Genomic DNA, 142,146 nt, shown 5'->3' on the forward strand with positions numbered 1-142,146 from the left:
ATATTAACAGTAGCAAGAAGAGAAAGGCAAAGAGGCCAGAAGTAGGGGCAGATGCTAAACGGGAAAAACAAGAAGAAGTTTAGTCCAGGAGAGAGAATTTAGAATGAGAACAGTGGCTTCTCAAAGTGTGTACTCCAGACAAGGCCCTAAACATTGAAAAACACTGACTCCACCTCCTTACCCATATGTAATTAAAAAATAAAAAGGTATGGATGTCTATAAGTTCTGAATTTTCCCACTGTGACTGTTTTGATCTTTTAAATACCAAACATAAAATCCTTTCCTCATCTTTCTGCTTCCCTTATTTGCTAATACATGGAACTTGTGATTTAGATAGCTGGAGTTTAGATAACTCCAATTATCTCTGCACTGGATAATTCACCACTGTCTGCAGACTACCAGGGTCAAAATTGCCTGGCTTTTTGATGGTTACTTCAGTACTACTACATGGGAAGGTCTAGAGGTGGGGTCAGGAAATTGAATTTTAACCAGAAGAAGAAATAATAATAAATACTATAGTAGCCAGCCTCCAAGATGGCCCCATTGGTTCCTGCCTTGTGATAGTCACACCCGTGTGTAGTTTCTTCCCACATGGTACCTGGGTTAGCATCTGACAGAAATGAAGCGATTTCACTTCCGAGATTAGGTTACAAATGTTTTCGGCTTCCACCTTGGGTGCCCGCTTTCCCTGTCTTTCTTCAATCTGTCACTCTGGAGAAGCAAGCTTCTACATTGTGAACAGCTCTTTGAAGAGACCTGTGAGGCAAGGAATAGAAGCCTCTGTGCAGCTGAGAACTGAAGCTTGTCAACAACATTGTGAGTGAGGTTGGAAAAGGATTCTTCAGCCCCATTTGAGCCCCGAGATAATTGCAGCCCTAGGCCAGCAGCTGACAACTTGACTGCAACTTCTTGAGAGACTGAGTCAGACCATCTCTGCTAAGCTACTTCTGCATTCCTGGCCGTTGGAAACCATGAGATAAGAAGTGCCTGTTGTGTGAAGTTTAGGGTTAATGTGTTATGCAGAAAAAGAAAACTAATAGAAGTACCATTTGTTGAAAGCTTACTATGTATCACACTCTCTTCCAAGTGTTCAACACACATTATTCCATGTGAATTTCTTAACATATATGTGAGGTAGGGATTATTGTCCCCTTTTTACAAGGGAAGAAACTAAAATTCAAGGAAAGTGCTGAAATACCACCATTTTGCATATAAAGGTTATAAGAGAATATCTAAAATGTTAAGTGAAAATATTACAAGCCAGTTACTTTAACAAAGAATAAAAATTTTTACTGAAACTGAGCCTTGGTGTAATTATCAAAAAAAAATCATTTTATATCTCTTCCCAAAAATGTACTCTCAAATGTACCCAGAGTAGCAAATTAGTTGGCCATTCAGCATATATTTTTCACTTAAATTTTGGAGAATTCCTGCCAAATACGGCATTTTAAGATTTAGGCATAATTAATGCTAAGGCAGCCTTTCTGACAATTAATTGGTACTAAAGTACGTTCCCTTTCTGGTGAGTTTGCTTATTAATTTGTGTCAATAAAATCATGTCATCAGCACAAATGAAAAAAAGGAAGAAGAAAGGTTAAGAGAGTTTAAGCGGAGTGTTCTCGGGAATTCCCTGGTGGTCCAGTGGTTAGGGCTCTGCGCTTTCACTGCAGAGGGCTTGGGTTTGATTCCTGGTTGGGGGACTAAGACCCCTCAAGCTGCGTGGTGTGGCCAAAAAAAATAATAGTAATAATTATTAATTAATTAAATAAAAAGAGAAAGTGATAGCAATTCTATGGTAGAATATCTCAATAAATCTCATTTTCAGGGATAGCTGACTACAGGGATAATAAATCTGTCATTGATAAACAAGACAAGTAACAGTCACTCATCTTAGCCGAGAGAGGCATGTGTAGTAAAGATCCCGCAAGCCTCACGGCGCAGGCCAAAAAAAAATTGGCGTGTTACTTCAATGCGTAGTTGACTTGCTAAACTGGGATTGTAGGCTTGGCCTCTGGACTCCTGAACTGGGGCCATTCCTATACTTGAGGCTTTCTCTCTGTGAAATCCCAGACATTCCTCTCATAGATGCAAGGTGGAGCTGGGTCACAAGTCCTGAAGGCACCCTGGATGTCAACATGGACTTTACCAGCTGTGAAGTGTGACTTGACCAGTGGGAGGAGACAGGGGAAGCTCTGACTTAGGGAGCTGAATGTTATCTAACTCTCTCCCCCTGACTTCTTCCTCCAGCTGCGCTCATCTCTGCTGCTCTGGGGAGCAACAGAGACAGTATGGATTTTTAGAACCATCTAGACCTGATGTCAAATCCTGGCTCTGCCACTTACTTGCTATGTGACCGTGGCCTAGCAACTTTGCGTCTCTGTGCCTGAGCTCCTTCTTTTCATTCATTCATTCATTCAATCAGACATTTATTCAAAAATATTTATTGAGAACTTACTAGGTACTAGAATTTCGTGGTGAACAAGATAAAGTCCCTTATCTCCAAGAGCTTTCATTTTAGCAGGTGTGAAGGGGTGTTGGGGAGACAGACAACAGGCAAGAAAACTAATAGATAATGTCATATGGGAATGGTAGTAGATGCTATAAAGACAATAAAATAGGGTAGAGGGATAGAGTGGGCAGGGGTGCTGCTTACATGAAGAAGGAGATGGTAATCCCTGCTTCACAGGATTGATATAAAGATTACATAAGATACAACATGTGAAGCACTTAGCACTGTGCCTGGGACAGAGTAGTAATAATGGTAACAATTACTGAGTCTTTCCTATGTGCTAGATAACATTCCAAGTACTATAGATTTATTAATTCATGTAATCACCTCGTTTTATAGATGAGCTAACTGAGGCACAGGTAGGTTGAATTACTTGCCTAAGGTCAGGAAGTTAACATGGCAGAATTCGGACTTGAACCCTAACATTCTGGCCTCAGAGCCTATGTTTTTAATTGATTTGCTAAATGTTAGTGGCTCTCTCTGCCTTCCATATTTTGATTAATAGAGGAGGGAGAACCCAGAGGAGGGCATATTCAATTTTGTTGGAGTTGGCAGGGATAGAGGCCAGGTGGGACCTAGGGTAGCTTGTGGAGCAAATGCAAGGGCATCTGGAAGGTGAGTAATCATGTAAGCTGGTGATGCAACTAGATGGCAAAGAAGGGGAGAGTTGAGGATAATGGAGTCATGAGATAATGGGGTAAACAGGGTGTCTTAATCAGCTTAGGCTACTGTAACAAAATGCCATAGACTGTGGGGCTTAAACAGTAGATATTTATTTTCTCATAGCTCTAGAGGCTGAAAGTCTGAGATCAGGGTGCCAGCATGGTCAGGTTCTGGTGAGGAGTCTCTTCCTGGCTTGCAGACTGCTGTCTTCTAGCTGTGATATCAATGGTGGGGAGAAAGAGAGAGACAGGGAGAAGGCGAGGGCGAGGGCACACTCTCTGGTGTCTCTTCTTATAGGGGCACTAATCCCATCAAGAGAGCCTCACCCACAGTGACCTCCTCTAACCCTAATTACCTCCCCAAAGCCCTATCTCCAAATACCATCATATTGGGGGTTAGGGCTTTTATATTTGAGGAGGGGCACAATTCGGTCCACAGCAGAGAGGATGGACAGGACCTATGGAACTTACTGCCAGAATCTGGATCCACAAAGTTGCCATGGACAAGAATCAACAGAGATAAAACATAATAGGAAAAATACCAAGTCCTAAATTTAGATGCAAAAAATTACAAAGTCAAAGGATGGAAGAAAATATTTTGGATTTAATTAACTAGAAGCTTAGCCCAGGCTGCTGGGACAAGATGGTCACCAAAAGAGCTGGCTCTTCTCCTCTGGTCAGATGCAGACATTACTGGGACAACATTATATCTGGGCAACCTCCCCAACACAGTTCTAAGGTGCCTTGAAGCTTTAGTGTGGGGTCTCCCAGCCCCTGCTACCTCAAAACAAATCCTGCCATCTGCAACCCTTTTCCCCAGGTATTTTCAAATAGACTGTCATCTTGTTATTTGTGGACTTTATGAAGCATTTTATATTAAATTTTTGCTGACTATATGTTATATAACATGCCACAATACACTAGGTCTTCATATAGATAAGGGAGAGCAGGTATCAAAAAATTAAGAAAAATACATGAAATTAAAACTTAAGGTTGAGAAAATTAAAATTGAGAACAAGCCTAGGATTATTTTTTTTTAAGTGGTACAAAGCCATGTTCAGGCCAGCTCACAGAACATTAAGGAACCACTGAAGTTCTGCAGGAATACGGTTTGAGAGCCATTGCTTCACTGTACAATTATCTCCATTCTTGTTAGCCCTTTAACTGCCTCATTACCAGTGGACTTTTTTTCCCTGTGGCTACAATATCCAGTCCTTCTAGTTCTCCCTCTTCATCATTTCTAGCTCTCCTCCCTCAGTGAGATCCCTACAGGCTATATGGCATGTTTAATCAGACATTCATTCTTTATTTGCCAAATATGTATTGAGCTTCTACTATGTGTCAGGCTCTGTGTTAAACACTGGTGATACAATAATGGCCAGAAACAGGCATGGTCTCATCTCTTATGCAACTTCTTATCTGGTAGGGGAAAAAATAATCAAATAGCCTCATTAATTGTGCTCATAATTGTAAATCGAGGTGACATCTCTAAAAGAACAAATATCAAAGGCAGTCGTCACGGTGTTGTCCAACAAACAAGTTCAGTCACCTTTGCTAGTAAATTTACTTAAGTCAAGGAAGTGATAGGGAGTTAATTATCACAAGTTGACAAATGAGGACAGTGTCTTATGATAAGCCCCGTATACAATCTTGAGTAAACAATCCAATTTCATACAAAAAACATTTAAACAGAAGTAATTTCCTATAAAAAATATTTATGGTCTCAAGGTTGTTAGCCGGCAATCCCTGCAAACTGTGAAAACCAATGTGTCATATCACAAGGAAGTTCTTTGCCTCTTAGTAAACAAACTTAGAAGCTCAACTTTATAATGACAGGCTATAAGTAAATATAGATTTAACATAAATTTTATGATAACTGATATGTAAATATTCTCTATTCTTTTCATTATCTATCCAAGATGTAAGGCCAGCTAAAAACTGTGTCTCCAAGCACCTGTGTCAACAGTCAACTTATTCTTTTCAAGATTCCTCATTAAATGGGGAACTAAGGCTTGTGGCTTCTGGCTTCAGATATAATTTCTGGCCAATGCTGATTAAAGAATTTTGGGGGGTTTATCATTTCTGTTTCCTCATATGTGACCTAGGTCAAGTCCCTTAGCCTCTCTGAGCCTCAAATTCCTCATGGAGACAATAATAGTGCCTGTATCATAAAGATATTGTAAAAATTAAAAAATATATAGGGAGGCAATTCCCTGGCGGTCCAGTGGTTAGGACTCCACACTTCCACTGCAATGGGCATGGGTTCCATCTCTCGTTGGGGAACTAAGACCCTGCAAGCCACGCGGGGCAGCCGGAAAAAAAACAACAACAACAAATAAATAAATAAACTGAATTATTAAAAAATATATATATATTTATATATACACACAGCACCCAGTACAGTGTCTGGTATATAGCAAACACTAGAAAACATTTGTTATTATTAATACAGGAAGTAGAGCTTCTAGGAAGTTAATAGAAACAGATCTTTATATCATGCTTAAGTAAAGAATTTACAAGTTTATTTCCCAGATGAACTAATGTGGTTCATAGCTGTCACAAAAGCAGAAGCTGTTTTGGAGAGTAATTTGGCAATTAATCTGGAATAATGTTTGTGAATCATAAATATAATAATTTCCTTTCGTTTAATCATCCTACTTCTAAAAATCTTTCCTAAGAAAATAATCAAAGATGTGGGCAAAGATTTATGTGGAGAATGTTCATTATATATAGAAGGGAAAAAATGTACATATTCAACAATACGGGAAAATTAAATAAATTATGGTGAATTTATATTTTAAAACTTGAAATATGCATGTAAAACAATTGGAAGGAAATATACCAAAACACTCAGCTGTGATTATCTCTGGACTGTGGCATTATAGGTGATTCCTATTATTTATGCTTTTCTATATTTTCCAGATTTTTCGTAATGAATATGTGTTACTTTCACAATCAAAGAAGATTCTTTTTAATAGCCTCATAGACAGATTTTCTCCCTAACCTTTGTAAAAGACCACACTGGGATGACAGAATTCCAATATGGGAAAGGACTACATAAAAAGCCTCTGTCTACACTCTAATGTCACTTCTGCAGTTTGGATCTTTTCCAGATTTCTCACGGACTGTTCTCACTGCAACAGCTTCCTAACCACTCTCGTTGCCTCCAGTATTGACTGTGCCATCCTGTACTCCGTACTGATGACTGCTAAAATGAGCTTCCTACAGTGAAAACCTGTTTGTTCACCCCCATCACCTGCATGACTCCCCAATGTCCTTGAAACTCCCTAGTAGAGCAGATCCATCACAGTCTAGTCTCCAAACACACATCTCTTCCTGCTTCATTTCCCAGCACTCCCCCTGGTACCTATGCTCCAGACATACCTAGTCACGCTCTTTGCACACAGCCCCTAATCTGGCTGGTAAACCCAGCCTATTCTTCAAGCTGTCAGATGCCCTTCCCCTAGGAAGCCTTTTCAGACACCTCCCTCTGCAGACAGCATTAGTTACCCTTTGGCTACCCTTTCTTTGGTGCCCACTTTCCTTACAAGTTCTTGTGGCTACTAACTGATTTATTTGCTCATATCCCCAATAGGATGCACCTCCTTGAAGGCTTTCATTTGATAACTATTTAATAAGTGCTCATCAGTGCCAGGTCTGTGCTAGGCACTAGCCTTTCAAAAAATACATTGTTTTCTTCTTTGTTTCTGCCTGGCATCTAGCTCATACTTATTGAATGAAGGGTTATCTAGTACAGAAGTTCTCAAACTTCAATGTGCATATGAATCACTTGGTAAGCTTGTTATAATAAATGCCAGGGCCACACTCTAAAGCTACTGAGACAGAATGACCTGGGTTAACACCTTTATGTTTAGCAAGCTTCCCAAATGATTCTGATGTGCTCCAAAATCCCACTTATCTTCAGAAAAGACTGTGCCTAAGTCATACCAGGCAGATAAATGCCCACTCTGAATTTAAGTTTCCTCAAAGGAAAGCACTATTTACTGAGTACTTTATAAGTATCAGCTGCCTTATATGTAAGTTGAATCCCCACAAAAACTCTCTACAAAGACTACTGGTTTCCTCACTTCAAAGGAAATTGAAGTTCAGAAAGATCCAACTGATTCAGGAGGGAAGCAGGCAGGGCACAACCATTAAAAGAGTGACACAGCCGTTGAGGATACAACATAAACTGGTTAGAACCAAGTAGGCCCAAGATGACAGAAGATTTGACTTCCAGTAGACCTTGAACCTCATTATATGCTCATTGTAATGTATTAGCATGCTAAATAACTCACACACAGGTGCCCGTGACAGTTCGGAGACTGACCATAAAAGGCCAAAAAGTGGGCAGTGGCCCAGTTCCTGGAAATCCCTGCCCCTTCCCCCAAATAGTCGGAATAATCCTCCCACTTGTTAGCCTATGAAATTACCCAGCCCATAAAAACTTACCACCCCATGTTTCGGGGCGGCTCTCACCTTCTGAAATGGACCACGTTCTGCCTATGGAATGTGTATCTATGCTTTCATTTTACTATGGCTTAATTCTTTCCTATGCAAAGCCAAGTACCCTTGAAACAGGAGGGAAGGGGACAGTGCACAACTTTTAAAAGAATGACACAGCGGGACTTCCCTGGTGGTCCAGTGGTAAAGAATCCACCTTACAATTCAGGGGACGCAGGTTTGATCCCTGGTCAGGGAAATAAGATCCCACACGCTGCGGGGCAACTAAGCCCGAGCGCCGCAACTACTGAGCTTGCACGCCTCAACTAGAGAGCCTGCGTGCCGCAAACTACAGAGCCCATGCACCCTGGAACCTGCGCGCCACAACTACACAGCCCACGTGCCCTGGAGCCTGCGTGCCACAACTAGAGAAGAGAAAACCCACACACCACAACTAGAGAGAAGCCTGTGCGCCACAACGAAGAGCCCGCGTGCCGCAACGAAAAATCCCACATGCCTCAACGAAGATCCCGTGTGCCACAACTAAGACCCGACGCAGCCAAAAAAAAAAAAAAAAAAAAAACTAAATAAATCTTTAAGAATGACATAGCCATGGGACATGACAAAAACTGGTTAGAACCAACTGGGTCCAAGATGGCAGAAGATTAGACTTCCAGTACACCTTGAGCCTCATTATACACTCACTGTAATACATCAGCATGCTAAATGACACACCCATAGACCATGACAGTTCTGAGGCTAACCACAAAAGGCCAAAAAGTGGGCAGTGGCCCAATTCCAGGAAATCCCCACCCCTTCCCGGAAATAATTGGAATAATCTTCCCACTCATTAGCCTTTGAAATTACCCAGCCCATAAAAACTAACCACACCATATTTTATGGCTCTCATCTTCTGAGATGGCCCACACTCTGTCTGTGGACTGTGTTTCTCTCTAAATAAATCCACTTCTCACTTATCTTCTTTCTGTGAGGAGACATCAAGAACCTCAGATTCACCGGGAACACCCTTACTTGGTGGTCCGTCCCAGGAACTCGCCCGAGACCTGGCACATGACCATCCTCTCATGCCCCATTTTCCTGCAGCCTCTTTACGAAGGATATTAATAAATCTACTGCTCACCTCTCACTTTGCTTCTCGCTGAATTCCTTCTGCACCGAGACATAAAGAACCTGAGCTTCATTAAGTCCTGAGACCAGGTGTGTGGTTTTAGCTGGGACATGGTGCGTTTGAGTCCCCTCCTAAGCCAGAGATTGTGGGTTCAAGTCCCATCTGAAGTGTGTGGTTTCACAATCACTTGCCCAAGAGAAGTTGGTGGTTCTGGAACTCTAACCAGGAACTGCTGGCTTCCAAAGCTGTTTCTGAAACCAAGCCGGACCACATGGGGTCCTCCTGGGCACAAAAGCCTTTCCAGGTCCACCTCCTAGACCTTCGCTGAGTTCCAAAGTGCAGATTCAAACAGCTACTAATCAGGGAGATAGGGAATGCAGAAACAAAGGAGGAACAATCAAGAAACTCTAGCACAGGATCAAAACAGGATCCTGGTTCCTCCTCAAGGGATGTACATAACAATATCTTCTCCAGGAGCTCAGGCCCCACCCAGGTGGAGGATGGCAACTTCTGGCTGAGCACAAGATTCCTGGAGCACCGCCCTGTTACCCCACCGACAACCAATCAGAAGAAAGTCACACACCCTACAGCCCTCACTCCAAATTTTGCCTATAAAAACTTCTCCCTGAGGCACTTCCCTGGTGGCCCAGTGGTTGGGACTCCACGCTTCCAACGCAGCAGGCACAGGTTCGATCCCTGGTTGGGGAACTAAGATCCCACATGCCACGTGGCACAGACAAAAACTAAAAAACAAAAAACAAACAAAAAGCTTCTGCCTGAAAACCACTGGGAAGTTCAGGGTTCTTGAGCACAAGTCACCTGTTCTCCTTGCTTGGTCCTGCAATAAACCTTTCTCTGCTCCAAACTCCGATGTTTTGGTTTGCTTGGCCTCACTGTGTGTCAGGCACACAAACTTGTATTCAGTAACATTTACTTCACACAATAAAAAATAGGCAACTCGGGAGGGAGGGAGATGCAAGAGGGAAGACATATGGGGACATATGTATATGTATAACTGATTCACTTTGTTATAAAGCAGAAACTAACACACCATTGTAAAGCAATTATACTCCAATGAAGATGTTAAAAAAAAATAGGCAACTCTAGCTTGATGTCTAATATATATATGTGTGTGTGTGTGTGTATATATATATATATATATATTTTTTTTTTTTTTTTTTTTTTTTAATTAGACTAGTTCTGGAAATCCGCAAATGTGGTTACTGCTGATTTAAATGCAATCCCCCTTCTATCTCCTGAGCCTGTTTCCTTGGCTCTCGCTGCAGCAAGTGGAGATGGCTTGTAACACTTCCCTGTACCACAGTGATTTAGGACACTTGTTGCAGAGTGGTGTGTGTGTGTGTGTGTGTGTGTGTGTGTGTGTGTAGGGATGGGGGAACTGCTCAGCATCTCCACTTGACTGCTGCCTTCCCCTCCTCTGACCCCCACCTCTGAGCCTGGCCAGGGCAGGAGCCGGGAGAGGAGTATGGTCACAATTCCAACTGTTTTAATTTGCAGCTTAAATCTTATTGTAATACAAAGCAGAAATAGAGACACAGACATGGATACCAAGGGGGAAGGGGGGGTGGGATGAACTGGGAGATTGGGATTGACATATATACACAATTGATACTATGTATAAAATAGATAACTAATGAGAACCTACTGTATAGCACAGGGAACTCTACTCAATGCTTTGTGGTGACATAAATGGGAAGGAAATCCAAAAAAGAGGGGATATATATATACATATAGCTGATTCACCTTGTTGTACAGTAGGAACTAACACAACATTGTAAAGCAACTATACTCCAATAAAAATTTTTAAAAAAATTCCTATTGTGATACATGTATATAACGCATTCCCAAAGGCCACTCTTCTGTGGATGGGAGCCAGGAAGCGGAGCCGGAATAGGAAAGTGTTTGGAGAGGGCTGAGGTAACACAAATAACTCTCCCGACCCCTGCACAGGGTGCTGCAGCCTCACTGGCTTTGCTCCACTTCCCTTCCAGTTAGGAGGAAGCTTTTGGAAGGTCCAGCCAGGACCGGGCAGGCCCAGCCAGCCCTCGATGTCCCTGCCCAATTTTCTGGTCTTGGAGATCTGAGGACAGAGGGGTGGGGTAGAGGTGGGAAGCTGAGGCTGTGGTTCTACAAGGCCTCTACAAGGACAGGGAAGGTCTGTTTTGTTCATGTCTGTGGCCCAGATCCAGCCTGGCCTACTGTAAGTGGTTAATAAATACCAGTTACATGAATGAATGATTATATCTGAGTGAGGTAACTAGAGGAAGGGTCTGGTCAGGGGAGTTCATCTGTCTGGGAAGATGGGGTCTTTGAGAGGAAGAAATAGGAGGATCTGCTCTGGCCTGTTATCCTAGGACTGGTCCTTAAGAAGCTGATATTGAGGAGAGAACTACTCATTCCGGGTCCTGGGGCTTGATGAGTGGGATCTTCTAGGTGTTTTTATATTTGTTTGTTTCTCAAAAACCATCCTCCTGCTCAACCCCCAGACTCTTCTCTTTTATTGTTTCTACTTCCTCATACTAACTTCCCAACACTGAGGAAGGAGCCATCCAAATGCACAACCCAGAGAGCTCAGGGTCTGGGTGGAGGGGGGGAGGGGGGAGACTGAGGTTGTTGGCGAGACAGCTGAACTTGGATGACCCCAATACAAGGACTAACTAAAACACTTGGACTTCACAAAATTTGGAAGTCTAGAATCTTGGGTGTTAGAGGTCATCTAATCCCACACACCCCACCAAAATTATGAATCCCTCCTGAGGCATCCCTGTTATTGAACCCCATTAGGAGACCCTTGATTTGGCAGTATTACAGTTAGAGAAATCCACTTACGTCTAAGGTCTAATGATGCCCCTGTCAATAAACAAAGGAAAGGAAAGAGGAGTAAGAACCCATGTGTGTCGGTTCCAAGCCCAGAAGCCAAACAAAGAGCCCAGAATGTCCTTAGGGACACTGACCCACAAATTATCTCAAGATAGCATTAAAATTTAGCCCTAATGGAGGGTCTGGAGAGTTTTGCTAAAATCTTTGTCCTTTTCCTAAAGGCTCCAGGAGCAGACCCTGCATCACAGGCTACATCAGCTACTCTAGGGCTCACCTGCCTGGCCCAGGAGGGGTCCAGCAGGACAGAGGCATTCTGGAACCAATGTCTTCAGATGATGGATTACACTGGGATTTGGTACCCCTAAGTGGATTCCTGTAAGCAGAGAGAGCAGGAGAGACCTGCAGGAATGCCCTGGGCTGGGGTTGGGAGAATGGAGCCTCAAAGCAGACCATAAGCTGTTGGAGCACACAGTCAGGAGTGAAGATGTGTCATTGTCCTGAGCCCTCAAAGCTTCTGACCTACTACAATAAGGAAGCAGAACCACCATCTGTCACCTGTTCTGGAAGGAGGGAGCCAAATCACAAATACCGTAGATCATTTGTGTAAACATATGCTTCTCTGGGTGTGTCTGTCTCTTCCCCTGTGAGTGAACTGGAGGTGTCAGAAATATCCTTGACATATCTGTTTACCTGTTGACCTGTTTCCCAGTTCTCCTTCTTTACCCTTAAATGTCATGGCCCCCAGGGCTTGGTCTGGTCCCTCTTCTCTACTCCCTCAAGACCTCCCTGGTTAACTGCATCCATATAGCCTTCAGAATGGCTATGGCTTCCAAATCTATACCCTCTCTTCACCTTGGTCCTGAGCTCCAGATGTGTATCCAGCTCCTCCCAAACGCCTCCACTTGGCACACAAATTCCGCTCACTTCTAACAACTCACCAACTCACTCCCCCTGCATTGCTATCAGAACATCTAAACTTGTCACACCCTCCTTAATATTTATTCACCATTGTCTGATTTTCCTCCCCAGATCTCCAAGTGGGGCAGGGGTGGGATGGGGTGGGGTGGCCCTGAGAGTTGGTTAGAAGTGTTCTGGGGATCTGGAACACACATGTAGAAATTAGCTGAGATTCAGCAGCAGGTCAGGAATCAGGTAAACAAGGGATTACAATGCCAAGTGGGGCAAACCAAGTGAGCAGAATATATCCCAGGGCAAAACCACGGCGGTCAGAGATGGAGGAGGCTACTGGTGAGAAAAAGCCCCACAGAGGAAGCAAGGCAAGCCCAGAATGATGGTTGGTCACCATTTCTGTGTATCCTGCATGTTTCCGGTGTGTGAGAACTGAAAACAATCAGAGAAACTGATTTCTTTTTTTTTTTTAAGGAACAGAAGGCAACTGGCTTCCAGTCATCTACTATGTCAAGTCCAAACTCCCTAGCAGAACATTCAGATCCTTTCTGACCTGGCACATTCTTACTTCTCCAGGTTCACCTTTTTCACCCCCCAGCTCACTCGAGTACTACAGGCATTTCCCTGTATTCAGTGTGTCTCTTGTGCTTCCATGTACATACGCAATTCCCTCCGTCCTATGTTGACTGAAAAAAAATGCATGACGTGAGAGTTGTGAGTTAACTTATATGTGGGGAAAATGAGGACTATAGCCTGGGAGACAGCGTCTCAGATAGCTCTGAGGAACTGCTCCGAAGATATTGGGGGGGGGGGGTCAGTATTATATATGATTTTAGTGAAGGGACATACGTGCAATCAAGCACACATTTGGGCAGAGGGTTTCTGCGAGTCACGAGAAAGTTGTTGCTAGTCACGAAGAGCAGATGTCTCTGTTAATGATTTTAGTGCTTTTCTAGATATGAGAAGATGCAAGAAATTGGGCTCATAAAATCTTCTCCTGAAAATATCTAACTATCTGAAGGCCTGTTCTGCCAGTTTTTCCCAGAGCACAGAGGGCCTCATTCCTGATCTCCACCCTGAACTCCTTTCACGGTGTGTTGAAGGTCAGTGACTGCAGTGGCTAGTGACTTTGTAGAGGCAGAAGGCAAGTGACAATTTTTAGCTGGCACCTAGAACATCATTTCCATTAGTGTCTACTCAGTGAAGACGTACTCATCTCTGTAGATTTAGCCCCAGCTTTCTCAGCTCCTCCAGGCACGCTGAATGATTCTGACATCTTTTTGATGTCGCAGGAGACATACCTTCATGCCTCAATTATTTCAATTGCCACACTCCATAATTATTGTTTACTTGCCTGCCTGAACTGCGTGAGGACATAACCTACATATATTTTTTTCTTTTGGTCATGCCACGTGGCCTGTGGGATCTTAGTTCCCTGATCAGGGATTGAACCCGGGCCATGGCAGTGAGAGCGAGGAGTCCTAACCAGTGGACTGCCAGGGAATTCCCAGAACCTGTATCTTACTGAAGTTTTTAAACCCCAGCATCTAACATAGTGGCTAGGACATACTTGGTGCACAATAAATATTTGTTGGATCAGTGAATGAATGGATGAATGGGCTCATGCTCTTATAGGGGAGACAAACAAACAAAGAGAAGATCACAAAGCTGTGTGAAATAGGTAGTTTTGGGTATAGAGAGGAAGGGATGCCTAATTTCAGGCAGCCCTGCCCCATTTTCTGCCTCCTATAATATGCAATCAACATAAAAACACTACAGAGCAAATACAATTTTAGTTTTGAAACAACCAAGGAATCTTATTCATAGGAATGAAATTAGATAAGCTCTTTCTTTTGGTGAAGAGGGCAGTGCCTCTGCTTTGTTGATGACTGTATCAGTCAGGTTGCTGTCACACTCAAGGATATAACTTATGAGATGACAGAGATGTGGGCAGGGTTAAGGAAACTAGTCAGGGCTGAAGAGCCACAACTAGCCACAAAGTAGTCAGGGCTGAAGACTAGCAACAGCGGGAAGCTGTTGCCAACCCTAGGCCTGAGGTCCAGGGTGGGAGCCTGGAGCTGTAGCCATGGAGGAGCACAGCCACTATGGGAAACTCGGTCTCAGCCAGCAGGCTCATTGTGGGGGTGGGTAGAGGGTGAGGACCTCTAGCATGTTCTCCTCCAACTGCAGATCGGCCTCTGCCTCTCATTAACTGAACTCAATCAGAAGCCAGAGAACGAGTGAACCCTACTGCTACAGTTCACAGAGGTCAGCTTCCAGGGGCAGGGTGGAGAAGGGCCAAGAATGGATCTGGGTGGTAGGAGGGCAAACAGAATAACCAGCATGGAGGGGAGATGCTTCTGCTTTGTGGGTGACCTATGTGTATGATTCTTGCCTACTGAGTAATCAAACATTGACACAGCCCTGTGGATTACAATTCTAGGTCTCATGTCTTATCTATTTAGGTATTGGTGTATTCAAGCTTATTACAGTCTGTGCCACTTAATTAGTAGGTCTGACGTGGGACAAGGGTATCTATGTTTTTAAAAAGCTTCCCAAGTAATTCTGATAGGCCCCACTTGTTGAGAGCCACGGTTATAGTCTCACCCTCTCATCTTTATGGATAGGAAACTAACATCCAGAGAAATGAAAAATGCCCTGACTTGGCCACTCTCTGAGAAGTATCCCTTAGGTGACATTAAAGGGTTTGGCTGGAAAACTGACACATTTGCACATATCTTCTGGCCCAATTCCTCCATTTTACTGATGAAAAAACTGAGGCTCTGAAAATGGAGTGATGTGCGCAGTTATATAACTAGTAAGTCACAGAGGAGGAAGGACTAGTACTAAGTACAGTATTTTAACTTTTAATCCAGTGTTCTTTCCAGGCAGCACACTTTGTAGGAGTGTGTGTGTGTGTGTGAGACAAAGCCCCTGGGGCAGCAATTCTAGTCTCCCATTCTGGTAAGGTGAATCTCCCCACAGTAGAACACGCATAGTTCCTTGGCCACTGGGACTCTGTGTAGGAAGAGCCTGGAGGGGATGAGGGAAGGCTGGGGGTGAGCCTCAGTCCCAAGCCTTGGCTCTCACCCTTATTGCTCCTGGCTCTGAATCTCTGTTTTTCAATTCTGTCACTAGAAGAGGGCTGCTCCCTCCTCTGAGAGGGTGTCAAGTGGACAACACAGGCTTTAGGGAAAGTAGGCAGAGTCCAAAAGAAAAAAGAAGAGGCCCACTGTGGGAGGGGCTCACAGGGGATCTCAGTCTGTGGGCTTCTCCCCAGCCAGCACAAGGGGGGGTCCAGCACTAGGGCCTCAGTGTCTTCATGATGCTAAAATTCCTTTATGGCTGCTAATTAGAGCTAAGTAGGGCTGGTTACTCCACCCCAATTCCCAAAGCCTGACACACAGCTACTTCCCTCCTATGGCAGATCAAAGACCACCGGGCCATCCTTTAAGATGTATCTGAAATCTCCATCTCCAGGAAGACCCCTAGACTTAAATTTCCTGAAAGCAGCAGCCCTTGCCCTTCCCAATCCTACACATGTTGGGCTTGGGAGGAACCTTGGAGAACATCCACTCATCTTATATATGAAGAAATCAAGGCCAGAGAGGGGAAGCATGGAAGTGGCAAACCTGGGACTAAGTCCCAGTCTATTTGACTGCCTACCATTTCTCTCATGTAATTCCCATGATTCTGAACATGCTTGGTTCCAAATGTGCCTGTGTACTTTTAGTCTGTGTAACATCAACTTAAGTTGCATTTTTGGTGGAGTTAGTTCACACTCCTTTGTGTCCTTAAGTATGCTCAGGTCTGCCTATCTATCATTCCTGGTGTGTTCTTGTGTGTCTGAGTTGTGAGAAGTGTGTGCCTAAGGGCAATTGAGTAACTGGGTTTCTCATGGGTCTGTAGGATGCTGCATGCCTATATATGTGTCTCTTTTTACCTTGAAGGATGTGTGTCCATCTGCGGTTGTCCGTTTTGTGTCCATGTACTTGTTTGATGCCTAAGAGTAATTGTGATCCTGTGTGTGTTTGTGCATATGTATGGGTCTATGGGCTGCTACATGTGTCTTTTCATGTTGAAAGTTGTACGTCTGCTGACTATCGTGGGTCCATTTGGATGTGGGTTTGTACACAGTGAAGGCTGTGGGTCTAATTGTAACTGTGTCCGTGTGGAATGCATGTTTAAAGGCTGAAGGGAATCTGTCTTTGCCTTTTATCCCCGGGTTATGAGAAAAATGTGTGTAGCCGTGTGACCAGAGCAAGAATGTGTTTGTCTCTCGGCCAATCTCCGTCCTCACCCAGGGCCTGGGGTCACGGTTACTTTCCAGGATGCCTCGGCACTGATTCCCAGAGGGGCGGGACCTGCAGGGCCCCGCCTCCAGCCACCAGGGATAGGCAAGCCTCTCTACCCTGGGCAGTAGCGGCCGGGTGTGTGGGTGTGAGGGTGTGGGAGTGTGGGTGGGTGGTGGGCGGGGTCTAGCCCGCATCACCAGCCACCCTCACTCCTCCCGCCCCCCCCCCCCACAGCCGACTCCAGCCTGCTCATTGGCCCTGTCTGCAGTGACGTCGTGGGGATCGCAGACAGAACCCTCAGCGCCCGGCGCGCGGGAGGTATTGTCCGTCACTGGGGCTTTGTTACGTCGTCGCCTCCTCACCTGGCTGCGGGCGCGTCCTGGCAGCTGCAGCCCGGAGCTGGGTGCCAGCTGCTGCGGCCGCCGCCTCCGCCATGGTGTCCCCGGTCACTGTGGTGAGTGTGTGAGCGAGCGAGCCAGTGTCCGGCGCGGCCAGAGCCCACCGGCCTGGGGACTGGGCTGCGGGAGGCCAAGCAGCCGGGGGCCGAGGAAGGGCAGGGATCCCGCGGCGGCCGCGTCCCCAGGCGGGAGTCGACGCTGTCACGGTCCGCCGCATCCCAAACCTCTGCGCCCCTCCTCCGCGCGCCCGCCGCCGGTCGGAGGGAGGGAGGAAGACAGTGGGCACGTGACTCGGAAGCGTGACTTTGTTGATCGCTGTGTGTCTGGGGCGAGTTGGCTGGATCGCTGCCTGGGAGAGGAAGGGGACGGCAGCCGGCCGCAGGCTTCTGCGTGGGCAGACCACAGCGAGGCGTGGGAGAGGGCGGGGGAGAGCAGGAGGGTGACTGGGACCTCCTGGGAATCCTGTTCCAAATTTGTTTCCTCCCCTTCCTCATCTTATAGAGAAGTCTGGGGAGGTGCAGGGCACGCCTCTGAGTCTAAACAGCCTTGATAACGCGCTGGAGGAAAAGAGGTCGTTCTCTATTGACACCCCTTGTTCAGACTTTCTCACCTGAACCTTTGTCTCTCCCCCGCCCCCCTCCTCCTCCTAGTGCTGGGTTCTCTATGACTATCAAAACCTCCCCAGCTGCTACTGCTGTTTCTCCTTCTAGGAAATATGGGGCTGGGGGAGGGGTGTGGAGTAGATGCTTCCAAGGGCTGGCAGGTGGAGGCTGGGGAGATCGGGGGACTGTGAGGATAAGCTGTCTCCTCCTCTGCCCATGTCCCTGCCCTGACCAGCCTGCATGGGGGAATCTCCATAGGAAGGAACTTAGTCATCTCTTCTCACTGCTCTCACCCCTGGCAGAGCCAGGGCAGGCTTAGACCCTGGACCCACCATCTGCCTCTTCCCAGCCTCCTTCATCACAGCCTGTTCAGTCCCAGGTAACCAGGGACTGGAGGTCTGAGAGTCGGAGTGTGTACCTAGAGCCCTGTGCTGGGCGGCTCACCCAGCCAGAGGCCTATCACTTTGGGCAGAGCATGAGTATACCGGAAACCTCAGCTGCTATGAATCACTCTCAGAGCCCCGGTACCAGAGGCCCAAGAAAAGGAGCTTCAGGGGATCACAGATTCAGAATATCTGCAGCAGCCCCCTGGTGCCTGCATGGCCTTGGACACAACCTTTCTTTAGCTGCCCTCCCCCCTAATCTGGCTGAGACCAAGTCAGCTGCTCTAACTTCCCCCTCTCAGTTCCTCATCTCCTCCCAGCCTGACTGCTGGCTTCTGATCAAAAGCTGGGAAGAGAACCTCTCCCTCCCCTTCCTGCCTCTCTTTCTGATGTGCCTTGAATTGCTGTTGTTCTCTGGGAAATGAGGCTGACTGACACCCTCTCCAACCCCCCAATTCCTGAGATTGCTGGTATTTCAGGGACAGTTTTCTTGCTCCTAACTCATGGGTCCATTTCTCTAGGCAGCATCCCTGTCTCCTCTCCTTGCCCTTGATGGTACCTTGAGGCTGGGGCAGCTGGAGTGGAGGCTGAGTTTGCAGACTGGCCAGGGAGAGAGCCTGTGGGGCCTGAGATGGTTGACGGTGCCCACCCTCACACATTCCTGGCGCTCACCTGGTGTCGCTGGGCCTGTGTCCTGGCCCTACTGCTGAGGATCACGAGTTGGCCAGTTGTGGCGTCTCTGTGATTTCCTGCTGACTCCACTCTATTCCAGACAGCTGGGGGCTGATGCTGGCAGAGAGAGGCTAAAGGGGCTTTGGGGAAGGAGAGGGAGGGGGCAGAAAGGGAGAAGCATTGAGCTGCAGGACGGGACACTATTGCAAAGTCTGTTTTCTGCGCAGTGAGTGACTATTCTGGTCCTGCCCCAGGGCCAAGAATGGATGCAACTAGCAGGGACAGTGGAGCCCTTTCTCTTCCAAATCAATTAAGCCTCAGGGTAATGATGGGCTTGTTCAGACTCTGCTGGCTGCTTGGGGCAGGCCAAACTGGGTTTCTGTGTGTCAATCCTCTCTGCTTGGGAGGTGGGCCTGTCTTTGGGGTGGATGCCTGGGCTGAGGGTGCTGGCTCTGAGCCCCGCTTTGGGCTTCTGAGCTCCCACGCTCTGAGTGCTGCCCTTGTCCTATGTCCTCCAGGTGAAGAGTGAGGGACCCAAGCTGGTGCCCTTCTTCAAAGCCACTTGTGTGTATTTTGTGCTCTGGCTGCCCTTGTCCAGCCCATCGTGGGTCAGCGCCCTCATCAAGTGTCTGCCCATCTTCTGCCTCTGGCTCTTCCTTCTGGCCCACGGCCTAGGATTCCTGCTGGCCCACCCCAGTGCCACCCGCATCTTTGTGGGGCTCGTCTTCTCTGCTCTAGGTGATGCCTTCCTCATCTGGCAGGACCAGGGCTACTTTGTGCACGGTCAGTCATCACAGTAACTACCTGGGTGGAATCCTGGGGTTGGGGGCTAGAGGACCCTGGGGGGCCAAGGATTTGGGAAAGGGAGGTTATTTTGTTTTTGTTTTTTTTTTAACAAGAATATGGGGAATTTGAGGGGTTCTGTGGCCAAAGACTGTTGGGGCCCCTGTTGGAGGATGACCCTGCCGGTGATATGGTGATCAGTTCTGGAGTGCCACAGGAGAGTTGGGGAGGGTATCTTTGCCTTCATGGATTTCTTCCCACCCCTGTTACTCCCAAAAGAAAGCTCCTGGGTTATCCCAAGCACTCTACTCCTACCCCCACCTCCTGTTACTCATTATTCACCTGAGCTTGGCTTCAACATCCCATCATCCCCTCTCACTTTTAGGTCTGCTGATGTTTGCTGTGACCCACATGTTCTATGCCTCGGCCTTTGGCATGCGGCCATTGGCTCTTCGGACAGGTCTGGTGATGGCAGTACTGTCGGGCCTGTGCTATGCCTTCCTCTACCCATGCCTCACAGGTGCCTTCACCTACCTGGTGGGGGTCTATATGGCCCTTATCAGCTTCATGGGCTGGCGGGCTGTGGCAGGGCTACAGCTGGTTGGGACTGCCTGGCGCTGGACTGAGCTGGCGGCGGGCAGCGGTGCACTGCTGTTTATTGTCTCAGACCTGACCATCGCCCTCAACAAGTTCTGCTTTCCTGTGCCCTACTCGCGGGCCCTCATCATGTCCACCTACTACGCCGCCCAGATGCTCATCGCCCTGTCAGCTGTCGAGAGCCGGGAGCCAGTGGAAGACTACAGACCGAGCAAGGCGAAATGAGGGGCCAGGATCTGGTCACCCCTCTCTTCTCCTGGCGCTGGGGTCCAGAACCTGGGAACTTCCAAGAGCTGGATCAGGGTGGCTGTAGTACCAGCCTGGGGCAGCAGGTACCGCCTGTGAAATGCACAAGTTTGAGGGGATAAGCAGCAAAAGGATCTTTCTAGCAAAGCTAGTGGTCCAGGACAATGCTGAGAACTAAAAAGAGCCAGCTTGATGCTCCTTGCTGGAGCCAGAAGAAGATATCTCCCCACCTCTACCCCATCCAGACTGTCAGAGCCCCTCCGGAGGGCCATGGTGCTCATCCTCTTAACCTCCCCTACTTCTACTAGATGGAAGAGTTTAACTCACCCACTTCCAGTCTTTTCTGATTTGCACAGAGTTGAGGGAGGAGGGGAAGAGTCTGTGCTGAGATGACCCACGTCCAGGGCTTGAAGCCCCCTTTCACAGGCCCCTAGTTGGGAAGATTGGATGGGGTGGAGTCTCCCTTTCCCACATCTATCCTTGTTACTTGAACAATCTTAATCTCTAAGTGTTGGGTGGGAAGGTGAAGGGGTGTCTATCCAGGTAGGCAAGATTGGGGACTACTTTGGTCTGGGAGTTTAGGGTACCAAGGATTCAAGTTGGTCCCATCTCTCAAAGGCCATCCCAGAACTCAGGCCCCACACCACCACCCTCAGACCCTATCCCCAGGGCTAGGGTGAACCACGCCAAAGGAAGGGGCCAGCCTGTGTGTGTGCATCTGTATGTGAGTCTTGTGTGTGTAGTCTGTCTCCCAGCCTATCTATGTCTTACTCTGCCAGCTGTCTCTGACCTGCTGTGTGTCAAAGTCTTTTAGGGAGAGGGCCTCAGGGAGCTGCTGAGGGGTTGCTGAGCTTGGCTCAGAGAGCTGGGACGCCCCCCACATACACACCCACTCTCAGGTCTTTCCTCCTTGCCCCTCCTGCACTGGGAGTGAGAGGAGGGGGCTCCAGTGACACTCTAGGGTCATAAGACCCAAGGCACATTCAATGCAAGGGGAGCAAGGATGGGACAACTCCATCCGATTGCTCGTGTGAAAAAAAATAAAAAATACCCAAGGGCCATTGGCTGCTCTGCTTGTCTGCCTGTGTGGCACGTGCCTGTCTTGGAGAGGTGGGGGTGTGGGGCATGGCGCCAGGGGCCCTGGATGTCCTCACAGCCTGGGTCACAGTCCTGGCCGGTGCATCTTGGCGCCAGGCTGGCTCCCTGGCTCTGTTGACACTGCTGGTTGGAGCTTGTCTCCCTTCCTGCTCACGTGTGTGGGTGAGGATGTAGATCAAGAGGATGGGGGATGGCTAGTATTTTCCACCGTCCAAACTTGTCCTTGAGGCACTCCCCTGTGCACAGGTGCCCAGCACCTTTGGTGACTCCTAGTTACCCAGTGTCCTCTACTGCTACCCAACTCCTCCCCTCCCCACCCCAGACCTGCCAGCTGCTCCAAAATGATCCAGATTCCCTTCAAGCATCTCCTTTCTTCCTGGACTCTGGGCTCAGTTGAACAGCTGGGAGGAATGAGATTAGATTGTCTGGTTCATACTCTAGATGTGAAGCCCTGGCAGAATAACGTGTCACCCCACTCCAGGGGCATTTGCATCTTAATGGGCAGCGCCCTGACCCAGAAGTAAAAAGGGAAGCCTTGGGTGGTGGTGAATACGCCATCAGTAGAGGGGTTGTACAGTTGTGGGGATGTGATAAAGAGACTCAAGCCCCATATGGGTGTTGAATGAATCAGTGATTTTCAAACTAGGGTTTTTACAGAGATCCCTGCTAGTGGGAGCTAGCAAAAGAATAAAGTAGAGGAGGGAGGCTCAAAGACCCCCTATCCTTGTTTCAAGTCCAGTAGCTTCTTAAGATTTCTTTTTTTTAAAAGGAAGGGTTTTCTGCTGCAAAACATAAGTTTGAAAGCTGGCGAGCAGGATGACCAATCCCTTCTAGCTTTCAGATGCTCTAATTCTCAAATAGTGGGAACCCCAGACACTAAAGAGGCAAGGTCCTGATCCCTTCCAACCCCTGAACTCTGAAGACACACCTACCTGGAGTGAAGAAATGGGAAGGGCAGGATGGGGAGAAAGATGCAGACTTTGCGCACTATGCCCGGAGGGAGGGCAGGGCGCAGTGTGGCTGTGGAGGAGGGGAAGGCAAGGCGAGGCCCAGTCAGAAGGGGACTGGTCATTCCCCACGTGGGTGGGTTTGGACCGAGCCCTCAGGGGTCACGGTTCTATGTATCCTATGCCCAAGTCTAACTCCTTGGTCCCTGCTGCACACCATGGTTAGGAACAGGCACAGGCGCACTCACTCAGTTTATTGTCCCGTGCCTTCACTGAATGTTTACGTTGACAAGCACCACAGAGGGAACCGGGTCTGTCTCACTGGGACCACACACAGAGGATGGGCCAAGAAGCCCCACCCACATCACAGCATCCTCCTGATGCCTGGTCTGGTCTGGAGCTCACATAAGGTACTTTGATTTCTTCTGCAGACTCTCAGTGACGGAGGCTAGAATTGCCTTGTCATCTTCGTCTGAAAGAGCAAAGCAAGTATTTGTTAGTGTGAATGATGCTGGGGTAAGGGAAACTACAAATTGCTGGACTTGCAGTCGCTATGCAGGAACCAGGGGCTGGACCCTGCCCGGGATCCTCAGTCCTTGCCAGCCCCAGTCTCCCAAGGTCAGCTGAATGTGTGGGGCCAAGAGCTGCCAGTTATTCGGCATTTCGTATTTGCCACGCATTGTGCCAGGCACTTCTGTGCACTATCTCATTTAATCATCATAACAGCCCTAAGCAGTACATGGGAAAACAAGCTCAGAGTGGCTTGCCAAGGTCACGTGGCTGGTGAGTGTTGGAGCCAGGGCCCTGTGCCCATGTGCTTACAACCAGAATTAAGTTGTCAGGGATCTCTCTAGCTGTGGAATGAGAGCTGGATGTCTCCCACAGGGCCTTCCCTGGCCTAGTTCTGTTACACAGTTCAGCAGCCACTGTAGAGGCGTCATCTCAATGCCAGACACTTAGCTAAGTACTTGAGAGACAGAGCAACAGGACCAGGTCCCTTCCCCAGAGAAAGGCATCTATAACAGGATAAAAAAAAAAAGGCATCTGTAACCATGGAAACCATGGACACCAATAGTTTGCCATGGAGACTTCAGAGAGTGGCAGAGGATGAGGCTGGAGAGGTAGATGGTTGGGGGGTGGGGTGGGGTGCCTTGTTGATTGTGATTTTATCTAAAGGATCATAGGAAAGCTAGGAGGGAGTTTAAACAAAGAGGAGCAAAACAGGTCATCTTTGCATTTAGACAGTTCATGCAACTAGCTGTTTAGCTGTGAAGACAGTAGAGTGTGTAGGAAGAAATAGAACATTTCCCCTATATGTGCACCCATGAGCAGAAACATAGCACACGTATGTGCAGAGGGAGGGCCTCCCTCCACTAGGTTCCCTTCAGTGCCTCCCATCTATCCTTATCCCAGACCAGCAGTCTTCAAGTTTGGTTGCACATCAGAACCACTTGCAAAATTTGTAAACATAAAGATTCCTTCCAGAACCCTGCCAGGGAGACTGTGATCGGTAAGTCTGGTTTAGGCCTGATCACTGGCGTCTTTTTCAAATGCAAGTCTAGGCCCACCAAGGGTTGCAAACTACAGACTGCTGAGGGACTGCAAACTCCCAAGTCTGCAGGGGCCAGGCACATAACAAATGACATCGAGAAGACGGGACAGTGGTACGAACTATGGCCAGGTGGAGAATGTTTACACCACCCCATGTCAGATTAAATAAAAGCCTGCGCCAGCCACAGGAAAAGAGTCGATCAACGGCTCAGGAGGCCGCCATTTTGCGCCTCCGCCCCACACGGGACACACAACCCTCACCGTAGACGGTGAGCGTGCAGCCGCTGCGGTCCTTGCCCAGCTCGTTCTCCACCAGTACGCTGTACTCCCCGCTGTCCTTGAGTGTGCAGGTGGGGATGACGGTGGTGCACACGCCGCTGGTGGAGTTGTACCAGAACTTGGAGTTGCCCGTGATGTTGACGTCGCCCTTGTAGAGGGTCACTGTGGGCCGTGGGTTCCCAAGGAAGGCGCAGGTCATGGTGCAGTCCTGGCCGCGCAGCACGGTGTGCGGCTTGAGCGGGGTCAGGAAGCGCGGCGCGTGGCGCCAGTCTTTCTGCTGGTACGGCTTCAGCTTGGCGCTCTGGTCCTCGACTGCTCGGACGGGACACGAAGGGCGGTGAGCGCACCCCAAGGCCCCCATCCATCGCGCGCCGGCTTAGAGCTCCTGACGCCCCGGAGACCCAGCGCACGGAACCCGGAGGACCTGGGTTAGATTCCCACGCGCTATCAACTCTGGGGCCCCGACTTTATACTGGTTCCTAAGGTTCCCCTTCCGCCAACCCCCCACCCCCATGGGTTCCAAGACCTAAACCAGGTCCGCGGGGTTTTACGCTTTTCCAGACCCGGGCGTCCTAGACTTCTTTCCAGCCGCCAGTCTCCGGACCCGAGCTGTTATCTGGCTTTTAACTCCCCATCCAAGATTTTCCCAACGCCCTCCCGGTCTCCGCTCTCTCCAATTCAGGCCCTCATTTCAAGTTTCCGCAGCTATCCTTACCCTTAATCCCCTCCCTCCAGGGTTTCTGGATGTCATCCCCGCTCCTTGGACCCTCCCTGAGTCCTCAGTCAGGACCTCAGTCAGCCTCTCGGCTCAGACTGCCTCTCAGCTCCACATCCCCTCCTCACCCTCCGGCCCCCCACTGTCATCCCCGCCCCCAAGGGGACCTCCCCACCTCCGCGTTAGTCCCACCCCTCAGTGTACCCCAAAGGAATCTCCTCCCCTAGGCTTCCAGACCTCTGCTTTTTTCCCCAGGGTCCCTGATGTTAATTAACCCTTTCACCTCAGTGCTCCTCAGATTTTACCTCAAATCTCGGGTACCCCTTGCAACCCTTATTTCATCCCCGCCATCAGGGATCCCAGACGTTACCTGAACCCCCAAGTCCCCAGACTCACTCTTGTCCTTGTTGACGAGCCAGGTATCCCTGGAGTCCAGTGGGTCGCTGTCACCGATTTCGTTCCGGGCCAGCACTCGGAAGTAGTACTTCCTGGCGGGGAATAGCCCGGTCACCATGTACTTGTTGCTGAAGACGTGCTCGGCCACAGTGAACCAGGTGGCGGTGCTGGCATCCCGCTTCATGATGACGTAGTGGGCCTCGCTGTCCTCCTGCACGTCGGGGCTGTGGTTCCAGGTCAGAGTCACCGTGTTGGGGACCTCCTCGAACAGCTGCAGGTTTGTGGGTGGCTGCGGAAAATCTGGAAGGGTCCGAAGGTCCGTCAGCCACCCTGGGGGGCTGAAGTATCGTGCCCCCACCCCCGCTACCTGTCAAGCCCTAAGGAGGATGGGATGGGGCACCTTACCTTCTTCTAACTCTCAGGCAGCTGGGGGTCTTCGAGTCAGAAAGAACTATTTATGAAGTGTAGCTCTGCCATTTACTAGCCCTGTGAACTTTGGCAAGTTCCTTATCTTTTCTGAGACCCATTTCCTCATTTGCAAAATGAGGCTAAAAATAACTATCATGGAAATGTTGCGTAAAGTGCCTGGCATGTAGGATCTGTTCAATAAAAGTTCACCCCTTCATCTCTTGGGGGTTTAGGGCTTTATTATAAAGCTTCCAGCCGTCTCTAAGAGGTCACCCAATTTGGGGGGGCTGTTATGATTTTAATGGAGAGAGGTACAAAATGCATCAATGCAAAAGAATGTTTCACATACTCTTTGGCATAGTGATTAATGTAAATTTAATAATACACAATGTGTTAAACCTCAAAACCTACAAAGTTTACTGCAACCTAAGATAATGAAAAGGCTCTTTCCAAAGTTTTTACCCACCACCTTTATTATTAAAATTCTAAATATCTGGGGGGACTGAAAAATAATAGAAGGCTCATTTCAGCTGTGGTTCAAGAATTCTAATGAAGCTGTATGGCAATGACACTGTGGGACTGTGGAGTTTCCCCCAAAAGTCTTTCTCGGTGACCACATCACAAATTTTAAAAGTATTTCCAATAACATATAGGCAAATTACCCCAAGTTTTAATGGACTCCTCTCCATCTGTCCCTCCTGCCTCTTACCCATTCTCTGCTCTCTCTATGCTCACAGACCCTACTCTGCATATGTCCTGAAGCTCTCCAGATATGACTGAGACTGAAACAAGGGCTGGGTCCTAGTTCAATGCCTCTGGGGCTTCAAGACACTGAGAAAAAGTGGAAACAACCCTCCGCATTGCTCTGTGGTGCCAAAGAAGCCTTGACAACCTAAGGCATGACTTTACAGTGGTAGGGACTCAAGCAGCACAAGGGATTGTGTGCAGCGATGCCTCCCCAGGCCTCTACCTGTTGTCATACCTGCCACACGCACGTGGATGTCATGGTATGCCTCTCCAAACTCATTCTGGAGCAAGATGCGGTACACCCCTGAGTCGGAGCGCTTGGTGCTGCTGATGAGGAACTGGGAGTGGTTTTTGCTCTTGGTGATGGCTTCCCTGCCCTTGGTGGGCATGCCGTCCTTCAGCCAGATCACGCTGGGTGATGGTGAGCCCTGGGTGGTGACGGAAGAGGGCACCAGGGGTCACCTGGGTGGTATTTGGGGGCAGGCCCTATCCCACTGTCCAGGAGTCTCCTGCCAGGCTCTGAGGCCAGGGGTCTGATGAGGGGCAGAGGCAGAGACTATGATAGCTGTAGCAGCCAACTTGGTTAAGTGGTGGGCGTCTGGGGGCCAGGTAGGACTCACAGAGAAGGTGGCATGGATGCAGAGGACTGTCCCAGCACGAACCACCATGTGACTTTTCAGCCGGGCACTGAGGTCAAACTTGGGAGCAGCTGAGATGGAGGAGACAGAGATGGGAGCATGGAACACTCTTTCCAGAAGACTTAGCTTTAAGCCTCCCCTCCAAAGCCTTTCCCAACATCTTCTCCTTCATGCTATCACTACAGGCCATACAGACATCTAGCAACCCTGCAATGCTGTGAAGCATTTATTTATTTTTTCTCATCTGTCTCCCTCTATTATTATATAAGAATCTTTAGGGCAGGTCCTGTGTCTTATTTTTTTCTATATCCCTAACACCTCCCTTGGCACACAGTAGATACTATTCGGCTCACAATGAGTGGGGTTTTTGGTTTTCGTTTTGTTTGTTTGTTTTTGGCAGGGAAGCCCCTGGGGTTATCCCTAGCTCTGTCCAGGCACAAGCATGGACGACTCTTTCTTGATCACAGCATCGCCCAGTTTTCTCCTGTGGGATGAGGTCCCAGAGAGGAAGGTGTGGGGCTAGGATGCTGGGGCCTAAAGCCCAGCCCTGCCTGCATCCCTCACCTGGTGGTGGCACAGCACGGACCCCCTCGTCCAGCTCCACAGGCTCCCCGCACCCAGCCTCGTTCACAGCCCGGATTCGGAAGAAGTATTTCTGCCTCTCGGTGAGGCCTCCTACTGTGTAGCAGGTGCCCGAGATGGGGGTCTTTGTGCACTTGGACCACTCCTTGGTGTCTTCAGCCCGCATCTCAAGGATGTAGCCAGAGGGTGGGTCTCCCTCGGCAGGCTCCGGCCAGGCCAGGGAGATGCTGAAGTTGGAGGAATCCGACACGTGCAGGCCCTGCACCAGGCCCGGGGGTTCTGCGTGACACAGACAACTAGTCAGCCCCCAGATTCTTCTCCACTCAACTCCATGCCCAATTCCCGCACTCAATACCCCTGAAACCTAACTTTCAACACCTCTACCTTCAACACTCACAGTTAAAACGCTCAATACCCAGCCTTTCACCTTCAACAACCTCTACATTTAATTCTCTCAGTCTCAATACTTTCACCCTTGAAGTCAAAACCCTCCACATTCAATATACACTATGCACTCAACCCCTCTGTGTTCAAAACTCCGGCCTTTAGCTCAGCCCTCTGCACCACACCCATTCACGTGTGATATCCCCATCTCACCACCTAAGCTCAGCACCCACCCAACCATTTACCCAACACCCCTGCTCAATCCTCAAACATGCTTCTGCTACCTCACCTAACCAGACATACTCAACATTTGATAAAAACTTCTTTCCACCCACCTCCTCGCCGTCCCTCACTCTCAATCTTTATTTGCTGGCTTTCTCTTGTGTGTGAACCTTGTCCCTCTATCGGGCTGGCAGCTCCCAGAGAGTGGGGACTGTGTGGTCCCCTCCTGTTAGACTTTCCCAGGAAGAAATCCTCTTTCTACCTCAAAACGGCTAATTCCACTATGTGTTGCGGCCTGGCAGCACCATACTCACTGACAGGGTCCTTGGCTACCACTGAGCTGGAAGGCATACTAGGCTGTCCGGGGCCTGCCTCATTCACAGCTACAACTCGGAATTCATATTCTGTGTCCTCCAGGAGACCATCCACAGTGTACTTGGTGCCTGAAATGGGAATTTGAGGGGTAATGAGGCCAGGGGTGGTCCACGTGGTAGGAGACCATAGAGTGAGTGGATGTGGAAGAGGGGGTCATGAGATGCTATTAAAACCCACAAAGGAGTTGGAGGAGGGAGTATGTTTGGAGCAGCAGGGGTACCTGGGTCCACCCAACAAAGTCTCCCTTGGTCCCTCCTGGGCCTTTGTCCCTCGACCTCACCCTGGATGGGGTCCTTGTTGACTGGCACCCACAGGTTACTGCCTTTCTTCCTCCGCTCCACAATGTAGCTGAGCACTGGGGCTCCCCCATCTTGGGTGGGGGCATTCCATCTGATGGTCACAGCCTCTTTGGTCACGTCAGTCACTTGGGGCTGGGAGGCAAGACCAGGGAGCTCTGTGGGAGAGAGAGAGAGGGCAGAGGTTAGGAGGGGGTGCATGTAGACAGTTGCCCACCCCATGCTGAGCTCTGGTCCCTTCCTTAAAAAAACTTAAGCCAATGATTAACTCTGGTTGCACATTAATATCATGTGGGGAGTAAAAAACCCCAAAAATCCCCACCAACAACTAGTGTCTGGGTCCTGTGTCCTGATATTCTAATTCAGTTGGCCTAGGGTGGAGACCAGGAATCAGCATTTTTTTAGAGACCTCAAGTGATTCTAATGTGTAGCCAAGATAGAGACCGCCAACTTGAATTTTCCAACCTGTGGCATCCCCAGTGGCACAGTTTTTAATGTACTGTCTTGACACACAGAAACATGGAGATCAGTTGGGAGGAGTGTAGCAAGTAATTAACTAGTGATCATAATTAAAATGCCAATGTTGTCAAGGGTTTTCTTTGGAAAAGAAATTAGAGTGGATTCAAGGCTATCCCTAAAGTAACATTACTCTCCCTTGGATATGGGATGATTTCTGGAATGGAGAAACAAGTGGAGTTATCTCCCTGGAATCGTGCACAGTTCTGGATATACACACGGGAGTGTGTTGTGCATGTGATCTGACTGGAAAAAGTTGACAATTCCCATCCAAAACGATCTTCTGCTCTTACTCTAGAATCCATCTGTCTCGTGGGGTAGCTAGAGATGACCCTGCGGAATCTCCCACAGACCAGCACTCCTCACCAGCTGAAGGTCCCCACGGTGGCCCCTGAGGTCCCCATTGAGCACGGGGCTATCTCACTGACCAACAGGATTTCCTGCAAACACTTCCTCTGTCTCCAGCGGGTCGCTCACTCCTTCCGAATTGACGGCCAGGATACGAAACTGGTAGGCTTTCCCCTCTTCCACCTTGTTGGTGGAGAATTTGGTGACTTTGCCGTCCACCTCACCAATCTTAATCCAGGACTTCTTGCCGACTGCCTTCCGTTCCACTATGAACTGTGTTATAGGCCGCCCGCCGTTGTCCTTTGGGGCCTTCCACTTCATGTGCACACAATTACCCGAGAGCTCCAGGAACTCCACCCGGCCTTGGGGAGGCTTGGGACGGTCTAAGGACAGAAGATAGCATCAGAATGTGTCTTTGGAGCAAAGGACCAGAAGGGCTTCATCCCACTGGTTGGAGGTCCACCAGACTGAGACATAGTTAGATTCTGAGCTTTGAGGATCCCTTGTCCTTCCCTCTGTCACTGTTTTCCTAAGACTTGCCCAAATAGCTTGATCCCTGCGCCCCCCCCGCCAAGATTCCTGTCCGCCTAGGAATGAGTGAACTGGAGACCTGAGGGACCCCCACCTCAGCTAATTCCCACTTACCTCTTCCAGACAAGGTCTCCCCTCCTCTCAGCTTCCAGAACTCCAGTACTTTCTTTTATTACAGTTTATTTTATAATTACATGTCTGCCGGGTTTTATCCCTTTTGGGTTGAGGGACTGCTGGGGATAACTCATCCCTGTGTCCCCAGTACTGAGAACACAGAGGAGGTGCTCAGTCATGCTGCCGAACTGAATTGAAACCCAATCCATCCAAACCCACAGCTTGATGGAGGTGCAGGTGGAGGAGGTGATGCTGGTGTGTGTGTGTGTGTATGTGTGTTGCATGTTGAATATGAGTTCACTAAGGCCAGCTCCTCATCTCTTTCCTTAACTTTATGTTCAGACCCATCCCAAATACCATTTCCACCCCCATTCCATCTTTCTCTCCAATTTCATTCTATCCTCAACCCTATCTCACCTCCCCTCACTCCATTTCACTTCCAAATCCAATATTCTTCGCAATGAACCTCACTTTCATCCTAAATTCCACCTCTCTTTTACCTCACTTCCACCTTACTTCCAACCACGTCCTCATCTCCAAGTCAGTTACAATACTTCAGCAACATCTGAAGGTCAACTACGTGCTGTGCACTCTGCTATAGTCTTTAAATTCACTTGAAATAGGCACTTTAAAAAACCACCCTGTCGCAGATGTGAAGCTGAGGCTCAGGAAAGTTAATGGACTTGCCCAAGGCCACCTAGTTAGGAAGTTAGGAAATGGGCTTCTTCTGGCTGCAAAGCCAGCACTTCATTCCCATTCTCAACCCGAACTCCAACTCTCTCCTCAGCCTGCGTGGGGCCCCCAGCCCAGCCAAGCCAGGGTCCTGGCCTCACCCAGCACGCTGAGGTGCAGAGTGGCTGTGGCGGAGCCATGGTCATTCTTGAGCTTGAGCATAATGATGCCACTGTCCTTCCGCGCGCAGTTTGAAATGGTGAGCAGTGCCTGGTCTTCCCCACGCTCCATGGACACGCGTTCCTCTTCCGTCACCTCCATGCCGTCCTTGTGCCACGTCACTTTGGGCAGTGGCTTTGCCCGGAAGGGCACCTTGATGTTCGCGGTGTGGCCCACCTTCACGGTCACCGGGTGCGCGGCCAGTGCCTCCAGTACCGATGGGTCGATGGTTGGAGGATCTGCAGGGAGGGGCGGCAGGAAAGGCTCTTAGAGCAGGGATGCGGGAGGAGCCGAGGGGTGGAGGAGGAGCCCATGGGGGATGGGGGAGGAGCTAGGAGTAGGTGGGCGGGCCAGGCGTGGTCTAGCTTTGTCCATAGTGGTCAGCGACCTTACCTGCAATAAATACCGAGGCTTCGCTCTCTGCACCCTTGGCCCTGAATGTGTACTTGCCCTCGTGCTCTGGCCCCATGTTGGGAAAGATGAGCTTGTGTACCGCACCCTGCTTCACGATCTGCACGCCGGTCAAGTCCGTGATCTGCGGGGCGAGTGGCGGTCATGAGTGCGAGTGTATGCCTGGTCGACCCCTTCGTCCTTCATTCCCTTTCCTGGCCCCTGCCTCGGACCTCCTCTTCATCCTTCAGCCACACGCCATCCACCTTTTCGTCGTTCAGCACTACGCACAGCTCAGCCGGGCTCCCGGTGGCCGCGTGCACGTCGGACATCCCGCTCTTCACGGTGGCCAGCCGCTCTCGAGAGAAAGGGGGCAGGGGCTGGGTTAGGGTATCGGGGTGGAAGGGACTTACGGGAAGAGGGCTGGTGGCGTCTATCAAAATCATTTATGATGAGCAAGATGTTTGGCAATGGGCAAGTGGGTAATGGTCAGTGGGGGCATTCGAGCAGGTAGGTGGGGGGTGGTTGGGGAAAAGTCAGTGGCATTGGGAAATGGCAACTGGGAATTCTGGGAGATGGCTAATGGGGGGCTGATCATCGGAGGATGGTCAGTGGGGACTTAGGATGCTCAGGTGAAGAAGGGGACTAGATGGTGGGATGCAGGTGGTTAGTGGAGTTGAGATATTTAGCTGGTTATGCTGGTCTGTGGGATGCCCAAAGTTTATTGGGAGTTGAGGGTGGTCAGGGTCAGTGAGGAGTGGTCAGGGATAGTGAGTAGGGGCTGGTCAGGGTCTAGGGGTGTGGGATGACCAGGTTTGCTGGGGATGGTCAGAGTCTGGAAGTAAAGGATGGATGAAGTCAAGGGATTTTGGATAGAGTTCAAAAGATGAGGGATGGTCAGGGTCTAGGAGGTAGAGACGGTCAGAATTTGGGAGATGGGGGTGGTCAGAGTGGGGAGGTAGAATTAGATCATGGTCTGGAGGCGGATTGAAGTCAGTCAGGGGACTGATGGGTGTCCACAGTAGGAAACTGTTAGGGCTGGGGGGTTGGTCAGTGGGGACTGACAGGGTGGATGTATACCTTCCACAGTGACTACAGCAGTACTGCAGTATTCCGTGGGGTCCCCATCCTGCATGGCCACCACAGTGTACTCGCCACCGTCACTGAGCTGTGCATCCTCGTTGACCAGCTCCGCTCGCTTGCCCTCATGGTTCATGCTGTATTTGGAGCTACGCTCCAGCAGCTGTCCGTCCTTCTTCCAACGCAGGGTCACATTCTTGGATGTCCGCTCACACTCAAGGCATGCACAGCTCCTCTCTTTCACACGCACATTCTTGAGGGTGCTCACAAACTTTATAGGGATGCCTAAGGACAGACAAACAGACACTTGGTCCTGCTCCCAAACTCCTTTTCTGCAGCTAGATGCTGCCCTGCTCCTCTTTTTGACCCTAGAAACCACAGGGCCTTGTGACATGAAGTGTGTACCCGACTCACAGAGGTACCCGGCAGGGAGGGTCCCAGCTCTGCCTCTTACTTGCTAGCTGACTAGCAAGTGCTAGTGCATTCACTCCCTAAGTCTCATTTTCCTCATATGTAAAACGGGACAACAGCTTTTACCTCCTCACAGCACTGCAGGCAATATCTCTAATGTCCTCTTGGAGCTCCAGCCATAATTGCATTGTCTCTCTGGTGTCTGGGCCTTTACACATGCTATTCCCTCTCCTGAGAATGTCCTCTTCTCTTGCCCCTTCTCTGAAAACTGAACTCCTTTTTGTTTTACTTGGTAAAGCTTTGCCATCATCTCATCACATCCTTTTTGACATTGCCAGGTGGTACCTATTCTCTGGGTTCTCACAGCCTCCATGTCTCCCTCAGTCACAGCAATGATTGTTCCATGTCACTTGTGTCAAGAGTGGTTCACATGTACGACCCACCATCATGTGCAACTCTCCAAACTAGGTATGATATAAGAATGTAAGTAGTCAAGAGTGATGTGCTGTAATATATGATATTAGAGCCATAAAGGCTAATAATTTCTTGGCCCATGATCTCCCAGCTGATAGTAAGATCCTAGAGTGTCTTGACTCCTTGCTTAAGAACTTTTGTTCTAATTCCATTTCCACACCTGCTTCTCCCACTAGACTAGGAATTAGCAGAGAGAACTCTCTATCTTTCTAGTAGCCATCAAAGGGCCTTGCAAGGAGGAGATGGACAGATACATGGATGGATGGATGGATGGATGAATGAATGCTCACATGGAGGTTGCTGTGGCATGAAGCCCACCCCTCAAGCTCTGGCCCAAACACTCACGGTCAATAGTGAGCTGGGCCTTCTGAACCAGGTCCCCCGCATCGGCAGAGAACTCGCCATTGTCACTGAGTCTGGCATCCTTAATCTTAAGCGTGTGGGTCAAACCATCCTCAGACACAGTGATTTCATACTTTTCATCCCTCTTCAGCTCCTTTCCATTGAACTTCCACACAAAGTTGGGCACTTTCTTGGAGAGGCGGATCTCAAATACAGCTGTCTGGCGCTCCGTCACCTTCATTGGCTTCATCTCTCCCAAGAAATTCAGAGGCTCATCTGCAGCAAAGAGTAGGAGGGGCATTCATTGGGCTGTATCCCTGGTCCCTCCTGAGGGGTAGGATGGTGAAGTGGGGGGCATAAAGACTTAGGTGTCATTGGCCTCCTGTAGCCCACAGTTGGGGGAAGCATCCTTCTTTCATTCTGCTTGTGAATCCTAGAGTCTCCTCCCATGATGTTCATATGGTCTCCTCCCCAGTAATGTTAACAGCAATTTTAGAAAGAATATTTCTCTATGTGATTTTAGATATGTGCCAGGCACTATTCTAGCCATTTTGCACATATTAAAGCATTCAGTTCTCACACAGGTAGACTCTACCATTATTTCCCATTTTACAGATGGGAAAACTGAGGCAAAGAGAAGTTAAATCACTTGCCCCAAATACACAGCTCATAAGTGACAGAAGCTGGGGTTTGAACTCCAGTAGTTCAACTCCAGAAGCTGTACTCTTAATCACTATGCTACACTGCCCCACAGCACTTTATCTCATAGTCCTCTCCCTTACACCCCATGTCTCTCTCCTCCATTAACTCCCATCCCCATGCAATCTGTGCACAGCCCCATGGTCCTTCCTCCCATGTCCCCATGGACCCCATCCTTGGATATTCCTCTGCCCTGACCCTGACTGTGTCCTCCTTGTGCTGCCTGGTGCCCACACTCTTACCCAGCACTGTGAGCTTTGCACTTATCCGCTTGTTGCCCACGGACAGGCTGTAGGTGCCCGCATCGTTCATGTTCACGTTGGTAATAACCAGCATGTACTTGGTGCCCATCTGCTTCATGTCATACTTGCCCAGGGAGTACTGGATCCTCAGTGGCTCATTATCCTGCCTCATGGAATAGGTAGAAAAGCTGATGAAGGGGTTTAGGAGGAGATTTCTAGAGGTCTCCATTCCCCAAAGCCAGCCTGAGCTGGAAGGTGACATATCTACCTCTCTAAGATCCTCAAACACATTCAGAGGCCCCTAAGATCTCTCTAGCCTCATCATCTGGCTCGGTGGGATCCAGGGTCTCTGCCTCTCCCGAGGCCCGAACTCTTAATATGCATGAGTTCACTAGATACTTTCTCTTAGAGGCCCATCTTCAGTGACCTGCAGGACTATCTAATCCAGCCTTTTCAGATGGGTAGACTGAGGTATAGAGAAAGGGAAGTAACTGTCTCAAATCAAACAGCAAACTGGTGGAACATCTAAGAATAAAGCCCAGCTCTCATCCAGTTTCAACCATACCAGATAGCATTCTTTTGATGGGATGGAGGAGAGGACAGGGCTTATGGGTAATGAGAGGGTCTTGGAAGGAAAGGGGTGCAGAGAAAAAATGAAATTCCAGGGTGGGCCCTTCCTAGGTGCTCTCCCCACCTTGATCCATGTCATTTTGACATTGGGGTCCTTCAGCTCCATTATGCAGTCAAAGACCACCGTGGTATCCACCTTGGTCTCTCTGTCTTCCAGGGGCTTCAGAATCTGGATGGTCTGAGAGATTGTGGTAACAAAAAGGCAGGTGTCAGAGGCATCTGGAATCTGGAATCTGCCCAGACTGTGTCTCCAGTGCTGGAGGAGCCCCCCGAACGTCTGGGGAGAAATGACTAGGCTAATTAGATAACTGTGCTCCCCGCCACCCCCCTCCCCCTACAATGAACAACTTGAAGATTTAGGGGGAAATGGGTACGATAAGGGAAGAGAAAGGAACCACCATTTGTGGAATAGTCACCATGTACCTGGGCCCATTACATAGGCCTTCTAATTCCAGTGTAGATGCTTAACAGTCATGAGTTGTTGAGTGAATGAATGAGAACAACAACACAAAAACAAATGAAAAAGGAAAGTATAATTTTCATTTTGCAGATGAAGAAACAGGTTCAGAGAGACCCCCAAGTTCACTCAGTTAATAAGGCAGTAGAACTGGACTTTGAACCCAGGTCTGTCTGACTCCAAAGTCCATGCAAATACATTAGGGAGCGGTGAAGAGAAAAGAGGTAGAAGGAGGGTGACTTGAGTTCCTTGCCTGCCCTTGCAGTAGAGAATGCCCTTGAGTATGCATGTGCATGGTGGGGAGACCTTGCCACCGGCAGTCACACAGGCACTAGCACTTTCGGTAAGGCCCAGCCCCTGGCCTGCAGCTCCCTGCTCCCTGATGGGCACTGACCTCTACCTCCACTTTCTTCATCCCTTTGAGCTTCTTGAGCAGCCCCCGGAAGTCCGTGAAACCATACTCCATGCAGACCTTCTCAAAGTCCTTCTTGGGCACCTTGGACAAAATCTCCAGCATCTCTTTCTCATCCGTCACCTTCTTCTGCTTCTTCTTGGGAGGAGGGGGTCCCCTGGAAGGAAGTGGGTGCCAAGCTTGGACTTAGTGCCTTTCTCTGAAGACAGAGGGAGCCTCTCCCAACCATGAGATTCTCCTCCCTACTCCATGGATTCTTGGAGGCTGGGCCATTAACTCAGGGGGCTGTTGAAAGGCCTTCCAGAAGCTCTAGCCAGGAGGGTGGGGGGACCACACCCTGGGCACAGGAGCCTCCCAACCTCACCTCTTCTTCAACATCTTTTTGAAATCCAATTTTTCTTGACCTGAGGACAGAAAGAGGGACAGGGTCAGACAGAGGGAGTTTGGTCCCTAAGAGGAAAGGCCAGGAGAACGGGGCTGGCTCACCCTCGGTCACAAGCAAGGACACGGTGTAGATGGTGTCTGCATGGTCATTGCTTGCAATGCACTTGTAGTTGTCAGAGTCATCCGAGGTCAGTGGCTCCAGCTGGATCAGAGTCAGGCCATTAGTAGGGGAGGTGGGGAGGGAACAACAGGGAGACTCTCTGTGAGATGGGAAAGGAGGGTGTTTCTTTTGGGCTGGGGGAGGAGCTGAGTGTTGGATGTATGTGTGGAGGATTGAGCAGCCTCTGTGATTGGGAAGTGCCAGGTAGCAGTCAGTGTGCGTGTGTCTGTTTGAAGCCTGATTCTGCATTGGATTCTCCCCCTTGGCTGTGAGCTCCTGGATGACAGGGACTTCCTCTGATTTGCAACTTTATCGGCAGTTTCTGGCACTGGGCTGAGTACGCCTTTATTTAACACGGATTTACTCCTCTGTACCAGGTATTGGCCTGAGCCCCTGAGGAAATGGGGGTGAACAAGGCTGCCCTGGCGCCTGTAGAAAGGCACTTAGGTACCAGTGGGTTCCTGGAAAGTGCTTGCCGAATGAATGAGCTTGTGTAGGGAGTGGCCAGTAGGGGGGGCTCTGGGGCAGCTGGTGTGTGCTGTAGGGGCTAAGGGTCCTAGAATGCGCCTTCGGGAGGAGAAGGAAGCGACTTGCGTCTGTGGGGAGAAGGGAGGCTCTTTGACTTTCACAGTGGGAAGTCCGGGCAGGACGAGGAACAGGAGTAATTATAGGCCTAGGTCTCCCAGGGACCCATCCCTCCCTCTCCTCAAAGGGTCTGGAGCCAGAGGCTGCATGCAGAAGATAGCTAGACCTTAGGATGATCGGCCCTTGGCATTGCTCTTCTGGAAGGTTCCCCTGAAGAGCCCAGGAACCCTCACCCTCACCTACACTCTAGGACCAGCCCCTCCCTCCGTGCCGGTCCCGCTCCAGCTCAGCCTGGCTCCGCCCACCGTGGTCTTAGCCCCTTCTAGCCACGCCCATAGCTTTGGTTTCACGTTCCTTTTGGGCTCACTCACCTTCTGGAACCTCTCTTTCTCTTCCATTTGGTCTTGCCCCCTCCTTGTTCTGGCATTGTCCTAGCTCTGCCTTACCCCGCCCCTAATTTTGGTCCCCTGCTCACTCTGGCAACGCCCCAGCTCCTGACACGGTTTCTCTTATCCTGCCCCTCCTCTAGGGCAATGACAGCCCGTTTTCCCATCTCCCAGTTCTTGGGTCTCCATTGTGGATCTCTTGTTTGCGACAGGACCTGCAGCCCATGCCAGGGGTCCCCGCCTCCGACCTTATGGGTAACTGGACCTCGCACCTGCAGCACGTGCTCCTTGTTAACGCTGTCGTAGAACGTCTTGGCGGACTCCTTGATGGGGGCGCCGCTCTCTCTCTTCCAGGAGATGTTGGGTTTGGGGTTCCCCTGCACCCGGACTCGGAACATGGCTTTATCCCCTGCAGTGGGCACAGGACCTATTTTTGGCCTCTTAGCCTCCAAGCTGCACCTTCTACCTGCTCCCAGCCCTGGGCAGGGCAGAGACCCTCGGCCCGACCCAGCCAGTGACTGTGTATTGAGAGGACAGTGGTGGTGGTGGTGGCGGCTGGGGCACTGGGGAGGAAAGGGAAGCACCCAGGGGCCTGGGGAGACGCGGGGAGGGACGCACCCTCGGGCGCGGTGACCGGCTGAGGCTTATCCACGAACTCCGGGATGCTCTCGCCAGCAGGGATGTTGGGACTCCGCGTCACCAAGCTGAAGAACTCTGTGGTGCTGGAGGACTTCCTCGTCACGACTTCCTCTGTGGCGGCAGGCGAGAGGTCAGAATGGGCTACAGGCGGAGCTTAGCCTGGGATTGGAGGGCTGACCTTTTCTTGAGGGGACGGTGGAGCATTTTAGGTCAGCGGGGGGCAGGACCAGCACTGGCCGAGAAACAAGGACCTTAGAGTCGGTGGGTCATTGTGTTATGGCAAATTTCAACCACTAGGGGAGCCAACGCCTCATCCACCCCTTTGGTCAATTTTTATTGGGTCAAAGCCTTGAGTTCTACTTTTTCCTCTTTTAGAAGGAAACTTGTCTTTGGGATTTTATGGGTCTCTTGGGCTTCTCTTCTGGAAGTTCTGGTCCCCCAGTAGCATTAAATAGTGACCAGAGTTCTAAAGGCTGCACCTGGTCTACACATGTTTTTTTATTTGACCTTTACAATGTTTAAACAAAAAATAGCCCTACATCTAAAAACTGAGAGATTTCACATAAAAATGCAGATTTCTGGATCCTCAGCACTGGACTCACATTCCCATATGGTAACAGTCAGTGGGAGGGAGGTGAAGAGTGACTGTTCCTTTAGATGGGCTACATCCTGTCCAGTTCACCTCAGTCTTTTTTCTGCATTTATGTTCCCTGCCTGGACACTATCGGCCAGTGGTTTTCAACGCTGGCTGCACATAAGAATCCCCGGAGATCTTAAAAAAAAAAAACAAAAAACCACCAGATTTAACCGTCTGAGGTGAGACTCACGTATCGCTGTTTTTTTCACTCCCCTCTCCCCCCACTCCTACGCTAAGATGACTCTGGTGCGCAGTCAGGGCTGAGAATCGCTACTATAGTCAGTTGAGTTTGCAACTTCTGGTCTTGAGTCCCGGCTGTTCCACTTGCTCTGCCTCACTGGCCAGGAGGAATCCGTGTAAAGTGTTTATCTGGTCTTCACCTCTGTGCACAGAGGACTCTGAAGGAGGGGGCAACGACTGGGAGGACAGGAATTCAATATCCTGGTCCCTGGCTGTCTTTTAATCACTTTCCTCTAGAGACACGACTAAAACAATCTGTTCTGCTCTGAGACCATTTCTCAGCTTTCCCTTGGATCTGCCCTCCCCCAAGTCTGGTCCCCAAGGGCTGAGTGCCTGGAAGCTCAAGTCACTTGTTTATGTGTTCATCTTCTCTCCACTGGCAGCTCCAGGTCTTCTCTTTCTTAAGTGAGGCAGGGTCAGCATTCTTATTCATAGGTAGATAAGGTTGCTACCTCCCTAACTTCCTCCATGCCTGAAATTCTACCATCAGAGATGGTATTTGCCTATGGCTCTGATCTTAAGCAATTGAGAGTTCATCAATCACTCACACACATCCATGTGACTGATTTTTCCTAAGCTTTTTTTCTGGAGGTTGGATCTGTGGGTGAGCATCTGGCTGGCTAAGCTTTATCAAAGCACAGATTAGAAACACAGGTTGGGAAGGGTTGCTGGTGGTATCTTGGGCTCTTGAGGGGCCCAGCAGTCGCAAAGACTGGAGGAAGAAAGGCTGCCCCTACCTGATTACTGACCCCCTCCTCCAGCCATCCCACTCTACTTGCCTCCCACAATCTTGGTTGTCTGGGAGAAGGTCTGCATGTGGGTGGTGGAACTGGAGAACTCCATGGACACGTGCTCCTGAAGCATCTCCTTGTGGTGAATGGTCGTCATGGTGACAGCAGGCGTGGGCACTCACCTAGGAGGACCAGGGAGAGGATGAGGCCATGAAGGACAAGGAAGGGAGCAGGTGGGAGACTCAGAGATGTTCTTATGTGTGTGTGTGTGGTGGGGGGGGAAGGGATGGGACAGGCGGACACAGGGGGAAATGGCTGTGCACAGGAGAGGGTGAGGAGAGGTTGGGCAGCAAGCCTCTTCTCTCTGGCCTCTCTTCTCTTCCCTTAGTGTCTCCCTTTCCCTGGTTGGCTACAAGGACCAATGGGCCTGTCCTCCACTGACTAGTACCAAACTATTCCAAGTCCTTGGAGGGGGAGGAGGTAGGATTTAGACTTACCCAGCACACCCAGTAAGGCCCAGAGGGAGTTGAGGATAACTACTGATAGCTACATGGAACTAGGGGGGCACTGCTGGAGGTTTTATCAGGAGGGAATGAAGTCAGACCTGAGAAGGAACTTCCTGACTAAGCCACACTGGAGCAGGCCTTGAAAGGAAACTGCGGATCTTCTTGCTGGGCCCTGGGGAGCCCTGGCATTGGGGGAATGCTGAGACAGATGACAAAGCATTACTACAGCTCTGCTTTCGTTTGCGACATGGTAAAGACAGAGATTGAGTTTTTATTTCTTACACTTTTTTTTGAATTGGTAGTTCAATCATATAGTTAAAAAGTAAAACAATATAAACATCTATGTGAAGAGGCTCCCTCCGGCTCCCAAGCCCCTCCATCTCCCAGCCCTCCCCAGCAGGTAACCACTTGTGGTCTCTGGGCTCCTTCTGGAGCTGCTTCATGCAAATAGGAATATGTTTTTGTCTCTAACCTTTTTTAACACGTAAGGTAGCCTATTATACACGCTATTCAGCCCTCTTTTCACTTTCTACATCTTGGAGATCTTTCCATCCCAGTTCATAAAGTTTCCTCATCCTTGTTAACGGCTACACAGTATTCCAACGAATGGGTATACATACCATCTTTTATTTAACCAGAGTGGCGGTTTTTAAACCTCTATTTTGTTTGTGAGAAACTGATGTCAGAGAAATAACCTGTCCAAGGTCACCCGGACTACAATCCTGGCCTCTTGACTCCCAGTCCAGTGTCCTTCCAGGGGACCCCAAAGCCTTCTTCCAAATTAGGTTTGGGGCTAAAGTTAACCCCCTCATCCCATGATATCTCTCTGCCTGGCCTGCTTCTCCCTCCAGGTTCTGAGACCACTCCGCTGTCCCAGCTCCTGCTGTCCACCTCTGGGCTCAGAAGTTAGCAGATCCTGTCCCTTTCCTGAGGAAAGATGCAAGCCTTACCTTCGTGTCACCAATCCCTCCTAACCCTCGAATGCTGTGTCCACCCGCAGCTTTGGAGGTGCAGCTGGTGCCTGGGCTGTAGACTGACCAGTCTCCTTCTTCCTTTCCCCCAGCAATGGGGCCACCAGAAGTCACTGGTTCCTTAAGTATCTGCCCCCCTGGGGGCGATCCCTTACTCAGGCTCTGCAGGTGTCCCAGCGAGCTGGCACACTGCTTTGGGGGATGGGGGGACTGAGGCCAGGGCTGGAGGAAACGTGGGGCATGGGGTAGGCAGGTGGCTGAGGGTGGTGGTCCCAGGGTACTTATTCTGGTCCCTTGTGCAGAGCTTTTGGTTCTCACTGCTGCCGGGTGGGACCTTCTGAGCTGAAGGGCAGTGTGTGTGTGTGTGTGTGTGTGTGTGTGTGTGTGTGTGTGTGTGTGGCCAACAGGGCTTGGGGAACAAAGCGACAGGTCTGTGTTTTCCAGGGACCAGGAGGGGGTGAGTTGGGGACAGTCTGGCAGGTCTGTCATTTTGCACAAATCCAGGGGGCACCGTTCATGTTGTGCTCTACATGTGGTGCCTGCAGAGCCTGAGTAGCCTCACAGGGCCACCCCAGGAGAAGAGGGGGAATTGTTAGCTCTTTTCCCTGCTCCCACTCCTACCGCCCAACCCCCCTAATCTGGGCAGAAGGGTAGGAGGGCCCATCCTCTTGTTGGAGGGTGGCTGGAGAGCAGGCCCCCCTACTCTGGGCCCTCCGTCCCAGCTGCCCAAGCACTCCCTGTTCTTTCCTCCTTGTCTGTAGTATACCTGCAGCCCAGACCCTCAACCAGCCCACTCAAGGCTTCGCTACCTTGTAAGGACCTGCTGGTTGGTTAGCAGTCCTGCCCTGGACTCCCTCCTGCCCTGGGTTGACCCACACCTGTCAGCAAGGGCATGACAGCTACTTTTCCTGCATCCCTGGGGGCTGGGATAAGAATAGAGCAGGAGTGTCTAGGAGGCGCAGGATCTTTGCCTAGGGGCAGATTCCCCAGGCTCCTTGGGTGGGGCTTCCTCTCAGCCCAGGCCTTACAGGGGAAATTGCTGGGTTGCAGCTGCTCTTGGGACCTGCAGGGCTAACAAGGGATAAGTGGGCTGGCCAACAGGGAGGGGCCTGTGTGAGCTGAAGGTCCCCCTGCTCCAGCCTTGACCTCTCTGGCCCATCTGTCGAAGCTGGTGGCCTGCCAGCCACTTCTCCTTCTCTGGAAACCTCCAACACCTGTCCCTGTGGCTCCCCAAGGCCCCTGGCTCCTGGCTGGGTGGGACGGTGGGGGTGTGTGAGGATCCTGCTCAATGGACTTTGGCTTTTCAAATCTGGATTCATGCTACACTCCCAGCATCCACAAGGGGGTCCCACGGATCTTGAGGGCCAGGGTGTGTGTGTGTGTGTGGTGCTAGGGATCTCGAGGGCCAGGGTGTGTGTGTGTGTGTGTCGCTAGGGATCTCGAGGGCCAGGGTGTGTGTGTGTGTGTGTGTGGTGCTAGGGATCTCGAGGGCCAGGGTGTGTGTGTCTGTGTGTGTGTCGCTAGGGATCTCGAGGGTCAGGGTGTGTGTGTGTGTGTCTGTGTGTGTGTGTGTCACTAGGGATCTCGAGGGCCAGGGTGTGTGTGTGTGTGGTGCTAGGGATCTCGAGGGTCAGGGTGTGTGTGTGTGTGTGTGTGTGTGTGTGTGTGTACAAAGACGGGGGTACAGGGAGTGGAGGGGAGAGGCAATCACACAGACCCAGTTTTGCTCAAAATGCTCCATTTATTGCTCTATTCAATGACCATGAGCAAATTATAAAAAGACACCAAATGTCTCTGTCTGCCGTGGAATAAATATTTAAAGTCAGCAATAAAAACACGTGGCTCCAAGATAACACATGTTGCCAAAGAGTCATGCACGCCCTGCTGACGGGCTCTCAACACACGCATGGACATGGGACACACGCAGAGCTACACGCAGTGAGACTTCTGGGAGGGATTTCCCACAGTGACACCGAAAAATGTTTCACACATATCTGGGGCCGAGTCCCCACCCTACCCTCGGAGCTCCCCCTCTCCCACCGTGGCCCAGGTCCTCTAGGTTCACTGTCCCCATCTGTCCCCTTCCTCCCTGATGCCTCGTGGGTTGCTCACTGCCCCCTGCGGGCATCTGACACCCAGAGGCCACCCTGGCTGCGATACTCCTCCCCCCACCACCACCCAGAGACCTCTCCCCCAGCTGAGATCTTTCTGCCACCCCCTCAGGAGCTCCCTGTGCCTGACCTCCAGGTCCTTAGGCCCCCCGTCCTTATCCTGGTCCCAGTAACTAGGGGCAAAGTGCAATCTGCCTGTTGGGAGAAGTGGGGCTGGAGGCCGGGGGCAGGCACCTCTGCCGGGGCCACTTGGGGGCTGGAGCTCATTACCCCTCTCCCGGGCTGAGGAGACACAGTGTCCGGTACAGACAGCAGAGATGGATGGACAGACAGAACACGCTGCAGCAGGACACGTGGAGTGCGGCACGGAAATGTTTTGGATCAAGTAGCAATGGAACCATCATTAAAAACTGAGGCCCCAGGTCGCGCAGCGTGGGTCAGGCCCTGGGGCCCCAGGCCTGGCCTGGCCTGGCACACCCCTCCCCCACCCTCCCCCACTCCCCAATATGTACAGTAGGAAGAGCTACGTTGTGGGGGGGGGGGCAGGGGCCAGGCCCAGGCTGGGGGGAGCAGACTGAGGAGGAGGAAGTGGGAGGGGCAGGGAGCAGGCTGGACCCGAGGCAGGGCCCTGGGTGTGGCCGGGATGAGGGCCCAGACTCAGGCTGGGTGGTACCCAGAGGACCTCGGGGAGGAGTGTGGTCACTCGGGGGACGGGCGGGACAGCTGCTTCTCGTAGAGGCTCATGACGTGGTGCACGAACTGGTACTGCTCACACGTCTGGATCATGCCGCCCCTGCCCGGCAGACGCACAGTGGGGACGGGGTCATGGAGGGACCTGCCCCCAGACCCACAGAGTGCCAGTCATCTGAGGCACATCAGGGACTCTGCCTTTGTGCAGCTTAGAGAGGCCAACCCTGGCCAGCCACTCCCCCGCCCCCTTCCTGTCCCTCCCAGCTCTGGCATAGACAGCGGGGACACAGGTGACATGTCCCACCACTCTCGGCCCCTGCCCCTCTGTCCACCAGCTCTGTTTCTCTCCCCTCTTCATCCAGCCACCAACTGTCTGGATCCGGTTCCTCTACCCATCTGTCCTCCCTACTTCCTGTCCGCTGGTCAGTCCCCGCAGGGTGTGTCCCCCTAACCCTCACCCTATGCACACGTCAGTCTCTCTCTGCTGCCCCCAGGGGTCTAGCTCCCCACATGCTCAGTCCCCGCCCATGGGCTGACCTGTCCTGACGGAGCTGGCACGTGGTCTTCAGGATGTCCACCACGCCCTCGTGTCGCAGCTGCTGGCAGCAGATGCTAGTGGCTATGAAGCAGCCCGTCCTCCCAATCCCTGCACTGAGGGCCGAGGGCGTGGGTGGGTGAGGGGCAGGGCAGCCTAGGGGTGGGGGAAGCTGCCCTGCCCTCGTGGGTGTCTGGGAGGACCCACCTGCAGTGGACGACAATGGGGGCGCAGCGGGGCCCCTCCTGCTGGGCTGCCTCCTCCACCTCCTGCACCAGGTGCAGGAGTGGGGGGGCCCGGTCTGGGGTCTTCTGGTCGGGCCAGGATGTGAACCAGTAATGCTTCAGGCCTCGCTCTTCTGTCCCACTCTGTCCAGGACACAGAGGCCCACCCGAGATACACGTGAACTCTTTGAGCCCACAGATCAGCCCAGAGATGGAGATGGGAGGGAAGGAGGAAACACACAGGAGGGAGGCCACAGGGAGTGGGGCCTCGGGCCTCTGCCGTCTATACCACATCACCCAGCGGCACCAGACAGAGACCCGAAGCCAGGTGGGCAGCAGGGGCTGGTCAGCAGCGACAGCACTGGTCTTCACGTGGGTTCTGCCCCAGCAACTCCAAGATCATCCAAGAGAGGCGAAGAGTCCCTTCTCCAATTCACTCCTGTCTCCTGGTCACCCCTTAACAGCCCAGTCACCCCCCAAGAGCCCTGGGACCCTTCCTCTTGCCTCAGTATACTTCCCTGCCCACCTCCAACCCCAGCAAGTGTTCCCCTCTCCGTGCTATCCTCTCCACCACCACCGCCTCCACTTTGGTCTTTATCATCTCTCAACTGTGTGAGACCCTCCCTCCTCCTCCCTGACGGCCCGAGCTCCACAGTGTCAAAACGGTCTGTCTACAGCACAGGCTGCTCTCCTGCTCAGAACCCTTTGATGGCTCTCATTGCTCTTAGAATCAAACCCACCCTCCCCAGTATTCAGCCAGGCAAATAAGACACATGGTTCAGTATCTACCCTTCAGGCCCAACTCCTGCTCCTGTGAACTTGCACTTGATTCTCTTGCACTCCAAATGGTTTGCAGATCAAACCTCTGCATCCCCCACCTCCTCCACGTATACACACATAGAGCTATTCTATCTTCCACGCCCTTACTTTTACCTTCTCTCTGCCTGGAATGCTCTCGCCACTTCTTTGCCCCCTAGCCAACTCTTACTCATCCTTCAGAACCCCATTCAGCACCACCATTTCCAGGAAGCCCTCCCTAAGCACCCTAGCTGACAAAGGTTCCTTCTTCTGTGCTCTTACCTATTTCTATGTCAGTACTTACCATTTTATAGGTGCTCCTTCAGGAGAGAGTCCAGGCTTTGGACAGCTCTGTGTTCCCAGTACCCAACCCAGAACCAGGCTCAGAGCAGGTGCTTGTAAAGGTTTATGGACAGAAGTAAATACCCGCAAGCCCCAAGCTGTCCCAATTCTTCCCTAACCAGTCCGGCAGCACTGAGAAGATGAGACAGCCCCAGCATATCTTTCGGGGGTAAAAAGGAAGCTGGTTCCTTGCACCCCTGCATTATCTGGCTGTGGCAGCTACCATGGCCTCTGCCCACTACCTCCTGGCCCTTTTCGCCCGCAAGCAAGCCTATACCTTGGAGATGCTTAGTTGGGCACTGTCCTCCAGGGGCTGAGTTCTCCTTGACACCCCCTCTTTCACCTTCTCCAGTGGGAGGGGGCAGCTCAGAGGAACAAGTCTCAGGCCCTTGACATCCTATCCAGACCCTGTGGCTGCCAGCATCAGTGGACCTCCTAGGCTGTTTCTGGATAGGATGTCAGCTTCCTGGCATCCAGCTCACTTCTTCCAGACTTTGGGTTATTACAGTGGCACCACTTTCCCCAAACATGGGTCATAAGATTTCTCAAAAACAGAACGCACTAATTCTCCTGACTCCAAAGGAACAATCTCCTCTCTTATGCTGAGCCTGGAAGAAGCACAACTTCAGGGTGGGAGGATACCTCCCCCCACTCTTCTGGACTGTTCTGTAATTGCTCATATTTTGTATGTCTTCTTCTCTCTCTCTTTTTTTTTTTTTTTCCTTTTTCTGTGCAACCACAACCTCCCTGTGCAACCCAAATGCAGCAAGGAGCGCCTGCCCTCTGGTGGACGGTGTCATACTACAGGCTGGAAGCTCAGGTAAAAGGATGTTTCTAGGCAGGATCTCAAAGTTCAGTTTTAAGGACAGTGCTGGAAGCTGCTGAAGCCCCCTCTTCCAGACAGTCCTGGCCTTGGGTACATTTGAAGCAGAGCTGGAAGACATTATGAATGACAGTGTGGACGGAGAGAACCTAACAATATGAAATGCACGGAGGGTTTGGTCCTTCTTCTGGCCTCCAAGTCTATTCACCACTCTCCCTCGTTCCTGCTGATCAGTAAATCCTGGGAGTGACACACGCCTTAATTTCAGCTATCATGGCCTCTGGGACCCTGTTGGCTGTGGAGTCCCCCATCTTCCCAGCCCAGTCCAACCCCAGGCCTCACCCTGAGAGCAATGAGTCGGAGCCGGTAATCCTCAGTGTGGATGACTTTCTGCACAGTGATCTCCACGCCGTCGTACACCACCTGCTCCTCCGGCCAATACTCGGTGCACTTCTGCAGGGGCCCAGATCAGGCTCTGATACTCCCAGCACCCCAGCCATACTCTCCCCAATACCCCTCCCAGGCCAGCGGGAAGAGAGGTAACAGGGCAGTAGGTTTGCAGTTAGAGAGTTCAAATCTCAGCTTCATAACCTGTAAGTTACTTCCCTTTTCTGAGCCTGAGTTTCCTCATCTGGAACATGGAAATAATACCCCTTTTGAAGGACTTATGGGAGTTCAAGTAAATGGGCCGTGATGAGTACAAGTAGCCAGCAACAGCCCTGGCAGGCTGAGCAGCAGCAGAGCATCGTGGTTAAGATCCTGAGCCCTGGAGGTGGAGAGGCCAGCTCCAGGCTCTGCCTCTGACTCTCTGTGTGGCTCTGAGCAACTGACTTAACTTCGCTGAGCCTCACATTTCCTCCCCTTGGCAGGCAGTGAGGTGAACATACCAACCTCACAAAACTGCTGTAAGGATTAATATGGAAACAAGACGCTTAGCTCAGGGCACAAAGCAGCAGACACCTGGTAAGGTACAGGGGTGCCTACCTCGTTCATCTCCTCGATGTTGGTGATCATGACAATGATGGGCGTGTGCTCCTGCCACACCATGCGCCAGAAGTCGCCAACTGTGCTGACGATGGGTCCCTGAGTGGCGATATACACCTTCTCTTCCCCACCATAGCCCTGCGGCCAGCCAAGGCCAGGCCATCAGGGTCAGACGCCGTGCTCCTGGGGCCCAGTCCCCACACTCAGGCTCTTCCCGGGGGCTGGCAGGAGCCACATGGGCTTAGGGAGAAGCCTAGAGGATGGATCCCATTGACTCGGGCCTCCCTTTCAGGGAGAGGCCATCGGGATGGGGCTACATACCCGGATGTAGTTGGCGTTGATGTAGGAACTCAGGGGGTCGTCAGGGTCTGGTGAGGTCAGACACACTCTGCTGTGAGGGTCTGGGGTGGGGGAGACAGGTGAGGCTGGGATTTAACATATGCAGTCCCCCTGGTGCAGAGCCCACTTTGTCTGGCCCATTTCAGGGCACCCACATTTCTTCTGGAACTTGAAGTTCCTTCTTCCCTTGCCCAGAAGCAAAACACTGACCCATCCCTGTGGCCCACTCAGCCAGGTGAGGCCCAGGCTGAAGAGGACAGTACAGAGAGAGGCCTTAGGTCTCTCCCTCTGTAGGATCCACGCCGCCCCTTGCCATGTGTCCCTTAAGCTGCCCTGTCCTCACTGTGCCTCATGTTCTGGGGAGGAGAAAGCTAAATCAGTAAGAAATTCCCTAGAGGATGCATCCTGGACAGCAGGGCTGAGTTCGAGTATACACTGTCCCCAACGTGCCGTGTAAGCTTGTAAAGCACATGGCCTTTCTAAGCCTCGGTTTTCTGATCTGTAATATGGGGGTAAAGATGCCTACTTCCTAGGATTGTTGGGAAGATAAATGAGAAAACAGATGTGAAAGTGCAACGTTAAACTGTAAAGCACTTTATAGCTAAGATTTGGGTAGGACGCTGAGGGAGAATATTACTATGAAAGGAGTAAAGTCTTCCACGTCTGAGATGAGATGGCACACACGTGCACAAGGGTTCCCCCCCACCCCCATCTATTCACATGTCAAATCCCATAGCAGCAGATTCTCACAACGTCCTGCTCTTCTTCCTGGGTTTGTTTTGTTCCAGCTAGAGCCTCCCTGTATTGACTAGTCTGCTCTGTGAGCCTGCAGAAGCTGGGATTGAGCCGGCAGGTTGTGGGGTGGGCAGGAAGCTGGGGCCCGGGGCCCGGGGCCCGGGGCTCTGGTCTGGCTTTGTCACCAATTGGCTGTCTTCTCCCTTCTCTGGGCCCCAGGTTCTCTTCTGTGGAGGGAGGGCTGGACTAAAGGCCCTGCCAGTGTACCCCATACAGGGCTCTCAAAGGCCGTGTGAGGAGCGGTCAGGAGCCTACACCACTGACCAGTAAGGCTGGGTTCAAGTCCTGGCAGTGTCAGTGTAGGCCATTTACTTAGTCCCCCTGTGCCTTCTCTGTAAACTAGGGACATTCCTTCCATCACAACCTCACTCATCTTTTAAACGTTCAAGAGTAGATGCTAGTGAGTCCTCAGACCCATAACTCGGCCCAGCATATGGTGAACACTATAGGGCACGTGTCTGCTGTTATTACTGCCATCATTACAAGTCCCACTATAAGCTAACAGGTCAAAAGAAGGATCCCACGAAGTGAGAGAGTGGCATGGACATATATACACTACCAAATGTAAAACAGCTAGCTAGTGGGAAGCAGCCGCATAGCACAGGGGGATCAGCTCGGTGCTCTGTGACCACCTAGAGGGGTGGGATAGGGAGGGTGGGAGGGAGACGCAAGAGGGAGGGGATATGGGGATATATGTATACGTATAGCTGATTCACTTTGTTATACAGCAGAAACTAACACACCATTGTAAAGCAATTATACTCCAATAAAGACATTAAAAAAAAAAAAAAAAAAAGAAGGATCCCAAACCCAGTAGATGAAATGGGACATGACACCCACCTCCCGCTCTCTGGCCCTTTCATGCCCCGGCCCCAGTGCTTGAGGTTTGGGCAGGTGATGGGGTGGGGGGAGGTAGGGACAGGGCAGCTCCTGTGGAGGAGGGAGTGGAGGGGTGTCAGGTATGGGGAAGAGCGAGGGTAAATGGAAGGAGGCTCTGGGTGACCAGCGGGAGAGAGGCGCGGGCAGCACTGTGTGGGCCACCTCCCTTCTCCTCGTGGTGCCTGCCCAGATTAGGACTCAGAAGTGGGCACTAGACCCCCTGGCCAGACACCAGGGCCTTTGATATCAAGGAACCACCGTGAGAATGGTGATGGTTCTATTGACCCTACCAAGCGTGGACTCTGAGCCTGACATTGTGCCTGAGCATGGGGGCTCCTAGATCAGCCAGGCCCGGTCCCTGTCCCCTACTGCTGGGCAGGCGGTCGAGCAGTGTATGGCCTGTGAGCACTGGGGACGAGGGAACAGAGGGGACTTGACTTGGCTCAGATGGAAGAGGGGGCACCTGGGTTGGGTTTGAAGGACCAGGAGAAAGCGGCGTAGGGAGCACCGCTCTGTCCAGTTCAAGTGTACAGGGCCAGGCGGGAGCTGGGGAGAGATGAGGCTGGAGAGGAACCAGCTGACAAAGGGTCCGATAAACCACGCTCATAAGGCTGGACCTCAACCCGAGGATTATGGGGTAACAGTGACAGTGTTTAAAGAGGAGAATGACATGATTAGTTTTCTGTTTTGCATCATTTTGGTGACAATGGTAGAAGATGGACAGAAGGAGAGAATGTGGGACTCAGGAGACTAGTTACATTACTGTAATGATCCACATAAGAAGTGTCAGGGTCAGAGGGCTGCCCTGCCCTGCACAACACCAGGGGGCACTATGTCAATGCAGTCCATGTAAATGGCACCCCTGGAATTGTGCAATATGCACGTCCGACCCCCCAAAATCACTGGGCAACATGGAAGCCCTCACCTCAAAAAAGTAATTTGGCAGTGAAGTTGGAGAGGGGGAGCTAGATTTGAGGGATATTCATTCATTCATTCATATAGGTGCAGCTCCCCTGCATCTTGTCCTCAATGCTGCCTGCTGGGTCACTCTGTACTGGAACTGTCCATGGATCTGTCTCTCTCACTAGACTGTGAGCTCCCTGTGCACAGAGTCTGTGTCTCATTCATGTCTGAATTCTCAGGCCCTGGTCATGGTGTAGAATGAATGAGAAAGCAAACCTTTGAGTGTCCTGGATCTGAGAGGGGGCTTTGCCATCCACCCCAGCCCGGTCTCTGAAGGCACAGGGTCAATTCTTGCTGGCCATAGAGAAGGTTCTCTGTTGGGCTCGGGGACCTGGAGGCTCAGGGCATGGCTAGAGGCTGGATTCTTCTCAGGAATCCAGTGGGGACCAAATGGAGTGATGGCCTGGCTCCCATACTCCCCCAGTGGCTATTCTGAGTGGCCAGCAAAGCCCTAGATTGTGGGGTACCCGAACCCCTCCCTCCAGGTTGGGCTGGGTGGGTGGAGGGCGGCAAGAGGAGGGAAGAGGTGAGCAGCCCTGAATATTGCATCCTGGCCTTAAATGGTGCTTTGTTTAACCGGAACTACCTAGACACTGTGTAACCATAGCAACCACAAGTCGATATTTTAAAAGTTAAAAATAAGTCATGACATCTTACATGTTGTTGGAGATGCTAATGGCAAAACTGCTTTTTTAAAGCCTCGTTACTCCATAAACTGAGTGGAGCAGGTTTGTGGATTTGGTTTCAATATATCACCCCCTAAGCTAGCCCTGGGGCCTGGGGCAAGAACTTGGCAGGGGTGACAGGCAGATAGGGGCTTGATGAAAGTTACCTGAAAATGACACTCCAGGGCTAAAAGAGGAATATCAGGTCACCTGGTCTAACTGCCCCCAAAGGGGGAAAATCCCTGCCAGACCTTCCAGGGGACTGCTCATGCAATCTAGCTTGAATACGCTGACTGATGGGGAGCTTACTACCTGCCAGGCAGCTCATTCCCTTATAGGGTGGCTCTGCCTGTTAAAGGACTCACAATCTGGCCAAACTGAACTCAAGGTAGACAAAAGAGCCCAATTCTGGGGTCACAGGCCCGGTTTGAAACTCAGTTCTGTACGTCTTAGCTGTGTGACAGTGGATGAGCCACTTATCCTCTCTGAGCCTTAATGTCCTATCTTTAAAACCTGCCCATTCTGAAGAGACCAAGGATGTGATAAGACTTTTCAGCCACCACGAACTGTCTAGAAGCTGCTGTTATTGTTCCTCTTTCTCTCTGGGCTTCCACAGGGCAAGGGTCTGGAAAGTGCTGTGTGAAGGAACAAGGAGCCCTCTACCCTCTAAAGGGGGTGTTTCCCTTCACTGGGTACCTGCACCCTCCGTCCCCTCTCCTCGTGATCGTGGAGGCCCACTCTGGGGTTAAGGCCTTCCTCAGGGTGAAGTGGCTCCCAGGTGAGGGGGAGCCTGCCCCCACCCCCTGGGGCAGTGAGTACTCACTGGGAAGGATGGTTTTGTACCGGTTCTTCCGCACCAGCCCAGGGATGTCATACTCTTTCGGATCCACAAAGTTCATGGGAATTTCCTGCAGGAGGAGGACATGGGGGTGTGAGCAGAGGTGGGTTGACTTAAGTGCATGCATTCATTCACAAACATTGACTGTTAAATGAGTTAGTGCACATAAAAAGCATCTAGAACAGATCTGGCACACGCTGAGTGCATAATAAATGTTATTATCACCATTGTTTATTGGGGGCCAGCCTGGCACATAGTAGACACTCAAATAAGAACAGAAGAAAAAGTGACCTGGCAAATCACTGCCTTCTTCTGCACCCTGTGCTGCAGCCACACTGAGTGGTTTTACTGACCCGTGTTCCTACCCTGGGTGTCTCTACCTCAGGACCCTGGATAGTGCTGCGCACTCTGTAGTAACATCCACTCCATCCTCATCTTTTCATGTCCTCCTGTCCATCATAAATGCCACCTCCTCCAAGAAGCCTTCCCTGATTCTCCAGCAGGAAAGGAGCCTCCTTCTGGGCCTCCCAGAGTTGTATTTGCACCTCCCAATCACTCTCTATGTCAAGAGTTCCAAGTTGGAACTTCTTTGCCTGGAATGTGAGGTCTTTCCCGATCCGGCCTTTCTTTACCACCAGCTGCTCTGAAGAGACCCACCTTCCAGTTGTGCCCATCTCTTCCTGTGGCTAATTTGTCAGTATCCAGCTAGCCTCCAGGTCTGAGCTCATGGCACCCAGCTTGTGGGGAGCACCGGTCCCACCCCTCTTCATCACCCCAAATCCTTCCCAGCCTTTAAGGTTCACCTCTTCCCCCCGACCCATGTTCTCTGGGATGACTCCCCAGTGTCTGTCTTCTCTTCACACCCCTTCCCTCTGTCCACACTCTTTAGCACCTGACTTCACATGGTTTAGTGTTCATTGTTTGTGGGCACACTAAGTATGTGCTTTGTACGATGAGGATCATAATACTTACCTTCTAGGGTGGTTGTGAGAATCAAAAGAATAAAAAGCACGTGCAGAAGCGCCCGTGGAGTGGGTGTGTGGGCACCCCCCCTTTCTTACTCTCTGAGCAAAACTGACAATGATCTACTGAACCGGAGATGACAAGGGGATGCAAGCCCTTTCCTCAAGGGGAGGTGTGGCCGTGGGAATGGCAGCTGAGGCTGGGTGGTCGAGGAAGGCTTCCTAGGGGCCTCCAGGGTGGGGGATGATGACAGGGAAGGCACTGGGGCTGGGGGGCGGTGCTGGGCCCAGTTTGAAGTGGACAGTCCCTGCAGGGATGGGGATATAAGTCCGGAAAAGGAGTCTGGCGCTCGTTCAACTCAGGTAAGGCAGGCTGTGCCACATTCTGGAGAATCTGGAGCAACGGGTCAGAGGGTGATGGAGGGCTTCTCAGAGGGGAGAGTCATCCGGTCCAGGTAGGGAGCAGGGTGGCCTGGGGCGAGGGGAGCTGTGAGGGAGGCACACGGGTTCTCCATCCCTCTGGCTTCTCCCAAGAGGGACTCTCCCCAAATGCTCACGGCCTCTTGCCCGTTCCTACCCACAGAGGTGGGCGGGTTACCCAATGAGTGTGTTTGATTGAGGAACCGGGCTTTTGGGCCCCAGCCCCTTCCTTCCTCCTTCTTTCCCGGCCCTCCTGCCAAGAAAGAATTATAGGGCACCCCTATGAGGTGAGGCCGGCGATGTGCCAGCACTGCCCGGGGTGGGTGGAAAGTTTGTTCACTCTGGTGGTTGGTATTAGGAAGTTCCCTACTGCTACATACCTAATCCTCATGTTAAACCTAGGCTTTATCAGCAAAAATAAAGGTGGTTTTGTGATTTTCCATGTCTTGGCTCTTAACTGGTTGAGTGCTCAGGCAGGTGAAACAGGGGTGTCATTTATGGGCCCCTCAAAGTCCAACAGGAGGCAGCTGGAGGCTGCTGCATAAGTCTAGAGGGGAGGTGATCAGGACCACCCTAAGCCTGCATCACAGAACTGGAGAGATTTCAAAGGAGGACGAACAATGTTAGGTGATGTCGGGCAGGGGGAGGGTGGGAAAACGGGAGAGTCAGAAGAGAAGGCTTTCAGGAATTCCCTGGCAGTCCAGTGGTTAGGAGTCAGTGTTTTCACTGCTGGGGCCCAGGTTCAATACCTGGTGCCTCGCAGCGTGGCCAAAGGAAAAAAAAAAAAAGAAGAGAAAGCTTTCTAAGGCTTTCTCAGGCTTTCAGAGCACAGTCCTGGATGATAAAGACTTGGGAACGCCACAAACACCAATCACCCCATGGGCGCTTTGCAAACGTTCTGCACCTCTTGAATCCTTGCAACACCCCTGTTATTTTTACCCCCATTTTCCGGATGAGAAACTGAGGCCCAGAGAGAAAACAAGACAGTAGGAGAGGTGAGAATGAAATGATGCTCATCTATCAGATGCTGAGTTTGGGGTACCCCGCTCCAAAGCCTTGCTGGGGGGATCAACATGAGCAGAACGGGCTGCCCCCTGCAGGGTGGCCAGCTCAAGGGGACTCACAAAGAATTCTGCCTGAAGCAGGAAGGGGTCCAGGGCCTTCTCGTGAAGCTCTTCGGCCTGGAGGACGCGGGAGGCGCTGAGCAGGTACTCGCGGGCCGACTCCTCGCGTGGGGACATGAGATAGCCGAACCCCTCCTCATTGCAGCCCGGGGTGCACATGTCCAGGGTCAGGGAGACGTTGGAGCCCCTCCTGGAAGGACCGGGTAAGGAGGGGTGAGTATCAGGGTCAAGGAGGGCCATCAGCTGGGGGCCTTGGAGCAGGAGGATGAGGGAGGGAGAGATGGGGGTGGGAACCAGGTGGGCTCCAGAGAGAGGAGTGGGTGTGACATCACCCCTGACACAGGGGGCGTGAGGCTCAGCCCCGAGGCTTAGGGTGCCTGCGGTGGAGTAGCTGAGTGTGGCCTCAGCGCGGTTCCCAAGGTTCAACGCAAGGCCCTTGAGTACAGTCCTTCCCTGCACTCGCCTCTGCCACTGCTGGAGGCAGTTCCCAGCCCTGTGGCCCCAGGAAGCTCACAGAGAGGGTGCCTGCCTGGAGCAGAGAAGCAGGGCTCGACCTTCTGTATACCAGCCCCGGACCGGCAGTCTGCAAGGACGCAGAATCCAGGAGAGGCCCGGGAAAGATGGGGTCCCAAGGGCAGCACAGCGGCAGCGAGGATGAGCAGACGGAGCAAACCCTACTGTGTTCAGGGCACAGAACAGGAACGCCCTCGTGACATAGAGAGGGAATCGGAGTCCCACAGCGGGGACAAGGACGGCCCAAGCACACAGTGACGGGGTGGCAGAGCTGAAACAAGAAGCTAGGTTTTCCGAGTCCTCGTCCAGTGCTCTTTCCATGACATCATGTGGGCAACTCAACCTTGGTGTGATCTGGCTTACCCAGCCAAGCCCCGAAAAGAGAGTGTTGACACCTCCCAACGTGTGCTCTGCGGACCACTATGAGACACTATAAAAGAGAGCTAGTGGGAACCTGTGTAGCACAGGGAGCTCAGCTCGGTGCTCTGTGAGGACCTAGATGGGTGGGATGGGGGTGGGGTGGGAGGGAGGTCCAAGAGGGAGGGGTTATAGGTATACATATAGCTGATTCACTTTGTTGTACAGCAGAAACTAACACAACATTGTAAAACAACTATACTCCAACAAAAAATTTTAAAAAAAAATTGTAGGGTTCTGTGGTCAGATGACTTTGAGGAATGCCACACACTCTCCTTAGTCAATCTACAATGACTACAAGCATGTTAAAGGTCCCGACACGTCCTGCAGTAAAGAAACCTATCCAAACCACAAGTGTACGTGTGAGCGTGCACGTATGTACACTTGTGTATGCCCATGTGTTTGTGTGTAGTAACAGCATTTCTTAGCGTTCACCTTGGGGCATCCTGATCTATGTGAATCAGACCTGGAGAGGATGTGTCTCCACTGGTGGGCTTATGAGCTCAGCTCTTCCCTGGGCACTGGGAGGCAGAGTCAGGCAACTGCCCTTCCGATCAGGAGCTGAGAGCTCCAGGGCCCGCAGAGCCCACCTCTCCACTGCACCCACCTCTCCTGCAGACCCATGGCCTTGACAGTCAGTGAGGCAGGGTCGGCCTCAAGCTTGATGTCCATCACGCAGTCAAACACAGGTGTCTCAGGGACAGGGTCCAGGTCCAGGAAGTCATCCTCGACCTTCTCCTCCATCCACTCAGAGTAGGTGAAAGAGGGCTGACGGCTCACCGACTGGCGCCTGTCCTCGGGGGGCAGCGGGGTGGGTGGCTCTGGGGGAGTCCTCAGGAGGTGCCACACCTAGTTGGGGGCATATGGCATCATGGACCGAGGACCATTCCGGCAGCCCCCCTGGGTGAGGGGGTGCCCATGGAGTTGAGCCCCCTGCCCCTCCATGTGTCTGGAGCAGCCCTACCCTCCTGGGAGCTGTCTGCATCGCACCACCCCTCACCTAGATGGGAGGCTCCACCCCCATCACGTCCTCCCGGCCCTCTCCATCCCCAACCCTCAGGTTCTTGTGGACTGAAGCCTTCTTCGTGGGGTGGAGGTAGAGTTCCTACTCCAGTCTTCCCCCTGCCTCAGCCCCTTTCCCCAGCCAAGAATGCTGCAAACCAATTTTGAGAAAGACGGCACCTCTCCCCCCAGGCTGGGCACATTGGTGGAAGGAGATGGGTACTCCATCCTCAGCCCTACCCAGAATATCTAGTCTGTAGGTCAAATGGGAGAAGGTGGGGATCGGGCCTCAGGGTCACGGGAGGGGAGCACGGAGGTTGGTTCAGGAGGAGCCTTACCAAGGTGGTGACGAGGATCACGGACAGAGAGACCAGCAGCAGATTAGGGACGTCCCAGGTCCCAACAGCCAGCCAGGCCTGGGGAACATCAAACAGGTCAGGGTGACGGGGGATGGGCAGAGTTCTCATGTTTCAACAGGGATAAAATCAAGGCTCTGAAAACTTTGGACCTGGTCTGGGTGGGGGCCAGGGAGAAGCACTTCAGGGGCCAGTAAATATCTTCTGAACTCAAGCCCCAGGCAGGGGTTGGGGGGACTGGAGGCCCCCAAGCATTCCCTCCTGCCCTGGGGCTCCCTGGAGCTTACTCACCGAGGGTCCCAGCTGCTCCAGGAGTGTGAGCACGGAGGAGATGAGGTCTGTGGCATTTTGCGACCAGATGGGGCCGTAGCCGCTGAGCCAGAGCATCCCGCAGGCGAGCTGGGGCGGCCGGGGGGCAGCACACTGAGTCTGGAGCCTGGGCTCCTTGCTCCCACATACCCCCATCTCCCCACCCTCGAGAGCTCCCCTTCAGCCTCAACCTGGCCCCCCAAGGTCCAGACTGCGCAGCCGGGGCAAGGGCCCGGGACTTTTCCCTGGAGAAAAGCTGACTCAAGGGATCCAAGGGAAAGCCCTTCCCAGAGGGGACCCTCCCACCCCACCAGGTACACACATAACAAGGAGAGTCTCCCAGAGATGCCTCCAGAGACAGGAAGCCCTCAGAAGGACCCCTGTGGGGCCAGGGGCTTGGGAGTGGGCCTGTGGTCCTGCTTCTGAGGTCAGGGCGTGAGGGGCTTATCCATCAAGGCTGTGGCTCAGAACTCCAGCCTTCTCCTCACACCAGCCCGAGGGCTGGAGTCACGAGGGACGCCACAGAGGCCCCTCATCTTTCTGTGTCCCCAGGCGGCCATCTCGGGGAGGAAGTGGAGGCCGTCCCTCAACCCACCCTCCCTCCAGGCCCCGCAAGGCCTGTGATGTCCTTACCAGGAACTGGGAGGCAACCAACAGGCACAGGCTGCTCCTGACGGTGAGGGAGTGGCTCCTGGCGCCTCGGGGTGGTCGCTTCTGAGCCGGCTCTGAGGGCGGTGAAGGAGGCGGGGGCAGCGGCATCTCTCTCTGCAAGGCCGTGGGCCCCTCGGCCTGGTCCAGCGCCTCCATCCCTACCGGCTGGGGGACACCTGCGGAAGGCGGACACACGGCCAGTGATCCGGGCCCTGGCGACCCCGGCGGACCGCTCCTTCTGGGGCTGCCGTGGCTTCCTCTCAATCCGGGATCAGTCAGCCTGGCTCCGCTGCCAGCAGTCACCCTCGATTAGCAAAGCAATATTCACCTACCTTCGTCAGAAAGAGCTAAGTGTGGGTGGACAAATTATTTCTCTTTGATTTCTCCAGTAACAGAGTTAAAATGGCAGGAGGTTTTTCAGGGAGTTAACGTCGTGGTGTTTACGCAGCTTCATTCTTTTCCCTTCCTTAAGGAAACAAAAAACCACCACCTCAAACTCAATTAAAAGAGAGAGGGAAAAAAAGGTACGGCATAACCAGGCCGTGACCCTGAACGGCCCACCCACGCCTGCCCTCTGGGCTTTTGTCTCTCATGCTCTGCGCCCTGACTCGGTGTGTGTGCAGGGGGGGAGACGCTGGACACTTGACAAGGTCACAGCCCCGTGCCCCTTCCCCACCTCAAGACCCCACACTGAGGGGGGATGGGGGTGGTCAGGATGGTGTGAAGGAAAATCTCGGTGTAGCAGAATTGATGTCAAACGTCTAAGATCCAGTTCTGGGTCTATCCCTGGTTGTGTGACCTTGGGAAAGTCACCCCCTCCTTTCTGGACCTCAATTTCCACACCTCGAAAATGGGGGTTGGGGGCCTTCCCTTGGTTTTCTTTTTTAAAGTTGTTGTTTTTTTTTTTTTTTTTGATGTGGACCATTTAAAAAATCTTTATTGAATGTTTTACAACATTGCTTCTGTTTTACGTTTTGGTTTTTTTGGCGCAAGGCATGTGGGGTCTTGCTTCCCGACCAGGGATCAAACCCGCGGCCCCTGCATTGGAAGGCGAAGTCTTAACCACTGGACCGCCAGGGAAGTCCCCTGGTTTTCTAACTGTGCTTTAAGGAGCCCTGGTGTTTTCTCAGGTGCACCAGCTATGACCAAGTGCTCTGGGTCCCTACGCCTGGGCCTCAGCCGTGGAAGCTGTTCAATACCGTTCCATATACTGGGCTTCCTCTAAGATGATTTCAACACAAGGTTCCACTACTAAACAAGTCTGAACAGCACTGGCTTGGATGTGATGCCCTGGTGGAGTGTGGGGATTCCAGCAGCACCACCTCAGTGAGCCCCAGAGGTTGGAGCTCCCCATCTAAACCCACACCGTCCAATCTATTGCCAAGAAGAGAGGGACCATCAAGACGGATGTATACGGCTTGATGGTGGGGATGGGACGGTCCACCTATCACTGTGTATATGGGACAATGGACTCCTTTTCTAGTTGGGAGACAACGGAACACCCACAGCCAAGACCATGTGAGGCCAACATAGTTGTCTGCATGCTCGCTTGGTTACGGGACAAGTATTTGCTGAGCATCTCGCATGGCCTGGATCAACAACGCGGTGATCCTGGGGATACCTGTATTTCTCTCCCAGGCTCCTCCTTCCCAGACCTGACCCTGTATAGCTCCCTACCTGCTGTGGTCCAGCCACACTCTTTGGCAGTTCCTCGGGTGAGCCCACACCCCATGTTTTGCATATCCTGTCCCCTCTGCCAGGAACATCCCCCCAACATCCTGCTCCCATCAACTGTCCCCAAAACACTTTGCCAAGTTGACTCCTATTCATCTTGTAGAACTCAATCATCTGTCTCCTAAAGTAGGGGCTCCCCTATCACACACACCCAGCAACCCACATCTCTCCTTCATACGACCAGCAGCAACAATACACTTGGCGACCACACAGCCCTGCTTTGAGTGCTTTGCACATGTTAATCTATTCACTCTTCATGGTACCCTATGAAGTTGGCACTACTATTATCCTCATTTTACAGAAGAGGAAGATGAGGTGCAGAGAGGCTAATAAGTGGTTGAGGTGGGTTTGAACTGAGGCACTTGGACAGGCTCTGAGCTACAGTACACTCACTCCAGTCTGTCAAAATTATTTGCTGAATATCATCTCTCCCAGTCTCTGTAAGTTCCATGAGGGCAGGAGCAGTATTGGTTTTGCTCATCCTGATTGTCCACAGCATGTGGCACTAGTCCTGGCATGTAAGTCTACAATCAATATTTCCTAAATGAGTGAATGATGATGGGTAAGTGATAAACAAGGATAATAATAATACATTCTTTGCAAAGCTGCGATGAAGACGGTAGATCCTATAGATGAAACATCCAACTTGGCACCTGGCATCTAGTAGCTGCTCAAGAAACATCAGATTATAATAATAATGACAACACGTAACTCCTGCCTTCAAAAGGCTCAAGTCAGCTGGGTAAAACAGACCAGTGGATGCGTGTTTACAATACAGTGCATTAAGTGAAAAATCTAAGTGCTGGTGGAGCCTAAGGGCATCTACCTTTGCCCAGGGAGGCTATAGTTACTAACCACAAGAGCAGATACCTCAGATCCAGCCGCTGCTAAGAGATGGATCACGTAGGAAGCCAAGAGTTTTCACTATTGATAAGCAGAGGGTTGATTACCCAAGTGGCAAGTTCTCCACCCACACCTTCAGAAAAAGCAGTCGATGTGTGACGGCAAATACGGACAGGTAGGAGGGGTACAGCTCAGGGGCCACCTGGCTTGGCTCGTAACACACACTGTGGACTTTGGGCAATCCTTTCTCCCCCCTGGGTTTCAGTTTCCTTATCTGTAAGAAGAGGGAGAACACAGTGCTTCTTAGATGTTTCTCCCATCCTTAGAGCAGAGGGGACATGGGTCTTTGGGGAAAAACAGCAAGTCACATGATCCTGGACTTTGCTGCTTTGTTTTAAAATTCATGGGTGTTCTTTATGCTATTGTATGGCATTTCTGTGCTTGTTTTGATCTTAAAATAATGTGTTTTTTTTCCCTCCCAGAGCTTGGAATCAAATTTGTGCTTCAGGAAAATGTTCTACATTTATCCTGTGGCTTTGCCCTCAGGGGTACATGCACCCCAGTCTGAGAAGCCTGGAACCTGCCTGCAATAAAACGTCATCATGCTGCCGTTAGTAATGACTCTGTAGATAAATATTTAATAATGGGGAAAGATTTTCGATGGTGTGGAGTGAGAAAGGCAAGGTTACAAAACAGTCTGCTCTCCTTGGCCTTAAAAATTAAGAAAGTATATAAAAAGGTGGAGAATCCCCGAAGAAAGATGAGAGGCTAACTCAAGTGGTGCTTGGAGAGCGTGCAGCACAGTGGACGCCGGGCACACAGGAAGTGTTTAATGAACATCATACACGGTAAATGGGAAGAACAGAAGACAGGTAGTAGTAACAATAGTTCTTTGGAGGAGGGTGAGAATAGAGTGATTTTTTTCATTGTTTATATATTCTTTATTTTTATTTTTATTTTTGGCTGCGTTGGGTCTTCATTGCTGTGCACAGGCTTCCTCTAGTTGCTGCGAGCGGGGGCTACTCTTTGTTGCCGTGCACGGGCTTCTCATTGCAGTGGCTTCTCTTGTTGAGGAGCACGGGCTCTAGGCGCGCAGGCTTCAGTAGTTGCAGCACATGGGCTCAGTAGTTGTGGCACGCGGGCCCCAGAGCGCACGGGCTTCAGTAGTCGTGGTGCGCAGGCTCAGTAGTTGTGGCTCGCAGGCTCTAGAGCGCAGGTGCAGTAGTTGTGGCGCACGGGCTTAGTTGCTCCACAGCATGTGGGATCTTCCCGGACCAGGGATCGAACCTATGTCCCCTGCATCGGCAGGCGGATTCTTAAACATTGCACCACCAGAGAAGTCCCTGTTTATATATTCTAAATTTCCTCCAATAAGTAAATAGGCACATACGTATAGAGATAAATATATAATGTATATACATATATATTTATTTGTAGTGAGGAAAATTATTTTTAAAAAGAGGGCACTGTTCTAAGTTCAGATATTATGAGGCCTGGTTAATATTCCCAGGTTCAGGACCCCGACTTTCACCTGTCACACCTAAACGGCACGTGGGGGGACTGGGAGAGATTGAGAGTGAGTCCCAGTCTCTGTGAGACCCACCCAGCCGGAGAGCAGCCACTCGGAAGACAGGCCCCCTGACATCACTTTTGCATATGAAAGATGGCAGGTTAACAGCCTGGCACCTTAAGGGGGTAGAAGAAAAACTGCAGGCTGGCGGGGCCCTGTATGCACCTCTCAGAGACGAGGGTGGAAGCCGTTTTTTGTTTTTAAACCCACAGGGTACCTGGCAGCCCTGGAGGCTGGATGAATCCAAATGAGTGCCTGGTAGATGCCTACCTTTCAGAGCAGGGTTTATTTAAAAGCTTTTCTGGGGGCTTCCCTGGTGGCGCAGTGGTTGAGAATCTGCCTGCTAATGCAGGGGACACGGGTTCGAGCCCTGGTCTGGGAAGATCCCACATGCCGCGGAGCCACTGGGCCCGTGAGCCACAACTACTGAGCCTGCGCGTCTGGAGCCTGTGCTCCGCAACAACAGAGGCCGCGATAGTGAGAGGCCCGCGCACTGCGATGAAGAGTGGCCCCCGCTTGCCGCAACTAAAGAAAGCCCTCACACGAAACGAAGACCCAACACAGTCAAAAAATAAATAAATAAATAAATTTAAAAAGTCAAAAAAAAAAAAAAAGCTTTTCTGGGCAGAAATCTAACATTTCTTTACTCAGGAAGATACATCTTCACACACACACTATATTCTGCATGTAATTCTGGAGGGGATCCACGGACCTCAGGTTAAGAACCCCTGATCTCAGGGGTGGGGAGCAGAGGTCTGTGATCAGGTGGTAGCAGTGGGGAGGTGGAGAACTGGGCTGATTTTAGTCTCTGCTCATTCATGTGTGAGTCCGACACACATTTATTGAGCACCAATTATATATCAATACTTTGCCAAGCACCAGGCTAGGCTCTGTGGATACAGCAGTGAACAACACAGTGCCCGCCCTCGTGGACCACAGAGGTCCTGGGCTCCTTTGTCCTTTGTCCTCCAGGTCCTGCTCCTAGAGATCACGCCAGCCCTTCTCCTCACCCTGTCCACCCTTCCACTCACTGTCTCGCTCCGGAATGAGAACGCCAGGTCTCCTGGGTAGGCTCTATGCAGCTCCCAAAGCGCTTGTGCGCACGCAGTTCCTTTTGCTTCTCTGTGAGGTAGACATTGGCATCGTCAGCCCCGTTTTGCCGGTGAGAGGCGGCTGCTTGTGTCAAGGACTGGCTTTTCAATAGTTCACAGCACGGTAGCTGCTCTGCCATGCACGAAGCCCTGACTCAGAGGCAGCTTGCTGACAGTGACAGAACACTGGGCTCCTCTCGGGCCTGCTTCCTGCATGGGGTGAAAGGGATTTTCCAGGCATGGAAATCGGGCTGAGCGAGGTTAAGTGGCTTGCCCAAGTACGTGCAGACCCGAGATGCAAACCCAGGCCTTCCTGACGCCAAGTGATCTTTCCGCTTTGCCAAACTGCTTCTCAGGAGAGGTCACTGCAGCAAAGGCAGGGAGATGATGAGAACCTGGGAGATGATGAGAACCTGGGAAGGAGGGAGTCCCTGTGTCTGGGGATCCTTGAACCCTAACCAGCTGCATGGGGGTGGCGGTGCAGCTTCTGTGCCAGATCCTGGCTCCTCAAAGGCCGTATCTTATGAAACGATGGCGCACTGGAAGGCAGGAGCTCTGCATCCTGGGCCAAAGCTCTAGGGGCCCTGGGTAAGGCACGCAGGCAAATGGCCTTGAGAGTTTACCTTGGGCATGTGGAAACACCATGATCCCTCTCCTGTCACCTGGCATCCAAATCCCACCATTAAACTCTGCAGCCATGGTGTGCCCCGGGGCTGGCCCCGCCCGAGCCCCAGAACGTGGCTGCTCCCGTTGGTGACTCATCCTTGGAGCTGCCGGCTGCCAGCCGCGGAACTGGAGCCGAAGGCTGGCTCGGCCTGTTTCTATTTACATGAGGAGGGAGCTCTTGTCCCATTCAGCTTTTCTTCTCTTCCCAAACATGGCCAGGAGGGACCCCCCCACCATGCCCCCACAGTCATGGGGGCGCTGACCAACAGAACATCACACTCAGCCCTGTGCGAGCATCTAGAACCACTGATGGGCAGAGCCAGACCAGCCTTGAGGGGCATCTGGTCTAGTCTGCTAGTTTCTCAGATGGGGAAACTGAGGCCGAGAGGGAAAGTGGCTTGCTGTAAGTCAACAGTCAGCCAAACGTAGAGCCAGGACCACTGAGGGCTAACACTTACTGAGCACTCACCACACGCTGGTGCTGCTCTAAGTGCTTCACGTATATTAACCCATTTAATCCTCACAACAATGCTAGAAGGTACTGCTCTTACTCCCATTTTACAGATGAGGAAACTGAGGCACACGGGCGTTAAGTCACTTGGCCAAGTCAGCTAACAATAGGCAGAAGCTAAGACTAGAACCCAGGCAGCCTGCGGCCAGAGCCCATACCGTTAACCAACCCACCAGATGAGACTCGCTCAGGTGATCTGCTCTCCACACCACAGCATCTTGAAGAAATCTCCAACACTCCTGACCCTCCATGTGTTCCCAAGTACAGCCTCATCTCTGTGGGAGATGGTGCTGGGCTCCACAGCCCATCACTGTGTCTGAAACCCCACCCTTAGACACGGACACTTGTTTATAGGATTACTGCTCTTACCTCACTGTAAGGGATGGAGGGGAGTGGAGGCGGCGGGGTCCTGTCTGCAGACACCTGAGGGGGCTGTGCTAGGGAAGGGGGCACGTCAAGAGGTGAGAATGGGACCAGTGTGTGGATGCTCTTGGGAGGCAGATTTCCAAGTACCTCAGAGACACTATTGGTTTGGTTCCAGGCCGCTGCAATAAAGCAAATACCGCAATAAAGCAAGTCACACGAATTTTTTGGTTTCCCAGTCCATACAAAAGTCACGTCTGTACTCTACTGTAGTCTATTAAGTATGCAGTAGCATTATGTCTAAAAGAACAATGGACACACCTGAATTTAAAAAAACACTATTGGAAAAATGGTGCCGACAGACTTGCTCAACGCAGGGTTGCCACAAACCTTCAGTTTGTGAAAACCGCAGTATCTGTGAAGCCCAATCAAGCGAAGCGCAATAAAAGGAGGTACATCTGTAACAAGAACTATCTCTAGGACCTGGCCCTATCCAGTCAGCACTGCAGCTCTTGCTGTCCCTACAAGTGCCTTGTTTCTGGGGAGGAAGCTCCTTGGGGGGGCTCCTAGCCAAAGCCCTGGAGTCACCCAGACTTAGCTTTGAAGCCCGACTGTGCCATTTACTACCTGTGTGACCTTGGGGAAGTGACTCAATCTATCCTCTGGACAACAGATCCACTAAGCCTTGCTGGCTGGGGTCTGAGGATGCCATAAGGTAAAAAATGCCCAGTGCTTAGCCTGGTGCCTGGCACACGGTGAACGCTCAGTAAACAGCAGCAGAATTTAGAGAGGAAGGGGAAGAGGGGAGGGGAGGGGAGCATGAGGGACAGGCAACAGGACCTCCCTTTCATCTGCCAGGTGAGCCCCTCAGGAGGACAGTGGGTGCCCTGCCCCCACGTGGGCGGGGGCTTTGAGGCTGCCGACTGGCACCTGGGGTCGGTGGATGGAGTGGGCATGGGCTGGGGGTGGTGGAAGTGGGGCAGCTTTGTTCTGTCAGTTAATTAAATCTGAAATGCTAACAAGCTTTCAAAACAAAAGGCAACTCAAGTACTCTTTGCATGGGATATAATAAAATGGTTCTATATGAAATTGCAAACAGCTTTGTTGCTGCAAACAAAGGCTCAGTTCTTTGTGCCTCTCTGGAGCGGAGGCCCAGAAATACAAGGGTGAAAAGGGTCAATGAAACTCTGAGGGTGCAGCTACCCCCTCCCTCCAGCCCACGGTGAGCACTAAAATAACCAACGGAGAGGCCCTGGGCAGTGGGTACCAGAGGTCCCTAGTGCCTGAGACTTAAGCCCAAACATGTGGGGAGGGAGGGACAGAATTGGGAGAGCCTCTTGCTCCACCCTCCCATTTTACAGATGAGGAAACTGAGGTCCAGAGAGTAAGAGGCAGAATCAAGATTGGCACGCATGTCTTTAACCCTCTGGTTCAGTTTTCACTCATTAAGCCAGCATGGGATGTTTCACAGGGGCTGCCTGTGGGTATCTGAAGGTCTGAGGCCTCCCTCCCTGACAGCAGAAGGCTGGGTCCTGGTTTGGGGTTCCTTGGTAGGTCCTGGTAAATGCTCTCAGAGGTCTAGGAAAGTCCAGGGGATAGGAGGTGAGCAAGAGCCACCCAAGACCCGCCAGGGACAGATGTGCTGACAAATTCCAACCCTCCAGGGGCTGCTGCCCTCAGTAACTGGGGAGGCTCACAACACTGGCAGTGTCAAGAGGCCTGGGTAGCAGTTCTAGCTCTGTGAGGCGTGGGCTGTGTGACCCTGGGCATCTCACTGCCTTGTGAGCCTCAGAGGCCTTCTGTAAACTCAAAGAGTGTGCCTAGGGGTCTTTAAGGGCCCTTCTACTGCTAAAGATCCACAGTTGCCTTTTTAAAAAAACAAATCTGAGCCCCTGCTTTAGTTTCGTTCAATGGCTTCCCCTTGTTCTTAGAATAAAGACCAAGATCCCTGCCATGGCCATCAGTAAAGGCCCAGCATGCTCTGTCCCCTGTGTATCTCCCCAGCTACCACCCACACCATTTCCTCCTGGTTCTCTGTGTTCCAGATCCTCTGTTGGAACCAATCTGGGAAGTAGAAAACTCTGGAAATACGTGCTTCTGCTCCAAAAAATTCTTACCTAGTCCTAGGAAACACATAAGCCATACGCCGAAGCTCCCTCCTGTGCTATCTGCGGTGGGGTGGGAGGAGTGGGGCACCTACATTCCCATCACTTGGGGAAGCTGGTAGGCCGTGTCCAGGGACACACTGGGGAATACTCTGCAGCCCTTAGAAGCGAAGGATCAGAGGACATATGGCACCATGGAAGGACCTCAGAAACACGGCTGAGCGAAAAGAATGAGACCGAACACAACACAATAGACACAAATTTTAAAAATATATATACACGACATATTGCCACTCATTCTGCAAGAGCACACAGAAACGCACAAAATACGCCTTAAACACGTTAGAACACACGAACTGTGGGGAGAAGGGACCTGGCGGTGGGAGACAAAAGAGAAAAAATCAGTGAATGAAACCAGAGAGGGGCATTGCGGGGACCCATGAAGAAAGCAGGGCCACAGAGGAGTATGACCGACAGCTCTAAACCTACCACCAGTCACCACCCCCTCCTCCCCCAGGTAAAAACAAAACCAGGTGAGTTGGAAGGGGGGCCAAGGTCCAATGGGGAAAGAATGAACGAAAGCAGAGGGCCCTTCATCCCGTCTGTGTCCTGGAACTGGGAGAATTACAGAGCAAGAACTTGCTTCTCCTGCCCTGGGAACTGATACCTCCTGAAGGACTCATGGACTTAGTGAAACAGAGCTGCCTGTCAAGGACCCCTGAGTCTCCCCTCCTCTGAACTGGTTCACCAACATGACATGACGTGAGTCATTTCGTTGGCTTTCTATGGGGTGGGGGGAGGGATTCCATGCCTTGGTGACTGTCTCCACCGCTGCCCCCAAAGGATTAACCAGCCCCCATTAAGATCCCTGGGGTTGGGTCAGCCCCCGACTCTGCGCCTGCCAGGCTGAGCAACCCAACCTGGAGGGAGGTGACTCACCCCAGGGGGCCCCCATGATCCCCAGCTACCACTCTTGCCTGGCAAGGATTAATAAATATTTTCCGGTGGCCAATCTTTTTTTTTTTTTGGCCATGCTGCGCAGCATGCAGGATCTTAGTTCCCCGACTAGGGATCGAACCCACACCCCTGCAGTGGAAGTGCGGAGTCTTAACCACCAGATCGCCAGGGAAGTCCCAGGTGGCCAATCTTTTAAAAATGATTTTGGAAAATATGAGGGAAAAAACCCCATAAAAGCATAAATGAACCCCAAGTCATCCATGATCCTACCACACTGAGAAAGGCACTGGTTTCCTTTAGATATATTTTCTGGTATTTTTTTCTCTCTCTGGGGGTGGATTTTTTCCCCCACCATTCTGTATACAGTTGGCTGTCTGCATCTGTGGGTTCCACAGCTGTGGATATGGAGGGCCAACTGTACTATGCCATTTCATATAAGGGACTTGAACATCGGTGGATTTTAGTATCCGTGGGGAATCCTGCAATTAATCCCCTGCACATACGGAGGGACAACTGTACAGGCATATCCTGAGAATATGCCTTTTCGAATTTCAAGGATTCAACTCTTAAGCAGTATGGCAGACAGCCTCCAAGGTGCCCTAGTGATCCCCCTTTCCCGGTATTCACACCAAGGTGCCAGACGTAAGAAAAGCTTTCTTGGACCGTCTATTCCAGCCCAGCACCAGCTGAATACAGCTGAGTGAATGACCTCAGTTGAAGCCATAGGGAACAGAAGAACCCCCTAGCTGAGCCCCTCATGACCCTCTGAATCATAAACAAATAAAATGGTGGTTGTTTTAAGTCAGTAAGTTTTGAGACAGTTAGGCAGCAATAGATAAACAAAGCACATCCTGAGACCTGAAAAGAAGAAATGAGCGTAAATGGAAGGAAAGAGGTTGTTGTTTTTGTTTGTTTGTTTTTAAGGTATAAAGAAGTTCCTGGGAGTTGGGGTATTTAGTCCCTGGGCCAAGTCAAGGAGAAAGGTGACAGCATCCGTCACTGCATATCTTAGGTATACAATGATGCCCATTTGTCTGAAAGGGCTTGAGCATCCACCTGGGTGGAGGCACGGGACTGAACCAGATGGTCTCTTTTTTCCAGTTGCAAAGACTCTCTTTGTAGTTTCATCAAACATCCAGGCGACTCCCAGGAATGTCAGAACTGTTTCTACACAGGAAAATGGATGATTGGCCTCTCCAGCAAGTCTGGCTCCTCTTCCCACCTGACTTTGCAAGTAAACAACACTCCTCTATGTGTCTGCTGGTTCTGTGAGGTCCCAGGCATGTGGTGGGGAGTCATGAAAGATCCACAGACCCATATTATCCACTCCACGCCTGAAGGTCTGGCCTGGGACTTGATGCCTGGGCCCTTGACGCCTGGGAACATGCACAGGTTTTTGTTGTTGTTGTTTATACTCCATATCCTGGCAAAATCATCACCATCATTATTAGCTACCATTTATGGAGCACTGTGTAATAAGCATTTCACACACATCAGCTTATTTAAACCTCCCAAAATGTCTGTGAAGATCTTATTATCACCCTCATTTTAGAGTGAAGAATTTGGAGCTCAAAGTGGTCAGATTATTTACCTGAGATCAAGCTGCTGGTCAGCAGCAGAGCTGAGATTGGAACCCAGGTCTGACTGCCCCCCCAGGACCCCAAGACCCAGCTATATGGGCTCCTGCCTCCATATCTGTCCTGGTGTCTGAGAATAGTTAACTTCTACCATCGCTGATCAGTGAGTACCTGGGTTGGTACCTTTCTTCTCAATACAGTGGTATCGTTACAGACTACTCTCTAAATTAGGGTTCTCAGCACATCTGGATGGTGTTGTCTTTCTTTAATTTCTATCCTAAAGTCTCAAAGACAATTCATAGTACCATTGGCCACATAAACACCCCTAAATGCATTAAAAGTCCCGAATGAAAACAGAGCCATCAATTAAAGAACTAAAAGTCAACAACAGCACCTAAGCTGCTGAGCTTTGATGGGCACAAGTGACATCTCAGTAATGATACTATATCCAAGTCTGTCTTCTCTACGTTGGTCCATCTGGGCTCCTGCACCTGCTCCCAGACCATTTGAACCAGTACCAGGCACCAGATCAGGGGGCTCTGTGAGAACAAGCATTAGCAGCTAGGGGATAAGGCCCATTCTGAGGTTAACCTGTTCCTTAAGATGCTTTGATAGCTGGTTCCTCAAGACATGAACCAGGACCCTACTCATCCTTTAGGTCACAGTTTAAAGGCCACTTCTTCCAGGAAGCCTTCCCTGACCGCCTCCCCACCCCCCCAAGATAAGGTAATATTATTGTTGTACACTTCCATGGTACCCTGTCCTCCTGAGAGCAGGGACCAGGTCTCTCTTGCTCTTCATTGTATCACCAGTACCTGGTACAGCACTGGGCACAAAGTGGACGTTCAATAAACGCTTGCTGAATCAATAACAGGGTCAGGCTGCCTTTTCAATCAGCCCTTGTTGGCTTCTGGCAAAGACCTCATCTATGTCAGGGTGGGATGGTTGTGAAAGCTATGGCCTGACTCTCCCTGATGACCAGGGGTAGTCACTGCATGATTAGGATAACAAAGATTTCCTCAATACAGGCCTTCCCTTTACTTTATAAAAGACCACCCAGGATGGACAGTGGTCTCTTGCTGAGACCTAGACTTTGACCTCTTCAGAGGAGGGTCCATCTGATATCCATGATGGTACAGAGCCTAGGGCTGGGCTGGGGGTAGCCTTCAAAGCACCAGGACTTAAGGTGTGGAGAAGTCAGCTGTTCCTACCAAAGGGGCAATGACCTACTCAGGCCTTCAGTGGCTACTCACAGCCTTGCATAGACCCAGCTGATCATGACACACTTAAATCTCAGGGTGGCGGGGACTGCCATGGCTCCAACCAGCTGCCGGCTGTAGGAGGCCTTTGGGAGCACCTTGTTCCCCAAAGCAGTGTGGTCCTTAGATCTGGCCCCTGGTCTCCCTCTCCTCTGGCCATGCCACTCCCCACGGAGCAAGAGGTCCACAGGGCCCAGGAGGTGTGCCCATGCCCCGCTTTCCAGGCCATGCTCTGGCTACGAGGACTCCAGAACTCTCTGCCCGAATGGCCTGAAGCCTTCACGAATGCACGTACACCCTTCTGAGCAGGGACATGGCCTTCCCCAGGGGTAATCTTTAGGTCTGAGGGGTGGCCAAGTGTCAGCTAGCAGGGTGGAGTGTGAACCATACCTGCACGCACAGCCTGACGTGCTCCCATGCATTCAGATGAGGGCCCTCCCAGTGCAGGACTGAGCAGGGGGTGGTGCCCCACGAGGGGCCCCAACCGCAATCTGACCTTGGTCCTGCAAAACTTAGGAGCAGGCCTGCTCATGAACCTGCCCCGCTGGAGACGCTGTGAGCAACATGTGGTGACGTCATGCCATCACCAGCACCTACTGTTGCCTTATTCACCTCCTTCCCCTGCCCTGTATCCCTGCGGAAGCTGCTGGTCCCAGGCTAGGCCTGCACTGGTGCTATTCGGGCAGAAGCAGAGGCCCCAGCATCAGCAGGGTTGCCTGCTTTCTCGCAAATGTGAACACCTACACACAGAAGGGGAGAGAGTGTGAGTTTGAATGTTTAAATGTGTTTGGGTGACTGTGAGCAAGAAAATGAGGGAGGAAGTGAGCAAGTGAGGGGGAGTGCAAGAGAAAAGAAGGAGGGTGAGCACGTGAAAACGAGCGTGTGCACGCGGAGAGAGGCGAAACCTATGTATGCCGTGCACGGACCTGGAGATACACCGTGCCCACCACAGTACCTAGGGACCGCGTGCAATGAGGGAGGGCTGGGTTAAGGGGCTGGGGACAGGACAGAGAACCGGAGGGCAGGAATGTGCCTGCTTATCTGCATGTGCAGGAGAAGGGGGCGTCGTTGCAGGAAAGAATGAGACCTAAAGAGGAAACAGAGAACAAGCAAGTATGTCCATCTCTAAGAAGCGTCTCTAGCGGAAAGGGGTGGATGACAGGGCGATGGAGTTAAGAGGTCCGGGGTGTGCAAGAGGAAGAAGACTCAGAGGTGCGGGAGCTGCACGTGCCCAGGGGACTGCGTGTGGGTATGTGCACGTGCATACGTGAGCATGAGGCTGTGACAAGTGACAGCAAACATGAGCGTGTGTGCGCCTGCGTGGAACGCCCCCGGGGGTGCGAGTGAGCGTGCCTGTCCCGGGGGCAGCTGTGGGCTGCCTGCAGGTGTCGGCGATGCCTGAGGATGTTTTCACCCAGAAATCTCAATCTGGGAGGACCGGATGACCTGCTTGGCGCTGGTTAGGGTCTGGGTGACCGCGGCCGCGGGAGTGTTGGCCATGTCGCCCCCGCCTGGCAGCTCGTGTGGGAATGAGTGAGTCACCCAGGCATGGCTGGTCCTCACTCTGCCTCGCCTCTTAGTCTTGCCCAGCGGGGAAGACAGCTGGGAGGGGGAGAGATTACTCGAGGGCTGTATTTTTACATCATCATTATGCAACTGCTTGCAGTGTCCATGGGCTCATTCTAAAGGCCCAACGCCCCAAGTCTCTGGGCCTGTATGCCTCCATCTCCTTTTATGTCCAAGGTGCAGCTTAGGCTGGTGGTTGTGGCTGACGAACACTGTGGAAGTCTACTCCTTACCAGGTTCCAGGACCACCCTATTTACAATGCCAACCATCCCCCCGCCCCCCCGCACCCGGCCACCGAGTCCCGGTCCTTCCCCACCCCTCCCTTTTTGGCTTTAATTTTCTCCACAGCACGTATCACCATCTGCTATACTATATATTTTACTTATTTATTGTCTATCTTTCCCTTAATAGCAAATGCCTATGTCACTTGCCACATTCCCGGCATTGTCCTGGGCTCCATTTAATCCTCCAACAACTCTACATGGTAGTGAATGTTATTCTTGCCATTTTGTAAATGGAAGGCAGAGAGGTTAAGTAGCTTGCCCAGGATCACCCCAATGGTAAATGGTGGTAAATGGTGGTAAATGGTGGAGCTACGCCTGGGTCCAGAATGCCTGCTCTTAACTAGGGCACGATACTGTCCTGTGAGGGTGGGAAATTTTCTCAGGTTGCTTCATTGTTGAAACTCCAGTGCTTACAGAGTGCCCAACACATGGAAGTGGTCAGTGAATACTGAGTAAATGGATGAAGAAATGAGTGAATGAATGTTGCCATGGAGGATGGAATAGAGAGGTAGTTGCCTTCAAAGAGCTCACAGTCCCATGGAGGAAACAGACAAAAAGTTATTTCAATATCACATGAAGATGGCATCATGGGTGTCGAGAAGGGCATATAACTTGCCTGGCCCCTAGAAGGCAGGCTTTCCAGAGGAAGGACACAGATAGGGACAGGCACAGTGACATTGCCCAACTCCTCCAAACTCCTCCCTGGGGACAGACATACCTTAGTTCTTCCTGCCTCAGTCCAAAGGGTGCCAGATCATGATGGCTCAATGACGACAAAGAAGGCAGAATGGGGTAGTGGCCAGGAGCCTGGGCTCTGGAAGGAAACTGCCTGGAGGGACTCCTCACTCTACTAAACACTGGATGAACCTGGACAGACCCTCTAACCTCCCTGGACCTTGGTCCTTTCTTCTATGAGATGGTGATAGCAAATAATACCGACTTCCTAGGGTAGCAGAGAGGATTGCATGAGATATAGGTTGTGACATTATGATTTATCAGAAATATATAATTCGCCATTCAGATGACCAAAATATATATTTCTCATATATATTTGGTCTTCCGCCACAGTTCCTGACTCACAGCTCCCAAAGTCTTCGGAATTTCCTGAGCTATTAGAGCAGTGGGATCATATTTGGTCTCTTGTCCTTAGTTCCTGAAAATGCTTCAGGGAAGGTGACTTTTGGATCCCACCCAAGGGTGGGGGCTGGTTGCCAGGAGAACCAACCATGCGATTAGAGCGCTGGAACTTTCCAGTCCCAGACCTGACCTCCAGGGAGAGGGGCTGGGGGTTGAATCATTCGCCAATGGCCAATGATTTAATCAATGATGTTTATGTAATAAAGCCTCCAGAAACATCCAAAAGGACAGGACCTGGAGAGCTTCCGGGTGAGCACATGGAGAGGTGGGGAGAGTGGTGCTGGGAGAGGGTATGGGAGCTCCGTGCCCTTTCCCCATGCCTTGCCCTACGCATCTCTTCCATCTGGATGGTCATCTATATCCTTTAATATCCTTTTACAGTAAGCTGGTAATCTAGTAACTAAAATGTTTCTCTGAGTTTTGTGAGCCTTTCTAGCACATAAATTGAACCTGAGGAGAGGGCTGTGGGAGCCTCTGATATATAGCCAGTCGGTCAGAACTACAGGTAACAACCTGGGCTTGCAACTGGCGTCTGAAGTAGAGGGCAGACTTGTGGGATTGAGCCCTTTACCTGTGGAATCTGATGCTATCTCCTGGTAGACAGTGTCAGAAATGAGCTGAATTCTCAGATAACCTGCTGGTGCTCCTGCACCTTTGCATACATGTGAAAGCATTTAGTACAGTGCCTGGCACAAGGCAGGCAATGTGCCATGTCCAGTGGAGATGACCAATACTCCTCTTTGATTCTATGCTGGTTGTTGGCTTTTGGGGAGGAATGGGAGAGAGGGTTGGAATTAAACATATCACACTTATTACTGTAGCCTCTCTGCGGTGGCTTTATCCCATTTGCCAGAAGCAGCTCAAAGCAGGGCAGGGGCCTTGTCTGTTATACTCACCACTATATCCCTAGCACCTAGTACAGCACCTGACACATAGTACATGCTCAATAAGTATTTGTTGAATGAATGCTTGTGTGATGACATTTATTTTCCTTGTGAGGATAAATGTTCATATTGTTGTTGTTTCCATTTGCAAATAAAGGACTGGAGGACCAGCAGGTTACATGACTTGTCCATAAATACACAGCCTGTGTGCAGAACAGCCAGACTCCAAGACCAGACCCCATGCTCTTTCCTCCACACCATGCTACTCTCTGGATTCCTATACATGGTGTCCTATTTTCTATGGATTTTTTTTCTAGCCACTGGGGCCATCCCTGGTTGTAGAATCATCTCTGAATTCTATGACTCATATCTGAATCACAGAACTGTTTAATAGTTGAAAGGGACTTGTGATGTCACCTCGACCTCCCACCCATTGTGGAAATTTCCTCTCCAATGTCTATCCAGACAATACTTGAATACCTCCAGTGACGGAACACTCATTTTCTCCTGCATTATCAAGTTCAATGACTGGACTATTTTTAGAGTCAGAAAGAAAGTTCAGCATCCCGTGGGCCAACAGGCCTCTAAAATTTCTATGTATTGGATTTATGCCCTCTTCATAAGACACACACAGAATGAGAATGCCGTCCCCTTCACAAGACAGCCTTTCAGATGTTTTCAGACAGCTCTCACATCCCTTTGGAGAAGTCTAGTCCTCAAGCTAGCTGTTTTGGGTCCCGCAACGACTCTGGTGCAATGGCATCCATCCTAGCCCATCTCAACAGGCCGTCAGAAGTGTTTTGAGCAATGGCACCCCCTACTGGGTAAGGTGAGAATTACATTGAAGGGCCCAATGCTCAGTGGGAGGCTGGAGGAACTTCATCCGTAGCTGGGGCAACTGCTCATGGGGTGAAAAAACAGCCACTTATTTGAAAGAGTCATGGCTTTAGAGTCACACCGAGTTGTTTCCCATGTCTATCTTTAAGAGGGTCACTGAAGACTCGACACTCTAAGGTTCCTTGCCAATCATGAGGTTTCTGACAAGCTACAGGTTTGAGAGTTCAAAATTAGAATTCAGAATCGGTTATTTCTTAACAAAAAGGTTTGGGAAGGGAGCTGTGAAAATGTGTGTAGTGTTACAGGATTACGGTGATTTTTCTTTTCTTTTTCTCTTGTCTTTATTTTCTAATATTTCTACAATGGATATTTGTTATAAGGAGGAAAAAAAACAATAAAAACTTTTATAAAAGGAAAAAACACAAAAAAATTTCCCCCACCTTCCTTCCTTCATTCCTTCCAAGGCTGTTAATCATGACTTGGGTATTTGGTCTACAACTGGACGTGTGGCTTCTCCATGGGCAGGAGTGCCTTGGTAATGTTTCTGTGGCGACAGCAATGGCCCGTGGTTCAAGTGTGGTCAACCAGACTCAAGCAGCACAATCTGGCATTCACAGCCAGGCTTCTCCTCAGGGCTGTCAGGGATTTTCGCCACGTCGTCCACCCCACCCTTGGCTCATGCCACAGTCAGGCTGTGTTTCCTAATCTTACCTTTCGAAATCTGCCCGGCACACCACCGGCCAGTGGTCACATCCTGATCAAGCCTGGACTCCCCAGCTCTACACCCTTCTCTCCACCCTCCCCGCACACCCTCAGCTGCCTCTTCTTCCCTCCAGCTGAGTCTAGAGCAGTTCCAAATGATAACAGGTCAGAAAGACATCAGGGATTAAAAAAAAACAAATCCTCATTGAAACGAAGACCTACAGACCAGCTGAGTCACTCCTCTAAAGCAAATTCACAGCCACCCAGGCTTTCCTCCAGCCCCAGTGCCATCCGGAGCTCTCTTCCTCCATTTGGAGCTCTGGGGGACCTGGTGCTGGGAAGACTCACCCGGCAGCCTCTCGCTGCAGCACATGTCCAGGGCCCCTCCCTCGGAGTCATCAGCAGTGTGGTTCTCTCTCTCTCTCACTCCTGCAGCAGAATGAAAAATGTGAGATGAGGCTGTTGAGCTGGGATCAAGACAAAACCCTGAGCAAAGAGAAAAAGGCTTCCTTTCTTGCACTGTGTCCCTTGGAGTAACCCTGCCCCATTAGGGGGACCGGAGGAAAAGACCAACCTACAGAGGGGTCAAGCTGCAGAGGCAGAAGCAGAATTTTACAGGTGTCTTCCAGGTGGAATAACCATCAGCACCATCATCTCTGCCACAGAAGGAGGGCTTACTCCGTTCAAAGCACTTTACAAACTTTATCACACTGAATCTTCATCAGGACCCCATGAATTAGGGATCATTCCACTGGCTCAGAGAAGTCAAGTAACCTGCCTCAGGTCACACAGCTCATTAGGGTAGAGCTGGGTACGAAATTACAGTCTAGTACTCCAGGCTCACACTTCCACTGCTGTGCCATTCTGCCTCCTAGTTCCTCTGGGTTTGAACCATGGGTGAGCAAGAGGGATCTGGGTAACATACAGTGTGTGTCCAGCTCCCCACATCTGCACATTCCCTGTGCCTCAGGCAGTAAAAAGTGGTATGCAAAACTCTTCTCTGGAAATAGCTAGAAAAAGTAGCTGTATATGTATGTGCATATTCTAAATGTTCTATTTCTTTTTGAACTCAGAAAACCCTCTTTCTAGCTCATCAGGGCACCTTCCAGGACTATGCTGGGGTCTAGCTTTTCTCCTTTACCCAGTAAGCTGGGAAAAAGGTTGCTGGAGATTAGCCAGACCCCAGACAGTGTCTGCACTTTGACATATCCTGAGGGTAACTGCGTTGCTCTCAGGGCTTCCCCTGCTTTGGGAATAGCCTGCTGTGCAGGTGTGGGTTCCAGTGGCTCTGCCTGCCCTTCGTGTCTGACCCCTGGCAGTAGGTGACTGATCCAGGGCTGGACAAACCAACTAGGCTGGGCCAATCAGATCCTCTCCTCTGCACTTTTCAAATGCATTCTGCGGGCTGAATCACGGTAGCCACAGTGTCCTGGAGAGAAGGTCCAAAAACACCTGCTGCCAAGGGTCTTGGAGCTACTCCATTCCGGCCCATCTTGAGTCTTGATTGGGCAACATGTCTATTAAGACCATAAGATGCCCCAGGATCCTTCCAATAAATTCCAACATTTTAGCTCAAGCCAGCGGAATTTGATTTCTGAAATTGGCAACCAGAAGAAACTTTAATACAGCCTTGCTAGCATAATACTTCCAAGAAGTTCAAGAGGTCAGCTGCCTCTCCACCCACTAGTCCTGCAATCCTGCCCCTCGGACTGGTCCTGAGGTAGATTTCAGGCCCAGCTGCAGATCGGAATCAATGAAGGGTAGACAGGCCGGGTTAAGGATGGTGACCATTTTCATTCTGACATCTTCTGCTCTCAACTGGCAATTGTTTTATTTTTTCCTCACTCCAATTGGCAGGGTCTCTGAGAATCCCAAATCCCAGGGCCCAGCTCTCCTATGGAGAGAGGGCTGCTATCTTCAAGGCCCTTTAAATGTCTCCTGAGTCTCTCCACTTTTCTCCCTCTTCACTACCTACATCTTGGCCCAGGGCAGCATCTCTTGCCTCGATTACCGTGGCAGTCTTTTAACTGGTCTCTGGCATCCACTCAGCCTGGCCTCCAAAACATTCTCCATATGGCTCCAATACATACGGCTTCATAGGTTGTGCAGTTTACAACCTGTACATCTGGATGGGGCAGGCCTGAGCTAGAATCAACTTTTTCACAACTCAACATTTATCATATAACTTTCCTTAAAAAAATGCTTGAATGGCATCCTATTACACTTGGAACAAAGGCAATGGCAACCTTTGACATGGTTTATCAGATCTTGAATGGTCTAACCCCTGTTCATCCCTCCAACTTTATTTCATGCCCCTTTCCCCTTTAACCTCTGCACTCTAGCTACACTGGGACAGGCTCTTTCCTTCATGATGCCTTTGCACATGCTTTTCTCCCTGCCTGGAGAGCCCCCCACCGTTCCCCGAGCTCTACCTCCCAGTACTTTTTTTTTTTTTAACATTTTTATTGGAGTATAATTGCTTTACAATGGTGTGTTAGTTTCTGCTTTATAACAAAGTGAATCAGCTATACATATACATATATCCCCATATCTCCTCCCTCTTGCGTCTCCCTCCCACCCTCCCTATCCCACCCCTCTAGGTGCTCACAGAGCTGATCTCCCTGTGCTATGTGGCTGCTTCCCACTAGCTATCTATTTTCTTCCCAGTACTTTTTACTCACAGCACTTGACAGAGTTTGAAATTTCATTTTAACTCAGGCCATTATATGACTAACATTAGATTATAAGCGACACGAGGGCAGGGACCACCATTTCTGTTTCATTTACCATTGTATCTTGAAAGCTTCGCATAGTGCCTGGTTCACAGCAGGTGTCCAATAAATAAACAAACACTTGTTGAATAAGTGAATGTTGCCCTGACCTTCTTGGAAAAACATCAGGAAACTCAAACATGGCCATTATCTGAGCTGTCTTTGTGAAGGCAGTCTTTGTGAAGTCACTTGGAACCTTCCTCCACAGCTGCTGTCCACAGCAGGCCCAGAATCACACATCGGGAAGGCCCCTCATTTAGCAGAGGAGGAAACGGAGGCACAGAACAGAGGTCTGACTTGCCCCAGGTGATATATCGAGTGGGTGGCCGTGTGGATTGCGATGGAGAACACCTACCCCCTACCTCCTGATATGAAGCTTTTTCTTTATTTATCTTGAAGTGCGCCCCAGCTGGAGGGCAGCCCCAAAGGCCTGGCCCCTGGCTCAGTGCAAAAAGGTAACTGAGGTATCCAGATACCTCTGGAGGGGGACCCATGTGTGACTCACAGCTGCTTTCACACCTTAAGCCTCCCAGGCCCCAAGCCGTGTTCAGAATAGCTCAGCGCTGCATGTGTGCAGCGGACTCTATAAATAAGCTTCCTAGAAAATGACTAATTTCATAATCAGGAAAGCGGAAAGAGTAGCACCTCTCGTCTGTGGAGGAAAATGGAGCAAGAGCCTGCTCTCGGCCCTGCAGTTGAAGGACTCCAGGCAACCTCGCCAAAACCTGCATGTCTAGGCTGTTCAGGGGAGGGTTTTAATTAGATTTCCAAAGAGAAGAGCTGGTCCATTCAGGCTGAATGGAGAAGCCCAGTCTCTGGGAACTGCCCTCCTTCCTCCCTGCCAAGAGCAGAAATAGCTGCTTGCAGTGGATTACTGCAGGCTCCTTCTCTCCCCTTCTCCACTTCTACCAGCCGGGCAACAGGAGCAGAAAACTGGCCTGTGACGACAGGCAGCAACTTGCTGGGCTGGCCCCTCACTGCTGCTCTTAGAACCAGAGAACCCCAGACATAAAGGGACTTGGAGATCACCCTGCCTGTCCTTCCCTCACCGATGGAGAATGTCTGGGAGGGAAGAGAACTTTTCCAAAGCCATTGCCCCATTCAACAAGCGTTTACTGAGCACCTCCTGTGAGCAAGGCACCAAGGCTATCCTAGGAACACAGTGGTGAACAAGCCAGGCCCTTCTCCCCCGAAGCTCCCAGTCTTCCAGGGGAGACACACAGGCAAACACAATTGTTCCCACAGCTGCTTTAATAGGCTGTATGCACGTGATACCTTGGGGAGCTCAGCTTGGCTCGTGGTGAGGGGGCGGAGGGTGGATGTCTTCTGCAAGGGGAAGATAGGACCTGGTTCTTAAAGGATGTTTCTAGATGGATGAGAGGGTCACAAAGGAAAGAACTTCCTTCATAGTGCAAACAGCAGGAGCAAGAGCAGAGCATCTCGGAGGCCTGAGATGTATGGAATATTTGGCATTAACTGGAAGCAGGTTGGTCAGTGGGATGGGGAAGTGATGGAGGCCGGGCCCCAGCAGAGGCACCTGAGCAGGAATCCTGTCCTCTTCCACTTGACCCTGGGGCTTCCTCTGAACCAAGATGTGCCACAGGCTCCCCCATCCCTGGGCTGAGGAGGTCTGTCATAGGAAGGGCGATCAGTGGCATGTGTTTGAGGAATAAACATTAGGCCCAGCTGGTGGCATCTGATCTGGTCCCAATCTACTCCTTTTTTGAAACTGGGGTGAAATTCACATAACCTAAAATTCACCATTTTAACCATTTTAAAACATACAATACATTCACAACGCTGTGCAACCACCACCATTATCTAGTTCCAGAAGAGTTTCATCACCCCGAAAGGAAACCCCGTACCCACTAAGGAGTCACTCCCATTCTCCCCTCCCTCAGCCTCTGGCAACCACTAATCTGCTTCCTGTCTCTCATAGATTTGCCTATTCTGCATATTTCATATAAATGGAATCATACAATATGTGGCCTTTTGTGTCTGGCTCCTTTCACTTAGCACAACATTTTCTAGGTTCATCCCAGTTGTAGCACGTATCAGTACTTAATTCTTTTTAATGGCTGGAAAATATTCTACTCCATGGATAAACTATATTTCATCCATTCATCAGCTGATGGACCTCTGGGTTGTTCCCACCTGCTGGCTACTGTGAGTAGTACTGCTATGAACCAAACTTCTCTTTTAAACTCTGCTCCCAACATGCTTACGACTTTGGGCAATCCTCTATCACCCTGGGCCCCTGAGGCCTCATCTATAAAATCAGGTGGTAAGGTCCTCCTTGAAGCTTGAACGTCGTCACCGTCATTTGTCCATTCGTGTGTGAAGGTAATGTGTACCTGGCTGGGTACTGGAGACCTGGCCTGGACCAGCCCACCTACCTTCCTGGAGCTCATGGCTGGTGGGGGAGACAGGACAGCTAACGCTGTGGCCTGGGAGAAGCGTGCTAACAGAGGCCTGTCTGAGATGGGCTGGGGGCACCTCACCTCTGCCTGGGGGGTGGGATGGTGGATGGGTGGGTGCTGTCAGGAGGCATCCTGGAGTGGATGCCAGCTTTGCCCAGGTCGTACGCAGAGAAATAGCTGACAGGTTTGGGGACGGAGGCAGAGGAGCTTGCGCCCTCTTCCCAGGTGGGTGAGGGGTGAGGAGGAACCAGGATGCTGAAGCCAGATTCCTGGGTGGGAGGCTGAGCCCGCAGGAACCTCCTGACCCAACCCCAGGCAGACATGCCCTCTACCTTGGGCTTCACGCTCCTGGGGCTCCCGGGGCCCTCTAGACACCCCGAACTGTCAACTCAGAGCCTCTGCCACCCTCCTGAAGCTCCAATCCCACCAGACATCCCTAGTCTCTGAATCAAACCTGTCCACTCCCACTTCTAGGCCTTTGTTTGTGCTGTTAACCTCAGCCTGATGTTTCCTTTCCTCCTCCTGCCAAATCTTACTCATTTGCAGCGTTACCTCTTCCACGAAGCACCCCCTGATCTCCCGGGAAGAATCACGCTCTCCCATCTCTGGGCCACGCCCCCGCACCCCTGGCTCACACTCCTCTCTGCCTCTGACTTTGTTCTGCTGCTTAGTTAGCTGTCTGTGTTCCCGTTTCCCCCACCAGGCAGCCAGTGACTTAGGAGTATCCCTAGCCCCTCAGCCACCCCCTGCATCCCAGGTGTTCAGGGCCCGAGCCTGTTGATGTACATGTTAAAGGTCAAATGGAGGGCAGTGGCAGGGTCTTAGGGTTACTGGTTTTGGGGTTCTGGGAAGGCAGAATCTAGCCAGGAGCTTCCCAACCTGGAGAAGATGGCCAGACCATGGCCGGAAAGAGACCCATAATGCCATCCAGATTTCCATCAGCACGTTCGGTGTACAGGGGCAGAGGACATTCTGGCTTCATGGAAAACCAGCTGACCACCTCATGCACATGAGTCATGTGTCCCAAAGCAGGCAGGTGGAGAGGCCTCGCCCCTCCTCCCTGGGGCGGCGGCAGGGAAGCACACACACGCTTGCTCACTGTGCTCACTCATCATCATCCTTAAGGTGTCTGGATGGGGAAAGGCACCATCTGGGGCCAGGGCAGGAAGCCTTCTCAGCACAAAGCACACTGGAGATGTGAATGGAGGAGAGAGGCTGGCTTTAGAACATCCAAATAGGGAAACTGAGGCAAGAGAGGTTGAGTGACTTGCCTCAGGTCACACAAGGTGTGAACAATTGTTTTCAGGTGGTTAAAAATCCAGATTCCCTTTTGGGAGTTACCTCTCTCTTCCCCGGGTGCTCTGCTTGTCCCTTGCTACAGGGAGGGTCCAAGACCAGAGGTCATTCTGTGTCACACCCCAGAGCCTTCTAACAAGCAGCTTTCCTGCCTAAGTTACTCAGTTTCTGTTGCTGGCAACCACAGAGCTTAGACTGATGCATGCCGCAAACTCGTGGAACAAATAGGCTCTGAGCCCAGGACTCCCAATGCTTAGTTCACTGCTATTTCCATCCTGCCAAGCTGCCTACCCTCCCTGCCCACCTGTCCACTGTCCAGCCATCTGTCCCCACGTCTGAGCAGACTGCAAACTCAAGAGTGTTCTGGATCCCAAACACAGGGTCTGAGTGTTCTCTGCTTGGGACGTGCCCAGATGAATGATGACTTCTCCAACTTGCTCTGTTGGTGGGAGACTGGGGTGTGGGCCTGGCAGGCACCCCAGGGAAGGGAAGATGGAAGGGTGCTGGAGAGGCCCAGCTTGCAAAGAGGTGGGGGGGTGGTGCTCGGCAACAGAGTTTTCCATCTTTCTTGTGAGTCCAATTCAGGGACTGGAACATTCATGTGTTCACCTAGTGTTTACCAAACATCTACTATGTGCAGGCCACGGGGCGAGGCCCTGGGGATACAATGAAGTACACGCTCTCACGGCACAGTGGGGGAGTGCAGGTAAGCAAAAGGCAATGGAACACAGGTGGCCCGTTTGATGGGAGACGTGCAGGGTGCTGTGCGGATGCTGGTGAGGCCCCCAGTGAGGCAGAGGAGTCAGGGAAGATTCCCAGGAAGGGATCTCTGATGAGACATGAAGGAGGAGTGGGGGTCAGAAGCTGTGGAGTGAGAGAGGAGCAGCTGGGGTGCTCCAGGCAGAAAGAGGCCCGTGAATGGGCCTGAAGTTGAGAGGAAGCAGGGCACGCTCAAGGAATGGAAAGAAATTCAGTCTGACAAGGGCATGTGGGAAGGGAGTACAGACAGGGAGATTTACCGAGGTGCTCATTTGTGATGTTCTTTCTCCGTGTCTTCCTCCTCTCTCCCCTTTTTCCCAGAGACATAAGGCAGACCTTAATTCTCACAACAGCCCTAGAAGGAACATACTATCATTACCTGTAGTCTCTAGATGAGAAAATAGAGATCCAGAGAAGTGCAGTGACCTGCCCAAGGCCACAAAGCTAGTAATGACAGATCTGCTTCTCGCCGCCCATATTCCTCAGCTCTCTTCTCTTCTGGCTTTCAGCCTTCGTTGAAAACAACACTCTGAAAATAGGAAGAGAGTGAACACGAACGTAACAGCAGACTACAGCAGTTGCGTTATAGATGTTCTTTGAAAAATCCTCACCATAGGTCTTTGGGGCATCATCCCCATTTTACAGATGAAGAAACTGAGGCTCAGGGGGTGAAGTGACTGTGCTAGACTCTCACAGTGGGTGAGTCAGTGAAGGAGCCTGAGGGAGACTCCAGTCCCCAGGGCTCTGAAGGAGCTCACTGCTGCGGGGCCATTACCTTGTGTGTCCTCCCCAGGAACAGAACGAGAGGAAGTGCTGCCCTGGACCCCGACCTCAGGTTTCTCCACCTGAAGCAGCGGCCCCGGAAGCCCTCCTTGGGAGACTGGCTGGAGCGGAGAGTGTGCATGATGGTGGCAGCTGTGCTCCATTACTGGAGGAACAAATGTGCTCCATGGCCAAGGACCCAGCAGCCCTGGGCTCTAGTCCTAGGCCACTGTAGGACCTTGGTCCAGTCATTTCCTCTAATCTGAGTGTCAGTAGCCACAAATGAAAATCAAAGGAATTGAATCTAATGACTTTTAAGGGCCTCTCCTTAAGGTCAAGTTTCAATTCTGGGGCTATCAAGGTTTGATGAGGCGGAGGTGGTGGAGTGGCAGGGAAGCAGCAGAGGGTGCTCCCAGCACCAGGGAAACAAGCCCTTGGTCCATGCAGCCTGGGGCAGAGGCTGCCCAACCTTCAAGTGGGGAAGGTGTTCCCACCCCAGCCAGTTACTCATGGAGGTCCAGGTCAGCTGTGTGGATCAGTATGTACTGAGGACAGTCCTATCCGTGTGGTGGACAGGAGCCCAGAGATGATCAATCGAACAGCGGGATTTCAGAGTTCAAAGGTCATCTGGTTTAACCATCTGCTCTCCAAGATTCTGAAAACATCCCCCTTCTGCTCCCTCTTTCTACACCCCCCATGCTCCAGGTATACAGTTTAATTTACAAGGAGGAAACAGTTACAAATGTGAAGGCGTGATCACACCTCTCGGGAGGGGGGTGTTCTGGTATTTCCATTCTGTTAGATGCTTGCTCCTACTTATGATGCCTTGGAATGCACTTTTCCCTTCAGGGAAAAGCCCCCTTTTCCCTTCTGTGCTTGGAAAACTCTTTAAGACTCTTTCAAGACCCTGTTCAAATGTGACCCCCTCAGCAGAACCCTCCCTGTCTCCCTTAGGAAGAACTGGGTACCCGCCTTCGGTTCTCACGCTCTATTCGGTGATCATCTATTGTTTTAAAAACTTATTTTAGTTTTTCATTTTATTTTTGGCCATGCCACGTGGCATGCGGGATCTTAGTTCCCCGACCAGGGATCAAACCCGTGCCCCCTGCAATGGAAGTGCAGAGTCTTAACCACTGGACTGCCAGGGAAGTCCCTCGGTGATTATCTTTGATGCCTGTATCCCCACCTCACATGGAGCTACCGGAACACAAACCTGTGGATTATAATCACGGCAGCCTCCTTTTATTGAGTGCTTACTGAGTGCTGGATACCTTGCCAAGTGCTGTACATGTATTACATCACTCATCCTTCACCATAACCCTATGAACTAAAACACCGTTAGCCGCCTCCTACACATGTGGAGATGAGGACTTGGAGAGACTGAGTCACTTGCTCAAGGTCACCCAGTTGGTAGGCTGCAGAAGCAGGCTTCAAACTCCGTTTGCCTCAACCCCAGGCCCAGGCTTTATTGAAACCACTAGGTGTACGGCCTCTGACGTGGACGTTCCTGTTTCCTGTATTTAATACCCTATCTGGCAGCAGGCAGATATTCAAGAGCTATTCTTGAAAAAATAAATGAAAAGTAAGCTAGGGTTTGAGCATTTATAAATGGCTCATTAAAAACGCCACAAAGCACAGGCTTTGGGATTGGGCTGCCCGAGTCTGAATCAAGGCTCTCTCACTGGCTGCCTGATCTTGGGCAAGATACTTGACTTCTCCGTGCCTCAGGTTCCTCATCTGTGAAATGAGGAAAGCAGTGTCTACACTTCAGAGGGTTCTTACGGAGATTAAATGAATTTTGATCCTCACATGAAGTTTTTACATGAGATGCATGCAAAATGCTTAGACAGGGCCCAGTAAGCTCCTAAAAATGCTGTCGTCTAGTGTGTCAGGCGTTGCCTGCTTCTCAGTTAATACAGGACTTCTCTCCCATAGGTGAGGTCCACGGAGGCTCTGGGATGAGTCTGGTGGTGTGCTAGTAAACTGGTTCTCAGAAAAAAAAATTTTTTTTAAATAAATAAAAAATTAAAAAGCCATGATTTGTGGCATTTGCTGATTTCCCGGGTGTAAATGCTCCCACCATGGCTGATTTCAAGCTATCAATGTGAAGGGTCATGCTTCCAGTTTTGGAGGAGATCAGGAGTTTTGCTCAAACTCGCTGTGCCTCAGTTTTCTCATCTGTAAAATGGACCTAACTCAAAATATTATAGGTACACAGTAGTAGTACCTAACTCAAAATATTATTGAGATGAGAAAACATAAAACTCTTATAAGAGTTCCTAGCACAGAGTGCACCATGCAAGTGGTAACTAATATTACTGTTCAGAGTTTTCACAACACTCAGTCTCACTGCTGCTTGTCTGGCTCAGACACTGGCCCCATCCCAGCACCTGGCTTTCCACCTGATGCTCTGGCAGGCAGAGTCTCTGTCTCGGTCATCTGCCTTCTAGGACTGAGGCCTTGTCCACTCTTACAGCTCTGCCCCTTCCACTTGGTAAGGGGCAGTGCTGGTTATATACCCACCCTGATCACAAATGATCTTGTGCTTCTGGTCTCTACCTGTCTCTGGTTTTAGCCCTAGACGTCCCTGATGCCAGTCCTGGGCCTGGATGCCAGGGCTGCCTGTGCCTTGGTCCGGATCATTCATGAAGATCCTATCTGGCATTTGCTCTGTTCTTCGTCGCTTACAAAACCACTTCTCATAGGGCTTGTATGCACTTGCAGAGGGGAGAGCTGGGGTACAGAGCTAGGTCTGCTCCCACCTGCAGCTAGGGAAACCTCTAGCTCCTGCCATACCTCACTGGGGGGTCTAGTTCTCTATCAGGGCCCTCACACTCAGCCTCTGATTTAACCCTTCTGTGCTCAGGTTGGGAAGATCTTGGCACTTCAGGGTTTGGTAAAAGAATCAGGCAAACAGTCAGAGGCAGGGCCTGGGAGGCAGAGGCTGTTTGGAAACCTTAGTTAGGTCTGAGGCACCTTTGCCAGGAGAGAGAATAGAGTGTGAGCCAGGAAGCTGAATGGAATGGGAAAGAGGAAAAAAAAAAAAAAAAAAAAGCAGAGGGGACCAGGAATCAAGGTTGAAAAGGGTCTGGAAACCTGGTGCCTGGGGTGGGCTGTCAATAGACTCTTCCGTCATTGGTGGAATGCCTGGAAACACAACAGACTGGCCATTCTGAGGCTGCATACCTTAAGGCAGCCACGGTCCTCTGCAAAAAGCATGGATTTGGAGGCCAAGAGACACGGCTGAAACGCTGTGCTCTGCCACCCTCTCCCCACGGGGCCCTGGACCAGTGTCCTAACTTCTCTGAGCCTCGGTTTCTTCCTCTGGGCCATGGAAGCAATAGGAGCTGCTGGCCGCAGGGTGGTGGTAATGACCGAGGAAGTGACTGAAGCGCAGAAAGTACGAAGCGACCCAGGGCTGACATCCTCCTTGTCACCACAGCTGACCTGGCTTAAAGCTGCATCTCCTGGCGCCCTCTAAGTCAACACGGCACGGGAGCCACTCCTGCCCTTTGTACCAGGCAGTGCCATCAGCTACAAAGCTCTGTTTCCTTTTTCCTCAGGCTCTGCCAGGTGTCCTGGAGCTAATGAGAACGACGCAGGAGAGACTAGCTTGAGGATGGGCGGGGCCTCTCCGGGAGAACTATCCTCTCCCTTCTGGAGAGCCCCGGGCTGTTTCCAGGTCCCCTGGGTCAGACCCAGAGCCCTCAGGAAGGTGGGGCACAAAGAACTGAAACCCAGTTTCGTAGGATTCCCCAAATCCTCCTCCGCCATGCATACTGCCCCGCCTCCCAGCCACGCTCACTCCTGCTTCTCAGCTCTTGTTTCCCCCATTCCTCCTTCCTGGACAGGGCTCCCTGCTCCTCTCCTCCGAGCTGTGGCCCCCTGCTCCTCCAGGGCCTGCCTCAGCTCATGCCGCCTCCAGGAAGCCTCCCCAGGGAGTCTAGTGCATGTTGACCTCTCTTCTAGCTGAATTCTTCCCCCACCGTTTTGATTTGTAACTCGGCACCCCACCTCCACCCTGGGCTGCTCCCTCCCTCTCCTGTCCATAAACTTGGCTTCTGTGAGCTGCCCAGGCTGGGAGGGGGCAAGGGATGAGCCTCCTTCTATAACCCCCAAGACAGGGAGTCCAGTGCAGAGAAGGAGGGATGGAAGGCCGGGCAATGTACATCCAGCTCTTTCTGCACATTCAAGTTTGGAAGGAAGATGGGAAGGAGCGACTAAACATAAGAAAAGAAGGAAGGAAGTGAGTTAAAAGGAGTGAAAGGGGAGGGAAGGGCAGCTACGTGAGACTCAGGACCACAGTCACAAGAGGACAGATCAGACCATGATCCAGGCTGCCTTGGATCATGCTTTAAGGCTCTCTATAGATTTCCCAATTACGTAACTCTCTGGCTCAACAGACTCCTCTTTGAAAAACCCTTGGAACTCACCTCCTCCAGGCAGCCTCCCATGACTGACTCTACTCTTTTGCCCATCCCCTTGGCTCCCTGAGCTGTACTACTTTGCACTCATCAATGCCCATCCATTTCCCATGATGCCAGGTCCTCTGGGGGAAGGGCTGGAGGTCTCTGCCTCACTGGCAGTGAGTTTAACGCTACATTTATCATCTGTAGTCAAAGATTACACTGTCTTTTTTCATCACCTTTCTTTGAACAATTTCAGAGAGTGGTTTGGGGATATATTTTGCACAGTTATTTTAGACCCAATCTGCCTCTAAGTAATCCTGAGACAAGACCTGCTGTAATCTTAGATCCATGTCTTTACTATCAGGCTCTGTATGTTGGGCCTGCGAGGATCCCCAGACGACTAAGCCCCAGTCCCTGCCCTCAACCAGCTTGCAGTCTTGTGAGAAGAGTCAAATATGTGCTAACTGTCAACAGAGGCTGTGTAACGCGAGTGCCTGGGAGGGCAAAAGGGAGAGTCCGGGAAGCTGCATAGGGAGGTGATGTCTGAGCATCTCAGAGCTCACCAGACAGTGGGGAGGATGCTGCAGGCAGAGAACACTGCAGGGGCAAAGGCCAGGAGAGGTGAGAGGGCGAGGCGAGCTGGGAGAAGGCGGGCACCTCTGTGTGACTGGACAGCGGGCAGGTGAGGGGCCTCACATCACACGGCAGAGGGCTTCACGCATCTGGCGAACACACACTGACTTTAACTCACAGCCCACTTTTCCTCAGTTAGATCAAGGCAGGGACCGCCATTCTAGTTGGTATCTAGAGATCTGTGTGTGTGTCAGGGAGGGTGAGGGTGTAACAACACAGATGAATCTCAAAAACTACTTTATGACACAAAAGACCGCATGCCACATGAGTCCACTTATACCAAGATCGAGAACAGATAAAACTCATCTTCAGTGACAGAGACGGCAACAACGGTTACCTCTGAGGGCAGGTACTGACTGGGGAGGAGAAAGAAGGAACTTTGCAGGGTGATGGAAATGTTCCACATTCTCAAGCCCGGTGATGGTTATCCAACTTCATACAATCGTTGAAACTCACTGAATGGAACGCTGAAGGTCTGCACATCTTCTCATTCGTAAAACAGACCTTAAAAATGCGTGTGAGTGTTCTTGCTTGTCACAATGACTGAAGGGTCCTCCTGGGAAATATTCAGGGGAGTGGCCAGGGATGCTGTCATAACAGAGAACTCCCCCACCCAAAGGCCAGCAGGGTCCCTGTTGAGAAACATTGCTGTAGGCCACGGGGAGCTACAAGGGGTTCAAAGGGCAGAAAGAACTGGCTACATCTGGGTTCTGGGAAGACGGGGCTTTTGAGGTGATGGGAGCCCACAAGGTCCAGGTATCTTAGGTGTGAAGTGACACAGAGGTGGACATATGACCTCCACTGCCACTCCTGGGCCTTCTATTTGGCCAACTCCAGCCCACTGGCCCGAAGCTGCCCAGGCCCAGGAGGTGCCCTGGGATGTCCCTCTAAGGCATCCCAGAAGGAGGCCAGCTAAGGAAGTCAGAGGCGGCAAATGTAAGAGGGAAAAGAACACATCCCACCTCTGGCCTCCCTGCCTCATGATAAGCACCAGGGATGCTGACTGTGACCGCCTTCCTGTGAAATGCAGTCTCAGTGAGGCGGGGCGCCCTGGGAGGCCGGAGTCACGGGAAGCAGGGCTGGATATTGCTGCTGCTGCCACCAAAAGCCATGTTCTGAAATCATGGGCAAAAGAAGAACACAGCCAACTTACACTAAAACGCTTGCCTGACCCCTTCCTTCAGGAAGCCTTCCCTGACCACCACGCTGGGCAGGTGCCTCTTCTGTGTCCCCACAGCCCTCAGCTCATCACCAAAGCACAATTACTACCTAGGTGTGAATTCTGGCTCTGCCACTTACTTGCTGTGTGCTCCTGGCAAGTTACTTAAGCTCTCTGAGTCTATTTCCTTATCTATAAGCTGAGGATAATAAAAACCTTGTGCAATGAACTGTGATAAAGATTAGGTGAGATAACGTAGTAAGCACTCAGAAAAGTTAGTATTTCGGATTACTGTAGCGAGCATCAGTACAGACCACTGTTGCCCGGTTACTCTCTGGTGCTCCCAACGGACACACACAAGCTCCTTGTGGGCAAGGTCCTCATGGCGTGTCGATTTCCTGGCACAGTGAATACCTGCATGCATGAATGAATTCCATCCCTAAGATCTCTCCTGAGAGCTTTCTTTTCCCACTCACGATGCCTCTAAATCACAATAATTCTTCAGAAATGGAGGGTGGATTCATTTGTATTCTGTTCGCTTGTCTGTCTTCTCCCTCATGCCATGCAGAAACCTACACAAAATTTGCTTAGAAAAATTAATGGTTTCTTCCTGGACCCTCCAGTCCTAAGACTTCACTTAGTGGTCTTTTTTGATGAGTACACAAAAATCCTTAATAAAAAGCACCCCGTGGTTCCTCAAAAAATTAAATACAGATTTATCATTTGATCCAGCAATTCCACTTCTAGGTATATACCCCAAATAACTGGAAGCAGGGGCTCAAGCAGATATCTGTATATCAACGTTCATAACAGCATTATTCCATTATTCACAACAGTCAAAAGGTGGAAGCAACCCAAGTGTCCATCAACAGATGAACGGATAAGCAAATGTGTTATATACGTACAACGGACTATTATTCAGCCTTAAAAAGGAAGGAAATTCTGACACACGCTACAACACGGATGAACCTTGAAAACATTATGCTAAGTGAAATAAGCTAGACACAAAAGGACAAATGGTATATGATTCCACTTACATGAGGTACCTAGAACACGTGAATTCATAGACAGAAAGTAGAATAGAGGTTACCAGAGACTGGGGGGAGGGGAGAATGAGGAGTTATTGTTTAATGGGTACAGAGTTTCAGTTCTGCAAGATGAAAAGAGTTCTATGGGTAGATGGTGATGACGGTTGCACAACAATGTGAATGTATTTAGTGCTACAGAACTATATACTTAAAATGGTTAAAATAGTAAATTTTATGTATTGCACCATAATTTTTAAAAGGCACCCCAAAACAAATCAATAAAATGTTGGAGGGACTCCATCTGAAATCTGACACCCCTCCATCACACCCTCAGTGCTCTGTGACTTTGGCCTCCTGGCCCATAATGTCCCTCTCCATCCTCTCCATGGCTCCAGCTCTGGTGTCCATTGTTTTCTTTCTACCCCAGGACCCAGGACCACGTCATTTGTATCCATGAAATCAACCTGCATCTGTCCACAGACGACATGTACTTTAACCTTGTGCTCTTCTTTCCCCCTCCCCCGGGTCCTGTCATACCCTATTGGGGATGCTTAAATCAGATGCCTTGAGAATCTGAGATGGAAAAGCTGTGTGCTTGAAGATGTTCACTGCTGACCATGTCCACCAATTAAGAAATGATTAAGTAAAGTATGGAAGCCATTGAGGATAGAAGAAGGTCATGTATGAGTACAGAATTTACGAGAAAATGTTAAGTGAAAAATGCTGGGTACAAAACTAGATGTGGACTCATTTCAACTATAAAAGATACAGATCTATAGAAGAAACAGAATGGGACATATAAAATCATGGTTCATCTTACAATTGTTCTATAGTAGGCTGTGTTATTTTTACAGTGTAATTTATTTTTCAAAGGCTGGGTCACACTTTTAGGCAGATAATGAAATATACAATCTTTGGAGTCCACTTCAGACAGCCACATGCCACCCACCACTGAAGTCCACTGAATCCCTCCTGAGTGGCTTCCAGAGAGTTGGGGGAGAAAGGGAACATTTCCACTCTTAAGAAAGACATATCAAAGCTTGGTATGTCTCTCTAATGACATCAACCAACCACCTCACCGTGCAAAGGAAGGGCAATTTAGGGTCTGTATTCTGCTATCACAGTAACAGTAACCAGACTTGGCCAAGAACAGTTTATCCCCTACATTAGCTCAAAGTTAGGAATTCTCACCAAGATGCTTGCTCGCTTACAAATTGTGGATTCCCTGCATCTAGCTCGAGGAGATCCCTTCCCAACTCAGCATGCCTCACCCCAGGTATGGAAACTTGCGTCAAGGCTGCTTCAAGGGGGACACAGGAAGGAGGGTGGCTTTTATTCTATGTGCCGCAGCTGAGTGGGAAAAGCTTTCTTCTGTCTAAGAGTCTGGGAATTCTGGAGCTTTGCCAGATATTGGTGGCCAAGGTGCTTGTCCCACATCTCACCAGATGCAAAAAAAGATGGGGATGATATTGAAGAATGGGGGAAGACCTTATTTTCCATAATGCCATGGTTTAAGGTAAGGAAGAGCTTTTTGGTGATGGTACTGTTCAAAAACTAAAAGGGTTTTTAGTTTTTTTCTTCAGCTGACCTGAGTTTCCAGTTCCTAGAGGTGACAAGACATGCAGAATCAGATGGAATTTGGACCAGGGCACCTAAAGAGACTATGATTCTAAGAAGACTTAGACTACCTGTCAACTTGTCCTCTCAAAAGGTCCAGCCTAGTATGTGGCTCTGTCTGCTTGATGGAAGCATCCCGTCTCCTCTGTGAAAGGACCGCCTGTCTACCTCCCATCCACCAAATCATCTGAGTGCCACAGGGAGCCACAGCCCCACACTGTGACAGTGGTCACTGTCCTCCAGGAAGACAACAGTGTGGGCCTACAGATATCACAGACCACAGTGCTTAGTGCCATAGGGGCCCTAGAAACCCAAGCCCTACCTCCTAGAGATGGGGAAACAGTTTGGGAGAGGGGAAGGACCTTGCCCCAGGTCACTTAATCATGAGTAAACTTCGGACTGAACACAGGTACTTACACACAGATAGCTGCACTGACCCACACTGGTGAGAACATACTTCCTGGTGTGTGAGTTAAATTTTTGGTAAAGGGTGCCATATATTTTGAAATGTTCACACATACCCTGTGTTCAACTGAATGCAGACAAAAAGCTTTAAACGATTAACCATCTTCTGGAGTTTTTCCATTCGCACTTATAGATCCATTTAAACAATTAATAGGGTGCTTAAAGAATTTATACTTCTATAAATAGTTTCTCTTTCCCCACTGCCCTCTCTGCCTTTTTTGGGAATCTGTCAATTTACTGAAGATGATAATTCCTGGTCCTGCAAGTATGGGCCTTTGTGCTAGAGATGAGTTTCTTTAAAATCTCTACAAGGGAAATGTCTGAGGGCATAAGAGTTGCACAAGGGAAACTTTGAAATGAAGCCAAAAGGTTGTATATTTGCACTGGAAAGGGGATGAAGGAAGACCAAAAAATCTTACCATTTTAATTGTTTTACAGTCGTTTCAGGTATGTTTTACTATTTTGCCTTAGGCAACAGCCATACTGAATATACAGACGTGACTCAAATTTTCATGCTTGAATGACATCACAGATATTCAAATCATCTGAGCTTTATCATTTTGATCATACATAGCTTACTATGCCCTTACTATGCTACAACATCTTTATTTAGTCCAAGATATGAGGCTTCGTACATAAATGGTGGTTTCCAACATTCATTCATTAGACAACTATTTAGTGAGCCACTGCTGAGTGTCGGGCTTGGTTTTCTAGGCATGACGAACACAAGGAGAATAGGACTCCAGTTCTCTTGTACTCATTAACATCATACGACCTCTTATTCCTCAGGCCTGTAAGCACCTACGTGATCTGGGCCTGCCCCTCTCTCCTACCGTTTTCCTTTCCACCCTCCCTCTTGACCTATGTTTTAGGGCCACACTTGCTGTTCCCTGAAAACAGCAAGCTATTCTTACCCACAGGGCCTTTGCACTGCGGTCTGCTTTCCCAGAATGCTCTTCCCCAAGGTCACTTCCTCACTTCATTCAGGTCTTTGCTCAAATACCACTTCCTTGAAGACAATTCTTTTTAAAGGTAAATCTCTTCCCCCAAGTCACCCTTCATCCTGCTTCATTTGTCTCCAGAGCATTGCTCACCTCTTGAAATGTTATACTTTGCTTACGTTTTCTTTTCTGTCTCCCTTGGTAGAGCTCGGACAGGAAGTTCATCTTTTTCAGCAATGTATCCCTAGAGCATAGAACAACCTCACACCTAACAGATGTTTCTATGTATTTGGATAATAAATGAATGAATGAAGGAGGAAGGAAGCAACTGGCTCTGGACACTTTGGGGTGCTCGGTGAGCCAGCCTTGCAGGAGTCATTCTGGTACCCTGTCAGATCATGGCCCCCACTCCTGAGCCTCCCCTTCCCCCTCCTGCTGGGCTCTGTCTGTGAATGGATGCCCAGCCACTCAGGCTCCAAACCTTGCCATCACTTCTCATTCCTCCCTCCCTCTACTCCCACATCCAATCCGCTGCCAGTTCTGGTGACACTGTGGCCTCCTGCATCAACTCCTCTTTCTCTGCATTCTTACAACCCCCCGCCCCCCAACTCCCCTATCCAAACCCTCCTTAACTCTTACCTATACCACTGTCATTGTTTCCTACCTGGGCTCCCTGCCAGCAGGCTCTCCCCCTCCAATCTGTTCTCCATGGGGCAGCCAGAGTGAGTTTCCTAATGGCCACGTTTGATCATGTCTCTCCCCCACTCAAAAACTAAAGGCCGACGATCACGTGGCTTGGCACTCAGTGCTCCCAGCAACTGCCTCCACCTTCCTACCCAGCCTTCCTTCTCACGGCTCCTCTTTTATCCTTTTTGCCCAGTTGGAATGAATTGCTTTCCAGTTTCTACACACGTCCTAGAAGCCCCCACCACCAGCTCTCTGCTCATGTTGTTTCCACTACTTATAATATTTTCCTCCTTCCTTCCTTTGTACAAATCATTTAGACCCAGCTCAAATGCTACCTCGCTTCTCCAAGAAGCCATTCCTCGTCTTCCAGAAGAATAACCCCTCCTCTCAATTCTATCCAAGGGGTCATCTGTCGCTCTTTTCGGACAGGTTTCAGGAAAGGACAGGCAACGTGACATAGAAGAAAGAGTTCAGAATCTGGGGTCAAATGCTCTCAGCTGGAGACACAGCTATCTGGCTCTGAGACTTTTACAGTACAAATCCTTAGATAAGTTAAACTCTGAGTCTTAACTTCCCCATCTATAAAATGGGAATAATAACGCTATTGATATCATGGGTGTGTTATGAGGATTAAATATAAGTGACAGCGTGTAAGAAAAGCTTTGACTGTATATAAACTATCAAATTCAATCACCCTTAGGTGAGAAATAACTGATAAACAAAAGTGCGACTTCTCCCAGGGAACTTCATGGATGTCCTATGCTGGCTGAGCCCTAAGTCCAGGAATAGATCAGTGGAGGAGGGATTTTTTGAGGGAGAGGGACTTTCAGGATTCAAAATCTCATGTCCTTGGGCAATCTGAAGAAGGGAAGAAGTGGAGGGTGGACTTCCCTGGTAGCGCAGTGGTTAAGAATCAGCCTGCCAAGGCAGGGAACACGGGTTCGAGCCCTGGTCCACGAAGATCCCACATGCCGCGGAGCAACTAAGCCCGTGCGCCACAACTACTGAGCCTGCGCTCTAGAGCCTGCAAGCCACAACTACTGAGCCCGCGTGCCACAACTACTGAGCCTGCGCTCTAGAGCCCATGCTCTGCAACAAGAGAAGCCACCGCAATGAGAAGCCCGTGCACCACAACGAAGAGTGGCCCCTGCTCGCTGCAACTAGAGAAAGCCCGCGCAGCAACGAAGACCCAACACAGCCAAAATAAATACGTAAATAAATAAATATAAATAAATAAAAAAAAAAGAAGTGGAGGGTATATCCATAAGGCTGGGGCCTTAATGGTATTAACAGCTACCTATCTGGAGCTTTTTCTATGCCCCAGGCCCTGTGCTAAGTACCCTACATAAATGATTTCATCACAGAGTAATAGAAGAGGAAAACTATAAGTGCTCCCCTCCCTTCCCCAACGCCCCCCAACAGTTCAGACCTGAAAGATATCCTGACACCAATCCAATGATCTTATTTTTTGGATGGAGAAACTGAGACCCAGAAAGGTTATAAGCATTCACTGCAACTGTCCAGCCAGATCTCTTCACTCTGAGGGTGAGAGCCATGGCACTGCAATAACCCATGGGCCACTGCTCCTTATGAAGTCTATGTAAATGGTGCTTCTGGAGCACAACGCCATTTACAGGCACAACAATGTGAGTGGTGGCCCCTGGAGTTATGCCAGCTGGTCACCCTGTCTCTGCTCCATGCCAGGTTGCTCACCCAAGAAGGAAGCTCTTGAGACAAGAGCCTCAGGCCCCTAGAGACGGAACACTGTCCTCCTTGCCAACTCCCACATCCAACAGAGTCTTCTCAAAGATGACTGACTTTATCCATTCACCATCCAGCTGGCACTCCATCAACATACCTCTCGGGGCACCCTCTCTGCACCAGGCATCGGGTTCAGCTCTGGGGAGACCCAGCTGCCTTTGAGGGAGCCTTGCCTGAGCCATCACCCGAGCCTGGTGAGGCTGTAACTCAAGCTTCCCCAGCAGCTCTGTCAGCAACACCAAGAGGCTGCACTCAACAAACATCAAGGAGGGAGAGGTGGCCAGACAGGAAAGACTCGGAGACCTCTACAAACGGATGATGAAAGGAGCCTGGTTGGATTAGAAGACCTAGGCCCTTAAGGAGTGGGGGAGAGTGAGGGGGAAGGCACACAGTCAGGTCAAGGTGGGGGGAAGGGGGATGACTCCTTGACCATGACATTACCTGGTCCAACTAAGGACACTGGTTCAGTGACTCCTGGAAGAACCAGGACTAACACCCTGGAAGCTGATCTCTTGTCCAGGACTGCTTCATTCTCCCAAACTAAATCTCAAGATCTCCTTTGAGGCTGAAAGAGGCCAATTAAAGGCCAGCCTTTTTTTTTTTTTTAAACAGTAAGTATGGTAGCGAATGAATGGCACCTGACGCTCCAAAAGGGGGCAGGGCTGGAATTACAAAGACTTTCCTGATACACTCAGGTAAATTTTTGGGATCTGGGGCTTCAACAAGGATAAGGATGGAATTGTATAGGAGAGGACATGAGTATGAAAGCCAGGGATGCTAGATTCTAATGCAGGCTTTGCCACTAACTCTCCCGTGACCTTGGTCAAGCCACCTCACTGGGCCTCAGTTTCTCTGTCTGTAGAATGAGGGCGTTGAATGAGTTCCCAAGATTCACCTGGTCTTGACCCTCTAAGGTACATGATCCTTGGTAAGGTAAACCCCTCAGAAGTCTGACCCGAGCAATCTCCAGGTTTTGCAGGAGCCTGGGCCTCATCCCGGAAAAAGGGGCATGCTGGGGGAGGGGAACACGCTGGGCTTTTATTTTGGGGGCGGGTGGGGAACTGGTGGTTTAAGCTACACGGTCCGGGGGAGGCGAAGCGAAGCGAAGGCTGGGAGCCCCGGTTTACAGGCTAGCAGGCTAGCGGCGATCTCCAACCTTCCTCCGGAGCTTCAGACCCTGGAGAGATAGGTAATGCAGCCAAGAGCCGCGCACCAGCCACGGCAGCAGAGAGGCTCGCACCCCGGACCACCTTCCTGATCCCTCCCCTCCCTCTCCGGAACCGCGCACGAGCTTCGTGGGGAGTGGCCGCTGCTCTCTCCCCTCTACCCAGCGCCGGGTCCCCTCCCAGGCGTGGGGGACCCCTCCCCCAGTCCCGGGGCGCCGGGAGCCCCATGGGGGCGTGGCGGGGGCGGGCGCCGGCTTCTCCGCCTGGGGGTCTGGAGGACGTCTCAGTTGCCGGGGCTCCCTGGGAGGGACCCCGCGCCCTCCACCTTCCAGCTCCCCACACAAAGGCGCCGACGGAGGCGCCGCACTTACCGGCCAGAGAGGTCTCCGGGCGCCGACGAGCGGGCGGGCAGGCTGGCGGGAGGATGTGCGCGCGCGAGTGTGCGTGTGTCCCTGTGTGTGTCTCCGCGAGTGTGTGTGTGCGTGTGTGTGAGGGGGACCTCGCCGAGCTCTGTGCGTCTGCGTGTGCGGGGGCGTCCGTCCGTCGGTCCGTCTGCCCGGCGCTCAGTCCCGCGCTCCGTGCGCGCTCCCTCTTCAGATCGCCTCACCAAATGCGCTTCGGCTGCGGAGTCTCGGGCGCAGCCGCCAGGTCGGCTCCTCGCCCTTAGTCCCGGCTCCGCCCCGCCCCCGGGCGGGCTTGCGCCGCTTCCCGGGAATTGCGCAGGGCCCGCGGGGCTGGCGAGCGCGGGGGCGGGGATCTCCGGCGGCGCCCAGAGCCCAGGTGGGGCCGGTCGCGGACCCTTAATCCCCGACCCGGATCTCGGGCGCCCCCACGGGCGCCCCCACCCCGCAGCTCCGCTCGGAGTCCCCGCAGGCGCCGCCCCCACGCCGAGGTTGCCTGGACCGGGAGGGCGGGGGAGCGGGAGCACCGCATCTGTTTCATTCATGATTTTCTCCTCTCCGGAGCCCCAGGCCCGGGTTGCGCTGCTACGGCGGCCGCCAGAGGGACCCCGGCGGGGCCGTGCGCGCCGAACCCGGTGCAGGACCGCCAGGCAGACAGCTGGGGGTAGGGGAAAGTGAGACAAAGGGGTCATAGTCGGGGGCTGGGGGGGAATTTCATGGAGGGGGTGCTGTGGCGCTCCCCGCATGATGCCCGCACGATGCCGTTGCCGCACCTGCACAAGCAGAGTGGTTGCATACAGCAGCGCGCACAGTGCCGGATGCCCAGGACCCGCTCCAGGACTCGGGAGAGGCACTCGCCTTCCCACCCTTCCCTGTTCAGTCTCTGAGGAGCAAGACCTTCCTCCGCCAGGTCTCATCCTCCTGACGCGCATCACGGGGCGTGTACCTGTCTAGGCTTTCTCGTGGGCACCGGAGGCCTGGACGCGCAAGGAGCTGCCCACGCGCCCCACAGTCCCACTTTACCCAGGCTGGCACCCCGCTGGCCGGGGGTTCCTGGCATTCCATCCCGATGGGGGCTTTTTGAGACGTTGGGAGGCATACAGGGCCGGCATCCTAAGCTTCGTTTTAGCATGGGGAAACCGAGGCGCACCATCACAGGGCTACCACCCTGGTTCCAGCCGCCGTCCTCTTTCGCCTGGATCTCTGCAATCGCCTCCTTACTGGTCTCCCCGTTGCCACCCTTGGCCCCCTGCAGCTGATTCTCTACGAAGCTGTCAGAGCTATCCTTTTAAAACGTAAGTCAGATCGCGTTGCTCCTTTACTGGAAATCCTACAATGGCTCTCCATTCGTTCAAGTGAAAGCTAAAGCCCCTGTAATGGCTTGCAAGGCCTCTCATGAGCTGGCTCCCTTTTATTTAACTCTGTAACCTCACTTCCTACCACTCCAGTCACACGGGCCTTTTTAATGCATCACCAACATGGCAGCCACCCTGTGGCCTCAGGACCTTTGCACTGCTATTTTCTCTGCCTGGAAACTTCCCCCAGATGGTCAAATGGCTTGCTCCTTTACTTCTTAAGTGTGTCACCTCAAAGAGGCCTTCTGTGACCACCCTATTTTAAATGCAGACCCACTCCCCCATTTTCTCCATGGTAGTCATGACCTTTATTTTGTGTTCCTTGCCCATAAGGTTCACTGACCCTTCACTTCCAGCTCTCACCTTAGTCCTTTGGCATCCTAGTTCTTCAGCCTTACCACACTACTCTGTTCTCTAAACAAACTGCATTTTCCCATTTCTAGCCTTTGTTCATGCTGTGCTTTCAGCCTGGGATACCATCCCCTGCCATGTCTTACCTAATTTTTAAGTTCCAGTTCAAATACCTCCTTCTCCATGGAGGCTTCTCCCATATTACCAAGGACACTCAGCCCTCATTCCTTTCTGTTTGCTATAGTAATGGTTCCTTGTCTTTTACCCCAAGTGCCCTATGAAGTCCTGAGTCTCCTCTCTCTTCAGTTCCCAGCACAGAAGGGACCATCAGTTCATGTTGGTGGATCAAGGGCAATGAATGGGAGGCCCTGGGCTGGGCCTTGATTCATCTTTTTTTTTTTTTCTCAGAGGGGCACAGAGCCTAGCTGGGTCTTGTTATCCTCAAGTTGTTTCTTGTGGAACAAGGGGAAGGGTCAAATGTCAGATAATGGGGAAGTGTGGGTAGATGTGTCAGCCAGTGCTCAAGGGCCCACTCTCTCTCCCTGAAAGCATCATCTCCGTCATTCAGCATAAGGCTGATTTTCCCCAGACAGTGTCAGTGTAACAATAGCAGCTACCATAAATGAGCGTTTGGTATGTGCCGGACCCTGTTTTGTATGTTTTCAATGCTCTATTTAATCTTCATGGCAATTTTGCGAGGCAGGCATTTTGATGTCACCATTTTCAGAAGAGGAACCAGAAAGAAGAAGTGACTTCTTTACGGCCCTACAGTTGATATGTGAGGGGTACGTGTTTCAAATTAAGATCTAGCTAATTCCAAAGCTCAAGCTCATAGGGCAGAGACCCTGGTGGCTGATGAAGTGAGGGAGCCTCAGCAAGGTCACCCTGGCCCAGAATTTTTTTTTTTAATTTATTTATTTTTGTCCATGTTGGGTCCTCGTTGCTGCATGTGGGCTCTTCCTAGTTGCGGCAAGCGGGGGCTACTCTTCGTTGTGTTCAGGCTTCTCATTGCAGTGGCTTCTCTTGTTGTGGAGTATGGGCTCTAGGCGCGCAGGCTTCAGTAGTTGTGGCTCGTGGGCTTTAGAGCTCAGGCTCAGTAGTTGTGGCGCACGGGCTTAGTTGCTCCGCGGCACGTGGGGTCTTCCCGGCCCAGGGCTCAAACCCATGTCCCCTGCGTTGGCAGTCGGATTCTTAACCACTGTGCCACCAGGGAAGCCCTGGCCCAGATTTTTGCTGAAGCCAACTTGGGAGTCACAGGGGCGTGGCTCTTCAGGGAGGGTGGGAGCTGGCAGATTTCTGTCAGTGGTGCCTGTGATGTCCTATGGTGGAGGCTAGTTGCTGTCCTTCATAAAGTCAACTTTGGAAGGCCAGCACTGCCTCCTAAGCATTCCTACCTGTGTGCTCTGGGTTCAAAGCCCAGTCGCAGCTGTCAGGTGTGGATAATAATGCCCATCTCAAAGGGTTATGGTGAGGGAGGAGCATGATAATATACCTAGAAAATAGTAGGGGATCAAAAATGACCTTTCTCCTTTGCTTCTTGTAGGGAGTTTCTATCACATAGAGATATACCCACACTTGTCTTCTCATCCCGTTTCTGCCCTGTACACCCTCTTATTTAAATGTCCCAGATTCCTATAGTCCATTGAGTGTTGCCCTCGGATACAGATAAGGAAAGAAAGTCTGACATTTATTGAGGGCTTTACAAATAAGCTATTCACGTTGCTTTCATGGACTCTCTTCTTTCTTCTTCACAAGCCCCTTAAAAGGGAGGTTCTGTTATTACTGATGAGGAAGCTGAGGCACAGAGAGGCAAGGGACTTCCCTATGGCCACAGCGCTCACTAATTAATAGCAGTAATGAGATTCTAACCTACGTCTGACTCTGCACTCAGCAAGCACCCCTCTTCCTTAATCCCATCACCATGGAAAGCAACCCCATCCATTTCCTTTCTCTTCTCTGATGGGGAAGAAGGAGTGTTCTGTGAGGTCCACGGCAATGAAGTAATTGTGAGGTTGGGAGGATTTAGGCTTCTTGAATCATTTTGTGTGACTCATTTACCCTCTCTTGGTGAAGGGAGGAAGAGGGCTTTGGGAGAGAGAAAGATGGTCTGAGTAACCAGAGAGTGTCTTGCGGGTGGTTTCTGATGCACTGTTGAAGTCAATATTTCTCGCTTATGACCTCACTTGCAATTCACTCTATCAGTAATGAAATGTTTTGCTTCAGTGAAAATGTCCCCCATCTAGATTTTTATTTATTTACTTACTTATTTATAACCCACCCCAATCAACAAAGGATTTGAGGTTGCTTACCACAGGAGTAGAAACCATAAAACAGTGTTAAAATATCAATAAAGACAGAGAATCAGGACCAAGGAAAATGTAAATAAACTTTGAGAGACAAGACCAAGGCTTAATCATTACAGCCAGTGTTTATTGAGTTCTTCCGTCATGCAAAGGAATTTGTGTACATTATTTCATTTAATCCTTAAAAGAGTCCTACGAGGTGGGTGCTATTATTATCTTTATTTTGGGATATAGGGAACCAAGGCTCAGAGAGATTAAATACGATGCCCAAAGTCATGTAACTAGTCAGTGGTAGAGCCAGTATTTAAATCTAGTTTGATTTTGGAACTCATGCCCTTAACCACTGTCCCGTCCTGCCTTTCCAGGGGACAAAAGACCACACATTTGCAAACCACAGGGGCCTCTAGAGTACTGGGTTTGAGTCTCAAATTCGGTTCTAATTTCAGCAGTTCCAATCTCCCTTTGTCTTTGCTTTTATGATGGCACATTTTACCTTCCAACATACTGGATGATTTATAAACTATGTTATATATTTCAAATATGTTATATGCTTTATATAGCACATAAGAGGTTCTATTATATATTTTATAGTAATAAATATACTTATGAGTTACGAATTAGATACTTCATCTGTTTAATATGTTCACTATTTTGTTGTCTGTCTTCTTCCACTAGAATACCAGGCCGCTTGGGGGAGCATCATTGTCTCTTTGGATTGCCGTTGGATCCCAAGTGTCACGGACAATGCCTGGTATATAGCAGGTATTCAATACATTTTTGCTGAATACTTGAATGATAATTTCAGAGAGGAAGGACAGAACAATATATCTAAAGTGGCAAAATAGGTCATTTTTTTTTGCTAGCTCATATTTTCCTTCCCTTCCCACTTTCTTTTCTCCTTTTCTTTTTCTCTACTCATTTCCTTGATGAATTTAGGCAGCTCTAGCACTTAGCTCTCAGAGCAAGTCTTCTGAGGGTTTTCTGATGGTAGACCCTGAGGGTCCCTATGGCCAGTGACCTTTGTGTCATTGTTACAGCAAATGCATAAATGGGATTCATGATGCTGATTTTGGTGGAGTCTCTCAAGGAAAGCTGGACATTATCCCCACACTTAAATCGGCAAAGGTAATCCTTTTAGTGGTATAAGAATAGTGTCCAAGTACCATTCCCAACGATTTGGGTTTTATAACAGATGCTATAGGGATGGAGACGGGAAAACAAAAAAGCAGAGCTTTTGTGTGAAACAATTGATTTAAAGGGAGGACATGCTTGTGTTCCTAAGAGCTCACCTCCAGAGTTGTGTTTCCTGGCTGCAAGCCTGAAGATTGAAAAGCCAAAGTCGTTAGCGAGGTTTATCAGAGGAGAGCCTGAGCTGAGACCAATTGCTGGGGTGTGTGTGGGTGTGGGTGTGATGTGAGCTTGCTTAGGAGCTGGGCACAGATCCTGGCCAAGCCTCCGGGAGCCGCAGACGCCAGCCTGTCAGCTCAAGGTGAAGGCCAAGGGCACGTGGCTGCCAATCCCAGGAAGAAACATCAGAAATACTTGTCTCAGGAGGAGTGGGAGTCAGAACTTTGTCTCTCCCGTGGTCACTGCTCTGGGCTCCTGCAAAGCAGATTTATTCAACGAGTATTTTATGGAGCACCTACTCTGAGTTAGCCATTGTTCCAGAAGCTGAGTACATGTTAGAGAACAGGATAGTCAGCTTCTCTGCTGTCACGGAACTTACATTCTAGTGGGAACACACTGCCAATGAACCGGGTGAAAACAATGAATAAAAGGATCATTTCAGACAGTGGTAAGTTCAATGAAGAAAAAGAAAAGAGAGTGTGGGGCTTCCCTGGGGCAGTGGTTGAGAATCTGCCTGCCAATGCAGGGGACACGGGTTCGAGCCCTGGTCTGGGAGGATCCCACATGCCGCGGAGCAACTAGGCCCGTGAGCCACAATTACTGAGCCTGCGCGTCTGGAGCCTGTGCTCCGCAACAAGAGAGGCCGCGATAGTGAGAGGCCCGCGCACCACGATGAAGAGTGACCCCCACTTGCCGCAACTAGAGAAAGCCCTCGCACAGTAACGAAGACCCAACACAGCCATAAATAAATAAATAAATAAACCCAAAGTTTAAAAAAAAAAAAAAAGAGTGTGGGTGATGGGGAGTGTAGGTGGAGAGGAGACGCTTTGGATTGGGGGTTCAGGGAAGGCCTCTCAGAGGAGATAACATTTGAACAGGACTTGAGTTACAAGAAGGAGCTGATCTCAGGCGGCCTCAGCCTGCAGTGGCTTGAAGCAGGATTTTGGTTCCCTGGCCAGAGATTGAAGTCAGGCTGCGGCAGTGGGTGTGCTGAATCCCAGCCACTAGACCACCAGCGACCAGTGGCCAGTGACAGGGCCCTGGCCCATCGGCTTTGTAGAAGTGAATTTCCACAAAGAGACAGAAAGTAGTGAAACAAGTAAAGTGTTTATTAGGAGGAAAAAGGGTACGCGTGGATAGACACACGGGCGGACTCAGAGAGAGAGTCGTGCCCTCGTGGTCGTTTGAATCACTTATATGGGGCATTTCTTCCAGGTTTCTCTTGGCCAGTCATCTTGCTTTGCCTGGTTCTGAGTCCAGATTTGGTTTATCTCAGGGTCCTTCCCTGTGTGCACGTGCATCTCTTAGCCAAAATGGATTCTAGCAAAGAGGCCTATGGGTAGGTTGACATCACTTACTATGGAGTGACACCCCCTCCCTTTTGAGCTCCAAGGAGCCTTTCTGCGCATGTGTAGTCGGGAAGGTCTCCTTGACCTTGAGAATGAGAAATATGTGGTCTCTTATCTGGGCAGGGCTCAGCTCCTCTCTTACTCCTGCTATTTTGGAGTATCTGTCCACAGGGGACAAACTCCAGCTGTTCAGCCTGGGGCCCATCTATCTCCTGCCTCAGAGCCAGCTGAGCAGAGTAGGGGAAGAGCTTCCCAAGCAGAACTTTCTCTTCTGGGCACAGCAGGAAGGCCAGAGAGAGAGATGAGGTGGGAGAGGAGGGCAGGAGCCAGGCTGCAGGGGGTCTTGAAGGCTGTGGGAGGAGTTTGGGTTTTATTCTGATGTGCCACGAAGCTACGGGAGGTTTCTAAGTGGGGAGATTGATGAGACCTGGATCTGAACCGTGAGTGTCCCAGAGACATCACCGAAGCACCAAGAATCCCATCCCTTCTGCTCTCAGAGGGCCCTCAGAGGCTGTGTGGCCCCGTGCTTCCCAAGCTGGCTGTGTCTCAGAATCATCTGGGGGAACTGCTTAAAAAATATGGATTCTCAGGCCTCCCCCTGGAAAATCTGGTTCAGTAGGATGGAGGTGAGGCTCAGTCTTAAGGAAGTTCCCCCAAATGATTCTGCTAATTGGCCAGGGCTGGGAACAACCAGCCTGGTCAAGGCCCCCATGTTAGGAGGGGTGTACTGAGGTCCAGGGAGGAGAAATGCCTTGCCTGAGGGAACACAGTGAATTAATGGCCGACTAGTGTCCTGACCCCAGAGCAGTGCGTGGCCAGGGGTCTCTGGAAACAAGTCACAGAAGTGACCGTTGGCTAACCTAAGCAAAGGGGAATTGATTGGAAGGCCATGGGGAATCTCATGGATGGAGGGGAAGGCTGAAGGACCATGCTTGGAAAAGTGGGGTTCAGGAAGCTCCAGAAGTTTTCAGGGTTGGGAACATCTCCACAGTCACACCTAGGTGTCACCACAAGGATTCATGAGCACCTTTCCTGCCACTCGAAGTCCTGGGAGAGTGAGGGTCCGATTGGCTGAGTTCTGGTTGTGGGTTCACCCCACTGGCTAGGGGAGGGCACACCTTGATTGACAGTCCCGTCATACTTCACCCAAGATTTCATCCAAAAGGAAATCAGAAGGCTGTTACCAAAAGAGCAGCCAAAAATGTCCTCTACATCTGGCACCTCAGAGGGTTGTAAAGATCTGTCATCATTGTCACCATTGCCATGATCATAGTAATACTTATTTGTTTACTACTTACAATGTGCCAGGTACTATTCAAAGCATGCTACATATATTAACTCATTTAACTCATACTTTAAGGCTATGGGGAGGATACTGAGATAGATACTGAGCAAGGAAACTGGAGCAGAGAAGGTATGTAGCAACTAACACCTAGATCCTGCTTTTATAGGTTCCAAAGCCCATTTATACCTGTTGTCTAATTTCCTCCTCATGACAACCTGTAAGGACAGACATTTTTTAAAAATTTATTTATTTATTTATTTATTTTTGGCTGTGTTGGGTCTTCATTTGTGTGCGAGGGCTTTCTCTAGTTGCGGCAAGTGGGGGCCACTCTTCATCGCGGTGCGTGGGCCTCTCACTATCGCGGCCTCTCTTGTTGCGGAGCACAGGCTCCAGACGCGCAGGCTCAGTAATTGTGGCTCACGGGCCTAGGTGCTCCGCGGCATGTGGGATCCTCCCAGACCAGGGCTCGAACCCGTGTCCCCTGCATCGGCAGGCAGATCCTCAACCACTGCGCCACCAGGGAAGCCCAGGACAGGCATTTTTACAGATGGAGAAAGTGTGTGCACATGTTCTAGAGTCACACAGCTACTAAGTGGTGGAGTCTTTGGATTCATATATTCACTCATTCATTCATTCACACACTCGTCCGTCAAATAGCAAGTGGCTGTCAGGGGTCAGGACTGTGCCGAGTTCTGGGAGCTCACTAGTTAGCAGCTGTAGTTTCTTCTCTCCAGAAGTTCGCCAACTCCAGGGGCAAGGGCAAGAGAAAAGGCTAGAGCATGAGTGTGGGTCAGGAACCAAACCAAACCAAACCAAACCAGGGGCCTCATGTTAGAGTTTGGACTTCATCTTGAGGGCAACCACGGAAGGATTTTAAACCGGGAGCTTGTGTTCTATGAAGACAACTCTGACTGCAGTATGAAGAATGGACTGGAGGGGGGTAAGAATAAAGGTAGGGAGATAGTTAAGGGGCTGATGCAGTGATTCAGGTGAAAAAATCATGGTTGCCTGGATTAGGATGATGGCCCTTGAGGTGGAAGGAAGTGAACAGAGTCAAGAGAGAAGTGGAATTGACAGGACTTGCTGATTGGATGAGGGTGGAGGGGGAGAGAGTTAAGATGAGGCCAAGGTTTTTGACCTGGGCAACTAGGTGAGGAGTGGTGCCATATACTGTGGGTAAAGGCTAGCTGAGGGCCCATTTGGGTAGGGAGATGATACGCTCAGTTTTGGACAAGTGGTGTTGGAAGTTCCAGGGGACAAGGACATGGAGAGACAGGCATTTGTGGGCCTTTTGCCTCCAGTTCCTATGCTCTACCCACAATGCCTTGCTAATTTAGAATCTCGATCTGTCAAGAATACTCAGAAACCACAGACTGTCAGATCTAACTTGAGAGATCCCCTCACATTTCAGATGAGAAAAGAGACACCAGAGAAAAGTGGTTTCTGGAAGGTCACAAAGTGAGTAGATGTCTGAGCTGAAGGCCCTCTCCCTACCACCCCCAGTACCCTGGTCCCGAGGGTGCACACAGGAGACTTGCAGCTCAGTCTAGACTCCAGAAGGGCTCTGTTTGGCCTACAACTAATTCAAATTAGTTGCCATCGTTAAAAAAATTAGGACATTGCAAGTACAAATCCATATAAAAATAACAGAAGATCTGGTAACTTCAGGCTCACATGCCTACGTGACAGCGACCAATGAATCTGGGTAGCAGTTGCTCCCTTGAGGCAGGCCATGTCCAGTTTGCCATGGTCTCCACTCTTACGCCCTTTACTGAGGGTCTGTGTTATTTGCCATTTGTCAGGATGCTTGCTCTGTTGTTTTTCTTAAAGGGGAAAGTCATATACTTCCTGGAACCTATCTAAGAGACCTCTTATCTGACCCCAGCTTGCTTTCCCTGGTCTCTGTAAGCATTTGAATTATGACCCTATCGCTTCCCCTCTGTGAACCACACATTCCTCATTTGTAAAGTGAGGTATTTGAATATGATGATTCCAAGATCCTTTCCAGTTCTGGCTTGCAAGGCTCTCCAAGTCTGCACTTCAGAAATGAGTTGTGCTATTGACAATGCTTAATTGTTCTGCAGATGGTTTTTGAGGGATTGCTCACCCTTGACTCTTTTGTCCTTGAATTATAATTTATCTAAGCCCTTGGAAGAAAAATGCCTTTTGTTTTGGGAGTTTATCCTTCATCTTTTGATTTTGGATAAAAAAGAAAATGAGTACTTCAAACAATGCAGCCTAGCTGCAGTTGCTAGGAAGGGCGAGCAGCCACAGAGGCTGCCTGGAGACAAGGCCATCAGAAAACTCTTGTCTCCCTTCCCTCTTTCCCTTCTCTTCCTTCCCTCCCTCCCTCCTTCATGCTCTCTCTCTCTCTCTTTTTCTTTTGAGCAAAGATATCATAATCAATAACCTCTTCTAAAAAGACCAATCTTAATCACCAATAGAGTTTAGGTTGTCCTGAATCCAAAGGGTAATTTCTAAAGACCACCCCCCACCAGCCAAACTATTAAATACTCAGTGAAATAACCTCCGGGGTTTTAATTCTGGTTCCACCACTCGATTGTCGTTTGACCTCGGACAAATAATTTTTTTCTCTGGGCCCCAGTTCCCCGCTCTGTAAAACAGGTTGGAGGAAATGCTTGGATGCTCTTGTAGTTCCTTCTAGCCCTAATATTTTAGAAGGAGACTGCCAGGGATTTAGAGAACAAGGTAGCACCAGCAGGTAATGTCTCTACAACTCTCCTTCCAGGTCAGCAAGGCTCTGGGACCCCTTCACCTTGAAGCCATAATATTCAGCTGTAGGTCTTTGGCTTTCTCTCCTCTGGTTATTTAATCAATGGTAAAGGAAGGATTTCTATCCACCCTTCTCAGTAGATGTGACGCGCCCCGGCTATCAGCATTTTAGCATCGTTCCTTTATTATATAAAGGGCCAGTGACAGGACCTACATGTCTGGCTAATTATTTTTCAAGTCCAGTGTCGCCCTTCAGACTCTGCCAGTCTCCAGCTGCAGGGATGATTAAGTGACGATTTAAGCAACAAGTGCGCCCCCTGGTGACCTATGTAAAAATTGCAGAAAGGCTCAGCCATTCAACAAACACTGAACTTAAATCCTGCCTCTGCCTAACCTTCAAGGCAGGATTAAAAAAATGGACATATATGTCCTGTAAAGTAATATATAGTTTACAAATGGGAATGTTATCTATGTGAAGCTTGTATTTACACTCGCAGAACCAACTTTTGCCCATTTGGCATGTCCACCCTCCTGTAATTGGGGTAGAGGATATATTGAGTTTGACACAGCCATCCTTTAGTTACACCTGTCTCTCGGTGAAACAATGGAATCAATTATTCCAGGAGATAATCAGCTTTCTGTTGTTGGAGATGTAGAAGCAGATGTTGCAGGCGTCCTTCTTGGGAATGTTAGACAAGGGTAGGTATAAGTTTAGATTCACTGATTCAAATGAGCGAATATTTATTGAGTACCTACTATATCTCAGAAACTTCCTAAAAGACAGGATGTACAAGTTGTGAACAAAACAAAGTCTTTGTTTTATGAGCTTACATTTTATTGGGGGAAATAACCTCCAATGTTATTTTCTAATTAGAGATTCTCAGATTCAGCAATTCCAAGTAATGGTAGTCTTGCTTGGCAAACATTGGTAACAGATTTTGGCCAGGGGCTCAGGGCCCTAAGGAGATTTTGTATATCAGAGTGAGAGCAGTTGAGACCTCTGGACATCACCCTGACGGACAGTAGCCCAACCACTGGGTGCTGTTCTGAGTCCTGAAAGTGGAGAGGCTGGTTCAAGGCTTTTGTTCTCCAAGGTACAATTAGTCCTGAGTGTAGCCTGTGGATGGGAGGAGAGGAGAAAGAGGAACAGGTATAGGCATCAGGAGTTGCATATATTCGCAAGTCACCAGAGCTGGAAGGCATCTTTGAGATGATCTCTTCAAACATCCTCACTTTATTTATTTTATTTTATTTTTTAATTTTTTAAATTGAAGTATAGTTGATTTACAGTGTTGTGTTAATTTATGTTCTTTTTAAAATATTCCTTTCCATTATGGTTTATCATAGGATATTGAATATCGTTCCCTGTGCTATACAGTAAGACCTTGTTGTTTATCCATTCTATATATAAAGGCTTACATCTGCTAACCCCAGCCTCCCACTCCATCCCTTCCCCAGCCCCCTCCCCCTTGGCAACCACCAGTCTGTTCTCTATGTCCGTGATTCTGTTTCTGTTTCATAGATAGGTTCATTTGTGTCATATTTTTGATTCCACATACAAGTGATATCATATGGGATTTGTCTTTCTCTTCCTGACTTACTTCACTTAGTATGATAATCTCTAGTTCCATCCATGTCACTGCAAATGGCATTATTTCATTCTTTTTAATGGCTGAGTAGTATTCCATTATATATATATATATATATATATATATATATATATATACATATACCACACCTTTTTATCCATTCATCTGTCAATGGGTATTTAGGTTGTTTCCATGTTTTGGCTATTGTGAATAGTGCTGCTTGAACATAGGGGTGCATGTATCTTTTTGAATTATAGTTTTGTCTGGATATATGCCCAGGAGTGGGATTGCTGGATCATATGGTAATTCTATTCTTAGTTTTCTGAGGAACCTCCGTATTGTTTTCCACAGTGGCTGCACCAACTTACATTCCTACCAACAGTGTAGGAGGGATCCCTTTTCTCCACACCCTCTCCAGCATTTGTTATTTGTAGACTTTTTAATGATGGCCATTCTGACCAGTGTGAGTGGTACCTCATTGTAGTTTTGATTTGCATTTCTCAAAACTTTGAGGTCCCTCCCAATACCACATGTCTGTGATTCAGCTAACCATTCATTACAAACCAATATCCCTTAACTGAAAAAAAAAAGTGATCTTGATTTAAAATCAATCTTAGTATGAATTAGCGATAGGTGAATTAGCGATAACACCCTCATTTTAGAGGCGGAGTAACTGAGACCCAGAGAGAAATGCCTTTCCTGAAATCACAATTAATGATCATTAGCAAATGGGAATTAAAAATTGAATTTGTATGTATTGATAGGAGAACAAACATATTACAAATTAGTGTGAATAATGTGATTCTAATTTTGATTAGAAGTCATATGTGACTATCTTTTGGAGATGAGATTGCAAGGGTTTTAAATTTTCTTTGGTACGCATTGATGTATTTAAAAATATTCTACAGTGAGAATGCATAATTGTAAAAAAACCCATTATTCAAAAGAACTTGTATTTTCAGTGACTCAAAGGAGATAAACCAAAACCCAATAGCAGTGATAGAACACACACACACACATTTTTTTTCCCCACTTTTGTGAATCTTCCACATTTAAAAACTAACTGTTGTTGAGATTGCTAGTCTTCCCAGTATGCAGTTCTCCTCTCTTCTGGGCATGCAGCAAGCAGGATTACCCTTCCTTGGCTCTTGCACTTATTGTAGGATCATATGACTAATTCTGGCCAATAAGTGGTGACCCATGTGATCAGAGGAAATGGCCAGGATTGCCTCAGGGCCACCGCATTTAATTTCCAGTGCGAGTCTTTCTAGCACCAGAGAATTCCAAGTCTTGTACTGAGATTGAGGTGTCTTAAGATGGAAGCTTCCCGCGCCACTGAGCGGTGGACCAGGAGGACAGCTGCCCTGAAGAGGTGCTCAGAGATGCTGTGGACTTTGTGTTAAAAGGAAATAAACTTTTCTGGGTTATGCCACTGAGATTTTGGTAGTGTTTGTTGCCCCAGCATTACCTAGTCTATTCCGACTAATACAATAACATGTATAACTTATATACTATATATAACTTATATATTAAAAAGAAGTATTACCATTTCATGAAATATAATCAAACCTGTACCATAATCAGAAATGTTTATGTCCAATTTTATATTAAATTATATTTTAAAGACTAATCAACTAAGATTGATTTAAAATCAAGATCACTTTTTTTTTTTTCAGTTAAGGGATATTGGTTTGTAATGAATGGTTAGCTGAATCACAGACATGTGGTATTGGGAGGGACCTCAGAGTTTTATCTTGCACATTTCACAAGTTCATATATAGAGAGGTATATAGCAACCATCCAATACAAGTTAAGTTGTCTAAACCAGGGGTCCCCAACCCCCGGGCCTCGGACCGGTAGTGGTCCGTGGCCTGTTAGGAACCAGGCCGCACAGCAGGAGGTGAGTGACCGGTGAGTGAGCGAAGCTTCATCTGCCACTTCACATCCCCCTCATCGGTCGTATTACCACCTGAACCACTGGTTGCATTACTGCCTGAACTAACCCTCCATCCCACCCCGCGTGGAAAAACTGTCTTCTGCAAAACCGGTCCCTGGTGCCAAAAAGGTGGGGGACCGCTGGTCTAAACCAATGGGTTCCAAAACTTTGATGAGCTGAAATACCAGGAGAACTAAAAAAAAATTGAGACTCCTAAGTCACACTTCTGGAGTTTTGGTTAAGGAGGTCTAGGATAGGACCTAGAAATGGCATTTTGAGAAATCTGCCATGTGATTTCAGTCACAAGTCTGGGAATCGCTGGTCTAGAGGATGACTTTCAAATTGAATTTGTCATTACTTAAAATTAAGCTTCATTTAAATTTTGTATTCACATGAAAACTGAAATCACTTTTGTAAATTCAGGTCAGGTTCTTTAAAAGCAGAATCCAAGATGGGGATTCATGTGCATGTGATTTATTAAGGTGTGCTCTCAGGAGAAGCCTGTAAGGGAATGGGGAAAGCCGGGCAGGGGAGGGGAAGAAGCTGAGCAAGAATATGATTTCAACCAAGTCTAGCCTCAGCATGATTTTGCAGATTGCTTGGAAGTGCAAGTTGTACCATAGAGCTTGCCCCATTTGGGATCAAGGAAGCTGGGCTTCTGCATAGCCCCCGCACTGGGCAGTCATTGGCTAGGGGCAGCCTGGGTTGGGGGAACTGTAAACTGTGAGGTGCCTGCAATCACCCAAAGACAATTTTGGGGAGGAGTTTGGTAAGCTCTTAGCAGGAATTCAGTTGGTAGCTGGGGCATAAGTGTACCAAACTGGAAAAGAAGATCTCAGGGACACCAATAACATCTGCTATAGTCTACCTCTGCCACCACTTAGATCCACTTGCATCTCAGATGGAATTCACTTCATCTTGTCTCAGCTTCTCCAGGATTCTGGGTAGCCATAACTTACAGTGAAAGTTACAAGAGAGGAATGGGATGAGTCACAGCCCTCAGTTCTGTAGCTGACCCTCAGGCTGCCATTGACACTTATCTTCTCCTTTCTCTCCCACCCATTAGAGATTCTCTTCACCTCCATTTAGCATTTCTGCTGGTCTAGGTGGCTTGACTGGTGGGGTAACCTAGACCCTCAGAGGGTCTGAACCCCTTATTCTCATGTCCTTATCAGGCCATGGTTGCTCTCTTTTGCCCATTTACAGTTAAACTTGGCATGAGAGTAAGAAGAGACACCCAGTGGCAAACATGTTCCTCCCTGCCCCCACTCTTGTGGCAGCATCCCTACCGTCTTACGGTGGTAAGGGTCGATCACTGCTGGAAGTAAGGTGAGGCCTTGCTTGGACTGGTGGTGTACTGGCACACGGAGCACAAAGTGTCCAGGAGGCAGCCATACTTTTAAGTTCAATGAGACTCTTATTTTGTTCCCTGGTGTAAGCAAGCTCCCTCTGGGGACCAGGACCTCTAGACGCCCAGAGTCCAGAGTTGCAGGCATGGGAAGCACAAATTCCCTAAGGGGGTCACAGGGAATAAAGGTGAGAGGGGGCCTTTCCTATTTCCATCTCTTGGTTCCTAGATGGAATATTCTACCCCTGGAGGACATTCCACTTATACTGGCCATTGGTTTAAGGATACCTGGCACCTTGCATGCATCTTGAAGAGGTCATTTAACCAGTATCAGATTAGCCTCTTTTGGATGATGTGGTATGTGATAAGACCACTGGATTCCATGTGCCCACTGCTTTCTTCTTTGGCCATTGATAGGGTCCCTTGGTCCAAGGCAAAATTGTCTATGGTTTCATGAAGGTAAATCAGATACTCTGCAGGAATGGGACTAGAGTGAGGAAAGTGAGGTGCCTAGGGTGCAAACCTTAAGATGAGTACCTTAAGTGTACAAAACTCACTCTTTTGTACTCTTCTGTACTGCTTCACCTTGGTGCAGGCCCTGACTCTGTGAGCCTTCAAATAATGCTATTAGTGGAGACACTCCAGGCAGGAAAGGCAAATGATATGCACAGAATATGTGCCAATCCTAGTCAAGATGAATTGCTGCCATTTTCAGGATGGATGGTTCCAGCTATGGCCCAAATGGCCATAGGTGGCTGGTTGGCCTCCTTGAAGGATGATACCATATTGGGGGCCTGAGTGTTGGTCTTTGTTGCTGACAGGTTGGATATCAGCAGCAGCAGTAGCCAGATCAACCTTGGGGAGAGAGAGATGGTGCTGTAGGGCCTGTGGATAACCTCCATCTCTGTCACCATGGCTGTTCCACTCATGATCCCATTTCACCAACACTATGGTGGCCAAGGACAGAGGCTGGCTAACATCTACTGGATCCTGTCCACTTGGTTTTTTCATGCCTTTCCTGCAGTAGAAGCCCTCTGGTGGGCATTAATGTGTGATACAAAGTGTACAGTTCATCAAAAAGACGCATGCACCCCAATGTTCATTGCAGCACTATTTACAATAGTGAGGACATGGAAAAAACCTAAATGTCCATCAACAGAGGAATGGATAAAGAAGATGTGGTACATATATACAATGGAATATTACTCAGCCATAAAAGGAACGAAATTGGGTCATTTGTAGAGACGTGGATGAACCTAGAGACTGTCACACAGAGTGAAGTAAGTCAGAAAGAGAAAAACAAATATTGTATATTAATGCATATATGTGGAATCTGAAAAAATTGGTATAGACGATCTTATTTACAAAGCAGAAATAGAGACACAGACATAGAGAACAAATGTATGGATACCAAGGGGGAAAGGAGTGGGTGGGATGAATTGGAAGACTGGGATTGACATATACACACTATTGATACTATGCCTAAAATAGATAACGAATGAGAACCTACTGTATAGCACAGGGAACTCTACTCAATGCTCTGTGGTGAGCTAAATGGGAAGGAAATCTGGAAAAGAGGGGGTATATGTATACGTATAGCTGATTCACTATGCTGTACAGTAGAAACTAACACAACATTGTAAAGAAACTATACTCCAATAAAAATTTTAAAAAATAATTTAAAGTAAAAAAACCCCAAAGTGTACAATTCAGCAGTTTTTAGTATATTCACAGAGTTGTGCAAATTTCAGTACATTTAATTACCCCCAAAAGAAACCCTGTACCCTGTAGCAGTTATCCCCCATTCTTGCTTCTCTCCCCTTCTCCCTGCCCCAGCCCCAAGCAACCACTAATCTACTTTCTTTCTCTATGGATTTGTCTATTCTGGGCATTTCACATAAATGGAATCATATAATATGTTGTCTTTTGTGTCTGGCTTCTTTCACTGAACATGTTTTCAAGGTTCATCTATGCTATAGCATGTATCAGTACTTCCTAACTTTTTATTGCCAAACATTGGCCATTGTATGAATATACATTTTGTTTATCCATTCATCAATTGATATACATGTAGGTTGTTTCCACTTTTTGGATATTATGAATAATGCTGCTATGAACATTTGTGCACAAGTTTTTGAGTGGACATATTTTTTCATTTCTCTTGGGTTGCTGGGTCTAATGGTAACTCTATGTTTAGCATTTGGAGGAACTGCCAAACTTTTCCACAGTGACTGCACCATTTACATTCCTGCCAGCAATGTATGAGGGCTCCTCTTTTTCTACCACAGATACCTCTAGTACCACGGGATCTGTGGGTCATATGGCCTGTGTGACAGGGTTGCTCGTAATGCAGGCTGAACTTGCTGCAGAATCCTTTTTGCTTTGAATTCCTCTCAAAACTGACATCCTTCCACATCCTCAATAAATAGGTCAGAGCTTTATCCCCCAGTGTGATATATGCTGCTTCCAAAACCCAAAAGGCTTACCAAGGCTTTTTCTTGGTAGCAGTAGGCATAAGGTACAATATCATGTATTTTACTTTGAAGGGGATGTCCTGACAAACCACTGAACCCCTAAAAACTTCACTGATGGGGCAAGCAGGCCCCTGAATTTTTGTAATATTTATCTCCTGGATATCCAGAGTAGTTGCCACTTCATGGTTACCAGGTCAAATTAATATGCTGTCATCAATATAGTGGACCAGTACAGTATTTTCTGGAATGTCCAGATGGCCCAAGTCTCTTCAGGATATTTTGTGACAGAGGGTGTAATTGTTGTATACGCTTGCCCATCCCACCTGAAGCAAACTCCTTCCAATCCTTCCTGATAGGTATTAAAAATAATGCCAGATCAAAAGCAACACTATGTACCAGAGCCCATGTTACTGTGTTCTAGTAAAGATGCTAAATGTAGCACAGCAACTGCACTTGGTCCTACTTCTTGGTAGATGTGAGTAGTCCACTGTCATCTGACATATTCATTTGCTTCTTAGAAGGGCCAGACTAGTGAATCAAATGGACATATGGTGGAGACAATGACCTCTGCATCATTTACATCTTTGAGGGTAGTACCAATCTCTGCTGTTCCCCCGGGAATGCAATGTTGTTTTTTTATTTATTATTTTGTCTAGAAGAGGGTATAGTTTCAGGGACTTCCACTTGATCTTTCATACTACAGTAGCTTTTACTCCATAGGTCAAGGATGAATATGGGCTTTCGCTAACTGCTAGGTAAGACCATTTCAAATATATATTTAAGAGCTGGGGAGATGGCTACCAGTTGGTCTGTGGACTCAGTGGATTCACTGTGAGATGGACTTGGTCCAGGACTCTGTTTATTACTTGACCTTAATCTGCCACTTCTCTAATAGGAGACAATGATGGCCCTTTGGGTCCCTGGGTTTCTGTGTCAGCTCAGACTCTGTAAATTACAGCCCTCAAAAGATCTAGATATTTCTTTTTACCCCAACATTGGCACTACAGTTATCCAAATACTTTGAGGAAGGACTGAAGGTATCACTACTATACACACTTACTGTGGTGTTTCAGGGCACTTCCCCCAAGGGGACTCAGCCTTCCTTTCTTTAAAAAAAAAAAAAAGTATAGGGTTTTTTTTTAAATGTTTTATTTTGAAACAATTTCAAACTTACAGAAAAGTTGCAAGACTAGTACAAAGAAATTTTGCATGCTCTCTCGCAAAAGCCCTATTCAAGTTTCATCAAGAATGTCCTGGGTCTTCCCTGGTGGTGCAGTGGTTAAGAATCCGCCTGCCAATGTAGGGGACACTGGTTCAATCCCTGGTCCGGGAAGGTCCCACATGCCGCGGAGCAACTAAGCCCGTGCGCCACAACTACTGAGCCTGCGCTCTAGAGTCTGAGAGCTGCACTACTGAAGCCCGCGCGCCTACAGCCCATGCTCCACAACAAGAGAAGCCACTGCAATGAGAAGCCCATGCACCTCAACGAAGAGTAGCCCCCTCTCGCCGCAACTGGAGAAAGCTCGTGTGCAGCAACGAAGACCCAACGCAGCCAAAATACATAAATACACATCCACCTGTAGGTACTAACTCCCCCAAAACAAAACAGAAGAAACAAACAAACAAAAAAAGAATTGTCCTTTATAGCGTCTTGTCCAGGATCCTGTGTTGCATTCACATGTCAGGTCTCTGTGGTCTCCTCCAATCTGCAACAGCTCCCCTGTCTTTCCTTAACTTTCATGACTTACATTTTTTGAAGGCTAGTCATTTTATAAAAGGTCCCTCAAAATGGTTTTGTTTAATATTCATATATAATTAGACCTAGGCTATACATTTTGGCCAGAATACTACAGAAGTGATGCTGTATTTTTCTGATTGCAGCCCTATATGATGTGGATTTGTCCCATCACTGGTGGTATTAATTTGATCACTTGATCAAGATGGTATCTACCATATTTCTCCACTATAGTTACTTTTCTCCCTTTTGTAAATAGTAAGAATTTTTCTGGGAAATACTTTGAAGCTATAGTAAATCTCATTCCTCATCCCATTTTAGCACACTAATTTTAGCATCCATTGCTATTTCTTGCCTTAATTATTACTTCAGTGGTTGCCAAATGTTGATTTTCTAATTCCATCAATTTTCAGTTGGCACTCGACTATAAGGAAACACTTTTTCTTCTCCCCATTTATTTCACTCATGTATCTGTGTCATTGTGGACTCATTGATTTCTATTATTCAACAAGTTATAATGTGGTACTATCAATTATTTATTTTGATGATCAAATTGTACCAGATATTTCCAGTGAGAGTTCCTTTGCACTAGTTTCTCTGTTCGTTTTACATATCTCCATCATTCTTTGAACATTTCTTTATTTTCTAGAATAATAAGACTTTTCCCAGGTCACTTTGTTCTTTTCCTGCTCTAGTCCTGGAATCAGCCACTTTTTTTCCCCAAGCAGTCTTACTTTCTTTAAATGGACAATGGTATTTAGAAATGAATATCTATTGGAGTATTGCTGCTTCCAGGCCCCCTCAATTGTCAGAATTAGAATATATACATACATACATACATATATGTGTGTGTGTATATATCTACATATATGTGTGTTTGCGAGCGTGGATGTGTGTGCATTTGTGTGTGTGGGTGTGTGTATGCATATACACACATATAAATATGGATATCTCTATTTGTATGTGTTGAAAATCATTAGTTTATACCTATACCTTCAATTCCCATCCAACACCAATCCAACAGGGTTCATAGCTGTCCCTGTAATTATTTGTATTTGCTTCTCCCAACCTAGACAAATCTGGCTCCCATTATGCTTAATATATTTACTTATTTGCTAAACTTCCTGAATACAACCAATAACCTGACCCCTCTGGGCCAGCACTCTGCTTGGACACCCTCCTCGTGGAGGCCTTGATCGCACTGCTCTGCCTCGCCCCCTGCTCTGATGTCCTCCTTGCATGGGCTCATCAGCCTCCCTTTCAGTTGATGGCTTCTGGGTCTGAGGCCTGGCTCAGGTCTGACATTCTATTGAGGTGGGTAACCTCAGCCTTCTGTTCATTCATTCTTGATTTCTTCTGGCTATGTATATTAAATGATATCTGTGATGCCTGAAAATCTTTACTGCCCCAAGGAACACTGCGCTCCATCTTCCATCTCCACAGAGTCCTCCAAGTCAGGCCCCCTGGCTGCGGTTCTGACATTGCTGCTCACTGTGGTTAATTAAGGCTGTCTTGCCTCTGATGATTAGCGCTGCTCTTTGGTCTCTGCTACTCTGGAATCCTACCGTCCCTATTGAAAACAGGGAGCCCAGCTCCGTAACAGTATCTCCCACTGCCAGCTCCGGCTTCCAGAGGACAACCACCAAGGAGCTTCTCAGCTGACACCCTCCTCCTCATTCACTCCTTTTCACCTTGGTAGAGGTAGCATCTTCTGGGCTGTTCTGAAGAGCAGAGCCTGAAATGGGGATTCCTGGGATTAGCTAGTGGAGTGTTCTCAGGAGAAACCTGTAAGAGAGTGAGGGAAACAGAAGAGGGAAGGGGCAGAGCTAAGCATGGAAATGGTTTCGGGTAAAGTCAGGTCTCATCTTGACCTTGAATATAAACTGAAATGTGGAGTCTGTCCCATCTTGAGGCAAGAAAGAAAGGTTTTTTTACTTCCTCCTCAGCTAAGCATCTCAGGGTGAGGTGGCTCCAGTCACCCAAGGACAAGCCTTTGGAGAAGGTTGCAGGTGTGAGCTACTAGCAGTGTCACCTGCACCAGCTGGTGGATGGACAAATGGAACCAAAACCACAAAAGAAGTCTCAGGGATCTGGACAGGTCACCACCAGTGTCTGTTCTACCTGGACAGATCTCAAGCCTAGTTAGCTCTGAATCTGCTCAGTTTGTGTCTGCACCCTCTCAGCTAAACATGTCTGGAGAAGGAATCTTACTGAACGGTATCACTTTAAAAAGGACCAATGACTTCAACTGAATATTCAGTGCTGCCAGGTAACCATGGTATATTTCTCTAGTCCATTCATCTCTTGTTCTCCTTGATGACTATTCCATGACTTCCTCTTTCCTTAAGCCTCTGATACCTTCTCCATCATCCTCACTGTCAACAAATGACCTTAACTGGGATAACAGAAACAATCAGAAGAGAAATTCCTCAAAGCTCCACCTCTACATCTGTCACCTACCAGTATCTTTAACCTTGTGCCTTCTCTTCCCTTCTGTTACTATAGGTGAACCTTCTCCTTACTTCCCTTCTTTACTGTAGATGAACTATTACTATCCCTACTAAGGCCAACCCCATGCAGTAGGAGTCGGGGTTGGAGGGTGAAGCCCCACCCAGATGGCACTGCTGGCCCAGCAGGGGCCACTCTTATCCAAGTCTAAGGGCTGTACTACCCAGAGCTGGGAGGGAGCAGGGGAAGACATATTTCAACCTCTCTCTCCTGCTTCCTGACCTCCTGCTGGTGCCTTCCATTGGCTGAACCAAAGAAGCCCATGTGTTGTGGTCAATAGAAGGTAGCCTCCTGGGGCACAGAGAAAGGCAGAGAGGGTGGAGAATTGGTTGAGGTGGGAGCAAATGGGCAATAACCAGCACATAGGTGACCTATATACTAATGATTTCCAAATACATATCTTCCACTGGAACCTCTTAATTCCAGATGTGTATATATCGTTGCCTGTTGAACTAGTTTACCCATTGCTCCATAAAAAGTTACCACGAATTTAGAGGCTTAAAGCAGCACATATTTATTGTCTCACAGTTTCCATGGGCCAGGAGTCAGGGCATGGCTTAGCTGGGTCCTCTGCTCAGGGTCTCACAAAGCTGCCATCAAGGCCCAAGTGATCTTTTGTACGTGATCCTACGAAGCCTCAAGGGTTTCAACTCTGGACCTGTGTTTTCAAAATGGTGGGAGTTTGCCCAGCCAGTGATCCAGGGACTATGTTGTCCCCTGGGTGATGGAACAGAGACCATAAAGGGGAAGGGTCTTGGGTGCCAGTTGCTACTCATTGACAGATATTCTTCAGTCTGGGTTGAATCTGCACACATCAGTCCTGTTATCAGGACTTTTGTGTCCATGACTTCTGGGTAGTTTCAAGTTGTCTTTCTAGGGGAGCACGATTGAAACAAATGACCATATCTCTCTCATGGCAGTTGTATTGGTGAAAGTTTATAGTGAGGACAGGATTCTGGGCTGTTTTGCCCTGTGCTTATGGAGGCCCCCAGAGAGCTGCAGGGGAGAAGAAGACACCTTCCCATGGTGTGACTGCAGCTGTCATACAATTGTGGGACAAGTACAGTAATTGCTCACATACACTTGCTGTAATGCTGAACCTCAAATTTTTCCAGAAGGGAGAGCTGAGGGAATAAATCTATGGCGAACAAGAGGAGTACAGTGGTTATGAAAATGGTCCTGATTCTTCACTTTATTTGTTAGAGATGCAGGAATCTCACACAACTGAGTGGACAGGTCCCACAGTTTGGTGTAACCTAATTTATCGGAAAACATTTTTTTCATCTCTGCCAACTGTAGAAAACAATGACTAATCAACTTTCCAGACCCTCTGACATTTAACATTCTGGCATCTACTTACCTTTCCATCTTCATTTATAACTACTCCTCTCCTATTTTTCGACATCATCTTCCAAAACCCCACCCATGGAAGATATGGTTAATGGATCCCAGAACTTTGTCACACTGAGTCTGGCTGGAGCTGGAGAATTCTTCTGCAGATGGTACCCCACAGACTCTACCAGTCAACAGGTGTTAACCTGAGAGGGAGGAAACCTCCCTGTTGTTCAGTGCTCCCTAAGTAGTTTTGGTGCCTTTCTTGAAATTATCTTATGTCTGCTTGCTTTCCCTGTCACCATCTCTTCCTGTCGAAAATTTACTTGTGTTAAATTGAGGCACCTCCTAGGATTGTCATGAGCATCAAAAGACCAAAAAAGATAGCTGTTAGGAACTTGCTTTGTAAATGAAGGGCTGGCTGCATAAAGGTAAGAGCTTCTGCCCTCAAATTCCTACCCTTCCCTGAAGCTGCCACTTGTTTGTGGTCCCACCCCACAGAGTCCTAAAAGACCTCACCCTCTGTGCTCAGCGAGCTCTGAGATGGTAGTTATTGGTAGCCAACATCCCCCGCCCTCTTGAGAACACCCTGTAGTTCTAGATCTTGTCCATTTCTACATTTCTACATCTTGGACTTCCAACTTCCAGAAATGTGAGAAAATAAATTTTTGTTGTTTAAGCCACCCAGATTATGGTATATTCTTAAGGCAGTCCAAGCTGACTGAAACAGGCAAAGATTTCTTACATATGATACAGAAAAGCGTTAATCATAAAAGAAGAATATTGCTCAATTAAAGTTCATCAAAATCTAAGATTTTGCTCTTTGAAAGACTCCTGTAAGAAAATGAAAATATTTACAGTGCATAAAACTGACAAAAGATATGTATTCAGAATATATAGAGAACACAACTCAATAATGAAAAGACAAATTACAAAAATGGTCAAAAGATTTGAACAGACCATTAAATGAAGAAGATATGCAGATGACAAATATGCACATAAAAATGTTGCACATTAGTATCAGAGATGCAAATGCAAATTAAAATCAACATGTGATACTATTAAAATGGCTAGAATTTAAAAGAAAACACCAAGTGTTAGTAAGAATTCGGAGGAGTTGGAACTCTCACTCATTGTTGGTGGGGCTGTAAAATGGTACCACTTTGGAAAAATAGGTTGGCACATTTTTATAAAGGAAAACGTGTACTTTCCATTTGGCCCTACAATCCTAGGTATTTACCCAACAGAAGTGTGTGTGTGTGTGTATATATATATATGTCATATACGTGTCATATATATGTCATATATATACACACATATATATCTTATTCATGAATGTTCAAAGCAGCTTTATTCACAATTTCCAAAGTTTGAAACAATCCAAATATTCAACAACAGGTGACTGGATACACAAATTTTGGTATGTTCGCACAATGGAGTACAACTCAGGAATAAAAAGAATGAAGTACAGATGCATGCCACAAAGACACAAGACACAAAAGATTACACGATGTAATAGTTCATTCTAAATCAGGAAAAATTATTCTTTAGTAACAGAATACAGATCAGTGGTTGTCTGGGGCAGTGGGTAGGATTGGGAGATTGATTGCAACAAAGCATAAGGGAACTTTTTGGGGTAACAGAAAAATCCTATATCTTGACTGGTGTGGGTGATTACATAGGTATATATATTTGCCAAAATCATTGTGACCGTACCATTGTATACATAAAATGGGTGCATTTTTAACATGTAAATTTTAGTTCACTGAAGTTTATTACAGAAATACAGACAGGACAAACTCTAAGGATAAAAATTGTCCTTTAAATTGATTAAATACAGTTTTATTGAATAACAAAAGATAATATTAGCACAGGTATATAACTCATACATTTACGTTAGCTCAGAAAGTTGTTAAGGAATTAAATGGGTTCATATATAAGGTGATTAGAACACTGATAGTGATACACAGGTGTTAGCTACTACTACTACTACTATCATCATCATCATCATCATCATCATCATCAAATTACATCTTAGCTTTTTGCTGTCTGATGAACAATGGGACAAATCACCATGGACACCAAAACTTAATTAAAGTTTATTACACTAACGAATGTTTTATATGAGCTTACTGCACATGTGAATTGATGTGTGAAAACGAGAGGAAAAAAATGGAAAGGAGGGGCTCAGGGGACAGAAGTGACCATGAAAACAAAACCCCAGCATGACTCAGAAGTTAAGAGTACAACAAAAGAGACAAAACACCCCTTAATCAAGATACAGATCTATTCCATCATCACAAAGATCCCTTGTGCTATCCTTATAGTCACAATTCTCCCCTTCTCTTCCCTCTGCCTTATTCTTGCTAACCACAAATCTCTCTTCCACCTATATAATTTTGTTATTTCAAGAACATTATATAGATGGTATCATAAATAGCCATCTGAGATTGGCTTTAAACTTTTTTTAAATTGAAGTATAGTTGGTGTACAATATTATATAAGTTACAGGTGTAAAATATAGTGATTCACAATTTTTAAAGTTTATACTCCATTTATAGTTATTATAGAATATTGACTATATTCCCTGTGTTGTACAATATATCCTTGTAGCTTATTTTATACATAATAGTTTGTACCTCTTACTCCCCTACTCCTACATTGCCCTTCCCCCTTCCCTCTCCTCACTGGTAACCATAGTTTGTTCTCTATATCTGTGAGTCTGCTTCTTTTTTTCTATATTCATTAGTTTGTTGTATTTCTTAGATTCCATATATAAGTGTTATTGTACAGTATTTGTCTTTCTCTGTTCGACTTGTTTCACTTACCATAATACCCTCCAAGTCCATCTGTGTTGCTGCAAATGGCAAAATTTCATTCTTTTATATGGCTGAGTAGTATTCCATTTTATATATATACCACATTATCTTTATCCATTCTTCTGTTGATGAACACTTAGGTTGCTTCCATATCTTGGCAGTTGTAAATAATGCTGCTATGAACATTGGGGTGCACGTATCTTTTTGAATTAGCGTTTTTGGTTTTTTCAGATATATACCCAGGAGTGGAATTGCTGGGTCATATGGTAGTTCTATTTTTAGTTTTTTGAGAAACCTCCATACTGTTTTCCACATTGGCTGCACGAATTTACCTTCCCACCCTCAGTGTATGAGGGTTCTCTTTCCTCCACATCCTCGCCAACATTTGTTTTTTGTGTTCTTTTTGAGGATAGCCATTCTAACAGGTGTAAGGTGATATCTCATTGTGGTTTTGATTTGCATTGCCCTGATGATTGGTGATGTTGAGCATCTTTTCATGTGCCTGTTGGCTATCTGCATTTCCTCTTTGGAAAAATGTCTATTCAGTTCTTCTGCCCAGTATTAATCAGGTTGTTTGTTTGTTTTTGATGCTGAGTTGTATGAGCTGTTTATATATGTTGGATATTAACTCCTTATTGGTCATATCATTTGAAATATTTTCTCCCATTCTGTGGGTTGTCTTTTTGTTTTGTTTATGGTTTACTTTGCTGTGCAAAACCTCATAAGTTTGATTAGGTCCTGTTTGTTTATATTTGCTTTTATTTCCTTTGCTTTAGGAGATAGAGCCAAAAAAATATTGCCATGATTTATGTCAAAGAGCGTTCTGCCTCTGTTTTCCTCTAGGAGTTTTATGCAATCCCTATCAAAATACCAATGGCATTTTTCACTGAACTAGAACAAATAATTATAAAATTTGTATGGAAACACAAAATACCCTGAATAGCCAAAACAATCTTGAGAAAGAAGAATAATGCTGGAGGAATCACACGCCCTGACTTCAGACTATACTACAAAGCTACAGTAATCAAAACAGTATGGTACAGGCACAAAAACAAACACATAGATCAGTGGAACAGAATAGAGAGCCCAGAAATAAACCCAGGCACTGTAGTCAGTTAATCTATGACAAAGGAGGCAAGAATATACAATGAAAAAAAGACAGTCTCTTCAATAAGTGGTGCTGGGAAAACTGGACAGCTACATGTAAAAGAATGAAATTAGAACATTCTCTAACACCATATACAAAAATAAACTAAAAATGGGTTAAAACCTAAATATAAGACTGGAAACCATAAAACTCCTTGAGATTGCCTTTTTTTTACTCAGTATAATCACATTGAGATTCATGCAAATTATTGTGTATATCAGTAGTTCATTCTTTTTATTTCTGAGTATGGATGTACTATAGTTTGTCTAACTGTTCACCCACTGAAGGACATTTGTGTTGTTTCCAGTTTTTGGCAATTATAAATATGTTGTGTACATGTTTTTGTATGGTCATAGCTTTAATTTTTGTAGGATAAGTCCCCAAGAGTGAAATTGCTGGGTTATGTGAAAAAGGTATGCTTCGTTTATTAAGAAACTGCCACACTTTTTTCCTGAGTGTCAATGGGTGAGAGAATGGCATTGTATTTTAATTTTATTTTCCAGTTGTTTGTTGCTAGAATATAGAAATACAATTGATTTTTTTCCTCTTTGGCCATATAGCATGTTATCTTACTAAATTCAATGATTAATTCTTGTAGCCTGTTGGAGTTTTCTTAGGACTTTCTACCTCAATAGTCACATTGTCTGTAATAAAGAGAACTTTACTTCTTCCTTTCCATTTGTATACTATTCATTTATTTTTTCCCCTTATTTCACTGGCTAGCATCTCTAGAACATTGTTAATAAAAGTCATGAGAGTGGATATTCTTGTCTTATCTCCGAAATTAGAAGTGAAAATTCATTGAGTATATCACCACAAAGTACAATGTTAGCTGTAGATTTTACATAAATGTGCTTTATGAGATTTAGATGTTATATTCCATTACTGTTTTTATGTTAAAATATATATATATAATTATTATTACTATGAATGGGCATTGAATTTTGCCAAATGCTCTTTCTGCATTAAGATGATTATGTGATTTTCTCCTCTAATCTGTTAATGTGATAATTATATTGATTAATTTAAAGAGTGATTTAAAATTATAAAAACACGTATTTTACATTTACTTTCATTTTTACCATTTCTAGATCTCTTTAGATCAAAATTTTCATTTAGGGTCATAGAACTGTTATATGAACTCTGGTGAATATGTCTTCTAGTGCAAATCTGCTGGCAATGAATTATTTCGGCTTTCAATTGTTTGAAAAAGTCTTCTTTTTTTTTACTTTCCTCCTTGAAAGATATTTTCATAGGGTGCAGAATTCAGTCCTTTAGAGTGTCACTCCATTGTCTGCTGGTCCTCATAGTTTCTGAGGAGAAGACTTGTAAATTTTACCTTTGGTTTTGTTTCTCTATATATAATCTTTCTGTATTCCCTGGCTGCCTTCAAGATTTTCTCTTTATCTTTGATTTTCAGCATAGTAGGTGTTAAGGTCTGAATTGTGTCCCCCAAATTTATAAGTTGAAGTCCTAACCTCCAAGGGGATTGTATTTGGAGACGGCTTTTAGGAGGTAATTCAAGTTCAATGAGGTCATAAGGGTTCGAGAGGGGGTCTTAATCTGATAGTATTGGTGGCCTTATAAGAAGAAGAGAGAGATCTCTGTCTCCATGTGCATGCACTAAGGAAAGGTCATGTGAGGACACAGTGAGAAGACAGCTATCTGTGAGGCAGGAAGAGAGTTCTCACCAAGAACCAAATTAGGTGGTACCTTGATCTTGGACTTCCCAGCCTCCAGAACTGTGAGAAATAAAGTTCTGTTGTTTGTCACCCAGTTTATGGTATTATGTTATGGCAGCCCACGCTGACTAAGACAGTGTGATATCTCTAGGTATTTTAAAATTTATTTATCCTCATTGGGGTTCTATGAGCTTCTTGGATCTTAGCTTTGACATCTTTAATCATTTCTGGAAAATTCTCAACCATCATATCTTCAAATATTTCTTTTCGTTGTTGTCCCTCGCCTTCTAATGAGACTGCAGGTGCATGTATTTAGACTATTTGATATTATCCTCCAATTCATAGATGTTCTGCTAGAATTTCACTCTTGTATCTCTTGGTGTTTCAGTCTGGATAATTTCTATTGACCCATCTTCAAATTCACTGATTCTTTGCTCTGATGTGTCAAGTCTATTGATGAGCCTGTCAAAGGAATTCTTTACCTCTGACATTTATGTTCTATTTCTAGCATTTCCATTTGACCCTTTCATATGATAGTTTCCATCTCCTTGCTGAAATTCTCCATGTGTCCATGCAGGATGTCTTTCTGTCTATATCATTTAATATATTTAAAGTTACTGTCTGTTAGTTCCAACATGTGGGTCCTGTTTGAGTCTGCCTGTACAGATACTGGAGTATTTTTATTTGCTTTATTATGCCTCTTATAATTTTTGATTCAATGTTGGACTTCTAGTGTAGAACAGTAGAGACGAAGGTAATAGTATTAAGTGTTCTATTCTGTCTTGTCATTAGCATGTGGAGGTTGAGTCGACGCAGACAGTAGTTAAGTTTCAGTGGTGATGTTTGTATTGTTACCTTCGCTGCATGGTAGGCTTCGAATTTCTGTAATGATGGGCTGCTGTTGCCTTGTGCTTGTATATAAGGATAGGATCTGGGGTGCCAGTGGATATTTTTCTCAATGTTCCTGCTACTCCTTTAGCTTTCAGATATATATAAAAAAAACTATATGTATATCCATATTTGTGCTACAGGGAGTGTCACTATGCATGGCCTTGTTCAACCCCTTACTGTTGTTTGCTACTGAACTCAAGGCTAGTAGTGAAGGCTGGGGTGGTTCTGTGTTGACCTTCTTAAGTTCCGGTCTTAGGCCAACCCTGTATATTGATTGTTTTCTGAATGACGAAACCACCTTGTATCCTTTAAATAAGTCACACTCACTGTGATATAGCATCCCTTTTATATATAGCTGGATTCTATTTGCTAATATTTTTATTAGGATTTTTGCATCACTTTTCACGAGGGACGTTGGACTGATATTTCATTCCTAATATTGGTTATTTGTACCTTTATTTTTTTCCGTGATCAGTCATACATTTATCAATTTTATTGATTTTTTTAAAAAAAGAAACAGTTTTTGGTTTAATCAGTTATCTCTATTGCTTATCTGTTTTCAACTTCATTGATTTAAATTTCCCTCTGAGCTCTGCTTTTGCTGCATACTGCAATTTTTTTTTTTTTTAAATAGAATGGGCCTACCTAACCAAGGGCAATTTTTTAAAAAAATTTATTTTTATTTATTTATTTTTGGCTGTGTTGGGTCTTCGTTTCTGTGCGAGGGCTTTCTCTAGTTGCGGCAAGTGGGGGCCACTCTTCATCGCGGTGCGCGGGCCTCTCACTATCGCGGCCTCTCTTGTTGCGGAGCACAGGCTCCAGACGCGCAGGCTCAGTAGTTGTGGCTCATGGGCCCACTTGCTCCGCGGCATGTGGGACCCTCCCAGACCAGGGCTCGAACCCGTGTCCCCTGCATTAGCAGGCAGACTCCCAACCGCTGCGCCACCAGGGAAGCCCCACATACTGCAATTTTGATATGTGGTTTTCATTTTCATTTAGTTCAGAATATCTTCTACTTCCTTACTTTTTCTTCTTTGACCATGGGTTATTTAGAACCATGTTAACTTCCAAATATTAGGTATTTCCACATATCTTTTTGTTATTGATTTTTAATTTCATTCTTTTTTGTTCAGAGAAAATACACTGTAAGCTTTCAGTCCTTTTAAACTGATTGGGACTTTAAGTATCATGAGCCTGGATATGGTCTATTGCAGCGGTCCACAACCTTTTTGGCACCAGGGACTGGTTTCGTGGAAGACAGTTTTTCTATAGACCTGGGGTGGGGGGATGGTTTCGGGATGATTAAAGCGCATTACATTTATTGTGCACTTTATTTCTATTATTATTACATTGTAATATATAATGAAATAATTCTACAACTCACCATAATGCAGAATCAGTGGGAGACCTGAGCTTGTTTTCCTGCAACTAGATGGTCCCATCTGGGGGTGATGGGAGACAGTGACATCGAAGTGTGTTGCTTTTGTCCAGTCTACTCCATAATCTCGTTTTGGTTGCTGTCACTGCAGAATACCCTGCTTCACAAAGATAGGATGTTGGAAATGGAAGCAGGCTTTTCCGTGCTTTTGTGGCAATCTCAGGATATTCCATCCTGACTTTAATCCAGAACGTATAGAGATTTGAAGTTGTCTCAAACAGACTTTTAAGGCCGCCATCATTTGCGATCTCAAGCAGTTGATGCTCTTCCAGCATGGACAAAGTTGATTCACCTGGCTTATTCACAAATGGCTTGCAGATCCATTCCTTCCCAGTTCGGGGGTCTTTTGTGGTTGGGAAGTAATGCTCAAACTCTTTGGAAATCTGAGATAGGTGATCGTGCACCAGCTGGGAGAAAGAAGGCCCTGGCTCAGTCTCTTTCAAAATCTCTGCTAATGTTTGAAACATGTCAAAAATCCCAATGTTCACGCGTCGCCCCCATAATTCCAGTTTGGCTTTGAATGCAGCCAACTTATCTGCTGACTTGAACACAGTTGGCATTCTCCCCTGAAGTGACAGATTGAGTTCGTTGAGCAGGTTGAATATGTCGCACAAGTAAGCAAGTTTTGCGACCCATTCTGTGTCACTGAAATGTGCTGCCAGTGGTGACTGTTTTTCTAAAAGAAATTTCTGGAGCGTCTGTCGTAACTCAGAAACTCTGGCCAGTGACCTACCCTTAGAAAGCCATCTCACTTCCGTGTAAAGAGAAGATGTGTGTGCTCTGCTTCCATCTCCTCATAGAGCTGCGTGAACAGACGTGAGTTAAGGGCATGTACTTTAATGTGGTTGATAATTTTAATCACATCCTGCAAAATGTTGTTAAGTTCACGTGACATTTTTCGGCTAGCCAGCATTTCTCTGTGGATGACACAGTGCGTAGACTCACATTCAGAAGAGACCTCTTTGACCAGAGTAGTGAAACCAGAAAGCCGTCCAGACATGGCAGCCGCTCCATCCATGCATATACCCACACAAAATGACCAATTCAGTTTTCCTGATATGTAATCATTCAAAGACTTGAATAGTTCTGCAGCTGTGGTGTTGGTTGGCAACAAAAGTGCACATAAATATCCTCATGCACATCCTCCTGAAAAATATATCACACAAAAACAAGCATTGCTGCCTTGCTGTCAACATCGGTAGACTCGTCAACCTAGATTGTGTACCATGGTGACTCATTCATCCTCTCTAACAGTTGTGCCTCAACATCCTCTGCTGTTTCATCAGTTCATCTAGTTATGGTGATACCTGAAAGAGGAACACGTGCCACCTTTTGAACTGCAGCCTCTCCTAAAAGTTCATGACAAATGTCCTTAGCAGCAGGCAGGATCAACTCTTCACCAATAGTAAAGGGCTTCTTAGCTTTAGCAATGCGGTTAGCCACTAAGAACGATGCTCTCAGTGCAGATACATTTGATGAAGTGGTGGCCTTCAATAATTGCTTCTGTTCTTCGTGTTCACATTTTTTTCTTTTGAAAAACTCCAAAGGCTTGTCTTTTAATGCAAGGTGCTTGGTCTCCATGTGGCAAATCAGTTTTGAAGTTTTCATGGCTTCATTGGATAGCCGGTCGCCACATATTATACAAAGCAGGCTTGGAGAATGTGAATCACCTGTTGCAACAAACCTGTAATTTAAGTAGGACTCTTGGTATTTTCTTTTAAATGCAGCTTTCTTTTTGTTGGCAGTCTTAGAGTCTTCTGCTGTCTTATCATTGGGTCTTTCCCTCTTTTCAAAGAAGCTCTCTTTTGCTTCTTTGTTTTTTACTCATTTTGGCTAGGGTTAGCTTGTGAGCTTACCAAAACTGTGACTGAGACAAATGTGCAGTGTGGGAAAGAGGTGAGGACAGAAGTGGTAAATAAAATAATGGGCGGGCCATGCATGGACTGAAATAAGTGTTGGATTCTGACTTAAAGCCTGCCACCAGATGCAGCTTAATTGTCACCTGCCACTCACTGATAGGGCTTTTTTTGGGGGGGGGGGCTGCATTGGGTCTTCGTTGCTGCACATAGGCTTTCTCTAGTTGCAGCGAGTGGGGGCTACTCTTCATTGTGGTGCGTGGGCTTCTCATTGCAGTGGCTTCTCTTGTTGCGGAGCACAGGCTCTAGGTGTGCAGGCTTCAGTAGTTGTGGCATGTGGGTTCTAGAATGCAGGCTCAGTAGTTGTGGCGCACGGGCTTAGTTGCTCTGCAGCATGTGGGATCTTCCCGGACTAGGGATCGAACCTGTGTAACCTGTATTGGCAGGCAGATTCTTAACCACTCTGCCACCAGGGAAGTCACACTGATAGGGTTTTGATACGAGTCTGCAAGCAATTGATTTATTATGGTCTCTGTGCAGGCAAAACTCTCTGCTAATGATAATCTGTATTTGCAGCCGCTCCCCAGCACTAACATCACTGCCTCAGCTCCACCTCAGATCATAGGGCATTAGATTCTCATAAGGAGTGCGCAACCTAGATCCCTCGCATGTGCAGTTCACAGTAGGGTTCGCGCTCCTGTGAGAATCTAATGCTGCTGCTGATCTGACAGGAGGTGGAGCTCAGGCGGTAATGTGAGCGATGGGGAGCGGCTGTAAATACAGATGAAGCTTCGCTAGCTTGCCTGCCACTCACCTCCTGCTGTGAGGCCTGGTTCCAGGGGTTGGGAACCCCTGGTCTATTGTGTCAAACTTGACTAAAGTTCTCAAAGTTTGATATATTTAATTATTAAATAAATTTCTAAAAATGACAAGTAGCTTAATTAGGGTGCAACTTGAAGTCCTTAAAGGGAAGACCTAGGACATAAGACTGAAAACGTTTCCTGGCCCTTGACAGACTGAAAATATAGTGCCGATAAGGATCCTGAGTTGAAAGATGTATGTGCTACATCCTTTGTCTTTTGTAAGAAGAGTCAGTGGATTGTGCCTGATATTGAGAACTGTGAACTTAACTTGTATTATCATTTAAAGTTAGAAAGATAACTACTAAAAATTAAGAATGGAAACTATAAACAGTGATTCCCCCCTGGGGGTTGGAATGGGAGGGCTTTTATCTCTTATTATGTGCAATTCTGTGTCATTTTAAGAAAATATTTCAAATCTGTGTGTATGTTACTTCTATGATAAAAAGATAACAGTCCAAACAAAACAAAGCAAAAGATAGTGTGGGCCAGGCCATGGAGGGCCTTGAATGCAAAGCAAAGGTGACTGCACTTATCCTTTAGTTATAGAACCTCCTGGTACAGACTCATATCACTTGGCAGGGCCGCCTAGACTCACTATTTACTGAAGATTCCAGAACAGTGATTCTCTACAAGAAGGGTACTGGATGGGTGGGGATGGGCAGAGGTAAAAGTTGATTAACACCTTGTGAGGTTTTGTGTGTCCAGCAAATCTGGGCCTCTAGTGACCAGTGGGGCCCTAGGAAGGAAATCACAGCGGCTGTCCCACATCTTGATAAGCCTTCCTCAGGCACCAGTTTCCACTGCAGCTCCTGAATTTGAGACAGGCTAGGACCTGGGACCCTTTGCTGCAGTGCTCACACCTGGACAAATGTCTCCTTGAGCAACAGAATACAAAGAAACTACAAGGGACTGAAAATAACTGCGTGCATCTGCAGCTGGGGCAACTTATGAACAACAAGATACAAAAAGACCAAAAACCCAACTGCCACTTCTAAGGTGTTGGGATCAAAAGCAGGGTACTGCCCATGATTCCTGCACATAGCACCACCAGGAGGGTGGGCAGACCACCTAAGCCATCCCTCTAGCCTGATTCATGGGTCCACCCCTACCCTCACCCCATTTAAGGGACCAGCTCGCCCCCTCTCAGGGAGCGAGCAAGGGAACCTGTTACTTGTTTTCGTTCCCTTGTGCTGTAGCATGAATCCCAGTACAACCTTGCCTGAATTTCTTGTCTGGCCTCTTATCAGTTTCTATTGATTAAGGAGTCCAAGAACCCTGGTTGGTAACACAGTTACCCTTTGAGAAGGTAAAGAGCTAACCTCTGACATTAGCTCTGCCTATTTCAGAAAAGTTCTTCCCTTTTAGCAGGGTCTGCTCACCCCCTCTGGTGAAAAGAATAGAGGAAAGGTAAGAATTTGCTTAAGAATGATTTTGCTTTCAAAGCCAGTGATAGTTTTTGCAATTAGTCCACATCCTTATGGCTCCACCTTGGGGTGGGGTATGTGGGGGGTCATGGCGCACCCTCCGGAAGAGACAGGAGACAGGAAGCTTCCCCCTGACAGCTTTGGGTGCTGGCAACCTTGACTGTGCCAGATCTGATTAGGGTAACCAGGACATTTCTCTCTTCTGGTCCACCTTTCTATATGGCTTCGTTCCCTCCAAGCATTCAAATCTGTGAAATGGGGACAATAATGGACATTTCATACAGCAGATGACCAACAATTATTTGTGCTCACAGGGACATCAGAATAGTTCTAAGCGTATGTACAACACTCTCAGACTGGCTGGCCGAATTCACACCATGGAATGTAAGTGAGCAGGCCAGTCCTCTAAGGAATGACCTTGTCTCACCGAAAGATCTCATTAAGTGCCCTTCATTGTTTCTGCCAACTGTTGGCCTTCAGACTCTGTGATGTTCTTTCCACCCAAGGCCTCCTTCCTATGACAGTCCTTTGCTGATTGCCTCCATGGCTGCATTTCTAGGGAGAAAAGAGTCCTGGACTCTGTTTCCTTTTCCCAATGACTTGCATCCACCTATTTCTAGTTCAAGGCTATTGACCATTCTTCCATGGTGTGTCTGAAATTTACCTTTTGGTCAATTCAACATCCTCCCCCCCACCCCCACGTGCTCACATACACTCACACACAGACACTCACATAAACACTCAAATACATACACACCACATAACTTTTGGTTGTCTATTTTGTTTTATTGTAGACTAGAAATTATAACTTTTTTCCTTTTTGTGTAGCCCAGCCGAAGGACAGTTGCGGAAGCAGGAGAGTGTAGTGCTGACCGTTGGGGATTCTGCACATAGGCTCTGGGAATAAATCTGGGCTCTAAACTTAAAGCTGTATGATCTCAGTTAATGCTTTGTGCCTAGTTCTTTGTCTAAAAAGAGAGGATAATATTAACATCCACCTCTTAGGGTAATTGTGGACATGAAATAAGAACAATGTACCTAGTGCCTGGCACATATTGGGTGCACAACCATTGTTGTCTATTATCAGCCCAAATGCCAGCTGTGCCCTTGCCCTCTGGCTCCTGGATCTCCCTGTATTCACGATTTTCACTCATACCAACCTGGCAATAGAGCTCAAGGCCTTTTCTAGTTCCCACCACTCATTTCTCAGTGTGATTATGAGGATGAAATGAGATGACACATATGATTCAACTAAATGGTAACTGTTATCATTATTTCCCCCCCAAACAAATGTGTGTTCCATGATCCCCAGAGAACCTGCTTCACTAAAGCAGGGGTTGGCAAATGACAGCCTGGGAGCCAGATCCAGCCCACAAACTGTATTTGTAAATAAAGTTTTATTGGAACACAGCCACACCCCTTTGCTTAGTTATTGTCTATGGCTGCTTTCATGCTGTACTGGCAGAGTTGAGTAATTTCAACAGAGACCCTATGGCCCACAAAGCCTAAGATATTTTCTATCTGACCATTTACAGAAAATGTTTGTTGATGCCTGCACTAGAATAAAGGATGAAGACAGATTAAATTTAGTTTGACCCAGAGGCGAGAGAGGAAGATGAACTATTACAGGTCACAGCTGGCTGAGCTGAGGCACAGATAAGGTGACTGGAGGCTGTGATCACCTGGGAAATTAAGGTCAGGGAAGCTGGGAAACCAGATGAAGGAGGCTTTTTTAAAAAAACTTATTTAATTAATTTATTTTTGGCTGTGTTGGGTCTTCGTTGCTGTGCACGGGCTTTCTCTAGTTGCGGCGAGCAGGGGCTCCTCTTCGTTGCGGTGCGCAGGCTTCTCATTGCAGTGGCTTCTCTTGTTGCGGAGCATGGGCTGTAGGCGTGCGGGCTTCAATAGTTGTGGCACGTGGGCTCAGTAGTTGTGGCTCGTGGGCTTTAGAGCGCAGGCTCAGTCGTTGTGGTGCACGGGCTTAGTTGCTCCGCAGCATGTGGGATCTCCCCAGAGCAGGGCTTGAACCCGTGTCCCCTGCATTGGCAGGCGGATTCTTAACCACTGTGCCACCAGGGAAGCCCCGAAGGAGGCTTTCAATGGCGTTCTGAGTGTGCTTCATTTGCAATCCAGCTTGAACTCGCAGATAAAACCTAGAACCAGGAGTAGCCACCCAGAAAGAAATACTCTCAACAACTGGAGAAGTGAGTATATGTGTAAGGAGGGGGCTGCCTTGAGAGAGTGGAGAACAAGTAAGAGGAAATCTGACTCCTCGGATGCCAGGCAAAGGGACAGAAGGTCTAAGCTGCCAACATATTCTAAGATCTGGCTCTCTGGCAGCCCTGAAAGTGTCCAACCATCTAATCCCTGAGTGGAAGGTATGTGGAGGCTCTGTCATCCAAGCCGTTCCTTCTATGGAAGGGGATGCTGAAGCCAGAGAGGGGAGCGTTGAACCCAAGTTTACACAAAGGGTTGTTGCATGAGGGGCCAATATTTGATCTTTTTTCCTTTAATTGAAGTATAGTTGATGTACACTACAGCAATTCAATTTGTAAAGGTTTGCTCCATTTATAGTTATTATAAAATATTGGCTATATTCTTTATGTTGTGCAATATATCCTTGTAGCTTATTTTATACCTAATAGTTTGTACGTCTTAATCCCCTACCTTTATAGCCAATATTTGATCTTAGCACACTCTCCACTGAGCTAACCTTGAATCCTGCTCCTACTTCACTTTCCAGATGCTATCCTGGGGCTGAGCTGAGGCCCTGTCCCCACAATTTAGAGAGAGAGGGATTCAGTTGTTCAGTATAAACAGCCAGCTACAGTTCTCCATTGAGAGTGATTTTTTTTTCTGATTCGTGCTTTAGTCTGGTGCCAACATTCTAGATTGAGAGCTGTTGTTAGAAGTAACCAATGAGAGGCTGTGTAATAAAAATTTGGCTGGCCTTTGTCCCTGGCTCCTGGGAGGTAGCATCTAAATGCTTGGAATTTTCAGAGTGATAGCAGTGTATTTATTATTCATGGTGGGTCTTTTAGACCATACTTGATAGTTTATGGTAATGAGGTGACTCATGGTAAACCCTGGATAATTTATGCTAACTAGATGACTCAGGATGGGGGCTGGCCAAGCCAGAAAGACCAGCCATGTGATTAGAGGGTTGGGGCTTTGAGTCCTGGGATGGGGGAGGAGCCTGGGGATTGAGTTCAACCACATGGCCAATGAGTCAATTAATCCTGCCTATATAATGTAGCTCCAATAACAACTCTGGATTCTGAAGCTCATGTGAGCGTCCCTAGTTGGCAATACTCTGCATATTACCACCCTTTGGTGTGCCAGGATGGTGATGCATTCTCGAGGGGGATGGAAGCTTCATGTATGGGACTGTCCCAGACCTCCCATTATGTGCTTCTCCTTTTGGCCGATTCTGACTTGTATCCTTTTGCTATAAAAAAATGTAATCATAAGCATAGAACTTTCCTGAGTTTTCTGAGTTATTCTAGAGAATTATTGAAGTTGAGGGGATAGTACAAACCACTGAACTTCTAGCCAGCTGCCCCAAAAGTGATGTTGGCCAGGGGTCCTCTGAAATTGTGGCTGGTGTCCGAAGTGAGGGCAGTCTTGTGAGGATGGTGCCCTTCACCTGTGAAGTCTGGCCTAACTCCGGATAGTTGGTGTCAGAAGTCATTGCAGAAGCTCATGCTTGTGTCTTTTCTCAGGATGTGGTTGAGAATGTTGAGTTAGGAGAGTGTCCTGAGGGCAAAGTACATCTGATCTTGGTACAAAGTACAATTGCAGTCCCCCTGGGAAATGGCCTATTTATGTATCATGAATGTGTGACTGACAAGACTTTGGTCCTCATGTTGGATGGACAGCCCTAAGGGATTTGAATGATCAGCACTTCAGCTTCATTTCTGGCATCACTTTGTCTCCAACTCTGTGTGTCTTTTTTTTTTCCCCATGTTTAATTTATACTGCCATGGGTGACCCAGGTGTCATCTGGGGTCTTGCATTCTTACATTACCTCTGTCTCCAGGATCTAGTTTATAGCTGGTCTCTTTTTTTCTCTAGTGTATCTTCTCATAGGGAGGTTCATCTAACTTGATTTACACACACCCACACACACGTGCACACACACAACTCCCCTCTCTACTCACAACCTTACTGACATTTATATTTGTAAGTGTGGTGTAGATGTCATTGAAGATTTGAGGTCATGGAAAGAGGCCATATGTTATATCACATAAACAAATCATCTATGTGTAAATATTATACATTTTTGTTCTAAAGTATCCTTTCAGCCCTGCCTCACTAGAGGTTTCTCACTGGCCCTTTATGCTTCCTGGTACCCAGCTAGCCATCTGCCATCTTTCTAGCTCTCCTCATCTTCTTTCTCTTTTTCTTTCCTTCTTTTTCATGAGCAAAAATAAATTCTTCACATTTTCTCAGTTGCCTGATGTGTAGGAGTCACTCAACTCACTTCTGGATTTCTCTCAGAGGGAATTGATCCTCTGTGGGAGGAGCCGAAGTCAGGAGCCTCCTATCCAGTCATTTTGCTCTCAGTTGTATTCCTATATTCTAGCAATGAACAATCAGAAAAATGAAGTTAAAAAAAGTGTATATAATAGCATCAGAAAACATAAAATACTAATTTGATAAAAGGTATGCAAGACTTGTATGATAGAAAGTGCAAAAAGTTGCTGAGAAAAATTAAGGAGGATCTGAATAAATAGCAAGATACACCATGTTTATGAATTCAAAGACTTTTAAAAGAAATTTTATTTATTTTTGGCTGCATTGGGTCTTCCTTGCTGTGCGTGGGCTTTCTCTAGTTGCGGCGAGTGGGGGCTACTCTTCGCTGCGGTGTGGGGGCTTCTCATTGCAATGGCTTCTCTTGTTGCGGAGCACGGGCTCTAGGTGCACGGGCTTCATAGTTGCAGCACGCAGGCTCAGTAGTTGTGGCGCACGGGCTTAGTTACTCTGCGGCATGTGGGATCTTCCCAGACCAGGGATTGAACCCATGTCCCCTGCATTGGCAGGCGGGTTCTTAACCACTGCACCACCAGGGAAGTCCCCAAAGACTCTTTATTCTAAGATGTCAATTATACCCAAATTAATTGATTCAACACAATCAAAATCCCATCAGTACTTTTATAGCAATTGACAAGTTTCTCTAAAATTTATATGCAAGTGCAAAAGCTAAAATAACCCCCTCTCCCAAGTTAGAGGACATACACTACCTGATATTAAGACTTACTACAGGGCTTCCCTGGTGGCGCAGTGGTTAAGAATCCACCTGCCAATGCAGAGGACACGGGTTCGAGCCCTGGTCTGGGAAGATCCCACATGCCGCAGAGCAACTAAGCCCATGCACCACAACTACTGAGCCTGAGTTCTACAGCCTGCGAGCCACAACTACTGAGCCTGTGTGCCACAACTACTGAAGCCTGCATGCCTAGAGCCCGTGCTCCACAACAAGAGAAGCCACTGCAATAAGAAGCCCACACACTGCAAAAATGTGTAGCCCCTGCTTGCCACAAATAGAGAAAGCCTTCACGCAGCAATGAAGACCCAATGCAGACAAAAAAAAAAAAAAGACTTACTACAAAGCTACAGTCATCAGAACAGTGGGTGTTGGTTTAAAAATAGACCAGAGAACAGCTATATGTAAAAGAATGAAATTAGAACACTCCCTAACACCGTACACAAAAATAAACTCAAAATGGATTAAAGACCTAGATGTAAGGCCAGACACTATAAAACTCTTAGAGGAAAACATAGGCAGAACACTCCATGACATAAATCACAGCAAGATCCTTTTTGACCCACCTCCTAGAGAAATGGAAATAAAAACAAAAATAAACAAATGGGACCTAATGAAGCTTAAAAGCTTTTGCATAGCAAAGGAAACCATAAACAAGACGAAAAGACAACCCTCAAGAATGGGAGAAAATATTTGCAAACAAAGCAACTGACAAAGGATTAATCTCCAAAATATACAAGCAACTCATGCAGCTCAATATCAAAAAAACAAACAATCCAATCCAAAAATGGACAGAAGACCTAAATAGACATTTCTCCAAAGAAGATATACAGATTGCCAACAAACACGTGAAAGGATGCTCAACATCGCTAATCATTAGAGAAATGCAAATCAAAACTACAGTGAGGTATCACCTCACACCAGTCAGAATGGCCATCATCAAAAAATCTACGAAGAATAAATGCTGGAGAGGGTGTGGAGAAAAGGGAACCCTCTTGCACTGTTGGTGGGAATGTAAATCGATACAGCCACTGTGGAGAACAGTATGGAGGTTCCCTAAAAAACTACCCTATGACCCAGCAATCCCACCACTGGGCATATACCCTGAGAAAACCATAATTCAAAAAGAGTCATGTACCATAATGTTCATTGCAGCTCTATTTACAATAGCCAGGACATGGAAGCAACCTAAGTGTCCATCGACAGATGAATGGATAAAGAAGATGTGGCACATATATACAATGGAATATTACTCAGCCATAAAAAGAAACGAAATTGAGTTATTTGTAGTGAGGTGGATGGACCTAGAGTCTGTCATACAGAGTGAAGTAAGTCAGAAAGAGGAAAACAAATACCATACGCTAACAGATATATATGGAATCTAAAAAAAAAAAAAATGGTTCTGAAGAACGTAGGGGCAGGACAGGAATAAAGACGCAGTCATAGAGAATGGACTTGAGGACACAGGGAGGGGGAAGGGTAAGCTGGGAGGAAGTGAGAGAGTGGCATGGACGTATATACACTAACAAATGTAAAATAGATAGCTAGTGGGAAGCAGCCACATAGCACAGGGAGATCAGCTCGGTGATTTGTGACCACCTAGAGGGGTGGGATAGGGAGGGTGGGAGGGAGATGCAAGAGGGAGGGGATACGGGGATATATGTATACATATAGCTGATTCACTTTGTTATACAGCAGAAACTAACACAACAATGTAAAGCAATTATACTCCAATAAAGATGTTAAAAAAGAATCTGCTGTATAAAAAATAATAATAAAATAAAAATAGACCAGAGATCAGCAAACTTATTTTGGAAAGAGCTAGATAGTGAATATTTTAGTGTTTGAGGCCATATAGTCTCTGTCACAAGTACTCAGCCTTGCTGTTTTAGCACAAAAGCAGCCACAGGAAATACGTAAATGAATAGGCATAGTTATGTTCCAATGAAACTTTATTTACAAAATAAACAACCCAATAAAAATGGATAGAAAATATACTTCAAAAAAAAAAAGAGAAATAAATGGTCAGTAATCCACAAAAAGTTGTATCCTCTTTTGGGGAAAATGTTAGTATATTTCAGGTATTGTGGGATAGGTACATCATGTTAGGGAGAAGCTTGACTTTGTTTT

General features: G+C 48.5%; 3 protein-coding genes across 3 annotated transcripts; 1 reads left to right on the forward strand and 2 right to left on the reverse strand.

The window, feature by feature from the left end:
• Positions 1-17,043: 17,043 nt before the first annotated feature.
• On the forward strand, positions 17,044-21,510 carry TMEM86A (transmembrane protein 86A). Its single transcript, XM_036862259.1, has 3 exons — positions 17,044-17,242; positions 19,362-19,626; positions 20,012-21,510. Exons 1-3 carry the CDS (start codon positions 17,222-17,224, stop codon positions 20,446-20,448), a joined length of 723 nt encoding a protein of 240 aa, XP_036718154.1. The 5' UTR covers positions 17,044-17,221; the 3' UTR covers positions 20,449-21,510.
• Positions 21,511-22,915: 1,405 nt separating this feature from the next.
• IGSF22 (immunoglobulin superfamily member 22) lies at positions 22,916-40,563 on the reverse strand. Its single transcript, XM_036862258.1, has 22 exons — positions 40,455-40,563; positions 38,778-38,909; positions 38,432-38,568; positions 37,131-37,230; positions 37,009-37,048; positions 36,627-36,801; positions 35,840-35,953; positions 35,146-35,308; positions 34,208-34,480; positions 32,978-33,262; positions 32,131-32,255; positions 31,901-32,042; positions 31,450-31,746; positions 30,052-30,354; positions 29,092-29,265; positions 28,751-28,879; positions 27,813-28,109; positions 27,231-27,319; positions 26,846-27,038; positions 25,456-25,755; positions 24,327-24,656; positions 22,916-22,986 (listed from the first exon to the last, which is right to left on the reverse strand). The coding sequence occupies exons 1-22, from the start codon at positions 40,561-40,563 to the stop codon at positions 22,916-22,918; spliced, it is 3,978 nt and encodes a 1,325-aa protein (XP_036718153.1).
• A 4,036-nt stretch (positions 40,564-44,599) lies between these two features.
• Positions 44,600-84,860, reverse strand: PTPN5 (protein tyrosine phosphatase non-receptor type 5). Its single transcript, XM_036861317.1, has 16 exons — positions 84,802-84,860; positions 81,983-82,078; positions 81,878-81,894; positions 77,059-77,139; positions 58,606-58,799; positions 57,955-58,062; positions 57,646-57,723; positions 56,913-57,154; positions 55,376-55,565; positions 52,855-52,939; positions 48,712-48,791; positions 48,391-48,528; positions 47,749-47,859; positions 45,427-45,587; positions 45,222-45,335; positions 44,600-44,787 (listed from the first exon to the last, which is right to left on the reverse strand). The coding sequence occupies exons 1-16, from the start codon at positions 84,858-84,860 to the stop codon at positions 44,694-44,696; spliced, it is 1,848 nt and encodes a 615-aa protein (XP_036717212.1). The 3' UTR covers positions 44,600-44,693.
• Positions 84,861-142,146: the final 57,286 nt, after the last annotated feature.

The sequence above is a fragment of the Balaenoptera musculus genome, chromosome 8, assembly GCF_009873245.2.
Source record: "Balaenoptera musculus isolate JJ_BM4_2016_0621 chromosome 8, mBalMus1.pri.v3, whole genome shotgun sequence".
In the NCBI taxonomy this organism is placed as follows: domain Eukaryota; kingdom Metazoa; phylum Chordata; class Mammalia; order Artiodactyla; family Balaenopteridae; genus Balaenoptera; species Balaenoptera musculus.

What these genes read in the sequence shown, in the direction of transcription:
- IGSF22 (XM_036862258.1), bottom strand. Translation starts at nt 40,563, where the DNA reads ATGACGACCATTCACCACAAGGAGATGCTTCAGGAGCACGTGTCCATG. An exon ending in GACAACCAAGATTGTGGGAG is followed by an intron (nt 38,910 to 40,454) that starts GCAAGTAGAGTG and finishes CTGCCGCCACAG; the next exon opens with AGGAAGTCGTGACGAGGAAG. An exon ending in ACAAGGAGCACGTGCTGCAG is followed by an intron (nt 37,231 to 38,431) that starts GTGCGAGGTCCA and finishes ACTCTGATCCAG; the next exon opens with CTGGAGCCACTGACCTCGGA.
- TMEM86A (XM_036862259.1), top strand. Translation starts at nt 17,222, where the DNA reads ATGGTGTCCCCGGTCACTGTG. An exon ending in TGGTGTCCCCGGTCACTGTG is followed by an intron (nt 17,243 to 19,361) that starts GTGAGTGTGTGA and finishes TATGTCCTCCAG; the next exon opens with GTGAAGAGTGAGGGACCCAA. An exon ending in CCAGGGCTACTTTGTGCACG is followed by an intron (nt 19,627 to 20,011) that starts GTCAGTCATCAC and finishes TCTCACTTTTAG; the next exon opens with GTCTGCTGATGTTTGCTGTG.
- PTPN5 (XM_036861317.1), bottom strand. Translation starts at nt 84,860, where the DNA reads ATGCACACTCTCCGCTCCAGCCAGTCTCCCAAGGAGGGCTTCCGGGGC. An exon ending in TGCTTCAGGCAGAATTCTTT is followed by an intron (nt 52,940 to 55,375) that starts GTGAGTCCCCTT and finishes CTCCTCCTGCAG; the next exon opens with GAAATTCCCATGAACTTTGT. An exon ending in TGCCAGCTCCGTCAGGACAG is followed by an intron (nt 44,788 to 45,221) that starts GTCAGCCCATGG and finishes TCTGCCGGGCAG; the next exon opens with GGGCGGCATGATCCAGACGT.